At 39.8% G+C, this 126019-nt stretch overlaps 4 protein-coding genes across 16 annotated transcripts; 3 read left to right on the top strand and 1 right to left on the bottom strand.

Moving 5' to 3' along the window:
- Positions 1-7210: 7210 nt before the first annotated feature.
- On the bottom strand, positions 7211-18661 carry DHCR7 (7-dehydrocholesterol reductase). Of its 3 annotated transcripts, XR_004497868.1 has the most exons (10): positions 18543-18661; positions 17487-17590; positions 16408-16630; positions 15749-15839; positions 14860-15073; positions 14188-14392; positions 13521-13652; positions 11572-12944; positions 8949-9037; positions 7211-8319 (listed from the first exon to the last, which is right to left on the bottom strand). XR_004497868.1 is itself a non-coding variant. In XM_015631931.3 (8 exons), the coding sequence occupies exons 2-8, from the start codon at positions 17582-17584 to the stop codon at positions 12480-12482; spliced, it is 1428 nt and encodes a 475-aa protein (XP_015487417.1). In that variant the 5' UTR covers positions 17585-17590; positions 18543-18661; the 3' UTR covers positions 11495-12479. The 3 variants fall into 3 exon arrangements, 1 of the variants encoding a protein (XP_015487417.1); XR_001522344.3 differs by lacking the exon at positions 8949-9037; XM_015631931.3 differs by lacking the exons at positions 7211-8319; positions 8949-9037 and having other exon boundaries at positions 11495-12944.
- A 1652-nt stretch (positions 18662-20313) lies between these two features.
- Positions 20314-36123, top strand: NADSYN1 (NAD synthetase 1). Of its 6 annotated transcripts, none has more exons than XR_004497857.1 (22): positions 20314-20473; positions 20604-20664; positions 21145-21261; positions 22565-22618; positions 23007-23096; positions 23949-24000; positions 24704-24792; positions 25562-25679; positions 26177-26308; positions 26818-26892; positions 27058-27182; positions 27385-27433; positions 27964-28066; positions 29463-29631; positions 29990-30125; positions 30888-30994; positions 31756-31887; positions 32042-32111; positions 32727-32855; positions 33327-33503; positions 33861-33919; positions 35648-35681. XR_004497857.1 is itself a non-coding variant. In XM_033515041.1 (22 exons), the coding sequence occupies exons 1-21, from the start codon at positions 20389-20391 to the stop codon at positions 33871-33873; spliced, it is 2109 nt and encodes a 702-aa protein (XP_033370932.1). In that variant the 5' UTR covers positions 20314-20388; the 3' UTR covers positions 33874-33919; positions 35648-36123. The 6 variants fall into 6 exon arrangements, 5 of the variants coding, with proteins under 5 accessions (XP_033370932.1, XP_033370933.1, XP_015487463.1 ...); XM_033515041.1 differs by having other exon boundaries at positions 33835-33919; positions 35648-36123; XM_015631977.1 differs by lacking the exon at positions 33861-33919 and having other exon boundaries at positions 20315-20473; positions 35648-36123.
- A 3558-nt stretch (positions 36124-39681) lies between these two features.
- Positions 39682-75710, top strand: TPCN2 (two pore segment channel 2). Of its 5 annotated transcripts, none has more exons than XR_004497865.1 (27): positions 39682-39805; positions 41791-41855; positions 43058-43134; positions 43828-44005; positions 44750-44866; positions 46185-46291; positions 46678-46750; positions 48381-48480; positions 48788-48853; positions 49222-49286; positions 50835-50926; positions 51257-51338; positions 51704-51790; positions 52585-52704; positions 53006-53065; positions 53153-53281; positions 53938-53987; positions 56345-56444; positions 56742-56813; positions 58870-58943; positions 59318-59408; positions 59528-59610; positions 60143-60224; positions 61649-61734; positions 62442-62512; positions 72372-74320; positions 74781-75710. XR_004497865.1 is itself a non-coding variant. In XM_015631751.3 (27 exons), the coding sequence occupies exons 1-27, from the start codon at positions 39700-39702 to the stop codon at positions 74181-74183; spliced, it is 2346 nt and encodes a 781-aa protein (XP_015487237.1). In that variant the 5' UTR covers positions 39682-39699; the 3' UTR covers positions 74184-75710. The 5 variants fall into 5 exon arrangements, 4 of the variants coding, with proteins under 4 accessions (XP_015487237.1, XP_015487236.1, XP_015487239.1 ...); XM_015631751.3 differs by having other exon boundaries at positions 72372-72474; positions 74174-75710; XM_015631750.3 differs by having other exon boundaries at positions 72372-75710.
- Positions 75711-78662: 2952 nt separating this feature from the next.
- Positions 78663-106653, top strand: SMIM38 (small integral membrane protein 38). Of its 2 annotated transcripts, none has more exons than XR_001522391.2 (5): positions 78663-82282; positions 93449-93698; positions 93895-93996; positions 99954-100050; positions 103239-103490. XR_001522391.2 is itself a non-coding variant. In XM_033515337.1 (5 exons), the coding sequence occupies exon 5, from the start codon at positions 103796-103798 to the stop codon at positions 103925-103927; it is 132 nt and encodes a 43-aa protein (XP_033371228.1). In that variant the 5' UTR covers positions 82838-86755; positions 93449-93698; positions 93895-93996; positions 99954-100050; positions 103239-103795; the 3' UTR covers positions 103928-106653. The 2 variants fall into 2 exon arrangements, 1 of the variants encoding a protein (XP_033371228.1); XM_033515337.1 differs by lacking the exon at positions 78663-82282 and adding an exon at positions 82838-86755 and having other exon boundaries at positions 103239-106653.
- The last annotated feature ends 19366 nt before the right edge of the window (positions 106654-126019 follow it).

Genomic DNA, 126019 nt, shown 5'->3' with positions numbered 1-126019 from the left:
GGAGATGGAAAGTGCAGTAACTATTGTAGTCACAGGAAAGCAGCCAGTTGCCTGCCCTGGCCCTGTGGACAGCTGCCATCTACTAAACCTGTGCCATCTTCGGTCTACTGCACTCACCTACCAAAACAGGTGTCAGGAAAATTAATCCACAAACCACAGAGGTTTATGTCCAAAAAGGAGACAGAGGAGTCCTTTTTTCTTCATTACAATAAAGGGAGAGGCCATGGGGCATTCCCCTGGGGTCTCTCAAATTTTTGGTGGGCGCAGCCTCCTTTTTATCTTAATTCCCGGCCGCTTGTCCCTTCTCTCTTTCCCCATAGGCTGAGGTACTCGAGAGGTACAGACTTCCCAGAATGTCTGATACTTAACATTATCCTCAAATGTATAATATTTCCTTTTGATTTTTAATTCTTATGGAATTTGGGTTTTTTTCTCCATTGTTTCTTTCATCTTTCAATATCTAATTTTATTTACCAGCGAACTTATAGTTTGTTTGTAAAGGCAAACATGTTTTTTCAACTCATAAGTCAATGGAATTTTTCCCATTGTTTCTTTTATCTCTCAGTGCTAGTTTTATATACCAGCAGACCCACAGCTTGTTTGTAAAGACAAATCTGTCATTTCTCTCAATCCTTCTTTTATTTTTCTTATAATTGCCTTTACAAACTTTAGTTATTATTGACTTAATTTCTTGTTCTTGGCATTTTTTGCTTTTGCAATTATTTGCAGTAATATTAATTTCTGTCATTTTGTAGCCATCTTTGGATTAGTAGGTATGGCTACTACTTGCATCTCAGATCACACATTGAATAAGTTGTATAAATTAGTATTCTGGTGCTTGATATTAATTCAGTAGAATTCTAAGTGGCTGGTCTGTAGTGTTGTATGAGTTGTTTAGGTGGCCATTTATTTTTACCTTACTTCTGGATGCTCCCTCCAGCCAGGGATGCATCAATTAACTGTTTTTTTCTAATTCGATCATCATATACTTTGATTCTTAACTGATTTTCTTGAACTTGTGGTAGCTGAAGGAACCATGGTCCTTCACATAACATATCTCTGACTAGTTTGGGGGTAACTTGTGGTAAGCATATTGGCCACAAATCTAGTAATGCCCTTTTCAAGTCCATGTCCTGTTGGCAAATGGACTTTCCTAATTTTTATCTTCAATTGGTGGGTCAAAAACCAGCTTGCTTCCGGGACCAAGTGGTCCCTCAACAATAGTTGCCCCACCATAAGAATTACAGTATTTACATTTCCAAGCTTCCATATGAGGTTCCTACCTGCATTTACATCCCACAATTGTTTTGTTAGAGCTGGACTAGAATTTATTAAAGAGGGTTTGACTTCCATTTGCTGTTGTCACTTCTATTAATAGTCACAGACAGCATGTGTCCTGTTTGTGGAATTTTCTCAGGGGCAGCTTCATAAGGGGTCAAAAAACTTATCCTTCCCCACTGCTTTACAGCCTTTAAAAACTATTTGGTAATTATTGAAGGAACACTTTACTCAGCTACCATTAGTGAGCTCAATGTGTTTGATTTTATCTGCCTTGATATTTGGAACAATCATAAGATAAGGAGGGCAGTTGGGGATCCAACAATCTAAACCCAAAGGTAAAGTCTAGTCACAAACGCTTTTTCTCTTATATATGCTTCTTGTTCTATTAAGACAATTGTGAACCTGATTTTTCTAAGTTTGAGAGAGTTCCACCCTGTCAGTGGCTGATCTGCTCCCAAGGGAAAGTCTCATGAGAACATCTCTCACTCAAGGACTATTATTGTAAATAATCTCATTTTCTCAAAAGAGTTCTGTACAGCTGTGGTTAGTGTGTTTTTCTCTTGTCCCACCAATGGGACAGAGAGGTGGTGTTTCCTTTACCAATCATGTTAAACCGGTACCGTAATACCCTATAAAAAGCTGAAAAGTTTGGATAATAAAGCTTTCCTTAGCATCTCATTCTGGATGCTGTGATTGAATCCACCCTTCTACTTTGTGTCCAACAGCGACAGACAATAAATGCCTTTTTCAGAAGAATGAAGCCACCATGGACTTCTTTCTTCATCCCAGAAATCTTGTTCTATTATGGACCTCACTTAGGGTGCTAACCTACCATTTAGGTTTGACTAGGCTGGCCACCCATGTCTAGTTTTTAGATCTTCCTGGCTTTCTGTAGACTGAACAATTGCTAAGGTTAAAGGTTTCTGCTACTCCTTCTCTTAAGGTTAAAAAATTATTTTCTTACTTTTGCCCCCAACCTAACTGACAATATAAAGGTAAGATTATTAAGAGGAACATTCTAATGGTGTAATTTTATCTCCTAACCTAATTTTCACTTTCACATTGTTTTCTGCACTACCTGTGGCAAGTGATGGCACAGAAACAGCTTAGCATAAAGAAAGCAATGACAGCCAGGACTGATCCCAATGACTGCAGATCCAAGAGGAGGGATGCCCACATAAACTATTTCAGCAGGCATTCTGTGGGTAGGCATTCAGGGCTTCCCCCAATGTCGACGCACGGCTACTGCTCTGTTCAACTCCTGTGGAGTGTCAGTTGTGGCCTCTCATCTTTCTCCTCTAGTTGAGATGTCCAAATCTCTGGGACCTCAGAGACCTTGACTCGAGTGTGATGGGTCCACCTGTGTTCAGCTGTCTTGACGGCTGTTTCTGTGGTCAGCAACACCTGGAAAGGTCCATGCCACTTAGCCACCAGTGGTGCTTCTTTCCACTCTTTAACTAGGACCCAGTCTCCTGGTTGGATATTATGCACTGCAAAGTCCAAAGGCAGGGTCTATGCCAGCTGAGCTTCCTGTCAAAGAGATTTCACAACAGACAGTATCCAGGTTACATATTGTTTTAGATATACATCACTTATCTCTATCCCCCCACTAGGCTGAGAATTACAAGGGTAAGGAATTCCAAATAGCAATTCAAAGAGAGATAATTGAATACTTCTTCTGGGTCTGGCCCTTATTCTTGCTAAAGCCAGTGGCAAGAGCCATACCTATGGCATCTTAGTTTCTATTATCAGCTTCAGAAGGTGTTTCTTTAATTCTCTATTCATCCTTTCAACTCGGCTCAAACTCTGGGAGTGCCAGGGGGTATGGAGGTTCTATTGTATCCCTAAAGGAGACATACTTCTTGGAATAATTTTTCCTGTAAAATGAGTTTCCTTGTCTGAGTCTATTGCTTCTACAGTCTCATATTTTGGAATTATTTGTTCTAAAAATACTTTAATAACTGATCTTGTAGTTGCTGAAATGGCTGGAAATGTTTCTGGCTACCCTGTTAACTGATATACTATTACCAGAAGGTATTTAAATCTTGCCACTCGGGCCATTTCAATAAAATCCACCTGGCATCTCTGGAAGGGAAGCCCATGAACTCCCTCCCTGGCAAGTTTCTTTAATTCACTAATTAGTGAATAAAAAAAAAAATAGCCAAATTATATTAATTTTAAAGCCTTCCAAGGCAGAACTGGGAAGGTTGGTACATATTTGTATGATTTCCAATATGTATAAATTCTTATATTAACTCTCAGGATAAAATTGGTTGAGACAAGTTATACATTTATAAGACCTTTAGCTACACCATTTTTCAGTAAAAAGACAAAAGTTGGACAAAAACTAAACTCAAGAATATGTAGGACACATTAACTAATACTTGATTGCCTACCAAGTCACTTGAAATGAAAACACAAACAAATTACAAACATTAACAAACTTGCAAAATGTGGCCTTTAAATTGTATTGGTTTTCACACAGTTCTATCTCATGTGTGGGTAGGTTCCTATAAAAGAAAAGTGAAAATTTGACCTACTAGACCGATATTTTAAAAAGTAAAAACTTCTTGTGGCTAACACAAAGTGACAGAGTCCATGAGAATAAATGGTTATCACATTCAGGTGTGTTTTTGCTGCTTGCAGTTTCTCTGCTTTTAAAGTGTTTTTTGTTTTGTTTTGTTTTCAGTGCAGGGATGTTTGACATTCTTAAAAAAGAGAAAAGAAACAAACTTCTCTGGAAAAATATGCCTGAGTGAAATAAGCTGTTAATTGCATTAATTTATTCAGGTGGGGTTTTAGCTTTTATTCTGTGAAGTGCTTGTTGCACCACTTTAGTTGCTTCCCACAGGTTTTCAGTGGGGTTTCCTCCCATAGATTGTTTAGCAGAGGGAATGAGACTGCTTTTAAAAAGTTTTGCAAGAATTGCAGTTTGTGATGTAGATGTGTTATTTTTGCCTTGGAGCAGTTTGCTTTATCAGTTTCCTCTTTTTCATCTAGTCATTTTCTTTTTGGAGATGATTTAGTTCAGCACCAAGCAATGCCACTGCCTAAAGCTAATCACCTTTTTTTAGTAACCAATTGCTCCTTGTTCTAATTTTTTGCATCAAGACTATCCTAGGGGTAGAGAGGTGACTAACAAATTAACCAAGGAAGGATAATAAAATATTTTCCCCTAAAGTTTTCATATAGCCCCCACAGAGGAAGCTGTATGATATATACCTAGGCCTGCATGGGGACAGCACCATTCCCACAAGGCAGCAGCTGCAGAATTGGCTTCAGGATTAGAGCCTGCCAATTCTAGTTTTCTACAACGGCCCACAGACTGGTGGGGGTTCCCTACAAGATAGGAATTGCAGAATTAGCGTTAAGACTGAGACCTGCCAATTCTAGCTTTTTACAACAAAACACACAAAAAGCAGAGGGGCGTGGTCTCCTCCAAAACAGGAGTCTTTCAGCTCTGCACAAAACCCCATGTAGACAAAGGAATTAAATCCCTAAATTTATTTACCACAATTTCTACAATTCCCTCAAGAGAAAGATGCATTCAGACTTCTAATCCTGCAGAAGAAACTACAATTTTCACAACTTCTTGAACAATCAAAGATATTTTTGACAATTTTTCCCCCTTAGGCATAAAATTTAAGGTGGATAGAGAGGCCCCTGTGTTTACTAGGAAACACACTTCTTGATCTGAATCCACCTTAAAAGTTAGCAAGGGCTCCAGTGTAGTGGGTTGTTGGGGAGGATGAAACAGGGAAACCTTATGAATATGATTGTTTAGCAAAAGATTCTGAAAATATGAAACCTAGAATTGAAATAGAAATGAAAGCTAGCTTTGAGCCATAGGATACTGAGTGCTAGTTAGTATATAACCAAAGAACAAAAGCCTAGCCAGCTGAAGGAGAATCCCTGTTGAGAGAACAATACCCTTATGCTGGCAGTGAATACAAAGGTCAAAAGCAGCAAGAGAAGAATTTGAAAGGTAGCTTTTAGAGTTTAAAATGTAACACTGTATGGTAATGTAGTAGTTCTTATAGGCTATATGTAAATGATTTAGAATATGTGTCATGTAGTGGTTGGTTACTGGGAATTAGAATATTCACTGTAGAAAAGGATGTAATGTAATGTAACAAGAACTTCACTCTCTTACTCCTACCCTGTCTTAACTTCCACGCTTCTCTTGCTCTTCACTCTTAACTTATCCCCCACCCCCCTTACTTTTACCAGCTCTTACTTACTTCTCTTATTCTTTGCTCTTACCCCCTCCAGCCCCTCTTTCTCTACCCCCTTAATTACCTTCTTCTCCCATGCTCCCTGACTCCCCTCTCTACTCTCTCTCTCCCTCCCTGACCACGTGTACGCTGTGGCTGACGGTGGAAACAGGTCTCTTCCTCCCTCTACCCAAATAATAAACTGCTTATACCTGAACAGCTTCACCCTGGAGAAGTCTTTCACCACGAGTGCATGTCTTTGTACATCTATAGTGGGTCTCTGGTATAATGGGAGCCCCAGACACCCCTAACAATATATCTCTATTATCTTCTGGACTTCCTCTAATCCCTCCCTGCTACTGCCTCTGGGTACTCATTTTCCTACAGCTCAAAACCATTAGTTTTTTCCAGTGAACTAAACAAAATCCTTAAAAGAAAATCTGAATCTTTTTATGTACAATCTGTATTTCTTGGATATTCTTTCCTCTTTGTGCTCACTCTATTTATCACGCACCGTATACCAGAGCTAGTCCCCATCCTGCCACATTGTCCAAACAGCTCCTCCCCACTCCAGTGCTCCAGCGGGCATGGCTGGCAGCACCACAGGTGGCTGGGGAGTCCTGCAGCCTCATGGGGCCAGTGGACACTGCCGCCCCTGCCCGAGGCTGGTGTGGTCAGGCACTGCCCGGCGCTGAGTCCCAGCAGCTCCACAGGCCCCCAGCCCATGGTCCTGGTCCTGCACCTCCGTGCCTCGTCCTGCTGCTCTTTGCTTTAACCATATCTTTCTACACTCTCCTTCAACCAATTCTGTTCTAACACACCAACACGATCTGTCCATCCCCTGCTGTCAAGACTCCTTCTTGACTCCCCTTATTGCCCCCCACAGGTGTGGAGTGTCAAAACCTCTTCTTGACTTTCCCTTATTGCTCCCTTTGGGCATCTATATTCTTAATTACCTCTGGGAGAATGTGTAAACTAACTCAACATTCTTCCAAGGGATTCTTTGGAGATACTTTGGGTTCATCATTCCTTTTGCTGGGACCCCTTCCTGGCTTTACTCTTGCAACCCACCATGGATGCCCTTCCAGGTTTGCCTCCTGAAGATCCCATTTTACTCACTAATGAGATTTTTAGTGGTCTTTTCCTGTGGACTCTTCACAGACCCCCCTGGTCCACCACTCATCAGTCTCCTGGACTGTGGACATGATTTTCTGAACCTGAGAGAGTTTCAGCTATCAGTGGCTGATCTGTTTCCCAAGGGAAAGCCTTTTAGGAAACTTTTCTCTCTCAAGGACTGTTATGTAAATAAGATTTTAGTTCTCAAAACAATGAGACAGATGTTCTGAGAGTTTTTTTCTTTTGTCCCACCAATGAGAGAGATGTTGTTTCTTCTACCAATCAGAATAACCTGTATAAGGAACACCTTATAAAAAGGGTTGAAAACTCCGAAATAAAGGCTTTTCACCTCCTGAGAAATAAAACCTCAGCTGCTGTGATATTGAACCCGTCGTTTCCTACTTCATGTCCTCTAGTGACACTGGACAGTCTCGGGAACCCAACTGATTGCCTGGTGCCGGCCGCCACCAAGGGGAGCTGATCACCGAAACTGGGTGAGGCGCGCCTTCAGCTCCACTCGCTGCCCACTGGCCTGGACAGTGGAAATATCCCCAAGAGCCCCCAGTTTGTCAGGAAAATTAATCCACGAACACCAGAGGTTTATGTCTGAAAAGGAGACAGAAGAGTCCTTTTACTTTATTCGAATAAAGGGAGAGGCCATGGGGCATTCCCCTGGGTGTAGGAGTCTGGGCAGCATTAGAACAAATTGGAACATAAAGAGAAACAGTTAAGAACAAGGACAAGGTTATCAGACACCGAAAGAACAAGTCATGGTCAGTAAAAGAACATAAAGTAAGAACTAACAGGATGAGAAAAAGAGAAAATTAAATAAATTGTGGTCTGATATACACAAATGTAATTATCCAATAATATGCTTATAAAAGTGTGTGAACAATACATGCAGCCAATTGTAGAGGAGATACTTGTATGAATAGATCTGTATACAGTATAAATGTAACCCAACCTAGAAAATAAACAAATGATCTGATTGTCATATTGGTGCTGCATTGTTCCTATTCCCACATGAAGAAATGAAGACCCCAGCACCCTGGAGTCTCTCAAATTTTTGGAGGCCACAGCCTTCCTTTTATCCTAATTTCCCTGCTGCATTTCCCTCTCTCTTTACCCATAGGCTGAGGTACTTGAGAGGTACAGACTTCCCAGAATGTCTGATACTTAAGATTATCTTCTAATGTATAACCTTTCCTTTTGATTTTTAATTCTTATGGAATTTATGGTTTTTCTCCATTGTTTCTTTCATCTTTCAATATCCAATTTCATTTATCAGCAAGCCTACAGTTTGTTTGTAAAGGCAAGTATCTTTTTTCCATTCATCAATCAGTGGATCTTTCTCATTGTTTCTTTTATCTCCCAGTGCTAGTTTAATCTACCAGCAGACCCACAGCTTGTTTGTAAAGACAAATCAATTGTTCCTCTCAGTTTAAATCTCTTGCCAGGAACATCTGAAGTTTGGAATCCATCCTCATTATTCTTTTCCACTGCTGATGGCAGACAATTCCCTGGAGATAGGAAGATCTGCCTTTGCTGCTGCAGTATCTTGTCCAGCACCACACAAAGGGTCTTGTCCTGTGACACTGCCACATAATTCTGAGAGCCATGGACTAGGAACTGGTGGCTCCAGGACAATCGCTGCTGTGCTTCTGGCTTCCGGGGGTGCCTTACTGTTGGCCTTTATTTTTTCGGTATCCTGCTTAAACAAGAAAGGTTTCCTTACTTGACTCTCTGCCAGCTATGAAAACATCAACTCTGCTGTAACTCTTTTACAGTGGACAAAAGGTTTGTTTAAGCTCTTTCTCAAAATCTTTATTGTGACTGCTTCATAATTCTTGCAACTCTTATTAGTTCATAACCTTGATTTTACACCAACTTTGTGTAGATTAGAATTTCAAAATATACAACATAATTTATAATTTCCTCCAGCTACAAGATGTAATCACACATATTTGCCATTTTTTATTTTTGAAAAAAAAATAGGCATTTTTTTTCTCTGTTTTATATTTTTATGTTCTGAACTCATCTGTTTCCTGTCTTCACTTTCTCTACTCAGAAGACATTTCCTATGATTTATTCTGGTCATGATTCTCCAATCATTTTGTACTATTTTATAGAGATGTAGTTATTGCAACATATAGATTATTATGACATCTATTATTATTAGATATTTTTTGTTGTTTTGATTTATACTGTGGTAAGATGATACAACAAGTATTTTAGATTATCTTGGACTGCAAAAATTTTTTTACATTTTTAAGGGAAAATACATTACAAAAAGTTTGGATAGCATAATTTAAAAAAAAATAAATTATTGCACATTACCTGTGCAAGAGCCATAAAGTAAATCTGTACCCATCATCTAAAAATAAAGCAAGCTTCTGATTTGACTCATACATTTAGACATTTTTATCCTGTATGAAATAAAGTAGAAAAAATATGCTATTACTGTTTTGTCTTCAACTGCACATCACTTTTAACATTGAGTGAAGACTCTGCATTATTGAAGAAAACATATTTAGGCAGTGCAGCCCTAGGCTAACACATGATCAGAACCTTAGACTGAAAACAGTAGGGAAAAAAAAAAAAATAGCAGAAAATAGTTTGGCTGCTACCACAAGGCAACAGCACATTCTCCTGTTGTCATTCCCATTGTCAGAGTAAAACTGGAATTGAGCAATCCCATTCCATTACAACCACCCTTATGCTGCAAAGGTGGAGCCCTGATCTCAGAAATGCCAGAGGTGGCAGAGGTTTTCCATGTGTGAAGGCATCCTCCTTTCCCAGATGTATTGCAAGTTCCCCTCTCCCCACTCCATTCCATCCCTAAACTGAACGCTGACAATCCATAAAAGTTATGCACTATAACACTGGGATGTATCTTGCGCCCTCTTCAAGTGAGCATTTGTAACTTTTCTTCCTACAATAATCCAACCAAACTACTTTGTTAACTTCTCCAAGTAATTACCAGATTTTGCTGGTTTTTCCCATTATGTTTTATCTAACACAAGTTAAATAAGTACCATTTTGCAAATATTGACACTTTTATATTTCAAATTCCCAGCATGCTACAGAGATTTGATAGGTGATCTTCAAACTTGATAGGTGATAATGACCACAGATTATCAATTAATAGGAAATATGACAAAAGTTAATCCAATATACACCCCCAAAAAGCCTCCAATTTTTTTTTTTCCGTATCCTAGAAGAAACAAATTTAACAGCACTGCCCTGCATACAACAAAGTGACCCAGGCATGAAGATGAGCAAGCTGGTAGTCCTTCCCATTTCAGTTTTCAAGGGTGACATTAGTGGGACACTGCTTGGAGCACTACTTACACAGTATTTGTTAGCATGAAGCTTACAAAACAGACTAAAAAGGGTTTTTTTATTGGTCTTGAAGGGGCAATTTCTTCCACAAAACATCCAAGACTTCTCAGGGAACAGAAACGACCACACTGTGCTGTGCAAGGCTACCATGATTTAAGACTCCAGATTATCTTGCAATATTTAAATAACCTTGGCATTAACAGCAAAGGAGCAGTGTAATTTCCAAGACTACATAAGAAAAGGATGTGTGTAGATCCAGCTCTGAAACAAAGCCCAGCTACAAGACACATTTGTTTTCTAGGTTTGCAGGGAGCCTTTTTCTCCTGCCCAGACCAGCCCCTCCAGGAAACTGCAACAAAACCTAAACACCCACCAACACAACTCATCCAAACCTGCTATGAAGATCAGTGCATTCAGCTGCTTCTACAAAACACTTTTCAGTTCACACACTTTTATGCTATTATAAAAACTAGCAGTATTTTAGGTGCTATAATTAAAAATAAAAAAAAGTCTTTTAGCTTGAACATAACTACCAAGCTTGTTACAAACTGCATAGTTCATCCTATAATCCCTCTTTTTATTTGTTTCACCTTGGAAAATAGAATTCTAAGGAGCTCTTGAAATTAAGCTCTTTCAAGAGCTCCTTTTGTATCCTTTAGTCACTCTGAAAGATAACCATTTAACAAGAAAAGAAATAGCTGAAAGAAAATTAGCAGTATTTTATTTGCCCTGAAAGTAAAAATTTATAATCTTAAATTTTTACAAACATGATTTTACACAAGTGATAGGGAATGAAGTTTTCCATCCACACTAAAGAAGTGGATGTGGCCTTAGCCATGGCTGCAGTACCTCCAAGGCTGTAACTGCTCTGCCAGGGGTTTATCCATGGCCACGGCTCTGAGGTGCTCCAGCATGACCCCATGCACAGGCACTGATGTTTCAAGGAGTACCTGCTGAGCACGGCCTGATCCACAGCCACAGCGGCTTCAGGTTTATCCTGGGGCCACAATCCCTTCTTGGGCACAGACATAACCATGGCCACGGATACTCTGAGAGGTTCCTGCTCTGCTGTGGGTTTATTCCCAGCCACAGATGCCTGGGGATGTCCTGCTCCCCCCTGGAATCATCCACAGGTCACAGCTCCCTCGACTCAAGCTCACACTGGAGTTCCAGGAGCACAGAAACAGCAGCGCTGCCCTGGCCACCTGCCAGCCCAGGTGTGTCAACAGAGCTGTCATCCAAGTGTCCCCAGCACAGGAAGAAGAGAAGCACTACAGACAGCAGCAAAATCAAAATGAAACCCCTAACGAGCTCCATGGCAAGCACAGGAGCCTGAAAACTCAACAGCACCAACAGCTATAAATCCAATCCAGATTCCAGCCAAAGCTGCTGTTAGCTCAAACCCTTCAAGCTCCATGTCAGGCACCAAAAAGGACTGTCATGGTTTAACCCCAGCTGGCAACTCAGCCCCACACAACTGCTTGCTGACTCCCCCACAGTGGGATGCAGGAGGGAATCAGGAAAAGGATAAAACTCAGGGGTTGAGATAAACACACTTTATTAGGTAAAGGAAAAACTATGCAAGCAAACAAAGCAAAATAAAGAGTCTATGCCTCACCTGCCATCTCCAGGAAAGCAGGGCTCCACCACATGTTAATGGTGACTTGGAATGACAAATACCATCACTCCTGACATCCCTCCCTTCTTCCTCCAGCTTTATATGCTGAGCATGATGCCATATGGCCTGGGATATTCCTTGGGTCCCTTGGGGTAAGCAGTGTCTCCTCTCAACTTCTTGTGCTCACCCAGCCCCATCCCTGGTGGGTGGGGTGAGATGCAGAAAAGGCCTTGATGCTGTGAAAACAATGCTCGGCAATAGTGAAAACATCCCTGTGTTTGCAACACTGTCTCACCTTAAATCCAAAGCCCATACCAGCTAATATGAAAAAAATAACCATCTCAGATGCACTAGCTCAGCTCAGTAGCGTCACAAAGTCTGGTTTCAGTATCAAAATAAAACCCAGTTGGTCATGTTCCTTGTTATCAGGTGCTGAAAATGGCACTAATTTACAACAGTTTTCACTTTTGTTTTAGATCATTACAGTTATTTCAGACCAGCTTCTGCAGTCCAGTATTTCCACCATTCATTTCTTGACAAGCAACTAACAATCAAATCTCCTTTGCTGTTGTTCTCAATTGTAGGTTCTGATGGTCACAAGAAACTGCATCAGAAAACTTCTTTCCTAAACAGATGACAGAACTCTTTTTCTTCTCTCCTGAAGCACTGCAAACTGCTTCCAGATCAAGGGTAAGGCCACTTCCCAGTTTTGGGATTTCTCAGGAGTCTCAATTTATGCATCTTTTCTTAAGCTCTAAGTTAATTAGGAAATGGGGAGATTCAGAGGGATATTCCAATTAAGAGTCTTCTAAAAAAATGGGGCAGTTCAGTGCCTCACTTCAGTTACTTTAAACATGGCATGCCTGCATGTTTCTTCTTTTTTATTTCCCCTGCATACTGTGTTAGCCTTAAAATATTCCGGGCAGGAGCCGGTAGGGCACTGCAGCAGTGTAGTGCTTCCAGTCCTTCCCATACTTGCTGCTACAACGGTGCTCATCCCTAATGCAGCGGTGGGTGAGGAGAATGGTCATGTAAATAATATAGAAGTAAGGCAGAATGTGATCAAAGCCACAAGCAAGGCAATAGGCCAGCGAGCCCATCAGGTCTCCTGTGTAGTTGAAATGACGTGCCCAGCCCCAAAATCCGGAGGTCATCAGCTTGCTGTAGTACTTGGTCCCATCCACGGACATGTAGGAGCACTCGATGTACTCAGGCTTCTTCCCCCAGATCTTGCAGTTGCCATTGGTGCGACGGAAGAGGTCCTTCTGGTGATTGGTCATTCTGAAGATATAATAACCCAGCAAGCCCAACATCAAGACCCCTATGGCGTGAGCTGTGCACAGCTGGACAGGATAGTAAACCAAATACAGACCCTGGGGAGTACAAAAACAATCAGCCATTTACTTCCAACAGAGGCTCAGCATACCTTGTCAATTGCCTAGTCCATTCCTTGACTACAGTGACCCACAACAGAACAGGAGTAGAAAAATAGTAAAGCTGCATAAAACTTTCAGAAAACTGTGTGCTAGAGTTTCCTTCTCTCTTTCTCTCTCCAAAACTGCACTTTGTGAAACAATTAGAGAGAAGTTGCAAGGATGTAAACTGGACAGAAGGCAAAACCCAAGGAACAAAACCCAAATAGAACACCACTATCCAAAAGACCCTCAACAAGCAGGAGTAAAAAGAAACTGAAAGGATTTAGAAAAGTATGCAGACACAATTGACAGTGACAGAAAGAGGCACAAAAGAAGGGCAGGAGAAGAAAATTTGTCAAATCCATGCATTGACAGGAAGCATTCCTACAAGTGAATGGTTACAGAGAATGTTGCAATGATTTCTCAAAAGTCAAACTACGTAGAAACATTTAAAGTACAAATTAAACTGCTAGAAATAATGTTTCTGGAAAGTTTCATTCCTGTTAGCCCAAATACAGAAGTATGCATTTTTACCTGCAAAGTATAGAGGTAAGGCAACCAAACGCAGTCTCCCCAGCCCAAATACCATCCAAAATGATCATGACAGATATCAATGGTTTTCAAGTACCAGGCTTCATTCCAAAAGAAGTCCAGAACATAAATACCCTGCAACAGAATTAATTCACATTAATAACAGAGTCACCGGTTGCCCTGTTTAACAGCATCAGCTTAATGTCTGTGTTGCCTTGCGATGTGATCTCAAAATTCCTTGGTGTTTTCACGTTAGCACTTAAAAACCAGATGTTTCTGAACACGGTTAAGAAGAACCATCACATAAATACAACCTACCTGGATACACAATATCCATCCCTCTAGACCGATAAAGCAATAGTAGGATAAGTGTAATAAAGTGAGTGTACAGCTCAAGGACAAATGCTTGGGAAGTGAACTCACAACTCTCCTCCCTGATATCTTTTCAGCTTAGAGTTAGGGTTACAAAAGAGAAGGGATAGAACATCTATTGAGCAGGCTTCTATTTACACAGATCAGGAAATAAATCCAAGGAAGTCCCATCACTGAATGAGCTTGTTTCAGGCCAGGAAAAAATGCCTCCATTTCATTTTCATGGAAGGAGATTTTTTCCTACTTTCATACTGGCTTATTTCCGAACTGGTTTCTTAATTTCCTCCTTGGAATTTACCTGGAGGACATTGACAAGGATCATGGAGTTTGTCACTTCACCGTACAGCTCCTGTTGTTTGGCAGCAAAGGAAAGGTTGATTAGAGTCCAGGCCACAATACCAGGGCGCCCATTGAAGAACAACTTGAAATCAAACCACTTCCCTATTCGAGGGTTAAATTCAATCCCCATCATGTAGTCATAAAAGAAGTTTCCAGTGAATTTGCTGTAAAACATAAGAAAAATTAGAAATGTACAGTTATGTACAAATACAGGTAATTGCTACTCTGACTATACAATTCAGATTAATTTAATATAGAGATAATAAAAATCATAAAACGATGTAACGTTGTGCAAGGTAACACAAACTGACCTGACAAAAGTATTACATTAATAGACATAAATTGTAGAATTTCAGGGGTGCCTGAGTTTACCCTTGGTAACACTTCTGAACAGTCTACATATAACTATTTTTAGGATGGATGTATCTGTGACACTGAGGCTGCCAGTCCCATGGTGTACAGCATGAAACACAGGGGAGGGTGCTCAGGAAGCAAAGAACCACTGCCATACACTGGCCTAGATCCACGTGTCAGTGAAATATACTCTGTCATTCAATTCATATACTCAAATTTTATTTAACAATTTTAATCTCTGATACCTAGTATTCTCTCTTTACTAAAATCCACATACCAGTCTTTGGCATTGGTAGGGAAAAAGTAGCCTTTAATCATTGCAAATGTGGACACTGTATATCCCAAGATATTGGCACACCACAGGAGAGGAATCCAGTTGTCAAAAATTATGGTAGGTGAGAAGAAATGGAAGCAAGAAGCATTTGCAAACCAAAGTACATGGGTAATGATCCAGGCCTGAAGTCCATTGATTTCATATTTATTCACGACACCTAAAATATGAAGAAAAGATGGCGTGTTAGTGACCCTGCATTAATGCAGCTTTTAATTAATATGGGTATGCACAGAATACACAGAAGCTCCATCAAGTGCTCATGAAATGACTTCTCTCTCCTCACCCTCCCAATTAAATACCCTGAGGAACTTTTCTGAATGTTTCATCAGACCCCACTGTTCCCATCAGGCTTTGTTAGGCTGAGTTTTTCTCCTCACAAAACTGAATTTAGACTCTCTCCCAAAGCCCAGTAACTATAGTAACAAGTTAGTAACAACCACAGTATTCTTTCTAATAGTTCACATCACATATTTTGTTCGAGTCCCTTGGGTTAAAGGAGCTTGAGCAGGTAAAACTATCTTGTCAAATACCAGCAATAGTCCACTGACAATTTTAAGTGCTAAAATTATCAACCAGTACTTTTCTATTGATGGTGTGGTGCCTACCAGATCAACAATTTTACTAATTATAAGAGATAGAAATGCAGTAACTTATCCTAAAAGATGACTTAGATTGCTTTCTAGTTTTGTTTGAACTGAACATGTGAGGAAGGTGCAAGCATTTATGTCCACATTTCTTCTGGTTAAGCAATGGTTACTAAAGACTCTAAGAACAGAAATACTATAATTTCAGAATATTGCATGGTGTTCATGTATTCCAAGGAAGACTTTACCTGCAGGGGTGACAGCACCTTCTTGTACACCTCCCACATAGCCAGGGAGAAATTTATGGCAGTAATCAGGAATGGACACATACAAAACCACCTAGAAGAGAGAGAATGTATTCCCAGTAAATACATACAAGACAAAACCCTTCAAAACACTATCCCTTACATACATATACCAAGTATCACATTTCTATTAAGTTTCTATTAAATACTGGGTAAGCCAAAATTGCAAAATTTAGCTTTTGTGATTTTAGACTAGTAATACATCTAACCTATTATACACCTCTAAAGATGTATTTCATGTAAGGCTGTCATCCTTTTTGAGTGGGAGGCAGGAAAGTTGGTAACTACATCCAGTCCTCATCTTTTATTTTGATCTATTTCTTGTGTATTAATTTAAAACAAACGCCTATTGTTGTTATATAGTTGCTTTTTCTTAAAAACCTCGTTAAGGAATATGTCACACAAAGAATATTTGTGTATATTCCCTACATACTGATTCTCCAAGTACATAAGCTTCATTTGGATTCCAAAACAGCTTGGAAATGGTGAAACACCAAAGAGTAAATGCCACTGCAACATTCCACCATCCTTTGTGCAAAAGGAATCATCCAATATCTGTGAAAAAACAGACACTGCATGCAGATCATAACTCAATAATGTACCTGGAAAGCAACCCAAAGGGAATAAATGCCAGCAGCCCTATAGGTCAGCCTGGGAGTCCTGTTCCAGATGTCAGACAGATGCTTATCCCCCTTCAGCAAGTCCAGGAGTGGATCAGTCAGAGAGCACTGGTACTGGGCACAGGACATGATGAAGTAATACACTATCAGTGGTGCAAACATGAGCAGGAAAAGGATGCTTGCCAAGGAAAACCAGTCCACCTCCCTGTAATCCAAAACAGAGCATTTTGTTTCTCTGGGTTTCAGATAGATGAGTTACATCAGACAATTTTTTCAGCGGGCCTTCTAGACTTAACTGGATGAAAATGAAAATGTTTTCAGGGCACAGACATGTCTGGGGGGTCAAACAGCCATAAAAAGGTCAGCACAGAACATACTTTGACACAAACTGCTCTAAAACAATGCTGTCTAAACGACAAGTGATCAGAGCAAGAGATTAGATAAAATCTCCCCCCAAAAAGCTGATTATTATTACAAACTTCATGTTTTTTGACAGCAATCATGGCTCTAACTGGTGGAGTATTCTGTTGGAAGTGATAATGGAATCCCAAGAACATTATGCAAATCTTGGAAACTTGGAAAAGAAAGACCTTGGACAGCCATACATTGAACTTGCTGTGCCACTGTTGCTTGTTCCCAGCTGCAGTACAATGCCCTACTAATACTTGCCCAATTCTTTGAGAACTGGGACATGAGTCATAAATCTTGCTACAGCAGGACTTGTCACCTGGGAATGCCACAGATGCCAGGATGCTTGTTTTCCAACTCTTGGGAAATATTTCTTTCCTTTAAAGAACCAGAAATTTTACCAGTTTTTTATGATTTGCTTTTCTTTTTCAGAAGGAGTGTGTTTTAACCTAAACCATCTGGCAAACTCTGTGCCTTGAAAAACATGAACTCTTCTTCAACACCTGTTGCTACAGCAAATTACCTATGAGCTTTTCAGTGCAGGGCAACACAAAAATGTTATTAACAGAGGGAAGTTTAAAAGGAATACAGCATCTCTAAGAATGAAGCAATTGGAAATACAAGGACTACTTAGGGTCATTGGCTTCTCTCACCATGCTCTTCCCCACTGGCCTTGAGATGTTTTAGTATCATTTTGCATGTTTTGGTGTTTTCTTTCTTCAGCAAGTTTTTTCTCCTGATGGGCTGCCATGATGTCCTGTAGGAAAGAAAATATGAATCCTATTACTCCACCTGGTTCTCAATGAGTCTTATACCTCTACAAGAGAATCACAAATAAAAGTTAATAAAATCTATCATGTAGACTTCATGCCATGTGAAATTTGAGGGTGGAGGAAAGGAAGCAAAAAATTTTCACCAAGTAATTCTCTATGAAGTCACATTCAGCAAAACATAATCAAAACACTGATATTAAAGTAATCCATTAAACTTCTTGCTAACTGGAAATTTCTTTTAAGATGCATAGATAATATGTAGCTTATTACTTACATGTAGATGTAAAAGGAAAAACAAAAGTTTCACCATATTCTCATAAACCTCTGCAAATAAACTGCTTTTTTTAATTTGAGAAATTTCTACTGCTGTAACATCACTGGCACCGGACCTTGTCAATCGGATACTTTTGCCCAGAGCCCTTGCTCCATATATGTCATTTACACCACAGAAAACAAGATATAGTCCTACCTAAATCAAAAATCAGTGGGAATGGAGAATGATTTACTCAGCAACACCTAATTCTCTCAGTGGCACATGCTCTGTAGCTTTCATTCGGTCTGATCAAACACTTCTTACGGTAAAAACCATCATCCTATAATCTGAACGATGGACCGACTTCCCAGCTCGACATGCCTCATCAGCGCGAACTTGATCCATTACCTGGACATTGACTGAGCCTGCCCGTACCCTCTGCATCCACCACGTCCCTGGGCAACCTGTTCTAACGCCTGACCACCGCAACAGTGACAAAAAAATAAATTCTCGCATCTAATCCGGATCTCCACTACCTCGCCTTAAGGCCATTTCCTTTAGTCCTCAACCGTAGGCTTCTTTTCAGAAGCGATCTGAGGGAAAGGCGGCTCGTCGCTCCCCTTTGCCTACACGGCTGGATCCCTTCCAAGCCCGATCCCAGACTCGATAAGGTAGGAACGCACCCAACTACAGGGTCGGGTCCACTCCCTCGCCGGGGTCCACTGACAGAGGATCACTCCCGCACCGGAGCCCGCTCCCCGCGGCCGCCCCGGCCGCCGCCGCTCCGACTCTGCCGCACCGACGGCCCCACGGCCGCCACCGGCGTCCCCAGGCCCCGCCCCCACCCCACGGCCCCAGCCAATCCCCGCCGTGCCCCGCCCGTTCCGCCGCTCCCCATTGGCGGCGCGCGCTCATCCCATGGGCCGAGGAGCGCGAGGGGCGCCGCCAGGAGCGCGGGGGCAGGACACGCTTCGGCCGCCAGGCAGGAGGGGTCGCAAAATAACCCTGGACGTTCTGGAGGAGTGGGAACTGCTGTCCAAGGAAATAGTTTACACCTCACTTGGGTCACGACATCCCACCCTGGGGCCATAGAGCGCCTAAACCAGACTGGGCCGCTTTGAGTCGTAATTAATCTCTCCACGTTCCACTGACCTTTCTGTGCAATTTCCAATGGCCCCACAGAAAAAGACCTCGGGGTGCTGGCCGAGAGCTGCCGAACACGAGCCAAGGTGTGCCCAGGTGGCCAGGAAGGCCAATGGCATCCTGGCCTGTGTTACCAATAGTGTGGCCAGCACGACCAGGGCAGTGACCCTGTTGTGAGCGCCGCTGAGGCCCCACCTCGAAGCATGGGGTCCATTTTGGGCACCTTAATCCAAATCATTGAGTTGCTGGAGTGTGTTCAGAGAAGGGAATGGATCTGGGGCAGCATCTGAGGGGACGGGGGGGAGGTATCAACCTGGAGAAAAGGAGACTGAAGAAGGGCATCTTCTTACACTCTACAACTACTTGAAGGGAGGCTGTAGCCTGTCGGCTCTTTTTCCAGGTGACAAGCAACAGGAGAAGAGGAAATGGCCTCAAGTTGCGCCAAGGCTTGTTTATATCAGATATTAAAAAGTTTCTTCATGGAAAGGGTTGGCAGGCATTGGGACAGACTGCTCAGGGCGGTGGTGGAATCACCATTGCTGGAGGTAAAAGCCGTATTTTATGTGGCCCTTGGGGACATGCTTTAGTGGTGGGCTTGGCAGTGCTGGGTTAGTGGTTGGGCTCAGTGATCTTACAGGTCTTTTCCAACTTAATGATTCTGATTCTAGTACAGAAAGGAGTTAGACTCGTGTGTGTAAGGCAGGTCACGGCAGCCAAATATGTGATGAGGGACATAAGAGAGGAAATTGGACTTTGAAGAAGCCACCCTCTCTGGGTGGCTGAGAGCTGCCAGAATGATGCTGAAATGAGAACAACACACAGAACGTTGCACCCTGTTCCAGTTACCTTCAGCACTCACACCCTGAAGTCGGTTTGAGGGACGGACACTTCTTAACTTTCTTAGCTGCAGGGCTAAGAAACGAGCTAAGGCTATGTTCCCGTCATTCAGGGCTCTGGGGACAAAAAACTGCGGAAAACGCGTACGGGTGTGCAGCAGCACCCGGCGCCGGAGGAGCCGTAGCGTGATTGGACACCAGGTCTGGATGGAGCCGGTGCTTGAAGCGCTGACGGCACCGAGCTGCTGCCGGGGCCGGGAGGAGCGGCCGGAGGAGGGATCGGCAGATGGGGCCGGGAGGAGGGGCCGGGAGGAGCGGCCGGAGGAGGGATCGGGAGGAGGGGCCGGGAGGAGCGGCCAGAGGAGGGACCGGAGGAGGGGCCGGGAGGAGGGGCCGAAGGAGGGATCGGAGGAGGGGCCGGGAGGAGGGGCCGGGAGGAGGGGCCGGGAGGAGCGGCCAGAGGAGGGACCGGAGGAGGGGCCGGGAGGAGGGGCCGGCAGCTCCGGCCCTGTGCCGTCCCGGAAGCAGTGGGGAAGGCGGCAGGGTCGCCATGGGCCGGGCAGTGACCGTGGCCACCTGCGCCCTCAACCAGTGGGCTCTGGACTTTGAGGGCAACCTGGAAAGGATATTCAGAAGTGAGTGCCGAGATGGCTGGCTGCCCCCGGACATCAGGAACCCTCTGCCGCTCCTTCCTTCCCTCCTCCCGCGGGCGGGGCAGCGCAGCCCGCGCCTGTTTCACGCACTACGCTCCCAACACTTTTCCAGGTATCGACATCGCCAAGAGCAAAGGAGCCCGGTACCGGCTTGGGCCAGAGCTCGAAATCTGGTAAGGGCTCTTTGCTGGAGCTGGGTTTGGTGCGATTCCAGTTAACTGTGGAAGAACAGTCCGGAAGAGTATCAGCTCCGTGGTGCTGCAGTGCCCAAAGCCGTACTTAAGCATGCGGCTGTTGGTGCAAAGAAAAGCACTGTAGTTGTGGGCACAGGATTGGGTCTCTTGTCTTGGAAACCTAACTGGTAACGAAAATTTTTGACCTATTTCAGTGAGTTTTCCTTCAGGGGAAATGTAGTGCATTGATTTCTGCCTGGGTCCAGGCTGCTGTCCTTGGGAGGAATATCATGGGGTGATACAAAACACCACAGAGTTTTAAATTCTGTAAGTAAGGGATGGTGTTGACAGCACTGCTTCTTCATTTTCTGTATAAATTTTCTATGTGAGTGAAATGTTCCCTGTCTGAAGTAGTCTTGATTATTTGGCTCTGGTGCTGATCTGTCTGAATTTTTGATTTCTCCTTGTTTCTATACACAGTGGTTATGGCTGCTCAGATCATTATTATGAGTCAGACACACTCTTGCATTCATTTCAAGTTCTTGAGAAGCTCTTGGAGTCTCCAGCAACTCAAGATATTATCTGTGATGTGGGAATGTAAGTTTTTTTTTTTATTGTACCTGTAATAAATGGGTAAGTCCTAAGGGAATGCTGCTTGTGCCATGCTCTGGATAGTGAGGGCGCTGCACCAATCTTTCAAACATATCTTAGGAACTGCACTACTTTTACCCTTGTGATTACCATGACCAGGTCTGCAACTTGCAGAACACTTTCTGGAAGATAATTCTTCCAGAGATTGCTGGTGGCTGAGCCCTTCAAGAGAGAAATAGGATAATTACAGTTATATATTGGAAACCTTAATGTCTGGTCCTTATTGCCACAGCTCAGACTTTCTGTGAGGTGTAACTCAAAGGGGTTTATAAATTGACTGTCTTGTAGGAATGTGGGGGCTGCTTTCACTGACAGACATCTTAAAGCAATATAAATGTATGTGAAAATCGCTGAAGCCATTGTAAGCCTTGTGCTGACATGGAAAAGTGATAAATTATATCTGTAAAATTTACGTGTTAGTATTGTGTGGGGTGACCCCCTCCCACCCAGAGAAGCAAAGATTTAGTTTTACATAAGCATTGTTAAAGTGAGAGGCATGGCTCTAAAACCTGGGAAAAATAAATTCCACCCTCTGCCTCGGGGGATGTGCCCTGTGAGCCCAGGAAGAGTTCCCCACCCCGGACCCCTCGTGTGGTGGCAGCCCAGGGTGTTGTGATTGGTTCTGTGCCCCTGGGATTTCTCCCTTGCTCTGTTCCTATTAGACCCCAGCCTTAAATGCCACCCTGGCTCTGCCCCATAAAACCCCCACCCTGCCTCTGTTCTGGGCTCTCTGTCTCTGGATTTAAACTGAGTTTGTTCCTGTGTTGAATAAATGGTTTCCTGAGCTTAACCAGAGACCTGTCTCGTTGAGTCTCATGTCAGTCACTGGTGGCTGTAACATCCCTGGACAAGACCCTGCTGTTGCAGCTGTGGAATGCAGCAGTATTGATATAAATATATAAAGCTGGTTTGATTTTGAACTGGATTGGCAGTATTACAGGAGGTCACATTTGATTAAATAACCGTACCCAGCCATGGGGAATCTTCTGGTCTGCATATGTTCGGATATACTAAGGCTCAGGTAGCAGTTGATATATCTGAAATTGACAGCATGGTCATTAACTCTGATTTTTTCAAACAACTACTTTAACTAAAAAAATTAGAAGCTAAAACTTGATATATTGTTTTGTTTGATTCTCTCTAGTGAGGTCTTATGAATAGTTTTTATGCAGTAAAGTAGATTCTGTAGCTTTTTATTATTTCATTTAGTGAGTGTAGTCACTGCTAATTTTGCTTCTTATTTTCACAGGCCTGTTCTGCACAGAAATGTTCGCTACAATTGTCGAGTGATCTTTTTAAATAAGTAAGTAGTTCTTGATGTGTTTTGTGAGGTAACACATCTTTTCAGACACCAGTTTGGCCTTCAAGCAAGATTCTTCAGTGCTATGTAGAGTGAGGGATTTATCTTCTTATTTGGTAAATTTCGAGAGAGACAACTAAGGTTTTTCCTTATCTATTTTTTCTTTTTCTGATTTATGGAAACTAAATTCCCACTGCTTTCTGAAAGAGCTCAGTAAAACCCCTTGAGTCTGCAAACAGAAACTTTAAAAATGTTACATTATAAAAGAAGAAAAGGAATTGATCTTAATCAGTGTTCATGTATAGTGATCTTAATCAGTGTTCATATATAGCCTTGTTTGGCTGTACATCGTATGTTAACTCAGCTTTTCTGTTTTGTTTTATGATTTAAGGAGGATTCTTCTGATCAGACCAAAAATGTCACTGGCAAATACAGGAAACTACAGGGAACTTAGATGGTTCACTCCATGGAGCAAAGCAAGGTATGCTGGCAGCTGTTAGAATTGTGTTAAAAAACACAGCTTGCTGTTTGCAGCCACAGCAACAGGGTTGAAATATCTACAGCAGATCATCACTAGCTGCTACAGGGAGAACAGCAACACACAGTCAGCCAAGCTATGTGGTTGCAGCTTGGTTAGGAAGCTTATTGAGTAGTCAAACTCTGAGTTGCTGAACTGGAAGAAAATGTGGGGCTGCTTGATCCTACAGCCAGTGTAAAGTGTAATTTTCCTGGTATGTGCTTTCTAAGAACACCCAGCTCAGGACAGGAAGAGGCTGTGTGTCTCCTGAATTGCTGCATCCCACTACTGAACTGGCAAATGTTGAAATGGATGAGCTCTGTCAGAACTTCAGCTGCAGAGAATAAAAGCTGCCTACCTTATGATGCTGCAGAACATGCCTGGCACACATCTCTGATGCTGTGCACTGATCTTGTAGTCAGGGAATGTTTTAACTTGACTGTCCCAGCAAAGCACTTCTTGTCCCTCCTCTGAGCCCCAGCTGGTTCTGCCTTGCTCGTGTAGTAACCCTGCAAAAAGAGAAACTTCCATCTGGCATTTGACTTGCATGGTGTGTTCTTTGTTAGGTCTGTTTTCTAGCCAGGATGGGGCATTGGTTACCATGTCTTTCTGAAGCACAGATGATGCTATATTAAAATGTTAGCATTTATGATTAATTCCACTGAGAATATGAAGGTATTTTTTCATCTTTTTTAAACACACACAGCTCTGTACAACTTCAATATGGTTTCTTTAACCAATGTTAGAAAGTGAGATGAGAACCAGTTCTTATGCTGTGATTTATGTAATGAAGTATTAATAATCTACTTGATTTAGGCATGTAGAGGAATATTTTCTACCCAGGATAATTCAGGAAGTGACTGGACAGGTAAGTTGGGTTTTTTTTTTTTTTTTTTTTTTTTTTTAATTTAGCATGTTCCAGATTCAGCAATTAAAAACTGTAGCCCCCAAAATTTTTCTGCCAGTCATATTGTAGATTCATATGTTTCAGTGGTGGTTCTAAGTTACATGAAATGAAAGCATAATTTAACCTTATTTATGTTAGTATGCAGCAGCAAAGCAAGTAAATTTTAAATCTGCCTCAGTTATTTGTATATACAGAACATTGCCATATTTTGCATAATTTTGGTACTGAGTTTATCTGTGCTTGATACTAGAATTGAGTTTTTAGGTTAAAAAAATTAAATTAAAAAATCATTTAAACCTTGTTAATTCAGAAGGATCTAAAATTTATGTTATTTCCCACAAAGCAGGAGTGTGCTTTCTAGCAACAGACAGATTCTGTTTTGTGGATTAATTCCTGTCCTTAAGCAAAGCACTGGATCTGAATATTACTGAAATTAAAACACAAAATTTCAATCAGTCCAGAAATTTGCATTACAGAATTTTTATTTTTTTTTTTTACTCAGACTTGGTATAAAATGAAAAAAAGTATAATGTGATTTATATTATGTCACTAATTTCACATAAGTGATCCTTCAATTTTTTTATTGTCTTAAGATCAGTTAAGTTTTTGAATTGAATAGCTTGTTCTACTTCATATGTGTAAGAATGTTCTTGTTTTTTCTCAGGAAACTGTTCCTTTTGGGGATGCAGTGCTAGCAACCAAAGATACCTGCCTGGGGGCAGAAATATGTGAAGAACTCTGGGCACCAAACAGGTAAAGGAGAAGAGGAAATAAAAAGTAAACTACCCTGGAGCTGCCTGTTAGAAAAGATCTGCTTATTATCTTTCAGAAAGTGCCAGTAAGATAAAATATAATTAGGAGCAACAAATACATCATGGGAAAGACCTCACTAGGCTAGGTGCAGGATGGCAAAGAAATGTGTTTAAGCTAAATCAATTCAAAACAGAAGGTAGGGAATGGTAGGTAGTAGGTAGGATGACAGGTAACTCTAATGGTCACATTCCTCGTATTTTTCTAAATCTCCCAGTTATATTAATTTCCTTGTAACTGCAGAAGGTGTGGTGTTTCAAAGATGTGATATTTTTTTTCAGTATTTCTTTCTTATGACATTGAAAAAAGAAAAAAAAAACAGTAAAAATCTTCTCCTTGTGGTTCTGTTTTTTGATTTACTAAGAGACAAGAAAAATGGGACAACTGACTTTGCAGTGTATATCCATGCTGCCCTTTCAGACCAAGATTACGTTATTCTCTCTTTCTTTGAGGCTTGGCCTTCTATAGAGTAGAAGGCATTTCATTTAGTACAGAATGAGCAAAAGCCCTCATGACCTCTGCAACCACTCTTGACAGAAGAGTTGGGCAATGCAAGAAAACAGGTGTTTTTGGAAGCCCTATCCTTGTTTGAGCTAAGGCATGCATAAAACTGACAGTGACATAGATGCTTCTGTTTATCAGTGATTTTTAATGATATTTGCAGTTTTCACAGCACAGTAGGGATTTATTCTTGTGCCTTTTGCTTTGACAGCCCTCACATTGAGATGGGACTTGATGGCGTGGAAATTTTCACCAACTCTTCCGGGAGTCACCACGTGCTGCGGAAGGCTCGTGCTCGGGTGGATCTGGTGAATTCTGCCACAGCAAAGGTATGCACTTTTCTATCTGGAAAGTTCTGTTTGTTTTAAAAATGAGAAGATATTAAGTATTTGGTCTGTAGTCCTGTCTAACAGTGATGGGGACAAAAATGAAGCAATAAGTGTACATTACACTGTGAAAAAGCTACTTTGTCATTGTAATTTAACATGCTTTGATTATATTTATCAAAATCTACTCTCTCCTCTGGTATCCAAACACAGCTTCTGTCATCACCTTCCTGCTTTTCCCAACCTCAATTTGAGCTCAGAATTTCAATTTAGAAGTGCAGCTCTCTCTCTTTGCATTGAGGGAATAACTCTTGCTACTGATAGAGACTCCTGTCAAGAGAGAATCCCAGCCATAGATCATTCACAATATAAAGGGAGAGGAAGTTTGCAAGAAGGGCAGGATCAGAGAAATAACATTTTGATTTTTAACATCCTGTCAGGTGCTATATTTTGAACAGCTTTTGTTTTTTTTCTTCCCTGCATGTTTGTTTCCCTGGCAGAATGGTGGAATATATATTTTAGCAAACCAGAGAGGCTGTGATGGTGATCGTCTGTATTATGATGGCTGTGCCATGATTTCCATGAATGGAGAAACAGTTGCACAAGGATCCCAGTTTTCACTCGATGATGTGGTAATGTTTTCACCCCATAGCTGCTAGCTCATTTATGCTCAACATTTCCCAGACATTCCAGACTCTAGGTCCACGTCTCTAGACTAAAAAGGGTGTATTTTAATTATGCTACTCAACTAGATCCAAGTGTTTTCCTAGTCAGATTACCTACAGTAGCTCTCCTGTTTTTGTGAGGAAGAGCTGTCACATGGAATAACTTAATGAAAATATTTTATATGCAATCACCATAAGGAGGAGAGACTGTTGATTGAGATTCCCTTATCTAGAGGAAGAAAGGGCAAAGACTGCAATGTTCTGATTATGACCCAGTTTTGTAGGTTTCATAAGGTTTGACTTTGATTTCAGAAAAAAGTAGATTTGTCATCTAGGTTTCCTCACATTATGTGTCAGATCCATCTCTTTCCCCAGTAACATTTCTTACCTTTTCCTTTGCCACAGCTGATGCTGAATCTTTTTCCAAGCATTTTTTGTCTGTGTCGAGTGATCTAATGTTGAAAGTTTTTCCATAGGAGGTGCTGGTTGCTACTCTGGACTTGGAGGATGTTCGAAGTTACAGAGCAGAGATTTCATCTCGTAACTTGGCGGTAAGAGCTCTTTGTGTTTGTAAACTGTGACAAGTTTGAATAGTTATTAAATGTAAAAAGTATTTGCATGTATTGATTTTCACAGTATCTTACAGAACTAACGTTTTATAGATATATGCTACATTAAAATTGCTTTCTTCTGAATTCTTCTGTACTGTTGCTTAGGCAAGTAAAGTGAATCCTTATCCCAGGGTAAAAGTGAACTTTGCTCTGTCATGTCCTGATGATATAGCTGTTCCTACTTGTATGCCAATCCAGTGGAGACACCACAGTCCTGAGGAGGAGATCAGGTAATCAATCACTTAATCTGTTGCTTGAAAATTATTTTGATTAAAGAAAAACCAAACCAAAACTCAAAGAAAGAGATAAATGTAAGATGTTGTTTAGATTTAAGTAAAGGAAGTCTCTCATTGGAATGCCACAATAAATATGTTGACTTGTTTAGGTGTTATTCCCTAACCTTCTTAGAACTATGATGTTCTGTAATTTCAGCCTTGGACCTGCATGTTGGCTCTGGGATTATTTAAGGCGCAGCAAACAGGTAAGAACAACTTGGTTTGTTTTTCCCTTGGCACATCCAAATTGTTATCCTATACGCTGTCATCTCAAACTGATGTTAGTCCAAGGTACAAAGTTTGAGTGAGGTAGCTCATTCAGACTTAAAAATTGTGTTCCAAGTGTGACTTCAATATGCTCTGTGCACTTTTCCCTTAGGAACTGTACTTTCTTGAGTGCAGCAGAATGACATGAAGTAGTCATTCAGTGTAATAGTAAAGGATATATGAAAAATGTAATCTTTTTTACTAGTATTCCTGTCTTACTAGAGGGTGAAGACAACTGGAATTTTTTCTAGCCAAAGGGTTTTACACTGACTACTTGTTCGATTATCCAGTTCATGAGAGTTTCAGAGGACATGCTCTGGGTGGTTTGTTCTGTTTTTCCCCAGTAGAATATAAACAGCCTTGAACAATGCACCTGTCATTCTTGTACAGGAATGTGTTTCTGGGTGATACAATATGTATTTTTTTATAATTTTGCTGTGTGGAACCTCTTCCTTGCTCTGTTTTCAAGGCAGGATTTCTCCTACCTCTAAGTGGTGGAGTTGACAGCTCTGCTACAGCTTGCATAGTGTATTCCATGTGTCACCAGGTTTGCCTGGCAGTCAAGAATGGCAGTAAGTAGATCTGTATGTCTGGCCAGCTGTATTTACTAATGATTATGGACAAGTTATTATTAGCTGGGTGCAGTAGCTGAAAGAGCTTATTAATGGCAGACCCTTTTCCTGTTGTTCTAATGGAGTCCTTTGTGTCTCTTCAAAAATTCCAGGAAAAATGTGTGTCCATATTCAGATTCTCTGAATTGGCATAACAGTTTTCATTTTGGGTTTAAGAATTGGATGTGGAACTCAAACTAGTTTCTGTCTAGACTAATCTGTCTCAAATGTTGGTTAATGTAGTCTTCAGTTTATTCTGAAAATTTTCCCTTTCTGTTAACCAGCACTACAAAGCATGGCTAAGAATGGTTTAAGTTCTTAAACTGGCATTAAGCAGACTTCATGCTTTTCGCTAAGTCTTTGTACATACTGGATCATGTTTTCTATGAAAATTCTTTAGTATATCAAAAGGATTTAATATTTCTGTACTCAAAATCAGGAGCAAAATCAGTAATTCTCTTATTTGATAGATGAAAATTTTTGGGGGGAGTTAGATGTAGTCATCTTATTTGTTGCTTTCCTGGATTAGAAGACAGGTGTCTGCTGGAGAGGGCAGGAGCCTCCCTTGGAATGGAAAAATGTAGACCCTCCTTCCGAATTATTATAATTCTGAAATCAAGGGGCTCTCAGGCAGAGATCTGGGGATAGGAATAACAGTTCTTTACTAGTATGTATAACAAGGCAAACAAACAACAATTTCTACAGCGTTAACAACAAAACAGAACCATGGACCCCGTGACAGCTTTCTCGGCTGAGACAGGAAGGGAGGGAGGAGAGGCTTTGCTTCACAAACCCCCTCAGGCAGTCCAGGTGCTCCTGCAGGGCTCTGAGGAACACTCAGCTGGAACAGCAGGAATGAGCTGAGATCCCGGGCCGGTGGCTGAGGTGGATCAGCAGCTCCGTGGCGGTGTCTGGCACTGGCACATCCTGGGAGGACAGGGGGTGTGAGGCCCACCAATGAAGAAGGAAGAAGCAGCAGCTCCATCTGGGCGATGGAGAATTTTGGAGAATTCCCTTCTCCAAACTGCAACAACTCCCAGCGAGTGTTCTGCTCTCCAGCCCAAGAAACCAGCCAGCCCCCAGCTGTCCTTGCCACCCCCCTCCTCTTCCTCCCTGGGCCCAGCCAAACTCACTGTGTTTCTCAAGAACCCAACAAGTGCTAGCAATCAGGTTTCCCCACAACTAAGGGGCAAAAAATTCCATAGGTGAGAAGGAGCAAAATGATGGAAACCCAACCCCCAACAGTCATGTAAAGCTTAATTGGAATACAAGGGATGTACTAGATATTTGCATATCCTGCAAATGGAGGCGCACAATAATTTCTACTTTTGTTTTGTTTCTTTTGCTCTGTCCTCAGATGCAGATGTGCTGGCTGATGCACGCAGGATTGTGAATGATGAGACCTACATTCCTGAGGATCCTCCGGAATTCTGCAACCGCGTCTTCACCACGTGCTACATGGCTAGTGAGAACTCCTCTCAGGATACCCGCAACAGGGCTAAACTGCTGGCTGAGCAAATAGGCAGGTACAAGCCCACAAGTGCTGGGAAAAAGCATCATGGGCTGGCAAAGGCTTAGATCTAAAACACACAAGCTTGGAAATGGGAAAAAATAAGAGAGGAATGGGAGGTAGGTTAAGTAGGAATGCTACAGATATTATTACTTAAGTGTTAAGATGAGGCAAATTTAGAAGCATTTGGCAAAGGACATGGAATTTCGGAAACAGACTCTGAAAAGTGTTATTCTTTCCTAAGTTTCTTCATACCAGATCTGATATTTTAGCAGCTTTAAAACTGCATTTGATGGGTGGATGCTGGTTTTTTTTTTCTATTTTATATTGTCTGATTGTGCTGGTTGAGTCACTTGTGCTTGAATTCTTCTCAGCTACCACATCAACCTGAACATTGATGCGGCTGTGAAAGCTGTTGTGGGGATCTTCAGTGTGGTGACAGGTCGAATTCCCCAGTTTTCTGTCCATGGAGGGAGCAGCAGAGAGAGCCTGGCACTCCAAAATGTGCAGGTGTGTGTCCTGTAGGCTGAATCAGATCACACCTTTTTGAGTCTGTGTGTTTTGGTTTGATTTTTTTTTTTTTTTTTTTTTTTCTCGTTTTCCAACCTAACCACCAACTGTGCTTTAGTTCTGAGTGTTGGATATCCTGTTTGATAGTTTTTGTTAATTTGAGGACTTGATCTTTCTCTCTCTGTTACTGGAGAAATCCAGCTCTTTGTTCTGGAAGAAAACATTGAGTTCTTTATCAGCTTTTTGGCAACAGGAGAGGCTTAAGGCACAGAGGAGTGTGGGTATTTGCTTAACATCACCCACAGTTGCGGCTGGAGCTGGAGGCTGGATCCCAGGTTGGTTTGGCATTACTGCCATCCTTAGAAAAAGCTGAATTTCACGACGGGGACAAAAGCGAAGTGTACTTTTTATAAATGCTTTCTATTAGACTAGAGGGATTTATTTACTCTATAATAAAGGGTGTGGTTTATCCGCATACTTCATTGATCATGTATCCTTGTTAGTGTTGTTAGAGATAGCAAATGGCAACCACTCCCCAGTTGGCCAGGAGAAACTTCATCAGTCTTTGGCAGCAGCAGATACTGAACCTGGATTTCCTGAGCACGTGCAGCCATTTCTCCACAAGATCATCCTTGCAGTCGCACTTACCCTGCCTGCATTTTGTTCTTCATGAGTTTGTTTAGACAATTGATTGATAAAAGTGACTGGGGAGAAATCACTATGCTATGTAAATTTTGCTTTCCTTTTCATTTTGTTTTACAGGCTAGAATAAGAATGGTCCTTGCCTATCTGTTTGCTCAGCTGACACTGTGGGCTCGTGGGATGCCAGGGGGACTGCTGGTGCTGGGATCAGCCAATGTGGATGAAAGGTTGGTGAAAATTAGGAATCCAAACCCAGGTGGAACAGGTCACTGTCATTTCCTTGCAACTCTACCAAATCCCTCTGTAGATTATTACTCAGTAGGGGTAACAACCTAAGAATACCCAGGTAACAATGAAATTAATGAAAATAGTTAAATTGGCCTGAATGGGAAATTATGTATTTTTCAGAGGTTTAGACAAAGTATTGCTATAGCTTTCCCATAAAATGCTGTTTTTAGCAGACCTTACCTGTGCATTCACTAGGCTAATTTCCCAGTTTGTTGAATTTTCAGTTACTGTGTTAGGAATTAAGATGTGAATTCTGATCTGAAAAAACAGACTTTAAAATCTGGAGTACTGTTATTAGAGTTGCATATTCAAAGATTAAAGCCATGCCTGTAAGACTGTGGGAGTGGTAACCTCTAAAATGTGAGAATACTATGTGGTGGTTGTGTGGATGTTTTGAGATTTATTGTTTTAATTAGTTAGCACAGTATTTTAATTGTTTTGCACATATTGACTTAGCATAGACAGTTTTGCAGTGCTTTATGATTGAAGTATCATCTTCTGGAAATTTCAGGGTTTTAGGATAGCCCTGTTGCAGTTAAACGTGTTTGCTTTTAGGTATGAATATGCTACTAATCTGCAGTCTGTTTCTCTCTTTCTTCATGCTGCATATAAATTCTCTGTAGGGTTAAGGATTATATATATTATGCTGCAGTTACATTATTATTAACTGTTGCCATATAAAATTTCCTGTTTTGCTAAGTCTCCGTGGCTACTTGACCAAGTATGACTGCTCCAGTGCTGATATCAACCCTATTGGTGGCATCAGTAAGACTGATTTGAAGAACTTCATTCAATACTGCATTGAAAACTTCCAGCTCACAGCCCTCAGCAGGTGAGCAGTGATTCAGTGACTGTGTTTGTTAATTCCACTGGAAGAATTGTCTGAGCCAGGTGCTTCATTTTTGGGATGAAGCACTGTTTTAACAAACATAAGACTCATAAGACTGCACAGAATCTGTGTTTTTCCTTTTCCCTCTCCCTTACAGTATCATGTCAGCTCCACCCACTGCGGAGTTGGAGCCCCTGGTGGATGGACAAGTGGCTCAAACTGATGAGGTAATAATGGGCAGTGCCTTTAAAATGCTCTGGTAAGCCTTACCCCAAAATCTGGGATTTGTCCTATAACTGTTGTTCACTCTTGTATTCAACCATGCTTATTGACAAGCACGTTATAAACAGTCTTAAAGCTGCCAAAAAGGCATTGGTTTCCCACACCTGCCCTAGTGGTGTTGACAATAGTTTCCAAAACAGCAAATTAACATTTTTTAATTATTTTAGATTTTTGGACACTTAGAAGGATGGGTGTTGCAAAATTCAGTTTGTTTTAAGGTTTTTATAATATCAAAAGAAAGTCAGGGCTTTACAGCTATGAAAATGACTGTTGGCAAATCTCTCTTCTCTCCACACTCTTCTCTCCACACCCTTCTCTTTGCTATCTGTATGGAGAGGACTGATAAAACTACCTCTGTGGCTTCCAATCTCCCAATTCAGAGAGATTCCAGTGGGTTTTTTTATTTCTGCTCATAACATTACTATGTCTTTTTGACATTGACAATTTTATTTTGTTGTTCCTTTGATTTAACTGGGTTATTTTAATTACTCCATGAAAGTATGGATTAAAATTTGCATAGTCAAGATTTTCAGTGACTTTCTGTGTGTGTGTGTTTTCAGGCAGATATGGGGATGACATATGCAGAGCTCTCAATCTATGGGAAATTAAGGAAAATTGCAAAGGCTGGACCATACAGTATGTTCTGTAAGCTGATTAATATGTGGAAGGAAATTTGTACTCCAAGAGAGGTAATATACTAAAGAGAAAAAAATATCATAGTTTAATGTTTTGCCAAAACAGAGTATGTCTGGAGAAAGGTCAGGTTCCTTTTAGCTAAAAGGAATATTTCATTATTTTGTGTTTAGAGACTTTTCTACAGCTGCAGCAGAATATGCTGGATAAGTTGGTCTGCATCTCTTAAATGGAGCTTGTTGTCTTGTGCTGAAGATTGTTAAAACAGTTGTTCATTGGGTAATTTGAAAACTGTTACTTCAGATTTATACCTTGGGGAAAACGGTTTTCTGAAATACAGATGACCAGCTACTATTGAAGCATTTGATTATGTGTTCTGACACAAAAAAAAAGGCTCTTGCTTTGAAAGAATGTTTAGACTTTGTAAAGGCAGAAGACAGTCTTCAAAATACTGTGCCCCTCTAAATTTTTTCATTAAAGTACTAAGAAACTTCATCTGATTAAAAGCTACATTCTTTGTACACCAGGTGGCATCCAAGGTTAAGCATTTCTTCAGGATGTATTCAGTCAACAGGCACAAAATGACCACCCTCACTCCATCCTACCATGCTGAAAACTACAGTCCAGATGACAACCGGTTTGACCTGAGGCCTTTCCTCTACAACACCTCATGGTCCTGGCAGTTCAGGTGTATAGACAAACAGGTAAATGCCCTCTGCTTCTGGAATGATTTTGTATTTAAATTATTCAAAGGGGGCCAAACCTGGTTACAGTGAATCTCCAGCAAAAGACAACTAAAATTTAGGGTTATAGTTATTACAGAAATAACTGTGATTGTTCTTTTCGCATAACTGTGAGGCTAAATCCTCTGATTTCAGTATAGGCTGTTAAGGTTCTTTTTTGTCATACTACTATGAAAACAAGAAAAAGAAAAAATAAAAGAATACATGTACTGAGGACAGAAAGTAATAGTGTATCCAGACTCATGAAGTCCTGTGCTAATGGGAGAAACAAGTTTTTGTGTTTTGGTTTCAGTTCAGGACCTGTCTGCTTAATTGCAGAATTAAGATCTGACCTACATCAGCGTGGGGAAAGCCAGTGTAAGAGGCAGCAATTCACTGTGAGTGCTTCTCCCACCTGCTTCTGCAACAGCTCCTTTTTTGAATCTTAAGTTAGTTGACTGACAAATACATGTTTGCTTGAACACAGCACCAGTAATCATACCATGCTCAGTTTGAGCACTGAGATGAGGAGGGACTCAGGCAATAATTGGAACCATGCTTAACTTTTTATAGTTTTTAGCCACCCCTTCAAACTTATTTTAATGCCTCTTTTATGGAAGAAGTGCTGGGGTGAAGAATTTTAACATCTTGAATTCTTTTCTGCCAGAGATTTTACACCCTAACTTAAAAGTTACTTTTAAGAATATATGTTTATGTTTTATAATACATGTCTATACATGTAATAAAATATTAATTCCTTCATCTGTGAAATGCCAGACATGTTGTAATAGTATTTTACTACCTTGAAACCTGGAATAAAAGTTAGCACGTGCTTTTAGTGCTTTTCAGTATGTTATTGTAAAGTATGTATGGTGGGGGATTTTTACATCATATTGGACTTTTTCCCACTGAAATCCAGGACAAAAGTTCTTTTGGCCTCAGGGGGAGTCAGGCAAAATGTTTTTGTAGGGTCTGGACCAAAGTGTAATTACTTTATGCTTACACTTAATATGATCAAGATTTTTAATGATGGTATTGTTACACTCTCTAACTAGATTTGTATGTAATAGCAGTTGTGCTCTGCAAGGGTAGTGGCCATTGCAACTTATTCCTGGAAACTGGGAGACAAGTTTGGGTAAGATTTTATTGTGTGGATAAGAGTAGCCTGAACTAGTAACTCCTACAGATCTTTGCAAGACGGGAAAATATTAACTTGCAGTGGTTTGAGTCAAATCTGCCCTATTCAATAAAAGGAATACAGGAAGAGTTTCCTCATTGTAGGTGTTCAGCACGATTGTAATTCTGAAGAGAATCACTATCTAGGACAGTGTCCCACTGATGATTCTGCTCTATCTGCACTAAAGATTTTTATGGCAGAGTAACGGGACTGTGAAAATATGGCACAAACTTGACATAAACCCCACTTTTAGTTAGGAAATGCCAGGTTTCCCTGTAGGAGAGTCATGTTACAGGTCGAGCTCATTTGTGAATGGAAACAATTTGGAGTGCTAATGATAGAGAAATCTGTTGGATTTGTAGAAAGTGCTTTTCTGCCTTGGATGTCTGTAGTGTAGAAAAGCCAGTTTAGTTATCCACCCATTTTTAATGCAAAATTCCCTTTGTATTTGCTGCAGAAGGAACAGGGGTAAAAGGAATTTGAGATCATGGCATTTTCTGGGAATTGCCCGATTGCTCTTGGAGTCTTCATGTCATTCAGCCTCTACCTGGCTGAGGGGGTTTAGAACAGCCCTAGGAACTCTGGCAGTGCACTCCATAGCTTCTGCCTTGGAGATGTCTGAAGTAAAGGATTTGTGGTCAGAGCACAAATGATGCACTTCAGGTGCCAAAATGTTCACTGGGATTTTAATATCTGGTGTAATTTGAAGGAACTGTGATGCAGCTCAGAAGAAAGCTGGCACATCTACCCGCAAGGACGAGATATTTGCAGGCTGTCTTCTGCTTTTTCCAGTGTCACACCACAAGATTAGCTGCATTTGGTCAAGCCAAAAGATTTATCCACTTCATAAAAACCTGATCTTTCTGTGTCTCTTTTACAACCAGCAGCAGATGCTGATGGAAGAACAAGCTTATTTTTGCTACTGAATTGGTTTACTTTTTATTTGCAGGTATCCAAGCTAGAAAAAAAGGAAGGAATTTCTGTAGTTGAAGACATGGACTAACTTCCTGTCTTGTTTAACTGTGGTTACTAATTTGCCAAACAGAATGTTCAAGACTGGATTATACTGTGATAATGAGCAGGGATGACCTGCTTAACAGTTCTCGAGCTGACCATTGTAATCCGTATTTTTTATTGACTCCCTGTTTTACTCCTGATATACTTAAATTGTAGTTTGGCTAAGGGATCATTTATTAAGGATTTTCTTCAACTTCTTGAGTTAATTGCCTTTAATTTAAAATATTTGAATAATCATAAATAAGCCCAGGGTAGTCTTTTGTTTGGTTCTGATAATTTGGATATGACTTTTAAATAACATTCAGCTGAATGTAAAAAATTTTAACAGTTCTGGTATGTGCTGTTGAGGGGGAAAAACTCACCTTACTTTCCAATAAACTTGTAATTTTGTCATGCTAATTGACTCAATTCTTATTCTGCATGTTTTTTATTTACCTGGCACTGGCTTTGTGGACTGGCCCAGTGTTTTGAGTGGCCACAAGATCTAGCTCGGCAAGATATTGGAAGCATGTCTGTCTTGAAGCTGATGGGTAATCATCATGTTAGTGGGATCAAATTTAGAGTTCAGTTTTTTGTTTGAATATTGCAGAAAGAAGTATAAAACCAGTATTCTCTGAGCTCAATTAGTGTGTCATCCACATCCCACCTACAGTTTGCAAAAACTTAATTTTTAACATCATGGCTTCAACTGATCTTATAAATTTGTTCAGTGCTGTGGAGCAATAAAAAAGGATGGGCCTGTTCCTTTCCCTGATTCCATTTTCTGCCTTTTCATTTAATGTTTGACTGTTCCCATTGCTTTTTTAAACCTTAATTTGAAAAGTGCACTTCTAATAGGGAAAAGTAGATATGCATTTCTGCAGTTCTGGGCAAACAACATTCTTAACTGCAACAACAGGAGTGGCCCAGTGAGACTTCTGTTAAAACAGTCTTACATTGTGCTAGTGGAAAAAGTCTGCTAAAAAGGGCAGATTCTCCACATTTGTTTTCCACAACTCAGGAGTTGATTAACTTGAAGTTAAAGATGCTGCATTGTCCATTATGTGTTTGTTACATGGTCCTGATTTAAATACATAACTAACTTACTTTAATGGGTGCTGCTGGTAGGAAGAATGGAAAACCCCAGCTGTGCTTTGCCTTCCTTCACAGTTAGTTGGGCACTTCCACTTCCCATTCCAGCCCGAGGGAGAGGATGAATTTTGAACAGAAGTTCAAGAATTTGTTGTATATTTGGAGACTTCTTATTTGTTTCCTCTGGAAGTTACTGGTTTCATTTTCTAGATAATCATAGAAGAGGAAAGAGGAGACATTTGCTTTCATTCAAATAAAACATAATAGCACAAAAATACAATTTTTACACACATTTCCTGTGTTTTTGCAGTTAGTGTTAGTGTTTTTATCCTGACTATTTCATACACTTGTATTTCTTAGCAATGGCATTTACAGCACATGTACAAATTGCATTTTATTTCTTGCCTGCTAATGCTGACTACAGATTGTACCAGGTCAGTCCTATTTTCCTTTTACTATCCAAATATTTTCACTGTGTGTTCCACCTGATGGCTCTAGTTTGACTGTTACCAACACTTTACTCCAATGTTATTCAATACTTTGTTGCCTGCTGAGAATGGGATATAATTCTAACATGTAGCTGATGATGTTCACTTTTTACTGGAGACAACTTGTATTGGGTTTGTGTGGCCAGGTTTTAGTTGGGGAGGGCTACAGCTTGAGAAGCTCCTGGAAGCTTCCTCTGTGTCTGGCAAAGCCAATCCCAGCTGGCTCCAGGATGGACCCAGCACTGGCCAAGGCCAAGCCAACCAGTGATGGGATTAATGCCTCTGATAACAGATTTAGAAGGAGAAAAAGGTATTGTGCAGAAGTAATTGCAGCCAGAGAAGAGCAGTGTGAGAATATGTGAGGAGAACAGCCCTGCAGACACCCAGGTCAGGGCAGAAGGAGGGGCAGGAGGTGCCCCCGGTGCCGGAGCTGAGATTCCCCTGCAGCCCCTGGTGAGGCAGCTGTGTCCCTGCAGCACATGGAGGGCACAGGGATGCACAGATCTACCTGCAGCCCATGGAGGGGCCCACACCAGAGCAGGGAGAAGCCCATGCTAGATCAGGGTCCTGGCAGGGACCTGCAGACCCATGGAGAGGGGAGTCCATGCTGGAGCAGGTGTCCTGGTAGGACTTGTGGCACTGTGGGGGACCCACAATGGAACAGGCTGTTCCTGAAGAACTGCAGCCCGTGGGAAAGACTCATGTTGGAAAAGTTCACAGAGGACTGTTCTCTGTGGGAGGGAAACCCCCACGCTGAAGGAGGGGGGAAGGACTCATTGCCCTGAGGAAGAAGCAGAAACAATGAGAACTGACCATAATCCCGTGCCCCGTCTCCCTGTACTACTGATGGAGAGGGGTAGAGAATCAGGAATAAATTTAAGCTCAGGAAGGAGGGAGAACTGGGTTGTTTTTAGGATTTGCTTTATTTCTCATTGTCCTGTTTTGATATGATTGCTAATAAATTCAAATAATTTTGCTGTGTCAACTGTTCAGCCTGTGATGGTATTCAGTGAGTGACCTGTCCTGGACCTTAATTCATATTTTCTCTTCATGTCCAGCAGAGGAGGGGAGTGATGGAGCAGGTCAATCCACTGCACATCCATTATGGTAAAGATAACATCAAAGAGTTTTCTTTATTATCTTCAGCTGGATCTTACCCTGACTTAATTGGAAATCAGTGTTAAACTAATTTTTGACTGAACAGTGGTGCAGATGAAAGCAAAAGCTAACCCACTGCTATTTATCAAACATGTATAAAATTATACATGTTCCTTTTCAGAGTTAAATAAAGGTGGCCCATAGAGACCAATTTTTTGTCATTTGGCTGAATTTGTGACACATCATGACTATGAGCCTGTTAGCTCTACATACCACCAGCTCCCTGAAAGAGAGCTGGCCTATGCCGACACCATTGTCCACAGTGAACACTGCTCCCTGTTCCATGATTTTATCTGCAATTCAACTAGTTCTTACAATTAAGTCACCTTATAAGGTGACTATAACATAGTATTGACTAGTAAATGTGTAAAATAGTCACTGAAGTAAAGAGCACCCAGGTTGATAATCAATGTGTAACTTTGAATTTAAGAGCAAAGTATGGGTCTATTTTACTTCACAGCCTGGAATACTAAAATGAATGATTGATAAGCCCTCGTGTTTATCATTATGCTGCCACAGGTCCCAGTATGTGGCAGAAAAGTATTGTCAAATTTGTCCTGACACCTCTTCTGAAACTGAAGTTTTATGAAACTGACCAGTGGAAGGGCATGTGAAGGGGGCCGTCAGAAGAGCGGGCAAGGAGCACAAGTGAAGCATCTTTTAACAGTAAAAGTGACATGAATGAAGTTCACAGTTGCTTATGGAATGCCTAGGTGATTAAATAGAAATTAAGTGCTTTCTGCGACCGAGGATGTAAATGGTTATTTAGGACTGTGATACATGCGGGAAGCGGCCCCGCTGCTGCCCTGAGGGAGACAGCCAGGAGCCTGCAGCTGGCGTGAGGCAAAAAAGATGCAACTCCTCATCAGGGATATAATTTTTAATCCATAAATGACGTGTGGGATCCGCCCTCGGAAGTTTAGGTGAAAAGCCGACACTTTTCTACCCCACACCACCACGTCTCTCACCGCACTCCGCCTGCTTCAGTACCCCGGCTCGCCAGCAGCGGCCGGGAAATGGCGCCCGGGGGACGAATGTCGGGGCAGCGCCGGCCCTGGTGGCAGCGGTGGGAGGAGCCCGGAGGGGCCGTGGGTCCCGCCCTTCCCCGCAGCCGGTCACGTGCGGTGGGCCGAGCCTCCCGGGGCGGGCCGAGCCCCGCTCCCGTCCCGTCCCCGGTACCCGGTCCCCTCCCTTCCCCCCCGCCCCGCCCCGCCCCGCCCCATCGCAGCTCAGCGGCGGCGCGGCGGGAGCGCGGTCGGTGGTGCCGATGGAGGCCGGCGCTGAGGCGGAGCCGCTGCTGCCCCCGCGGCGCTGGCAGGCGGGCCGGGGGCTGTGGCGGGAGCGCGGCGGTGCCCGCTCGGCCGCCGAGGACGGTGAGTGCCCGGGGCGGGCGGAGCTCTCGCCTCTCCCGCAGAGCTGGGGCGCTCCCGGGAGCGGGAGGAACGGGAGGGGCAGGAAGCCTCCCGGGCTGCTGAGGGGCTTGGTGGGGCTCGGCCGCCCTGCCCGGGCTGCTCCCGACGGCTCCGGCCGGGACGGCTCTAAGGGAGCCGCTAGCGCTGGGCTTAGGTGCGAGCCTTGCAGTGCTGCTGCAGCTCCGGCTTCTTTAGTTCCTTATGTAATTTTAGGGTTTTCCTCTGAAGTGCTGACAAGTTTTTCTCGAACCCGGTGACTGTGGTAGGTCTGACATCTCAAATCCCCCAGGATGGAATCCTTTGGAGACCTCAGGTTCTCTCTTTTGAGGGTATCGCATCACCTAAGGGAGCCTTCACTTTTTGTTGCTCTTGTGCAGTGCCAGAAGTGCAGCGGGGTTTCGGATGGGTCCTGTGTGCCCAAACCGAGCACTGCTTTAATCATCGCTTGTGACTAAGTGTCACTTGCTGTGACTAAGAATTGCAGAATAAGTTGGATATCCATGGTACAATGGATGAAGAAATTGCTAAAATAAACATTTTTGGCTAATTTCCCTGTTTTATTTTTATATTATGAACAGTCACTTAGATTCTGCCCGTCCAAAATCGCTGGCATCAACACTGGTGGCTTGCTGTGTGCTTCAAGTACCTAAAGCTTTTGCTGTCCTTGCCATCCTTTTAGCTAATGGTTCCTTCAAGCAACTTTTATTTTTATCTCACTAGTGTGAGATGTCATGAAAGAAGTAATGTCTTTACTGTGTGAGCCTGGCTTTTCTACTGTTTGTGCTCACATCTTTCTTGTGCCATGGCTCCTATCAGGATCAGTACTAAACTGTTGTTGCTGATGCTTAGATAAAGGGTGTGATAGAAAAACCGTTTGCAGTCTTTGCAGAAAATTTATGCTACAGAATCACATGGAACATAAAATTATCTGTGACTCTGATCAATGGTGTTTCTGGCACTGCTTGCTGTCTGGAGGAAGGGCATTGTGCAACTGTTGGGATGGACTCTTCTGTTGTATCCCGGGTTGTGATTGCTGTCTTCTCAATGGAGATGGTATGAAGTGTTCCTTGGGACTCCTGCCCTCTGTAGCAAGGTTACATTAGCATGTTTTTCGTATCTTGAGTCCCCCTCAGTTTTTTATCTCTTTTGTATCTCTCCTTTTTTTTTTCTCCTTCCTTTTTTTTGACCTTATCTGCTTTTATTTCTCTTTTTGGCTTAATTGCCAGGTTAGTTCCTGAAAGGTCTTATTTCAAGTAAACACAAGTGTCTGCCTTTTATTTTTTAAGGGTCTGTCTTCACATAGACTTCATAATTCTGGATCTTGAAAAGTGTCATAGTAACTAATTTAGTGGTATTTTATTTCAATTTGTGTTCTTTCATCCCTTCCTGTGTCTTCAGCTCTGATCTTTTTGGTATGGTAATAGTAGCTCTCAGAACAAATTTAAAAAGCACTTAATTTAATTCTCATATGACTGGAGATTCCTGTTGGTTTTGGAGGAACAAGATCACTCTAAACTGCAGTATCTTTATTAAACAAAAATAAAAATTGCTATAATAGTAGTGCCTGATTTTTCTGGCTTGACTTGACTGTATACTCTGTCGAAGAGCAATTTGAATCTCCATTATTTTCCCTGTTAGAACTTGTTTCTGTGTAGTTTTGTGATACTTAACTACCAGTTTAATCTGGTACTTAATACTTAAACCTAAAAGAAAACCTTTTAACAAAACATAGAAAGTTGCATGGTGTGTTGGATATTATTATTAGTTATTTAGTGTAATGCACAGTGCTGATGACAGAGCAAATGTGGCAGGAACTCTCTTTTTTGTGTGTTTACAGCGCTCTTTGTCATGACAGCTGTGATTGTGCACCTTCTGTTAACTGATGTTTTAATCCAAAGTTTATCCAAAATACAGTGAGTGATTCTTATTTCTTTTTGACTTCATAGTTGCTGGTGCTGATAATAACCTTTATATAAACCAAGCCATAGTATTTATTGAAGATGCAATACAAGTAAGTAAAATTTCTTTTGGTAGCTGTTATGCTCCCCATGCTGGATGTTTGTCACACAATTTAAGTTTTTCTGTGTTCAGGCAACGTTCAAAAACCACCATCTCAATTCACAAGGCTAATCAGAATTCCAAATTCCTGTAGTATACAAGTCTCAGTGAACTTCTGCCTAGGAGAAATATATTTTTCCCCACAATGAAGTAATCTCTCTTAAGGGTTTTTAAAGATGTGTTGGTTTGTGGAATGATTTTCATGGTGGTTTTTTTTGTTTGTTTATTTGTTTGGGTTGTTTGTGGGTGTTTTGGTAGTGACTAACCTACTGCTAAGAGAAATTATTTGAGCTAACCCTGTAATTTGCCTTTCAATCTACTTGCACATCTTAAGAGCTGGTAAAAGCTTAAGAGTTTAAGGCTTGTTTCAAGTGTGAAGCTGGAAATCTTCAGCTTGAGCTGAACTTGGTGCCTTTGGAAGTCTTGAGTCCCTCTTTGTCTTTCCTTTACTGGCCATTGCTGCAGGTTCCTAGATCCTGTTTCCTCCCAGGCAGTGGGAATGCTGAAGGCCAGTTCTTGAGCTCTCTTGCTACATCTAGATGGCTTTTGATTGGGAGATTTCTGTGGGTCAGATGTATTTAAGGTGTGGCCACCACCTTTCTGGAAGCATCTACTCAGTGGGGGCAGACTAAGAACCGCCCAGGAGCTGTCACAGAGGAGGGATGGATTTTGGGGATTCCTGAAGAATCACAGGCACTTTCTGATCTGCAAGCATATTTTATTCAAAGACATAAGTTGAAGTATCTTCGATTCAGAATTAATTTGTTTACATCTTATGGCCTGTTGGAAGAGAAAGACGGAAGAAGATCCGCGAGTAGAATGAATGTTGGAGAGGGAAATCAAGTCAGTGGACCATTTTGGCGAGTACATAGAATAGTCACTGAATTATTACAAATGCTGTTACTTGAAATGATGACAGTGCTTCAGATGACTGGCACACAGTTTAATTATCTGAGCAGCTGTGTGGTCTTTAGATAACAGAACTTCCTTAAAATCTTTCCCTTTTCACACATGTAGAGTACCTCTGTGGTCATGGGTGACCTGATACTTTAATAATAACATGTACTCATTTAGTTTGCTTTGGTAACTTGATCTTTGTCTTTGAGACAGACTGAATGTGATGTTTGAATTAACCTTTTTGCTTCCTGCCTTCAGTATCGATCTATAAATCACCGTGTGGACTCCAAATCCCTGTGGCTTTATCGATGGTATTATTCCAGGACTTGCCAGTGGTAAGAACTTGTTTATTCTTTTTGCTTTTTTGTTTAGGAGTTAGTCTTTCTGAAAAATTACTCTTCATCTTTCTTGCTTGTTAGATAATGTTTTGTTTTTTCTTATCAAATTATAATTATTATAATAATACAATATTATAAATATATTTATATTATATATAAAATACTATAATATTATAATATGAATTACTGTGGGGAGCAAGGGGATTGATCATATGTGAACATGATAGACGTGGAAAGCAGCAAATTCTGTGGAAGTGTGATGACATAGATGGCTCTTTGAAACAGCCATGGGAGTGTTGCATGAATAGGCTAATTAGCATGATTTAAAGCACTGTGCCTTAAGAATTTTCAAAGTGTCTATTTCTAAACATGCTGGATACCAGCAAGATTGTTTGCTGCTGTTAGTTTCAAAAGGACACCACCTCAGGTTATTTGGTGGTCAGCAGTTACATCTCCAGTACAGGCAACAACATGCCAGTGAAGTGCTGCCTTGTGGTCTAACCCATTTGAGTGAAATACAATAGCATAAAGCTTGGTTTACTTCAAAGAAAATTGCTTTTGTAAGTATTTTGTTATTATTTTGACTCATTTTGTGGCTGTTTTTTTGGGAGTTGTTTTGAGGTATGTTTTTTTGTTCATTTTTTTATGGTTTTGTTTGCTTTATTTTTAATTTCATCTCTGTCCAAACAGGATTTTGAGCTTAACCATTACTGTAATCTTGGCTTTGGCTTTCATTGAAGAGCCTTCCTCGCTTACTGTCACGTCGGATGTGCGATACCGCCTTCCTGCCTGGAATCCTCCCTGTGGCCTCACAGAGAGCATTGAGCTGCTCTGCTTCCTTGTGTTTGTGGTTGATGTATCTGTGAAGGTGAGCATCTCCTTCATCTGGTATTGAATGAAACAGTTTGTGTGTGGTAGAATTGTTTTTCAAATCTTGTGTTTGCAGGATGAAATTGCCTTGCTTTATTAGAGTCTTACTTCAGGATAAATTAGCAAGTGAATATACTAAATTAAGATTTAAATTTGATTATTTAAATAATAATATAATAAAATATAAATTAAATCAAATAATATAATATAATTTATATATTAACTGAATATATTTAATAAATAAAAAATTAAAATTGATTCCCTTTTTTAACCTAATTTTCCTAATTGCGTGAAATAAAGTGAAATAAATTTTTCGAAGAATGCAAGTGTTTTCGCTTAGCTGCTTTTATTAGGATATAAAATCAGGGTATATAATAAATATGTCAGTTCATTTATTCAAAATAAAAGTTGTCAGAAACTGACCTTTTTTGGTCATACTTATTCTTCTTGGAAATACTTATTTCTGGGAAGTCCCTTTCAATATTTATTAAGTGGAGAATTTTCTTGCATTCAAAGGATTTCTCTCTCATGGCCTATGTACACCTTTCACTTTTACTGACCTTTGTTTAGTTCTTGTACAAAAAAATCTCTCAACAATGTATTTTTGTTTGGATTTTAGAGAGCTTTTTAAGAGCACTAATGTAAAATTGCAAATACTTGGAAAAAAATTGGTGTGACTTATTTGGGCATTAGATTTTATTACTGAAATAATTAAAGTTACTCTTTTTTTTCCCTTGTCTAGAGTTACTTAATTGGATGGAAAGAATTTTGGAAAAATAAGTGGCTAATGGCATATATACTGACGTTGATTGTTTCCCTTGCTGATTGGATTGTGTCACTGAGTTTTTTCTGCAAAGAGGTAAGAACAGCTTTACTTTGGTCTTTGATAGCTGGATAATGCACTGAAATACAGAAAAAGTTTGGTGTAATGTAGCTTAGCAAAGAATTCTGTTGATTGTTAATGTAAATAGTGTGTTTGTTGGTAATATTTAATAATTAATTGCTTTAGTCTGTCAGCAGTCAGTGTGCAGGGAAAACTCATTGCCTGGCATGAATTTTGTTGTGCGATTGAAGAATTATATGCTTAACTTGACTGAATGGCAAAGCCTCTGTAGTGAAGTATAAGAAAAAGGTAATTAAGTAGTTTAACAGCTGCTTTCTAACCTGAAGCTGTGCTGTGTTCAAAACGGTTGTGTCCTGAGAGGAACATCAGGTTTGGAAACGGTTCTGGAAGTGCCCTCCTTGATGCAATATTGCACTCTCCCAGTTGGTTTTGTCTGCCACAGATTTACATTAAATTAGTTGTTGCACACTTGCAATCCTTATTAAGAAAATACTAACGTGGTAAAAATGCTGGGAAGTGAATGAGAGAGATGTGATCTTAAAGTGTAAAATCTTGAGGTGTGATAGTGGACAGGTAGTTTGAACAGGAATCTCCCAACACAAAGCAGTGGCAGAAGGAGCAGTTGAACTGTTGGGATGGATGAACAAGAGAATATAAATTTAAAAAGTTGATTTTTATGTTTTTTTTGCTGCTAAGTGTGGCCCACGGAAAACCGATCCTAAAATGCAGGATGCTGAAACACTTGAAGTAACAAATAAGTCATAGCAATGACTTGAAGGCTTGCAAATGTCTTGACTGCAAGAATCAAAAAGATTATTTGCTGTAGTGTTGTGGGGAAAAGAAGCAATTACAGCTTGAGTCTTGTCAGAGACAAAAATTGCTAAGTAATAAGCAGGCCCTTTAGTTATAAAACAAACAGTCTGAAAATTAAAAGTAATCACTTATTTTTAGAATATGTATTTGTTTTTATTGCAAGGAGTTCTCTGTTAATCCCTTTCTTAAGATGGACCTTGTCAGTAAATACAAAAATGCTGTCTCTTGCCAGATTGTTATGTCTACTATGCATTAAAGATAGATTGTTTCTAATTAGTGGCCTGATGAAACTATTGAAACATCAATGTTGTGTTTTTAAAGCGATCTCTCCTCATTTTAATGAGGTATGGAATCTTTTTTGGTGTTTTGTGAGCTCAGAAGAGCAGAGGTCAGTTCTTTTTCTGTTCCACTGTTGGCTTTGTTGAAGTGTGTGTCAAGTGCTTTTTGACAAGCTTGAGTTCAAAGTATTTGTGCTGCCAGTCTTGCAGGAGTATAGTGTCTGATCCGTTGTTTTTTGCAGAGTGTGAGAATAAGAAGACTCCTTCGCCCCTTCTTTCTTCTCCAGAATTCTTCTATGATGAAGAAAACGTTAAAAAGTATCAACAGCACATTGCCTGAAATGGCGAGGTGGGTTATAGCATAGAAAATATCCTTTCACAGGTTGGTTGTTAGCAGGCAGGTTGTTATCCTTTGTGTTATGGTGTGGGGCATCTGAGCAGCTTCCTTCTGGATTGGGTAGCTCAGTGAGATCAGGTCACAGAGGGTGAAGGTTGTGGTAACTTTTTGATTCACTTTAGTCTGTACAGGATCTCTAGACTTTGACATGACTCTGTGTGTAACATACGTGTTTTAATTCTAGTTGAGTGGGAGGTTTTGATTTTGCTTTTCTAAGCTCTTCTGTAAGGGAAGAACTGAGAACCTGGTTTTCTTTATATGGTATCATTTTGCATTTTTAGCAGAGGCTATTAAGAAAAAGTTACTATTAATACTTTGATATATTTTCTTTCCAACAGTGTTGTTCTGCTACTGGCTGTTCATCTGTCTCTCTTCACCATGTTTGCCATGCTGCTCTTTGCTCGAACAAAGGTAATCAATTCTATTGCTGCTTCGATAGATCTGAGTGCCTTTTTTCTGTACTTGCACAGCAGCTTCTTGTCTAGTTTTATAGTCAGACTAGTGCAATTTGCTTTTCCTGAAAAGGGTCATGTTGTCAGATGTGATGAGGTGAGTTTGAAGTCCATTTGGAGAGCTCTAACATGTGCATAGTATTCATGTATATAGGAGACTTCCTTATACATTTACCCAGTTTGATCCCTTGAGTTACTTTCTCTGGTTTTGTTGAAACCCTCTGTGCTGTTCTGTCTCCAAAACTCTTGTCGCATTTTCATTCATATTATCACTCATTTCTTTTTCTCTCTTTCTTCTCTAGTTTTTTGCTAATTTGGGTTTCTTGTGTGTTTTCTCACCTTTCATGCCCTGGTAGGTTTTTGCCTGTGCTAGTTTCGGTTTCTGATCCCTTTGGGTTTTCCTCCCATTTTTCTCTTCCTGCTTCTAAAAAGCAAAATTGAAATTTTGTGGTCAAAATAATTTTTGTGTTCCAGTAATCTGGGTATGTTCCTTCTCTTCTAGACTTCCTGTATCTTAATTTATCACATTCAGATTTTTGTGGGTTTTTTCATTCTTACTTTTAAGGCCTTCCATAAATATGTTACTGTGAACACAGAAATTTCTTGCATGCTTCTCCCAGTAATTTTGGTCCTATCCTTAATCTCAGTTTTGCGCATTGATGTAGTTTGCACTTGAGCCAGCTTCTAGTCTCCCTTACGATCAGCAAAGTCCCTGAATTCTCTAATGTTACATAATCCTTGGAATTAGAATCAGAGGTCTGTTTTCCCACTTTTAGTTGCCTTCTGGACCTTTGTATTATCTCTGTTTGTCACATCTAATTTCAGCTATAAGCTTCCCCAACAGATGTGTATTTTATATAACTTATATACCTAATTCACTTAGGTCATATATATATACCTAGTCACTTTTGTGTACATTGAGGTAAAAAATAGCAAATTAGAGAGTGGACTTTGGTGTGCTGCTCTGACATCCATCAAACTAATTTTATCTAACTTGGCAAAATACTGCAGGCAAGTTCTAAAGTAGGTTCATTAATGAAATTCATGACTGTGTTTTTGTATTGTCTTGTGTATGTCCTCTATGATTCCAGTCTTTGCAGCAGATTCAAGAGCTGTTTGTCCTGTGCTGCCTGACTCATGTTTATGTTGTTTGCACTCTGCTTCTTTTTTTATCTGTCTCTTCTTGACCTCAGAAAAAAAAATAAATGTGGAGGATCCAAGATCAGCTTCCCAGTGTATTTCTGATGAAGGTTCTGAGTCCTGTACTGTCAGCTTGTGACATGATTGTTCTTTGTGGGTCTGAGGTGCTAACTAGACATAACTTCCACGTGGAGCTTCCTGTTCTTATTTGTGTTTTTTAATTGCTATTAATAAGTGATGTGATTGCTCTGTATTCATACATTATCTTAATTTTTATGTTTGGCTTTTGCTTTTTCCACAGGGTAGGTTTGATTGTAAGAAATTACAATTTGTGTAAGAAATTGATTGTTGACTGATGTTAATATTTTTTTTTTAAATGTAAATTTTTTCCCCCCTTCTTTGGTAAGACAGTGATTACTTGGTATTTCTCTTAATGCATCTTTGCCTAGGATAACCAGCAGGATAAGGAATGGGCGGTGTATTTCCGGAATTTGCCAGATTCCCTGACATCACTGCTGGTCCTGCTGACTACTGCAAATAATCCTGATGGTGAGCAGTCTTGCAGAAATAACCCTTGTCTCTCCTTTTGAAGAACAACAAAGTAAGACTGCTCTGTTCAGCCTACTGTAACCATTCTTTCAGCTGATGGTTTTTAGTACAGCCAGCGGAAGGTTGTGTAAAGGTTTTTTATGCCTTTAGTAACTTGATTCTTGCCTTTTTGTGGTGTAATTATATATGCCACTCTCAAGTCCAGCTGTATGAGAGCTTTTACGAATTGCCAAAAGTTCATAGAAGTCTCTACTGTGCATCTCAAGCATTAAAATATTATTTCCTATCTTTGTTAAATTCGATACAGTAATGATACCTGCATATTCTAAGAATCGAGCATATTCAATCTTCTTCATCCTCTTCACTGTATTGGGTAAGTTACCTCTTGTCTTCAGCAATGTAAACTTCAATGCACTTCAACTTTGATACTTGTGCATACCATCTACAGTGTTTTATTTTTCTAGGGAAGTTTAATCATGAATTTCTCTGTTTTTGTGATTCTTCCAGTAGTGTCTGTGAGATCATTTTCAGGGAGGGTACTTAAGATTTGGAGTTTTTTGGTAACATGTCACAGGGGAACGGATACCTAACAGTATATTCAAACACTAAAAACGTTTTGGAAATCAGACACAAGAAAACTAACCCTCTTAAAGATTTATGTCTGATTTACTACATACTTTTGAACTTTTTTGAGAAACAGATATTTTTCCATAAATTTTACTACCTCTTTTTCTCCAATAGGCAACTTGTTTTTGATGAATTTGCTTACGGCAATAATATACAACCAGTTTCGAGGGTACCTTCTGGTGAGTAAAGCTTTCCTAATTTCTGTGTTCTGCCATAACCTTGAACCTTTGAAGAATTAAGTTGCAGGAACTGACAATGGTCAAGTAAGATTTTTAGGCTTCAGGCATTAGCTTGAGCCTGTATGAAACCAAGAAACCAAGTCACACAACTTTCTCAGACTGGCCTGAGAAAGTGTGGCCTGAGAAATCATAGGAATCAAAACAGTCCTTGGAGAGGGAAAACAACCTCTGCAGGTGTTGTTTGGATCCTTGTTGTTTACTTGCAAGAAACAGTCAAGGGGTGTAGTTTCCAATTGACCAATGATGATGATGTGTTGGTTTAATGACCAATGAGAGTTTTACCTCTCAGACCTTCTCAGAGCTGTCTACAAAAGAAGATCAGGAATAATAAAACTGGCTCTCTTGTGCAACCCAGCTAAAAGAGTCTGTGTCGTACTTTGCTGTTCCTAACATAGTGCGACAATCGAGTTTCATCTGTGTATTAAAGGAGCCCTCCCACTCTGGTTGCAGATACAGTTTTAAGGTATTAAATGTTCTTTGATGCGATACCTTTCCCTTTATTTGCTGTTACAGCTTGATTCCCCTCCCATGAGAAAATTACCTGCTTGCATATTTCCAAATATGCTGTGGATCTACAATTTTGACTATTATAGGGGAAAAGAAAAATAAACCATTGTAGGACTGAACAAGGACAAGTGGCTGAGTAAATTAAACTTGGTCTGTGTGAAGGAAATCTGCTGTGCTATTTAAATAGCTGTTGTTGCAGATCACAGAATATTAAGGGGTTGGAAGGGACCTTATAGATTATTCAGTCCCAACCCCCCTGCGATGGGGATACCTCCCACTAGACCAGGCCGTACCCAGACTGGCCCAGTAACTTTTCTAGTAGAATTCCATAGAGAAGGTGAGGTTTGTTGGATAATATAACCAAGGCAATATTACTCAGGAGGAATGGCCCCTACCCTCTTGTGGCAGAGGAGTGTGTGAACAGAATAGGTGCAAAGAGGATTTTTGGTAATCATTTCTTCCTCCTCTGTTTCATCCTTTCTTTCTCAATTTTCTTCTTTCTTACATGACAGCATGGCATGATCTGACTACCAATAAAGCAAATGAGTTTGAAAGTGATTACTGTAATAAAAAAAATCCCCATGAAAAACCGTAGCTCTGGATTTGTGCTTTTAGGCAAGAAGCTGGAGTAGGACAAGCTCTCTAACTCTTGGCACACTAGTGTGAACTTCGGTGAATGCTTGAGCTTTGCTGTTGCCAGTGTCTCTGGAAAAGAGATATATGCCTATGCACTGCAGAATTGAAAATAAACCACAACCTGGATGATTACTTGATTTCCAGGGACTTGTTTGCTTACTTGCTTCCTTCCTCCTTGTACATGGAGTTCTTGGAGGGAGTGAGGCTTAGGGCACTCTCCTGTTCTGATCTCTAATCACAAATCTGGGATGTGTGCCCAAGGATTGGTATATTATCTGGCCATAGGACACTGTGGTGCCTGAAGTGTGAGTAAATTGTTTCCTCTGTGATGTTTTTACTGCTCAGAAATCAGTTCAGTCCTCCCTCTTCAGGAGGCGGCTGGGAATCCGGGCTGCGTTTGAGGTGCTGTCTTCCCTGAAAGAGACTCCTGCACAACAGTAAGTGAAGGATCTTGAAACAGTAGATTATATAGGAAAAAAAAGAAAAAAAAAAAGTGCATTTGGTCATCTTGTTCTGTTTTAATGTATTTACAGAGGATCCATTCTTGAAAATGGCAATTTGTTGCTCATCTCATTTATTTATTTTCCTGTAACTGCATGTTCATAACACACTGTTTGTGACTCTTATGGTGTCTGTTTCCTTTTTTCCTACTTCTAGTTTTATTTGCTTTTCAAAACAAGAAAGAGGCAGGAACGCATTTGGAACAGCTCATTTTGCCATCTATAAACTTATCTGTAGCAGGGCCTGTTCTGTTTTCTTTTAAATAGGTCCTGTGTCAGTGTTGGGGCCTTACTACAGGTGCTACAGAAAGCTGAGATGGATTCTCGCTGCAAGCAAGCCATCATGAGAGTAAGAACTAGATTTTTTTAGCCTTTATGTTGATGATTATCAATCCTGACTAGCAAATCCAGAGATCTGCCCTCTGTTGCTTCATTCCTTGGATCATAACAGAATAGGGGCACTACTACATGGGAGTAAAAATTTAAGTTAGTCAAAGGAGCGTGTGATCTCATAGAGGGAAAATAGAAAAGGCCAGACGTGTCCTCCAGTCACCTGGCAGTGTTGTGTTAAAGCAGAGCTATACTGAACCTTACTCAAACAGCTTGAATTACATCTTTATTCCTAGATTTCCAAGGTAGTCTGAGGGGTTTTGGCAAACTTGGCAGATGTTCCTGTTGCAGATGTTGATCTGAATGTTTCTCTTTCATGTGTAGTCACTCAAAATGTGCTCCTGTGACCAGCTGTCAGCTGCCCAGTTCCAGAAGCTCTTTGAAGAACTAGACAAAGATGCCATTAAGCAAGTACGTATGTGGTCATCATTTCTAAAGCATCAGAAGTTGTCTGGTGTGCAAAAATAAGTGAGAGTAGTATAAAGTGTATAAACAAACTTTGCAACATGTGAACACAAGGTGTGATCACATGGCATTGATTTTTAAGCTTTTTTTGAGCTGCTTTTATAGTCACAAACAAAATTGGTCTGGGGGCTTTTACAGCATTAGTTTGGGATTGCTAGGTGGTGTTAAATGTACAAAATGCATCTTTGTTTATTCTGCCAGCATTTTAAAGTGAGAGGCAAAATAGCTCAAAGTAGTTTTTCTCCAGTCCCTGAATGAAGTAAAAAATATGGATTCTCTTAGTGTTCAGGTGAAGATGGGCAGAAAACAGTTTTCTCTGCTTAGAGAGAAAGGAAAAACAGAACAGTAAACTATTTGAGGGTTAGGAAGTGTTCTTTTCTATGTTTGCATGTAACTAAGACGTCTGAACTAAATATTGGGAAATGAGGAAGAGATGTATACAAATAGTAGCTTGATGTTTAGTTTATCTGCTTGGGGCATTGGAGAGAGGTTGGATTATCTCCCTTCTTTGCCATTACCTTGTGTTGTGTCATAATGAGGAATGCTTTCTTGCTGCTAATAGCCACAGCTGGAAAACATTTTCCAAAGGTAATGTCAAAATTAGCCTGTGGCCCTGAAGTTTTGCTTTGAAACTGTCTGGAGTTTTTTAAATCTGAGATGGGGTGTGTTTATAAAATTAATTTAGTATTTTTAAGATGCTTATGCTTTATGACTCAGCAAATCCTTTGTGTTCTTTTCAGCACCCTCCCAGCCCAGAGTATCAATCCCATTTTATGCAGAAAATGCAGTTTGCCTTTGGCCATGCCTACTTTGGCTACCTGGGGAATGTAGTAGCCCTGGCAAACATTATTTCTATTTGTGTAAGTAAAGTTTTTTTTTGTTGTGGGGCAGTGATTTTTTTTATTTTGTTTTTTTTTCTCTGTTAAAAATTTAATTTCTACTTTTTTTCTTTAATTTTTTTAAAGTAACTGCTTTTTCTGGGAGTTGGGCTTTTGGTGTGCTTTAGTTGTGCAAAGCGTTAAGAGGGAATACTTGCAGTTAAAAATGTATTTTGAGCTGCTTGAAAAGGCCTGTGCAAAGCATGAAAGACTGTTCTTGTGCTTAAAAATCTGTTTAATGTAGCAGTAAAGCAGTAGATTCATAAAATATTTTTTGTTTAAGGTGGTTTTGGTGATGGATGCAGATAAGCAGCCATCAGAAAGAGATGACTTCTTCCTGGGGGTAAGATGCAATGGTATTCCATGCAGTTATTGCTGCTCCCTGAGATGTCAGTAATTCTAATGGTTGTTTTTTTTTTGGGGTGTGAAGGCTATCAACTGCTTCTTCATCCTATACTATCTGCTGGAAATGTTGCTGAAAATCTTAGCAATGGGCTTGAAAAGATACTTGTCTTATCCAAGCAATAGATTTGATGGACTTCTGACTGTAATTTTGCTGGTAAGTGCTTTGTTAGTTTACACATTCTTGGATTTGTTGGCTAGGGAGGTTGGGCAGCTATAAGAACTGGTGGGATTGCTTTTTTTTCAACACCAATCTGCTGAGCTGAACAGCATGAGCCAGTGCTGTGGGTTTCTGTGGCTGGAAAGTTTACATGGTAGTACATGGTTCCCTTAGGGTCTGTGTTCTGAAGACAGGCTTATTTAAATCCATGGAAAAAGTGCTTTGCCTGGTAAGAAGCCTTTTCAATTTTATTTGGAAAAATTCAGCTCTTGGAATAATTGCATGAGGCATTCTGTTTCATGGGTTTAAACCACTTTTCTCTTTAAATTAAAAAAAAAATTGTCAGACTGTTGTAGTAAGTATTTGGTCAAAGCCTGATGCCCCTGTGGCAGATGAGGTCAAAGTTATGGTTAATTGTATTCACTGTGTATCCTTCTACGAGTCACTATTGGATGCTCCATGTACATTTGGTTGGTTTGGGGAATAACTAGGCAAATATGACAATTCAGAGTTTTAAAGTGAGTTGAATTAGTGGCTGAAGGCTGTTGGAAATGTTTGCTGTCGAGAAGGTTACATAATTTCTGGGACTCAGAATTACAAATTAAAGTTTTGTCTTGTGTTTCTTTGTTTTTGTTTTTCTTTCCTAACTGAAGATTCTGGAGATTGCAACTTTTGCCGTGTATGGATTTCCTCACCCGGGCTGGTGAGTAATCTCTGTGACCTGCTGCCCTTTGCTCCGTGGCTGGGGTGGGTCAGGGGAACACAGACACAGTCATACATACACATGTGATGAAGCTGTGATTGTCAGCCCAGTCTTTAATTTGCCAAATCTGATAGAATTTTGCACCCTTGTAGTCATTAAAGGCCATGCAATATGGATAAGTGAAATAATTTTTTATTTTTCATAGTGTTTAGAGGTCTGTGTAGCTCTTCTGAGAAGGATGCATTTGTTTTAATTGCAATCAGATTTAAAAGAATATCTTGGCAGGTCTGTGCTTATCAAGGGTGCAGGAATAGGAATTTTGTACAGCATACGCAACCTAATATGTTTCAGTATCAGATTGTCCATAAATCCAATTATATGAACTCTCAAACAGCTATGCAACCTCTTCAACCCTGCATGTAGATTGAAGAGTGAGGGATTTTTTCCGTGCTATAAAATATTTTAAAGAAAATTCCCATGGACTTACACTACTTATCTATATTGTAATAGCAAAGAGTTGTATTTTTATTTTCTTGAGTTCAAACAGCACTTGGATAACTATCTTGTTGGTTTCTTTGTTGTAAAAAATGTAAAAATCATTGCTTCATTTTAAAATTTGAAAACTGTCTCCACAAGAGAGGAAAGCAAAAGAATTCTGGAAGATTTCCTGAATCTTCAGGGGTGATTCATAACACATTCTGTTGCTTTGTGTCTTCATGCAAGCTCACACTTAAGACACTGGCACTCCCTGATTTTTCAGGATATTTGTTATGTTGCTAGAGTTTTCTTAATTTACCCTAGAAGCTCTGAAGAGAGTTGGACAAGTCAAACCTTATGGTTTTAGAAACGTTTATATTTGAATACTGCTTGTATTCCTGTCACCCTGAAGTGATGGCTGCCAGAAGAGTAATTGCTACAGACTAATGATGTTTATTATTGATGTTGTCATTATGTTTGATTCTGACCTCTGATTCTTAAATATAGGCAATTGTGTGATCTATCGTCTTGGAGCACCAGTAATTCATGTTAGGTCCTTGTGTCAGTCACTGCAAACAAATTACAACCGAGATGAGTCACTCTAAGTGCTAAGGTGTGCTACTGTCACATCCACAGACCAAGCAACCACCACCTGCACGGCAGGACAGTGATGTTGCTGTTATCTAGAATATGCCTTCTATGCAGTGCTATCTTAAGTAATTTCTTTCATTATTGTAGATTAATATGTTGGAGATACAAATCGTGATTTAGCATCAGTGTTACCAAGGACTTTTATCATTAGCAGCTTTAGATCCCTACCACCTTTCTTCCTTTCCAAGCATTCAGCATGCTCATATAAGAGCTAAAATTCAGAGTTTCAAAGTGTATTCCTATCTCCCGTGGAATGTTAACATGTAAGGAAGAAGGCTGACATGACAGTCCTTCAACCTAATTCTGTTTCCAAAGCCCTTCTTCAGCCAGGCATATCCTGGAGGATTAATGCCCATCTTTGTGCAAATTCTTGAAGTATCTCTCTAGCAGTCCTTTTGATTCACTTTCTTTTCTGAAAGTGAAATTGAAATTCTCTTCAGTGCCTCCTCCCCAGCAGAAGGCATGAGCATGTATCGCATCGGGCTGGAGCTTATCTGGCTCTGCCACTTCAGCTTGTGCCAGGAGTGGGTCACACCCAGGAGCAGGATGACCCAAGGTGTGACTAGAGCACTTGCTCTATGGCTTTTTGGCTGTCAGTCTGTGCTCTTAGGAGGCAAGGACAAGAGGGAGGTCTTTTGCATGTGATAATAGAAGATTTATTGCTCTGGGGAATCTTGGGACAAAAGACAGAAAATAAGAGCATACAGCAGCTGAAATAGGGAGGTGGTTCAAAGGGAGGGTACAAAGCATCAGCTAATTAGAGATATTCTGGGGAGGGTAAAAGGCAGGGTTCACAAAATCATCATCCAATGAGGGAGGTAAGGAGGGAAAATTGGGTCACATGGACTAATCAAGCGTCCAAGTTTAGGGGATTTCCAAAGGAATTCCAAGCATGTAGTAGGCCTAAGACAGGATTGAGGGGAGGCTCAAGATAGATTGATAACATGGGGTGGTAAGGTTTCATTTGGACCAAACCATCAACTTGGACGATAACATACCATTAACAAGTAACACACTGCAATAAGCATGTGCTTCAAAGAGCTCTCTGTACATATTTAAGAGCCCAGGCTAAAGTGATTTCTTCCTTCATCAGTTATTAATTTACTATAGCTGAGATTCCTGCTAAGTAAAGCAATGTATTTACCATTACCTGTAACCCAGTAGATTTAATTGTGTCTTTCTGTCATGGGCTGTTCCACCAATTTGTTACTTTCTTCTGCCTTTCTTAGGAGACCTGAATTCATGGGCTTGTTATCCCTGTGGGATATGGTGAGGCTGGTGAACATGTTAATTGTGTTCAGGTTCCTGCGGATTATCCCAAACATGAAGGTGATTGCTTTTCCCTCCACAACTCAGATTTCTTTGTTGGTCAAGCTATAAATTATGTTAGATCTTTTCAGAATACTGTGTAGGTTGCAATTCTCTTGCACGTGAGTGGAATAGCTCAGCTCTAACTGTCTTGACTGTTGTACAGCCCCTCACAAAATCATTGTCTCTAGAGCTGGTTTTCTCTGGTGAGGGGGCAGGCAAGGTCTTTTTATGTGATTCCTTGTCCTTTTAGTAAAAATTTGATATGGGTTGGAAGTATGATGAATGTCATACATACAAAAATCTGCTCTGTTTTAGTTCATGGCTTTGGTTGTTACTACACTGCTGGATCTGGTGAAAAACTTAAGAGCCTTTGCAGGAATCCTTGTGGTAAGTCATGATGCAAGATTGTTATTTCCTTTGTTATAGTATGATAAGGGTATATCATCAACAAAGTTAGCAAGGTTCTTGTACAATCACCACAAGCAATAACATTTCACCTTAACCAGCCAGTTCTTCTCCAAGGCATGTCTTGGAAAGCCACAATAAACTGCTTGTTTGTGATGGCCAGCACACAGTGGCAGTGCCTCCTTTAGCAGGAGTATCTTAAAAAAATTGATTGAACCTTTCTTTGAGTATTTGCCTTAGCTTGGGTGGTGTGGGTTCAAATAAAAATTCATCAATGCTTCAAGTTGACCAGTTTTCCTTAGCCTGGTTTGCTTATGTTAAATTAATAGCAATAAATTGCTATTAGCAATAGCAAATAAATTATTAAATAAATAGCAATAAATAGCAAAACAACTTTTAAAATTGTTTTTGGCTGAGAAGATCTTGAGATGGCATGCTTGGACATGATTTTTTTTAAGAGCCTCTGCCATCCTGTTTCAGGTGTGTCTGTGTAGAACACAGACTCAACAAATGTGATTAAAGAGTGGATCACAATGTGTGATGTCCATTACATAAATTGTCCCAACTCTTGAGTTTCTGGCTTTGCAACCATGTCTTCCTGGTAGGGCAAAAAAGTACCTGGGTAGGTTTGGTTTTGCTATTGGTCATGGGTTTTTATAGGGTACCTTAATTTGAATGGTTAAAGATCAATGATGTGTTGTTCAGGTCTATATACCTAGTATGCAATTTAACCAGAATATCTGTTTTTGTAATTAAAAAAGCTCTACTTTTATCTGTAGAGCTTAAATTGGCTTGTGTTGCACTTTGCAATAAAGATATTGGTTGTGGCAAATCTAAGGTGGTAAAAACCTCATTGTAATGTACAACTCACACTTCTGAGAGAAGTCTGCCACAGTGTTTGCCCCTTCCATTAATTTAATTTGCTTTTACTTGCGGCTACATGGAGGCTCTCACTGAGCTTCTGCTGTAATGAAATCTGACTCCATTGCCAGCTGATGCAAAATATCTTTCCTAATGTTAGCCTGGAACACACATGCTGATTAAATAATGTAAACGATTAGCTAATTTCTCAGGCAATGAGTGTTTTAAATATTTATTTTTTCAAAGAATTAAATTAATTATATTTATTATTAAAATTAATTTATTATTAAAATGCCATTTATTACCAGGCCAGGTACCCCATCTTGTGGCAGGCTGTGAAATGTCAGCTTCAGTTTACTCCAGTGGTGTTCAAAGTTTCTTGGCCAGAGCAGTTCTCTTCTATTCCTTTCAGACTTCCCATTCTTGGGTCTGTTTTATAGGAAAATAATTAAAAAGTAATAATAATAAACAAAACCAAAATCCCCACCCTAAAACAAAAACAAACAAAAAAACCCCCCAAACAAAAACTTTTTGTTTGAAGACTCAGCTTGCTTCAAGCTTTCTTGGGATAAATGGCTCCTTCTCAGAGGAGCAAAGCTGTAGGTTATTTCTAGAACAATCTTTTTAGGATAAAAATTGCAGTATCACCTAGGCAAGTTTGCATTTCTAACAATTAAAAGACAGACGTTCCCAAATCCTTAGTGTTATTGAAAACCTTATTTTTAGACTAATTACCATTTTTTTAAGGAAGTTGCTGATGGAATATAAAATACTGACATTGTTGTGTCTTTCAGGTCAGCTTACTAAAAGCTTATTTTCACTGACTCTAGCAGAAAACTCCTCAGATATTTAGGCTGTTCTTTGTAAATACTTGTACTGAGCTTTGGTTTTAAGTTGCTATTCTGCAATGTTTATAGTTAAATACCAGCATTCTGAGACACAGAGAAGTAAAATAAATGATAAAATGATTTAATGCATTTTAACAACTGAAAATTAGGTAGAATATTAAAAAGTAAGAGCAAGCAGTTGAGAAGTACTTTCACTTTAAAAGCTTCAGGCACAGTTCTTGATGCTATTACCTCAATTGTGGTAATATAAATTCTGTGTTAATTGTAGTTTGCTTTCTTATTTTGTGACAGAAATATTCAAAGCTAATAGTAGGTTGTGTTCCTTCTAGGTGGTTTTCTATGCATTTGCTATAACTGGCATAATGCTCTTTAAAGGTGCTGTTGTTCCCTTGGGAAATACTAGGTAAGGTTCTAAACAAAACCGCTCAGAAACAATCTGTTTTTCAAAAGCATCTGCATCTTTTTACCTCTGAGCTGTTTGTGGTTTGTTTTGTTGGGATTTTTTTCCCTCTTATTCTTGGAGCCACCCTACTTTTAATGTTAAATCACAAGGCTTAATTATCTGTTACTTCTGTTTCTTCTTGCTGCATTGAAATTGTAGGAATGCTTATCTGTAGCTTGGAATTTTACCCTGCTTTATCTGAAATACTTTTTTTAAATTGTTTCCCTTGTTCTCTGTCCGTATGAGATATTCTAACTTTTTGCAAGGGGCTCAGAAGAATTCTAAAGCAGAGTTCATGAGGAGCTGTGTTCACACCAGCCTGTAATCTCTTGCAGTGCTGCCAACACAACACATGACAATGGCACTCTGCAGTGTGGGACCTATGAACAGCTGGAATATTGGCCCAACAACTTTGATGACTTTGCTGTGAGTCTGATCATGGATGAAATCCCTCCTTCTTCCCCTTTGCTTGTCTTTCCTCCTCTTTTCTGAGGCTTAAATCTGTGGTTCAGCCAATTAAACACTGGTCTACTCCCATTATTTAGGCAGCAGTGGTGACCCTCTGGAATGTGATGGTGGTGAACAACTGGCAAGTTTTTTTGGATGCATTTTCAAGATATTCAAGTCCGTAAGTATCTGTAATAATACAGAAGGAGTACAATATAAATTCAGCTTATAATGTACCTGAACAAGAAGTATACACATAGCACAGTTCCTAACATCTGCTCAGAGGGATGCTGCTTACCTTTATTTTGGACCAGTTCAGATATATAGGAAATAAACCTAATGCTTCTGTGTTTTCTCTGCGGGCAACAATTTTTTGTAGACTTAAAACTCTGGACATACCTTTCATTTGTATTTACTGACTTAATGGGGAATGTTTGAATTAACTGGATAGTGCCTGGATTGAGCTGTTCCAGTGACCTTTGGCTGGTTAACCCAGGAGAGTGAGTCTGTTTGGCTAAATTAATGAAAAGCAAACATTTTTTATTTTTATGTTTTTGATCCAGGCCATCTTTTCCATTAAGAAAATAGTAGTATTATATTTCAAGGAAAAAAAAATATGATTTCATGGTGCTCTGCTCACTTTCAGGCCGAGGTTATTTACTGCCTCCATTGTCTATTCATCTGATTGTATTGTCTGTTCATCTGATCTGCAGGTGGGCAAAGATCTATTTTGTAGCTTGGTGGTTGATTTCCTCTGTCATCTGGGTTAATCTCTTCATAGCTTTACTCCTGGAGGTAAGGAAGTGTGTTTATTTGGTGTGAGATCCTGAAAACGGGTTCTAATTTGTGCAGGAAATGAAAAGAACCCAGACAACTTTATATTGGGTTTGTGTGTGTTTTCATTACCTTTCTCCTTGCTGCCCTATGCCTGAGGAGCTGAGGAATTGTTTTATTTTTCCTAGAGAAAAATAAATGTTTTATTTGCAGTTTTGTCACAAAACTGGTTGTATCTCATTGGGTATGTACAATTTCATTGTATCAATCTCTTTATTATAAAGATGAGAAATATTTAAAGTATTATAAAATTGCTTGTCTCTTGTACATTACCATTTAAATTCCACATTAGTTGTTCAAGCTGCAGGCTTTTTTGCATTTTAATTTGTCAGCAAATTAACTGAGCAATTTAAATTAAAAAATCTTATTTTATTTGATTCTGCTGTGTTTCTTCCCACCCCAGTTTAAATTAGCACCATTTTTCAGTGCCACACTAGAGGAGTGGAACTGATTACTTATTTTCAAGAGATCGTATTCTAGAGTTTTTCAGAGAAACTGTGGGAGAGCAGTTGCCTGAGCAATGCCACAAGGAACATTTGGTTCTGCTAGCTACTCATTGCATACTTTCCTGCAAATTCAAATTTCTGATGGAGAGGGGAATGCTAATCATAACCATCTCCTCCAGGTTCACCATTGTAGACTTCTCTTATAGGTAGTGGAGGGAACTGAGAGCCTGTAGAGGGCACTTCACCCCATCTCAAACCCTATGAAAGTTTCATTTGGAAAAGTTCTTGACATTGCTGACTGTACTGAAAATTAAAATTTACTACAGGTTACTACAGTAGGAAGAATGGCAGACTTTCAGTCCAGAACATCTTCTACCTGCTTGTTTCTGCAGGGCTGTGGCCAAAGGTTGCTGTCAGAGCCAAGGTGCAGCATTCTGTAGCAGGAGAGAAGGATGTTACTCTTTTTCTCCCCTTTATTTTTTTTTCCTGAGCTGTGTGTCCACTCCCTAGGTATTCATTTGTCAGAGTTATTCATAACAGATAAGGGAGCATGACAAAGCCTGGACTAGTAGTATGTTTATATATTGTTGGGTATATAAAGAGGAAGAAATCAAAATCAGGTGAAGTCTTGTGGGTAGTTCACAGAGTTGTCTTGGGGAGGCAGTCCTTGCTAGGAGCTGAAGGCAGTAGGGCTGTCTTCTGCTCTGCTGTTCTTTCAGTTTGTGATGAGAAAGCTGTGTCATTGCTGAACAAAGGCCTGAATAGTGACCTGCAGCAAGTAAATAAGCTGACGCCTAAATAAATCAGTGTTCACCATTTAATAACAAGCCCCACCCGCCTCCCAGACCTTATCTGCAAACATAGTGACCAGATATAACATCTTTTCTGGTGCCATCAGAAGAAGCCTTTGTATCTTTTGCTGTTCCTTTTGCATTTCAGAACTTTATTCACAAGTGGGACCGTCGCTGCCAGCGAGAGTCTCTTTTAGATATTGAATACCAGAGGACAGTTGAACTCATGTTCAGGTGAGTTGGGCTGGACTTGATAATCAATGTGGTTTTATTTTTCTTTGCTTTTAAGAAGGTGTGATGGCTACAAGATGTCTTCTGTTTCCTCACTTTGAAGCAAACTGTTTAATCTGTTAGTCTGGAGAAATCCAGCAAGCTAGTTTGGCCTGCTTTAAGCTGACTTGTTAGCCTAACCTTTATATTCTTTGTGCTTATAGTAGGATGGGAGAAGAGGTGCTGGGGGTGAGGGGAACAACAGCTGAGGGAGGAAAAAACAAGGGAAAAAAGAAAAGGGAAGATGAGGGAAGTGATGCATGTTCTTGGCTTATTATGAAACTGTGGGTGGTGAGTTAATGCTTGATGATCATTTATTAGTGGAACTTGTGGTGCATGTTGGATACTCAATAGTAGCATTGGGAGCATGTTCTCATTTGGGAGTTTTTTCAGGAAAACAAATCTACTGACCTTCAATTGTATTGTACTGTGTGCAGGAAGTTGCTTCCCTGCTTCTTATGGGAAAACAGCTGCTGGTTTCCATGACACATCTGTAGAGGATGGATCACTTGCAGCTAGATGCATCTTTAGGGAGCACCAGCTTATTGTAATTTTAATTCCTTGTTTCATTCCTGAAACAAGCACAGTTACATCTCAGCTTGCACATTGCGAAAACAAATGCTTGGAAGCTCCCTTTGCTGCCCCTAACAACTCATGCTTTTTCTTTGTAGAGATGTTTTGGAAGAACCTACAGAGGAGGAGTTGATGGAAAAACTGCACCAACACCCACACCTGCATTTGTGTAGGTGACTGGTGGGAAGGACTGATTTATTTAGACCTCTGTTTTCTTGAGGTTGTTAGCTGCAAGAAACTGAATGGATTTTCTGTGAGATGCTGTTAGGAGAGGGGCTTATAGGACATGACGTGAGGTTTTGCTTGGGAATTCTCTGCAGAAAAGTTTTTTATTTTGGGTTCATATCTTTTTTTGAAAAGGATTTGAATCTTGCTAACTTGATTTTAAGTTGCAATTTTAGAAGGAGTATTGCAGCTGTTATTTTTATAGGTTGTTGATATCAGATGGTTTTATTTACTTTTTTTTTTAATAGGGAAAGTCTGTTTAAAATGACAGTGCACTTTAAAACATGAACTTTATAACCACTAAGCCTGCTACTTTTTTCAGCACAAGAAAATGGAGCTGCCTTTTCTGGCAGGCGAGTGTGGCAAGGGCTATGCCGTGCAATTCATGAATGGATTAGGCAGGACCAGAGCAAAATCCTTAATATTCTCATAGTGAGAGCAGAAACACTAATTTTATTGTAATGTGACACCAGCATATCCTACCAAATTTTTGGGAGTTAATCACGTCGGAACACAATCAATTCCAGCTTAGTAACAGGGACTGCCTGCTTTGCACATCCTGTTTTTCTTTGCTTTCCATGGGGGAGGGTTCATGCTGGTTATGCCATTCTGGTCACTGAGAGCAGTTAGAACCTGGACTGGAGCAATTGCACTTGTGGTTTTCAATGTGGTAAAACTGAGTTCTCTTTCAGTAGAGTCAATATTCTGATGTTGCTCTTTACTGAACCTCTTCCTTTTACTTTCCTCCAAGTCCTCTTCCTGGTGTTGTATTCCATGAAAAAGCTAAGGCGAGTGAACTTTGGCTGGAATGTTGTCCCATGATCACTGGAGTTACCTGCTTAAAGGGGGAAGGGGGAAAAAAAAAGTTGAATGGGACAATCAAAGTGCTTAACACTTGAAATTTTAATTTGAGCCTGTGGGAATCGAAGGTGCTCAACTAGTATTGCAGGATCACATTCTTTTATGGCTTAATGACCACATGTTGTGCTCCACTAACTTTCACCTGGGTAAAACTTTTTGGGTAAATAAGTTTCTCAACAAGTCCAAAGTGGAGGATTCACAGTAAGCTGTGTCCACATGCTTTTTGTTATCTTTTAGAGTTCCTCTAAAAAGGTGTTTTTGCTTAAATCTTTGTCACGTAACTGGTAAACTGCTATGACAAATAGGATCTACCACAACTACTGTTTTCATATGTAAAAATGAAACTGCCCTTTGGGGCGCTGCCTTCTCATTGAGACACTTGTCACCAAAATAGACATTACTGTGGTCATCTCTGTATTGACAAAAGCTTGGGGGAGATAATTACCTAATATTTATAAGTCACTTGATTCTTTTTTTAGTTAAAAAATGTTTTTCAAAAGTGCCAAGCAGTCATCATCTGTACCTTTCCTTGTCTTTTTTCATCATTTGCCATTTCTCTCTGTCCTACATGAAGGACAACAAAATATCCAGGATGATGGTGCATTTCAGGTCAAAACCATATTTTTGCCTTGTCTCACTGTTCAGAAGTTACTTAATTATTCTTATCTGTTTCTTTACCTTTTTGCTTGTATTTTCTTTGTGCTGTGGAGAAGAATGTGTTGTGGCTTTCATATGTGTAGAACAAATGTGAGCTGAGTTCTGAGCTACTCCTGCAGTCTTTCTTTACTGCTGTAATCCTGCCTCTTATGCCATGCCCTTGTCTCTGTGCAGTCTCTTGTCTCTTAAGCCACCCAGTAACTCACTTGCACTGGTTTCAGTGGCATCATCATGCTTATTTTCAGTCATGCACTTAAAACACTCATCATGGCAAGCTGATAAAGGCATCAGCACATGGTTTTTCTAGTTTTGAGTTTGTTCTGTTCATATGGCTCCATGTCAGGATGGTTTCTGTTCCTTCTAGCATGATGTATAGTCACTGCCCCCAATATACTGGGACTTATTACACAGTGGTTAAACACTCTTGTTTTACCTTTTTACTAAAAAAAAAATATATATATATTTTTGTTTTCCATTTTAATGAATACTTGAAGTAGCTTTGCCTTGCCAAAAAGGAAGTGTCTGGTTCTTATCAGCATATAATTAATTTTTTTTAAAATTCATTTTTTTTTGGCTTCTTAATGTTCTTCTGGGTTTGGTGGTTGATTTTTTTTTTTTTGCCATTACATTACACTACAATCTATGAAAGCAACACAAATTGGTGTGGGATTACCATAAACATCACAACTGTCTCCATTATGCCTTGTTTACATCTGGACTAATGTGGAGAAGGCATTCTGAAGGGAATAGTCTGTCTTGTTCTTGTTTCATACTTGTGTAATTGACTGAAAGTGTAACTAGAATTTAATACAAAATTGTGCTACCTAATGTCACTTGAACTGGAAAATGTAAATAACCACAAATCTTATGCAAAAATTGTATAAATCATGGAAATGAATGTTCATCATTAGGTAAAATTTGAGGTTTGCATTGTTATAAAAAGTCTTTTCTTCTTGATCCATGAAAATAATTGGGGTGTTGAAATGATTTTTGTGGTATGTTTTTGCCTTTCCCTTCCTACTGATTTCTGCAGTGCTGGACATCTCTGTTTCCATTGTTTTTGCCACCTAAAAGCTGGGCCCATGGAGGAGTTTACATGCAAGTGGGATATAAGTGCTTGGTTTCAAAATGCAGACCTAAAGGATGCTGCTCTGTTAATTTTCCAGTTCTAGAGGCACATAGCATCCTCTTTAGGTACTTGGCATATTCAGTTTTTAAGGTGAAACCTCATTGGAACTGAGCATTGATGGTTTTGACCAGGTTGATTTTCATTTGCATTTCCATCTCTACAAACAACAATACAAAGGTATTCCTTCATCTCTCTTTTCCCCAAGACATCAGTGGAAAAGCATTCTCATAGCATTTCAGCTGGGGCAGATTTTGCATGTAATTTAGCTGAGGCCATTCTTTGGTAGCATGTTCTGGTTTAGAAGATGGAGGGGTTTTATTAAGGACAGAACAAAATCAGTTCTGGAACAAGGTGATGTCTCTGACAATGGTTGTTGCAGGTGCTTAGGTGGAGCATGTGAAAGCCGAAGCAAAGAGAAGATCACTTTGTGTAATTAAATCAGGATCAGATTTTTCTAGCTTCTGAAGGAAGACCTTAATCACCTAATTAAGGCTAACTTGACATTCTGCATGTTTGTTTTTTTTTTCCTTCCTGATTTGCTATGAATTTTTGTTGCTTTAAGATTTAGGAGTGGAGGGAGAAGAAGGATTCAACTAAAGTTGAATCTTGATTGATTCTTTTAGTAAAAATACAGAAATACAGTGATGAACCTGACTGGCAAACTCAGCTATGAACTTAACACATTTTGGGGAATATTGCTTTGCATCCCTCCAACACTTATTAAAGTGCAGAAGAAAAAAGGACATAAAACTAGAAAAAAAAAGATGGTCTATAGGAAAACAATACAGGGTATAGATTAGTTATCTTCACATTTCAGAACTACCTCTTACCTTGCTAGATGGTTCATTTTTTCACCTGCCTGTATAATAGGAGTAGAGCAGAGTGTTACCACAGCATTTGCAGTTTAACGTTGTGCTTTTGTCAGATCCAGCGATTCCAGTGCTCTGTCTTGGGGTTTTATTGAAAACAAAAGAAAAATAGGAGTTTGCCTATATTGTTCATGTAGGTGTTAATGATTTTTTCCTTTCACTAGATTTTTGTCTAATTTAAAGGGTATGTAACTCTTGAGAGTTTTCCAGAAATCACCTATTTTTGACTTAATCTGAAGTCTTTATAAACATGCAGAACCATTTGTTTTCTGAGTTCCAGGTAGGAATAATTTGGGGTTCAGGGGCAGAGGGGTAAAATTTGCTTTGTAGTCCATCTCTAAGCAGTACTCTCTATATGACAGTGTTTCAAAATGACCTTGATAAACTGGGGGAAATTGCCAAAACTAGTGAAATAAAATTTAAGAGATAAATATGCACTGTTGCAATTTACCAGTGCATGGCAGGGAAAAAGTAGTAGTAGAAGACAAATATTCGGGGGCTGATAGTGTTCTGCAAATTGAATGAGCTAACAGCATCTGAAAGAGATCAAAAGAAAATTGCTTTGCTGTAATTTGTAATAGTACTTCCTTTTGTATCTCTCTATGACTGTTTTGGTCCCTGCATTTTAAAATAAATAGTTGGGGTAAGATGTTCATTACAGGACAATAACAGAGGTCTTAAGACATATGAAAGGTGTGAGTTTAGAAGAACTTTAGGGTAAATAATTTGTTCAGATCAACAAGAGACGGGCAAATACTTTTAAAAACGATAGGCAAGTATGTAAATATTTGAGAGGAGAGAGCTGTTGATGCTGTGTAATTGCTTGTGCTGGTTGTGGGATTTGTAGTTTGGATTTGAGGATGCTCCCGAGCTCTGAGCACTGTATCTGGGAGGTAGCAGACTCCCCTTTGCTCAAGAGCTGTTTTAGGAGGAATTTGACTGTCACCTGCTACAGCTTTGTCTAGATGTTTGTGAGGCCCTGTGTGGTGGTGGCTCAGCTGCTCCCTGAGATCCTGTCCCGCCTACCTCTCTGTGGTTTCACTGGAAAGAATTCCTGTGGCTTTAACAAACCTAGCTTTTGTTGTTACAGTGTTCTGCTGGGTCTCGCTAATGGCTTACAAATGTTTACAGTGTGCAACTGTTGTACAAGTAGGGATAGCAAAACCAGAATTATGCTCCTTCAGCTTCCCATTATACACAGGAAGATGAGCTTGAGTTGTATGTGCTTTGTTGCTGATATTTGACCTTGCACTAGCTCCATTGTTCTCCATGCAGTTCACTCTGCTGGGTTCCCTTTAATCTCATTTCTAAATCCCTTAGCTTTTTGGGCAAGAGGAGGGCATGTGTTGCCTGTCTCAAAGTTTGTCTTGGCTCTCTGACATGCAAAGGAGGTCAGATAACTTGATTTTTCCCGTGATGAAGACACTTAGTTTGGGCACTCTGCTCTGCCTGCTATCAGATGTCGCAAAATGCATGACCCTTATACCTCTCACACTTCAGCTCTTCTTTTAAACTTGGTTTGGTGAATGAATTAAAAAGTTATTACCAGGGGACTGATGCTGCATAAATCCTAGGAACAACTAGAAAACCTTACGAAAAGCAAAGATATAGTAATTAACCTTAATATTACAATACCTTACTTTACCAAAGGTAAGTATGAACAAAAGGTAAGTAGTTAACAAAATTAATTTTAATTTAAATAGGTCTGATGTTTCCCTGGATCCAAGGCAGAGTAGAATCTGAATCCTTTCTTGATTTCTTGTCTGCACTCTTCAGACATACAATCTCTCATTTAAAAGATAAAATAGATCATGAAGTATCTAAAGGATGAAGCTAAGGTCATGGGAAATCGGTTGCTAATTCAGGAATAAACACTAGATCATCAGACTTCCTTAATCTTGAAGTTCATGTTTCATTATGAACTCAAAACGTCTTCTGTCTTTGTAGAGCTACAATTTTCCCAGCATAATGTGAAAAAAGATGGTCAGAAAAAAATCCCCTTGTGAGGTGCCCCCTGCCCAAGAAGCAAAGATTTAGTTTCAGATAAGCATTGTTAAAGTGAGAGGTGTGGCTTTAAAGCCCAGCAGGAGTGCATTCCATTCCTCTCCCTCGGGAATGGGCCCTGTGAGCCCAGGAAGAGTTGCCCCACCCCGGACCCCTGGTGGGGTGGCAGCCCAGGGTGTTGTGGTTGGGTTTGAGCCCTTGGGGTTTCTCTCTTGCTCTGTCATTATTAGTCCCCGACCTTAAACTCCACCCTGGTTCTGTCCCACAAAACCTATCACCCTGTCTCTGTTCTGGGCTTTCTGTCTCGTGATCTAAACTGAGTTTGTTCCTGTGCTGAATAAATGGTTTCCTGAGCAGAAGCCCGCCTCATTGAAGTCCCGTGTCGGTCACTGGTAACTGTAGCTTCCCTGGACATGATCCTGCAGCCCTGGAACGTAACATCCCCTCAAGGCTGAGCTGGCATTTTTCAAATACTAAGTACATGGGGATATGTCCCGCAAGTCACTGGAAGAGCCACCTATCATTATCTCCCACTGAGAATATGAGAAGAACTTCAACACTGTATAAAATGGAGTTACAAGTGATAATAAATGTTTTTCAAAAGTGTCTAAGTTAACTGAAATTATTGCAATCCTGGAGGAAAAACTGCAGTGTGCATTTACTTCCATCATCTATGCACTTGTTTGCCAAAGGAAGCAAAAGGATATTTTGTCATGAGCTATGTTACACACTATAAGGAAAACCTAAATGTTGCCTTTGATGTGGAATTCCAAACATTGATGTAGTTTACTTGCACTATGTTCTTATCTAGTCCTATACTTAAATTTTTTTCCACTGTAATTGTATAAAAGAATGGTTCACTGATGTTGAATTTCTTAACTGTAAGCCAGAGGCAATTGCAGCTTGTCCTTTAATGCTAGAAAGTCCTTGTAACAGTCTCAGTCATCTTTTTCCCATTAACCAGTGGAGCAGGTGTTGTCTTTGTTCTGTGCACAGACTTTCATGGACCACATCATTGCAGTGAGTGCCTCCTAAGCACTCTTCTGAAAACATCCTGCTGGGATAGGAACATATTGCTATCCTTGTTTTGTAGATGATCAGCTGAGATATTTGGTGATCTGCCTGCAGCCAAGCTTGAAATCCGTGGGAGAATTAAGAAAAAAACCTGTAGTCCTTGCTCACAGCCTTTGCTAACACACAATGCTGCTTTTTTTTTTTTTTTTTCACCAGCTGTGTGCTTCACTTGCAGGTTTAGAAGATGATGTTGGCTTTTCCACTTCAATTGGTTTATAATTTTGTTGCTGCCTATTCTTTTACATAACTTTTTAACTTTTTTAAAAAGTTTTTAAAAAATCTTGGAACCTCTAAATATCTAAATCTACTTATTTTCTATCTTATCAAAAGAGGAGGGAGGACTATTGCTGATTTGCCATCTTATTTATAAATATTTAGTAGGGATGAGGTGAGGATGGCACATGTGCTGGAAGTTTGGTAAGTGTAAGTAAACTGATAGATTCTAGTTAAGTCACTACTTCAACTGTACAAACTAGTGGAAAAATACAGGATGACTGTCCTAAACAACAGCTCCAGCCTTCTGTTGTACCTGAAACACACTTCAAAAATGCTTTTAGCCTCATGTTCCTTTGTACTTCTTGTATTTTGTTCTTGGAGGTGAGTGAACAGTGAGTATTCAGAGCTGGTGAGTGCTTGCAACGTCATATTGAATTTGGAAAACTGCCCAGGCCAATTGCCCTGCACAGTCTCACTGGCAAAGGATCATCAGCATTTGAGAGAGTGGAGATTCATGTCAAAATAGAAAATTGAGTGCATTTTTAAGATCAAGTTCTACTGTGTAGCAGGTGTGTGTCTGTGTAACATGAAATATGACCTCTAATACAACCAGAGGTTGCTGGGGTGGATGCAGAAATTAGAATTTAATTGTAAGGATTGTGTTACACAGTCTGTCACATTAGGGAAGACCAGAAGGGATTTTTATTTTTATGCTTAAAATTAGGGCTATTGTGTAGGATTCTGGCTAAAAGCAGACTGGATTTATTTGCTCCCCAGAAAGAACTGTTTTGTGTCTGCTGCAAAACTAACACTATAGCATTGAACTGGTGGTGGTGGTGGTGGTGTAACAATGGCCTTGTAGAAAGAGCATTCTTCTGAGGTGAGCTGGGAAGCCAGTCTGGCCTGTACTGTGTTATTATTTTAGGTCTCCTTGCCTTTAGGAATGAATTGGTTCCTCACACAATGTGCTGACAGTGCTCTTTTTTTGTCTAATAAGTACTGATCTTAGAAAGTAAAACTTGATTCTATAATGTGTCTTCCCATATGTGTTTAATACCAGTGAGAGTAATTCACCAAAACTACAAGTGTTTAGTCAAAAATGTCCTGGATAGTTGGTAGTTTCTGTGAAAAGACTTGGACACTTGCTATAGGAAAAGCCTCCAAGTAAGTTCCCTGTGAAATCAAAGGTGAAGGTGTTAAACCCAGACAATAAAACTTAGATCAAAGTAGCCAGCAGAAGGGGTTGTCCTTTAAGGTTCACTTAAAGGTGTGAGGTGTCACCCCTCTCTTTCTGTAATCAGATTTCATGAAGGAAGCAAAGCCAATTCAATCAGAGCCCTCAGCTAGGGCTATCAGCAGGATGATTGCTAGATCAGCTAGATGATCAGCAGGAGAAACATCTGCCTTCCTTGCTTTAGATTTTGTGATAGACCCCAGTTTTTGATAGGAGTTGGTTAATCCATAATCCAAGCATGTGCCCACAGCAACACCTGCCACACAGGTGAGCTTTCAATCTTGTAATACACAAATACAGATTTTTGTATTAACCTCACACACCTACACACCCAATAGTAAATGTCACAAGTAGGAAAATTTAATAAAATGAGATTATAAATGTCTAAGGTACTCTTTGTTGGGCAATAAAGTTGCCCATGTGTTGTAATTGAGATCTGAAGTTAACTTGCTTGCTGAGGCCTGTCTAGGGTAGATTACACAAAGCAAGCATGTGAATTATTGTTTTTCATGCTCTGCTTTTCTTCCTGTTTTGTTCACTAGCCTTTCCTCCTCAGCTCTGTCTTGGGTTGGTGCCCACTGTAATATCTACTGCCATCAAACTCAGCACTTAAAAATCAGATGTTTGAAACATCTGTGTATTTGAGACCCTACACAGTGACTTTTAACTTTGTCTCTGACGTTTTCCAAAGCCCTTGGTTCTGTTCTCATCTCCTGAGTGACCCTGGTGCAGTCCTCGGGAGATCTGTATAGCAGGATCCTCCACTTCCTGATTGTGTAGACATTGCAAAGTGAGGTATGAGGAAAGTTTGGGTTTGGGCTTAAATATTCTAAGGCTCACATGCATTGCATAGGTGGATCTTGTGAAATGTAAGTCTGAGGCACCTCATATGCAGGTCTGCACTGAATTTTCATGTTTGTCATTTCTGATCTGCACAGAGAGGTGTTAACTGGCTTTTTACCAGACACTCATGAACAGGTATTTAGTGGGGACCGTGTCTAGCTCATTAAATGAGGAAGAACAGAATTAAATCCTAATCCCACATAGGTAAAATGGTGGTTTGGATTACAAGGTTTGTGACCCATCAATGTATGTCTGAATCACACTTGTGGTGGTGTTTAGGCTTAAGTAGAATACGTGTAAAATATTGCCATTTGATTTGGGTCACTGCAGAGCTGGACTTACCAGGGGGGTTAATGGGAAATCGCCCTCTCACTGGGCGCTCCCAAAGGCTGCTTTGCCATTTATGCTTCAGGTCATTTTATAGGGTTGCTGTCACAGTTCTTCTGACTGTACAATATCTTCTTGACTGCTTAATTGTGGTGTAGGAATGAATGCTCCTGTGCAAGGTAGGGGTAGGTGAGACACGATGTTTTCAACATAATTTTGGGATAAATTAAGAATTATCTGACCTATCACAGAATCTGCTCTGTAGGCTCATTAGGGCAGAAATCCTCTCTCTGGAATTTGACATAGATGAAGAGAAGGATCACGTTGCATGGAAGAAACTGAACCAAAATGACTTGGAGCACAAAAAATTATTTTAGGATTTGGGACTGAACCCCATTTGCCACCATTGCCTCTAGTAGATCTTTCTCCACAGTAAATTTGACCTAAAGTTGTAATTTTGGTCCATGTCAACTACATCTTAATTTGCTACTCTGATGGTGTATTTTTTTCCAGCAGTTCTCCCATCTTTTTTGTACAGACTGGTTAGTGTTTCATCACAGTTACTGTTCTCTTTGTGATCTGTTGGCAGTGCTTAAGAAGGAAATTGTGCAGGACTCATCTGCAGAGCTTCCCAGTCACAGACGTGTGTTTCATGGGAGTAACAAATGGGAGGCCAGGAGTTTTCCTTTCAGGTACTGCAAAATCACTTTGAGGTGCCAACACCTGGAAAGATGAAAACCTCTAAAGAAGAGATAAAGATTATTTTATTTTTTTAAAAGTTTTTATGTACTATTTTTTCATATTTTTTTTGACATGAGAGGTCTTTAACTCTTTATCTGTATTTTTAACCAGCAGAGGGAGTTTAAGCCCTCATTTTATAATGACCATGCGGGGTGGGCTGTGTGATCAGCGCTTCTGGATGTACTTAAGGGAACATTCTCAGCATAGCTAAGTTCTGGGGCCTGAATCAAGGAGGTTGGAATACAATCAGGTTTTGTTTTTTAATGGCAAAACATAAAAAGGTATGTTTTGAGGCAGTGAATTATCAGTAATACCCATCTGTTTGTACCAAGGTATATGGATCTCTAACACTTCTGCATTGTGCTTGAGGTATGAAAATATAAGGGTATGAAAGTGGTGCTTCTTATAAAGTGCCAAATCTAGGGGTTTTTTGCCTCTTAGTTAAATATTAACTATTAATGAGTCTCAGAACAATCTCTGATCTTTGAGAACCCCAGAGGACAGCAGTGGACAGAATGTTTTGGAAATAACTTTTATCTTTTAATGCAGTGATCAAATTTTCTTGTAGATGGTTATTGGGAAAGAAGTTACTTCTTCCATCCTTTAACTTTTTAGTGTATTATTCTACAGCCTGTATGTTCTGGTAAGAGGAACATCCTGCTACATCTTGTGTTCCAAAACAAGAGTGGTAATGAAATAGGTGAAAATAAATCAAGCACTGCTGGGCTTCCTTTAAACCTGTAATTGTGGTTCCTCTGTGACAATAAACTCTCAACTGAGCATTCACCCCTGAGCAGTCAGGGTCTTTTATACCAGCTCAAGCTGATAACTGAAAATGTAAACCGCATTTTAAAGTAATTCATTGTATACTCGGGGATGACAAATGTTAAATAACATTAAATGTTAATTTGAGCAGATGCACATGTTGTTGCCCTAGAATTCTGGACAAATTCTTCAGAACTGAGCAGTTTGTTCTTGTGTGCAAATACATATTGACAATAATTACTTGGCTAGTTTCTTGGATTTCCTTAAACTAGCACTATACAAATGTCTATTTTTACTGCAAGAAAAGCTGAAATGTTCTAACTTTTGAGAACTTACTTAGGTGGGGTGAACCTCAAGACCCACATTACAGCATTTCCCCTTTTTCACTTAAACCTGAGGAGCTACCACTTGTGTTTATACAGCATTGCAAACTAAATTTACATGTAGTAGTAAGGACTAAAACAAATTGTGCTTTGTCAGGAAAGCGAAGAAAGGAACTGAGCAGTGAAAACAGTGTGGGAAGTCAGCATGTCTGGCATTGACACAGTGCTATGAAATCAACACTTTGATGGCCTATAAAGCATAATAACAGCTGTGTGAAAGGTTTGCTGTGCTTAGCTGGCATTATCTCTTGTGCAAAGGAAAGTACATTGTAAACTAGTAAAAATTAACTGCCACAGCACAATGATGGTTTTGTGACTGGGAATTCAGATAAAGTTTTGCCGCTGTTGGCGGAATGATGAAAAGGACTGGGGCCATTTGCATACAGGTGAGGAGAGGTGGTGATGTCCTGTGTTCCCCAGAGGCCAAGGCACCACAGGTAGGCAAAGTACTCCAACTCTAAGTGCTGCCTTTAATTTGACCTGATTTTTTTTTTTTTTTAAGCTGGTTGTAGAGTAGGAGAAAAGGGTCTTGGGAAATGGACAATCCCAAGAAACGTCATTGGGTGGCAGCAGAGCATTTACCACTTGACATGGCATCCCAGCAAAATAAAGCCAGAAAGAACTGCAGTTCTGCATGCTTGTGATACAGGTAACTGCAGATGAGATCTCAGAATGGCATTTATGGTGTGACAGCCTTTTGTGTTTGGGACACAAGATTTCTCTCCAAAAGTGTGCTTGCATGTGTATATATGTAAATATATATGTATATATACACATAAAAACATGTATGCCTGTAAACATAAAAGCTGTGTCTCTGCAGGTGCGTTTGCTCTGTGATACTGAGGAGCTTTAATGTGATGACTGCAACTAACAGCTCCCAAATTAAATCCCATATCCCTGGCAGACCATGCTTGTTCCCAAGATCTTGGTGCAAATAAAAGCACGTAAAAGTTCTACTGGAAAGAATCAAGTGGGTCTGTGAATGTGGCCAGAAAAAGTGATAGTTTTTATTAGAAATTTCTGGTTTTCTGTAGTAAAAATATGAGAAGCAGAACAGTATTTGTTATCCTTTTAGGAAGAAATTAACCTTTCAATATTTTTTTCTACAGGGTGAGTATTTGGCCTTTTTGGATAACGTAGATAGTGCTTGAAAGACTTCGAGAATCTGTCCCTCTTTGGAACTAGAAGATAAGTCTGTTTGGGGTGTGTTCATTTCAGTGAAGAGATAGAGCATTTGGTTTTCTTTGTTTTCTGTTTTCCTTTAACATCTCATGGTGTAGCTCACACAAAGGGATGTGTCATATCCTTAAGGAGAATACAAACTACAGCAGGCATACATACAAATGTGCCTTTTTCCTTTACAGAATCACATACTTGTTTGCTGTCTTTTTAAAAATTGTGAGTTGCTGCTATTGTAAATCTCTTAACTTTAAACTGCCCATTCTACTATCACCTCCATGGAAATGACATCAGTCTCCTACTTTATGGACAATGTTGTTGGTAGTGTGTAAACTCAGTGACTGGAAGGAATTTAACATCTTTCTTTTGCTAATTTGCCTGGGAATAAGAAAGAACTGTCTCCATGGACTTCCTTCAGGCATCAGGGATGGGCTGAATTTAGGAATTGTTTGTCCCTGAGGTAGGGAGGGACCTCAGTGGTTCACTGCTCCTACTGAGCACCGAATGTCAAATACCAATCCTTACAGTCTGACCTGAAGGTCTTGCCTTAGTAATGCTGAGGTTTTTCTGAACTCACTGAACTCATTTCTGTTTGGTTCAAACCCAAGACCCACAACCCACAGAAACAAGAGCAAGCTCTGTACGAAAGCTGCTCTGTTTTGAAGCTCTCATTGAGCTCAGGATTCAGTGCTTGATTCTGCATCTCCAAAAGGTATGATCTTGCATGAATAAGAGGCAGCATTTTCTGGATCCCAGCTCCCTGGAAGTCCTAAACCATTGTTCACTCATGGTATATGGTCTCTTCAAAGAATAAAGGCTTTTGGCTCCTGCAGAGCTTAATAAAACCTATTTTTATACCACATTGTGAGTACTGTTGGGAACTCTCTGAAGACAGGTATCTCTAAAAATATATTGGTCTTTTGTTTGTACAGATTACTGCAAGAGATTCTCAATTGTCTCAATTTCTAGTAACTAAGACATCAGAAGTCCCTTGTCTTGAAAAGTTTGGAAAATAAAGCAAGAATCAATGTGAGAAAAGAAACCTGTTCAGTCATAGGAGGCTTCCTTTTATTTGGACTGGATGTCTGGAGGTTATTCCATTAGATCATCTTTCTCCTATCTGCAGTGATTTAACTACAGTGACTTGATTTCATTCCTGAATATTTCTCTTACTAGTTTAAATAATTCACTTGTTAATTGTTGCATCCACACAGCTCTGGGATTGTCTTTATTTGCCTATACACAGGTGATATGTCCCCTTATGCAGTGTTTCATTATTTGATTCCATGCTTTGTGTACCTTTTGAAGAACATTAAGGTGGTAGACTGGAGATGACAGGAACTGTGGTACTGAAGGTCAAGTGTACAAACTCCTAGGATACCCCACTCTGGCACTAATGTCTAACCTAGGAACACAGTCATCAGTGAGAATGTGACAGTAGAAACAACATCTGAGAGTTTTATCTGTAGGGAATTGATTAGAAGGCACTTTGGGATTATGGCGGAGGAAAATGTTGGTGACTAATGGGAATGTTCTCATTTTTTCATTTGCAGTACACGTAGCAGAATTTTCCTATTTTCTTTTGGACAAAGATGCTGCTTGAGGCAAGAAGCTGATACTGGAAAAACTTCTTATATTTGAGAAATCTATTACACCTGTTCTAATACTGAAGTTTCATGTTCTTTTCAATACTTTTTGCTGGTTCTGTCTCTTTGAAGAGTCAGTTCTCTAAATCTCAGCTATATAACCCTTAGTTAATTAATAGTTCTTTGGAACACACTGCCTCTGGCTTTCATTTTCTTCACATTCAAGGATTTACCAACCTGACTACAGAAAAATCTTGCTGCCTATTGTCCTGTGCTATTCTGCATGCTGACAATGGGAAAACTTTTCCCCACAAGTTTGCAATGACATCCTCATCTTCTCTAAGTGTTACTTTAAGAGAATGACCACTATTTCCTTCCACTTCAGCTTCCCAGTGTAAAAGATATTTGATCATTTCCAGTGGGTGGAGAAGAACAGTTTGCAGGCTGGTAATTCCATGTGTACCTGTTTCAAAGGATGTATCTTTGGGCAAATCTCCAAGAGGCATAAAACCATCATGTTAACAAAATAACATGAGCATCTGTAAGGTCAGTGGTGACTGGAGAGCCCTTGCAGCCTCAGTGACTGCAACCAAAGGTTCCTGCTAGTAACGCTAGCAGGAGTTTCTGAAGGTTCCTTTAGATCTGCTGTGGATTCGACAAAAGCGCACACAGCTTAAAAGGTTGAATTTTGGGCTCAATGACTTGCCCATTTTAATGAAAAGTTCCTTTTAGCTAGAAAGCTTCAGAATGTTCAATTAGGAAAGACCCTACAAAATTCTTGAGCAAACAAAGAAAGAAGGTACTGCTGTTGTGAAGGAGGGCACCTGAAATAATCAAAACATTCCTGCATTTTTGGGACACTTTGTTACACCTATTTTCTAGTGTATCATAAACCTCTGGAATATCATGTGCTTCTATATAAAAGGAAATGATTATGTATTATTAATGAAATAGTGTTTCAATCCTGTTTTTGTTTCCCTCAATTCACCAGCAGAGGGCTGAAGGATTGATCACCTGCTTAATTTATCTTGAATTCACAGCTAAAGTACTCAAACTATGCTGTTCCTGCCAGAAACCAGGGTTTGTCACTCTGTGCTATCTGAATCTGTCTTACAGGCTGCAAACTTGCTGAGTCTGGAGGTCCATCCTCCCTGGAGCTGAGTAATGTTCACAGCAAAATTGTCAGATGTCCTTTCTCAAGGAAGTGTGGCATTTTGAAGCATTACTGTTTTACTGCAGAGCTGCCAAGTGGTTGCCTTTCAGGAATGTGCAGCTTTAAGCTTTTCAGATCTGCCTGATGGTCTCTGGTCTGTGTGAGGGATGATGAATAGATAAGGTGGCTGTAATGGCCCATCTTGATCTGAAACCGATGACTCTTTTCACAAAAGCCTTGACTGACTGCTCGGTGCACATTCAGGAAAGGTCTCCTACTCTTCTTGTTGCATGCCCTGCTGAGTTGGGTTAAAACCAGAACTTTGTATTCTGAGAACATAGCCAAAGGTAGAAACCTGAGCTCATGGGAAAGAAAATGTCTCTTTTTAGCATGTCAGAATGGGTTAGTTCTTGCAACAATCCCCTTGCTTTTCTCAGAATGGGAAGATTGAGATTCTGAGTTCCCACTTCCTTAGGGGTGGTAGAAATTCAGTTCCTACCATGCAGAATTTGTGGTTAAGTTGCCTTTGAGCTGCTCTTCAGAAGAGTGAATTATATCTTTATTCTAACTCCACTTAAAGGTCTGAAAGATTTCTTCTGATTTCAATGGCCTTTGTTCAGGCCTGGGATGTGTTCTGAAAACAACACGGACTGTCACTGTGGCTTTTTTGACCCTAAAGCAAATTTTCAAGTGACACCTAGTGCAGGGTGGTGACACACCTGAGGGATGGGGTGCTATCCAGAGGGAGCTGGACAGGCTCAAGAAGTGGGCCTATGGGAATCTCATGAGGTTTAACAAGACCAAGTGCAGGTGCTGTACCTGGGTCAGGTTACCCCTTGGTATCAATCCAGGCTGGGGATGAACATATCCATAACAGCCCTGTGAGAAGGATTTGGGGGTGCTGGTGGGTGAAAGGCTGGACATGAGCCAGGAATGTGTAACTCCAGCCTGGAAAGTCACCTGTGTTCTGGGCTGCATCCAAAGCACCATGGGCAGCAGGAGAGGGAGGGGGTTCTGACCCTCTGCTCTGGTGAGACCCCACCTGCAGTGCTGTATCCAGTTTTTGGGTCCCAGCACAGGAAGGACATGGAGCTGTTGGAGTGAGTCCAGAGGAGGCCACCAAGGTAATGAAAATCTTGGATTTTCCAGGAGCTTTTCCACTAAGAAAATGAGGTACATGGTTTCTGTAAAATAATCAGTAAAAAAATATTTAGATGCTAAATGTGTTCAGAAACAATTTTTAAGTATTTTTGTGGGTATCTTCCTGAGTGTTTAGAAGTTTTTCTGTATCCAATTATGGTATTTCATAGGAAAATTTTTTCAATTTCAATGTTCTCATTCTCATGAGGCAGCTCAATGAAGAGAAAGGAGTAGTTGTGAACAGGTAAAATTTACTCCAAAGTACCCTAAAAATATACATGAATAACACTCAAGAAATAAAATTTCCACCATGGTTTAATATTTCAGAGATGCATAGAATAAATGTGATTCCATTTCATGCTACAGAAATTGTTTAAAATACATAGTTTTCAAAAGAATTGATTTAGATTTAGATACTATAATGTTTAGCTTGTTTGTTATGTGCTTTCTGGGGTTCCTTTTGCACAGATGGATAAATAGGATTGATATAACTCTAGACAGCGTTTACCTAGGGCAAAGGCAGTCTCTTTTCTCAATTTCTTATGGCAGTGCCTTGAGGCTGGTTAAGATCCAGCCTGTGTTGTATGATTACACTGAACAGTAAATAATCTCTCTCATAAAGAAACTTTAACCTAAAAAGGCAGCGTGAGGAGAGGGGCATATAGAAAAGTAAAGATATAATAAAATAACATTAATTCCAGTGTTTTGTTTTGTTGAGATAAGGTGTGTTCTGGGGGAAACTAAGAGTATTGGTGGAGGAAAGGAGGTGGTTTGGTTGAACCTTTACAGGAGGAAAAGAATGCTGGAAGGAGGCTGTGATAAAAGACTGAGAAAGGATGGGAGAAAGGCGTCTCTAAACTCAGCCTCTGGATGAGCCCTGACTTGGGAACAATTTACTTCCTGTTGAAAAGCATAGGGTGTTTTGCACATATATTATGTGTACTCAAGAGCAGACATCTGCATGAGCTTCACTTGTGGTTTCTCAGGAAGAATACCTGTTTGAATATTTAGCAACATTCTTATGACTAGGTTTTGATACAAAGGTTATAAAGCCCCTTAAGATTTTCTCTCTTCCATGAGGCATAGCAGCAGCTCTGGATTCTGAGATCCTCAAATCCTTTTTAAAGCTATATGCATTTTGTGTCTCTTTTCAGACATGAGCTATTTCCTGCACAAGGTTCACCATTCAGAAATTAATTTGAGGTGTGTGAGGGTTCTTGTTTTTAGTATATCAAGTGTTATCATCTAAGCCCAAAATTTTGATTAATCTCCTCCTCATTCATTGATGGGAAAAAAGAGCAGGAAAGTTGGGAGCTGCTTTGATTTTTAAAACCCAAAGCACACAAAGGCCTATTCTCTTTGCAGTAGCATCTGTGCTGAAGTGCTCAGAAAAAAAAAAGTGAGGAACGAAACACTAGATTTCTTTTTTTTCTCTCCTGCAGCTTGGAGATGGGTTTGTCAAAAGTTTTTTTGGTTTTTTTTTGTTTTGTGGTTGTTTTTTTTTTCAGTTAGTCAGGAAAGTTGATTATTGTTAATAATGCTACCTCAAATGTTTCATTGTAATCTTATTTTAAGGAAATGTTCATGCATTAAGCATTTTTCCCACAGCAATGAAACAATGTAGCTTTCCCTGCCAAAGATCACATTCACATATATCCTCTTCATTCCTGTAGCTGGAAGGTGAAGCTTGGAATTTTTCCAGTAGCCCAGCTGCCAAATTGCCATCATTGATCATTATCAGGAGCCATTTGGCTGAGGTATCTCAGGTATAGCAAAGCATGTTCTTGCTGTGTCTGATGTATTTATTACCTGTATCAGGTTTTGGGGTCCTGCTTGTAATGGTTTTTGGAAGGTTTTTTCACTCCACACCTGGGTGTAGTTTGCTAGGAGATGGCTTCTATGAAGTAATTAAGTCATAGTGCAGTGATTGGTTGGGGTGTGTGTGTGTGTGGGTGTGTGTGATGAAGCATAAAGAGTTTACTACCACCCACATTATAAGCAGACCTAATTCAATCCCTTGGCACTCCGTGGAAGTTCAGCTATTGAATTCAATGAGAGGAGGTGCCTGCTCAGTGCTCTTCTAACTTAGTATTCAGTTCTGCACCCCCAAAATGTTCCAATGTCTGTTAAGAAAGTTATGAGATTGTGTCATTCACTTAGACTTGATATAATCCTCAGTTAAGCAGAAAGATAAAAAAAACAAGGGAGGGAGGTGAGGGTGGAAGAAAGAAAAGCCTATCAGCAACTCTTACTTCAGTTGCAAAGAAATCAGATTTTTGTCATGTGAAGGTACCTCACAGTATTTATTGCTTTAGGGTTTACCAGTAAGTGACACTGCAAGAACTCATCACATCCTGATAATACACAAAATGCTGTAAATGCTTTGCATGCTGATTTACTTCTAAACTCAAAATTTCATACCAAGTGAGATTTAATTATTTTTTTCTGTGACAGCTAAGCACTTAAACTCAGCATCATACCTTGCATCAGTGCTTTGTTTTAGCAGTGTAGCTTTTAAGCTGATATACAAAGACATAAGGAATTTTAAAAATGCAATTGATCTTAGTACTTCATGATCCATCCAGTGATGCTTGTTGCATTTTGAGTTTTTCAATTCTGTGTTATTAGCATTACATATGCCATATAAGACATTGTATAAAGATCATTTTTATTGAAAATAAAACAAAAACTGGATATTTTTCTGTTAGTCTAAGGCTTTGTAACAGCTTGTTTATTCAAAGTCTAAATTCAGAGACAGATTTGACTTGTAATTTAAGAATAATAGCCTCAGAATACTACTAATAAATGCTGGAGAACTTGTCAGTGCTCAAACAAGCTTGAAGGTATTTGAATTATTTGCCAGACTTGGCCTTCACAGTGATGGAGTTTAGGCTAGAATGTATGTTCTAGATGGCTGATCAGTTAGTATTGGGTGCCAAACAGCTATTCTTAGTATTTGCGTTATCCATGCTTCTTAAACATTTTCATAATCTATTAATCATTATTAACCCTTTATAAACCATTTATAAATGTACCCTGAATAAAGAAGTGTGTGACCATTCAGGACTTTTTCTCAAGTTTAATATTAAAGGCAAGTCCAAGGTCAAGATTGGCACAGGGAGGCTTTAGGGAGGTGCTGTAGTTTATATTTTGGCCAGTCAGCTGAGGAACCACGTGGAACTAAAATTAGTAAAGTGCAGGCAGTGAAGAAAGTTCACACAGTGTAATATGCTGTGGGCAGTATTAATGTTGATTTACCCAATCTGTTAATGGCATGGTCTGTCTAGACCTTTGGAACATTCCTCAGCTCCTTATTTAATGTAGGAGGAATCATTTCTGAAATTAGCATATAAATTGTCTAGAGTCAGCAGCCCTTTAAAGCAGTATTGTACCCTTTTGTCATGGCACAGTAATTGTTCTAAAAAATTTAATATCCCAGTCAGGCACATTCTCATGAAGAAGCTCTTGACTTTACGTTGCATGCTGAAAAAGTGCATAAACCCGAGGAAGTTCATTAAGTTTGATATGGACAAATGGTCAGGATTTGATTTGGGTAAGTTGTATTTATTTAGTCACATTAACAGGGCAAGTGGATTGTGATAAGGAAGCACCTGGCAAGATCTGTCCGTGTAGGTTTACGTGCATGTAGTTGAAACTGGAGTCTTTTCTGACTTTGTCTTGGTTTGAAAGACATGTGTCTGCTAGGGAAGGCAAGAGCCTCTCTTGGAATGAAAAATGTAAAACCCCCTCCCTCTGAACTATTATAATTTTGAAATCAAGGGGCTCTCAGGCAGAGATCTGGGGATAGGAATAACAGTTCTTTACTAGTATGTATAACCAGGCAAACAAACAACAAAAACTACAGCATTAACAACAAAACAGAACCATGGACCCCGTGACAGCTTTCTCGGCCGAGACGGGAAGGGATGGAGGAGAGGCTTTGCTTCACAAGCCCCCTCAGGCAGTCCTGGTGCTCCTGCAGGGCTCTGAGGAACACTCAGCTGGAACAGCAGGGATGAGCTGAGATCCTGGGCTGGTGGCTGAGGTGGATCAGCAGCTCCGCGGCGGTGGCTGGCACTGCCACACGTCCCAGCACGACAGGGGGTGCGGAGCCCCTGAAGAAGAAGCAGATCCATCTGGGTTATGGCGAATTCCTTCCCTCAAGCAATGACAGCTCAGAGTGTGTGAAGCTCTGACGCTGAAGAAGCGATCCGACTAGCAGCTGCCCTCGCCCTCTCTTACCTGCTCCCTTTCCCCCCTGGGTCCAGCCAAACTCTGTCTTCTCAAGCACCCAATAATCACCAGCAGTCAGGTTTCCCCACAACTAATGGACAAAATTCTATAGGTGAGAAGGAACAAAAGCAAGGACATCTAAACCCCAACAGACTTTGACATACATTTTTTTTTCCCCTTTCCTTGGTTTTCCACATGACATATACAAGGCATGCTGTAAAGTGTACTCATTCCAGGGCTCACTTTGACCTGGAGCTGTGTGAGAATAAGTCTGCTCCTGGTACCTGGCATTGGGATGCTGCCAAAATAAGGTGCCAGGAACCTTATGGAGGCAAATCCTCCTCCCTGGCTCCTGCTCTTTTGTTGCATCTTCTGAAATCCTGTACTTAGTCCTTTCCACTTTAGTTGACAAGAGTAACATGCAGCACTGTCTTCTAGGTTATTTTCAAGGGAAAATACATGCCTTCAGCCTGGGAATTCCTGCAGGAGTCGGGAGCTAGCTTTTTAGAACGAGTAGGTGTAGCCAGAGATGAAAAATAAAATGTCAGTATGATCTGGAAGGTTTATTTGGCATGAATCTGAGATGACCACACTGAGCAGTGAAGCCAATAAAATCTTTGTACTAGGAAATCATGTGTTCTGAGCATGCCACGCACTTTACAGAACTATTCCAGGAATGTTGCTTCAGAGTTTTATATGTTCATTTGGTACTTATTTTTCGTCTCACTTGCTCCAAAAGCCAGGTGCTTTAATCGCAATGAAATCCACTGCCCAGGTCACAGAGAAAAAAAATGGAAAATAATGCAATTACAGCAAGTCCTAAAAATGATCTAAAATAACATTTTTATATGCAACTGAATAATAATTTTAAGTTGGAGTATTTCCTTACCTCCCCAGTGTTAAATAGTGACTTTCTTACTGAAAATGCCTTATTAAAAGCTTTTTTTACATTCCAGAAAGATTTGGCTTGTGGTCAGGAAAGCCTTCAAGATGGTAGATCTTAAATTTGTCATGGTCCCTGTGTCCATCCTATATGTTTCCCTAGTATTCTGAAGAAAACATGTGTATCAGAGGATGGGGAGAGAAGTTTTTTTCCTGATTGAATAGTTCAAGAAGGTAAAAAAGCCCAACAAAACAACAAAAATCAGCTCCCTCTAAACAATGCTTTAAAAAATGTATTTTGAAAAAGCAAAGCTCATGGGTAAACACAGGAGTACTGATAGATACATATTATGTGCTGCAAGCAGGGTTTGTGTTCTGTGCTAGAACAGAGAGGCCTTGGCTGGTGTCTGTGGGCCCTGAGCTTGATTCTAACCAAGAATTACAGTAGCAGGTGACAGGCAGAGGGTACAGCTTGAGGAGGAACACAGGAGTCATGGCTTGTGTTTGGATGTTCCAGCTGGGGTCAGATGGGCATGCGGAGCCTTCCCTCCAGAGTGAGGATAGCAGCTATTTTGTGATGTGATCTTAACAACCCAAGGCTTGCATGTATTTCACATGCTTCAGGGTGTCTGACCCAAAGATAACCATGCTCAGAGGTGTCAGAATGTACCAGAAGAACCAGTCCAGGCTTGTGGGGGTAGTGCTTTGGCATAGGCAGGGATTTGGGAGGTGCTCTGTGACATCTCAATGCACTTCTGTGCCATAGGTCCCAGGGAGCTACCTCTGCCAATCTTGGGGTGGTAGCTGTGCTTTTGACAGGTACCTCTGCAGGACCAGATGTGGGGAATATTTCAGTAAATTTGTGTCCAAGTCAGCCCCAATTCTGTGACATGAGGTTTGTGGGCGACAGAGTCGCATTCTTATGGTCTGCATTTGTTTGAATGGTCCCCAGAGGAAAAAGGGCTTTGAACTTTCTTATCTAAGCTCCTCTGATATTTTGTAGCTTGTGGTAAATGATGTATGCTTGTTTTTGTTTTTGTTTTGTTCTACCCTAAAACTATTTTTGCTTCAGTTGCACTTTAAATGTTTGAAGGGTTTCCCCCTCCCTTATTATTTGATTTAATTGGAATTATGGTGCTTATCAAAAAGTATTACTGCAAGGTGACCTGGTAATAATAATTTCCTTTCATCTATACCAAACATTTGTAGATCATTAAAATGTCGCAAATAAAAAGTCGTAGTCACAAAGAAATGGTTTTATATGAGCACAGTAAAATATGAAATTTCATTATATACAAAAAGGCTATATTTTTTATTCCTTGTTCACAGAGGAAACCTCCAACACATGTGGAATGCATGGCAGGATGTAGGACCCTCTAAGGGCTGTATACAGATACAGACGAGAGGGGGGAAAAAAAAAAGAAAAAGAAGGCACAGTGGTTCTGAGGAAACGACCCCTTTCAGTAATAAATGGAGCATGTACTCTGGGTCTCCAGAAGGATTTGTGCAGGGATCTCACTCTGCATATGCGTGCATTCCTCTGAATCAGACAGGTGTTAAAGTGAAATGGTGCCCAGAGGACGCATTACCCTCCTGTGCTATCAGCAGCCTGACCACATGATGGATCCAAAGGAAGCCAAGCACAACTGCTGAGGGCTTTGCCAAAGGGTTTAGATGCCAAGTGCTGAGAGTCTCCTTGCCAGCTTGGCACCTTTAGGCCATGTGGCTGCTGCTGGTATGGAATTGTCATTGTAATGTACTGAGAAGAATGGAACCAGAAGCTGTCTTAGTAGTTCTGTGTGAATGAAGTTCTTATTGTTGTGAATATAAAATATTAATTACCTTACAAATGCATTTGAGTAGCTGTACATGACTTTGGCATCTGTCCAGACTAGCAGTGGTGAAATCAGAGGATTGCCTCCTGGCAGCCAAAATTATTTATCCCCCTGCCCTTCCCCAGCATCACACTGGAAGTAAGAGGGGAACTATTTGAAAACAGTTGACATCTGGGGAAAGATGTTAATTGGCTCCTGGGATTTGGATCAGTCCTTGAGCTGGTGCCTTAAGAGTGGGTTTAACCAATGCTGTAATCTTCTGGCACCTGTTGCAGTTTTTGGCAGTGGCACAGGACAGCTTTGATTGCACTGGGACTGGAGTAGCGAACATATGCCTAATGCCCATCCCAGAAAGAATGACTTAGTGCCCTTAATGCCTTTCCTATTGTTTTATTTTCCACTTTCTTTTCTCTTATACATCAAGCTGCTGTTAATAATTATCATTACATGCAGGCAAGCACCCACCAGCATCTTAAAAAAAAATCAAAGAAAAAGCAAGAGGCAAACAGGAGCTGGGAAAGTTCTGTCTTATCAGAATCCAGCTACTTTCTGTGTTTGATTTTCAGTTGTTTGCCTGGCCCTGAATCTTTAAGAACTGTGGTAAATTAAGGACTCCAGGAGAAATGATACATATCCAGTGTCTGAGATGTAATCAGAAGAAGAGTATTTTGTTTTCTAAACATGTTAATTAAAATAACCAAGTAAGTGTCTTCACAGGAAGATAATTCAGAGGACCTGTTAAAGGAAGTCTCTGCCTCCATGTCTCTGTACTGATTGTGCATCTGTAAATGGCTGCCATCCAACAAAGCTCTTAAGTGCATGCTCAGCTCCAGCACAGCTTGGCTACAGCAATGTTTCTAGCTTTGGCATGTTTGGGGCATTTACATGCTTGGTGAGAGGCACATGCTCGTGTGCCCTTCTGAATAACTAACTCTTCCTTGTGTCCTACAGGCCTGTGGCCAGGAGTGGGGGTCCTGTGTCCAGCTCCTGTAGAAAGAAAAGATAGCAATAGGGTTTCAATTCAGCTACAGCTCCAGGGTTTTTATCCTTCTCTTGGACATCACTGGAATGCAGAGGTATGGACTCCTGAAAAATGGTGTGAAGCCTACCAGCAATGTGTGTAACTTTACCTTGCCTGGTGCTTGTGCAGAATTTAATGGTGTTTGTTTAAAGTGACTCCAAGTAAGCCATGCAAAGTTGTGGCAAAGACTGAGAGCACAGAGGAAAAACGTCATGCTCAGATATCAAACAGTTCATTAAAATCCATGCTGCTGCATCACAGCTGTGGGTGTTTGTCTAGAGGGATAGCTCAAAGAGTGTGTTTGGTGTCTTGTGAAAAGTCAGTCTTGCAAGCTGGGGTGATTGATTAGGTTTGAAGAGAAAGTCCTTGTATACTTACGGTGGTTCTTGGAATTACAACATGGCTTGTTTATCTAGGAAGCCAACAGAAGACCTTGGACTTCTTATCTACTCACAGATGAACACTGGTAAAGGTTCTTGAATTATAAATGCAGACAATTTAATTAAATATAATCCAACTGCTCAATGAGTACTTCTGAGTACATCTCATGAAGTACCTGATTTAGGGGAAAAAATATATAGGGAAAGGGAAAATTTCATCACTAACGAATAACTGTACCCATAAAATGATAAAGTCATACAGTGATAAAGTCATACAGTAAAGTCCAATCAAGCAAACTCAGTGAAATATTCTTGTGTGTGCAGTTCAGAGTCCACTCAGATATTTTCCAGACTACCATCTGCATCAGAAATTTGCTGGACAAATAACTCTGATTCTCTCCAGTAGCTTCTTGGTATGCCTGAGGTGGAATTCCAAAAGAGGACTAGCTGGCAAGTTGTGTTTTGTTTTTACCCTCACCAAAGCCTATTTGAATTACAGGGATCATAGTGCAATTCTGGTCATTTGAACCTGCACTCATTTATTTCAAGAAAGTTAATTTCTTGGGGATCATAAAAAAGCCAGATGGGGAGAAGCTATCCTGTTGTGGGAAGGTCCTTATCTGCTTCATTGCAATAATTGAAAATGGGTTTTTAAATAGTCTAAAGAAGTTCACTTATGACTAAGACCCAAATTTCCTGGGGGGAAGGAAAAAAAAAAAAAAGCAAATGTGAGAAATACTTTAAAATATCTTTATCCAGCATTTTGCCCCTGGAGGAGGAAGTGAGATATATAGAAAGCAGCACATGTGACAGATGCTGCTCAAGATGCTCAGCACATTACTTAAAGATGCTCTGTGACCATCATGTTGTGAATAATAAAAGAATGTGACTGGGATGGAAGTGGAACAGTCCACATTTACTGTAATGACATTTGTAGGCTCACCACTCTCACATGATGGCCAACAAGTTCCTGCCAGTTCCCGGAGTATTCCTAAATGTATCTGGGCAGTGCAAAGCAGCACTGGGTTGGGGAACCCTCTGGTTACCTCCAAGTGAGCTGGCATGTCTGTAGCAGTTTAACACACAGGGACTTACTTCAGTGTCGGTGCCAGAAACAGTAAAGCTCTGTTACTGCCATACACAGTTAATTAGCTCGGGTGTCACAGCGAGCAAACACGGCTATATTGCTCCTGGTTCTGCAGCAAAGTTAATTGAGACTGGCTTGGGGATCTTTGCCCCAATTTGCGGTGCAGACGTACCCAGGAATGCACTCCTATTGTTGACTGAATACTGTATTTTCACATAAATGTGGCAGGAATATAATTGCAGAGTGGCAAGAGAAAGCCAATATACATTCACTTCACTTTAGAAACTAAATTAAACCTTTGACTTAACTCACTTCTATACCAGCGCCCTGCAGGCATTTCTACAGGCTTCATTAGAGCCAACCTAGAGGCCATGGAAAGGGTCTTACAAAAGACTAGCCAGGAAGCCAGTCACAGACCCAGATCCTGCTGCTACAGAACACAATCTGCCTCTTGGCACCTCAGGCTTGCAGCTGCCAGGCACTCTCCTTATGTGGTCACTGGTGTTGGCTCGGAGGCTGGGGCAGATAGACGAAGAGGGCTGAGGGGGAACACATTCATCACTGCCAGCAGTGAGTGGGGGCAGTGCCAAGTCACTATGTAACCAGGCACATGTGCCAATTTGCTCAGTAATTGGATTGCTATTTGAAAAATTAAAGTGGTGTCTAGAAAATTCTAACCTCTGCATTTATGAAGTACGAAGTTCGTGACTGGGAGGCTGAGCAGGAAGAGTGGAGGGGATCAAGCAGAGGTGTTTAAGGAGAGCAAATGTAGGAAGTAATTTGATTATTTTCCAAAGTGTTACAGCAACCTTAGAAGCAGCCTCTCTGTACCAGAGAGACAAAGAGCAAGACACAGTGCAGTGGAAAGCTGTGACATTATGGACAATCCGTAACCCATTGCTGACTATGGAAAATCAGTGAGGATTTGTCAGCTGAAAGCAATTTGTATAAAGAAAACATCATTGGAAGGCAAGGATTGATATACTTCTGCAACTAATTTTTTCCCTAAAAAGAAAAAAGTTCTTAAAGGGGATTATTTTATATTTTCAGGGTTTTCTCTGTGCCTGTGAATTGTTGCTTCTGTCTACTCTATACATTGCTCTCAAATACTTTTGGTGAACAAATTCCATTAATAATAAATGATATTGAATTATCCAGCTACAGAGAGAATTTGTGATTCAGAAATATATGCTTCTGCCACAAATTATTTCTGCTGCCATTGCAGTCAAATTCAGACTTTGCTTTGACTCCAGTAGAAGCACAATTACATACAAAAAATATAGTTACACAAGTAGTCCTTCAGGCATTTCATTATTCTTTTTAGTTGAGCTCACTGGCCACCCTAATTCAGCTGAAAACTTAGAGCATGTGGGATGATGGATTATAAATTGTTCATAAGATAATTGTTGTTTAAAGTATGGTCCAGTTGCTAGTAGACATATAAAAATGGTGCCTATGTTCTTCATCACTGTTAAGTGGAAACTCAAACTAGAGGCTCTGTATTTAAAATAATAAAAAAAGTAAAAATCTATGGACTCATACTGAGGAAGAGCTATTTGGAACTGTTTTGAAATGTCTGATAATTTATGATCCACTCAGACCTGGTAGAATGAGGTTAACACATGTCAAAGCAAAGGCTAAGGAAATTTGGAGTCACATTTCTGCCCCTAGATGGAGTATTCTGCACACTGGGTTGGTTTTTTAATATATATTTTGAGAGAATGGAGCTGTGTTAGAAGACTTGAAATGCCTCTTGTTTTGAATTCCCTTTACAGTGTATCAAGTGCTGCCCATTGGGACTAGACTAACTGGGTCCCAGAGACCATTTAGAAGAGAAAAATCAAAATAAAGTTTGTTTATATAATTGATTGAACATTATAAAGGCCACTGTGCTTTCTTGGTTTCTCCTATTTGTTGGTGATAGATACACGTGTTAAAATGCAAAAAGCCTATGCTCTACAAAGTGTCACTAATTACTCTGAAACATCTGATACTAGCAGCTTGCACTGCTGGATGTTTCTGTGATTTTCATGGTATTCCCTTCTATGAGTTTGCTGTGAATGCCATGGTAACCTTAACTGCTTGTAAAACATTTTAATAGTGACCACTGTAATATAGTGGTTGTGTGCAAACAGCATGCACCACTGCTTCAGAGGTGTTTGGAACACTTTGTTTTGGTCACAATTGGAGTAAAATGTTGCCAGACTTCAAGAACTGAATCCTAAACTCGCCAAACAGGGAGCTGAAAGTAAGGTCTCCTGTTCTGCAGCTCTTCTTTGATCATCTCTGGAGTTTCATTGATACATTCCTGCCCAGCACTCACATGCTTAGTGAACCATGGCTCCAGAAAGCTCAGAGCTGCTTGGGAAAAGCACTTGGCTGCAGGCGCTGGATTTGAAGGGGGTGGGTGTCAGATTAGAAACCAGCTTTTGAAAAACCTCTCTTGTTTTGTGTGTGTGAATGAGAATTCAGCTGCGGGCTCTTAGCTCAGGTATGTTCTCATGTAGGCTTCTGGTTTAGCCTTCTCTTAATAGGAGAGATCAGCTGTAAAGTTTGTCCCTGGACTGGGAGCTGAATTCCTGCAAAATCTGTGATTTTCGTTTGGATCTTTTTAGATATGATGTAAATGCCAGCAGCTTCCTAACAACTGTTCTTGAAGCTCAAAGCAGAATTTAGAGCAGACCCTTGTGAGTTAGGGAATTGCACAAGATATCCCTTCTCAGAATAGAAAGAAAAGGCCCAACAAAACTTAAGCCATCTGACTGGAGTCCTGAGAAATGCTTTCCAGCTTTCAAAGAAAGAAAGGGTCTTAATTCAGATTTGCCAGAATTGTCTAATTAGTCCCTTTAATGCCATGCACCTTATAGTCTGTGCCACCGGATTCGTCCTATAAATGAGACGATGGGCTAATTCATCTTGGCAGCGGTAAACAGACCTTGTGATTGTCCTCCTTACAAACACCGGCCTGATTTTAGGAAAACGCTTTGACCAAGCCTGTGTCCCTGCTCCCTCCCCCGCGACGCCCCCTCTTTTTCTGAGTGCTGCCTGTGCTTCTTGCCCTCCTTCTTCCCCACCACCCCAGCCCAGCCCGTCTCACACACAGTAACATACCTCACACATTTGCCTCTGCTAACAACAACCTGTCAACTCTTTCTTTGCACCGTGCTAGGCGCCTTTTGTTTCTGCAGCCCAGCAAGCCTTGCAGCTGTTGTCCGAGGCCTGCTCTGACAGCCTGTGATCAGTCAGCTGCAAAATCCTCCCTGAACAACTCGGTATTCACAGCTCTAATCGGGCCAGCGGACTGTTTCCTCCTCTCTCGCAGTAAATCTTTATCACTTGCGCTCTGCTCGTCAGTTCGTGGCGCCAGCTCTTTGGGCTGCTCTATCCCTTTCCCATACTCTGCTGGGCTGTGTGCTCTGAATGCTAACTCCAGCCTTGTTTAGACTCAGGGCTGTCTCAGTGCTGCAATCCACATTTGGGAAGGTCCAAATTCCAGCTCCCCCCACCTCCCGGCTTTTAAACTGGATGTACCTTAAGTTTGTATTGCTCCAAAGGTGAAGATATCAAAGGCTCCCTCCCTTCTTCCTCTCCCTCAGCCTGTTTCATACTTTGTCCATATAAGTTAGTTGTGTGATTACCTTTCCGTGTCCTCCCAGCAGACTGTTGTGCTTCTGTTTAAGAGCTGCCTTTGGTGAGGAGATGAGGGTGAGCTGCCCAGCCTGGGGAAGCTGGTGATGGCAAGGGAAAGCCTGGGGGAGCTGGCACAAACCTTAATTTGATCTCATGCCCAGGCCTATTAACCCTTCTCCTAATGGTCTCCCCACTGAGGAGTCGGAAACACATTTCCTTCCATCCTGTCCCTGACTTGATGCCATCACAGTCTTTTGAAAGATTTACATCAAAGATGTTGAATTGTGAAACAGATTTCTAGAAAAAAGAGGATCAAAGTTTGCTTCCATAGTGCCCTCAGTTGAGCTGAGGAGAGTCCTTGGAGAGTTTAAGGGGGAGGTGTCTGTCAACGTGGAGTTTCTGAGGATTTATAGTGATGGAGCTAAAAGAACAACTTTATCTGTGCCTATTGCCTCTTAGAATGCAGTGTGAAAACTCCTTCTGCCTCCATTGGGAAAACATTGTGGGTGTTATTTCCCTGTATTTGGGCCTGGGATTGTAGATGACAGATTTTGCAAGGAGACTCAACTAGCTCTTAGGTAAAGCTTGCTGGAGACCACTTTTATAAAATAAATTACTCAGGAGGGTTATTTCAGTTTATAAGGAACCTGGGAAACTTTTGTCTGAGCACTGGCATGAGGGCCAAAATTGATGTGTTTTAATTTTGTCTCTGAAACTGAGTCCATCTCTGGCACTGGAAAACCTGTTTCTCTTTCTTCATCAGCTTTCCCCACCTTCAAGTCTTCGTTTCAACAGTTCCAGGTGTGTGCGTGTGCATGTGTGAGCAGGGGTGAAAATTAACCCAACACAGAAATTCCTTCAAGAGTACAACATGAACTGGCTTTTAAAATGTTGTTTCTCTTAGCTTTATGAGGCAGCTGTAAAATAGATTCCCCTTGGAAAATCTGGGTTCAGTTCTATTCAGACTTTCTATGCCTCAGTTTCTCATCAGTACAGTATTTGCTTAGTCAAAGATAAGCACATGGATATGGCATTCTTACAATTTTTGGCGTTGGTGGTCCATTTGAGTCAGTAGAGAGATGCCATCCTGGTGGGGCTCTGTTGGCTCCCATTGATGCTTCCAGGTGGGATGTGTTTTGTCTCTATGTAAACAAACAGACTTGTAAACACCCTTTAGAATTCATTTGGGAAAATGGCTCAGATTTTGCTGGTATTTGCCGTCAAAGTGCCTTTCTCAGTGTTCTCTGGTGAAACTAAATGTGTGTGAACAGGATTCAAAATTGGTTCTTTTTCTGTAGGCTGTCCCCAGGCGTAGCAATAGAAATACCATCTTCAATAGTATGGAGTGTCCTACAAATAAGCTGATTGTACCAGTTCATAGAATGGAATCATAAAGTAGATTGGAAGGGACCTTTAAAAGCCATTTTTTTCCTGTCAAAAATGAAGCTACTGGACATAGTTATTTTGTGATATGATCGACTTATATTTTATGAAATACCGGTGCTTCACCATGCTTGGGGAGAGTGGGATGGGCAAACCACTTGCTGTCCCCTGCACAAAAAGCAGTTGATTTTAATTTGTTCTTGAAGAACTTAATATCCCTAAAACTTCCTTGCATATCCTAATTTTTTTTTATATGTTTACTTTTCAGAAAACTCATTGGTAGCTACAATTTACATGTTATCTGATAAGGTAGAAAGAAGTATTTTTGCTTTAAACTACTAAAGAAGATTCCGGGAGTCTGAATTGAAAGTAAATGGAACAAGAAGTGAAGACTTTCTCAAAATTATTATTTTTTTAAAAGTGAAAACAACTCAAAAAGACAAAATGCAAACAGAATTTTGAGTCTCTTCATACAGAAGTAAGCAAAGATGTGCACAGCTTGTCTCCTACTTTCCACAGTAAGTTGCCACTGGTCCTGGTTCTCCTCATCTACTGATATTTCTGCCCTGAAGTGAGGGGTTTTTTTGAAGGATGCAGCTGGTGCTCATCTTGGTCTGGTTGTAATTTTGTGGTGGTTGGTGTTGTGGGCTTAGAATGTTTAATTGGGAAAATGTCTGGAAGTTGTTGGAAGTTTTTATCTGTTCTTTTCCTCAGAGCTTTGTACCGTAGGGGAAGACTCACAGGAGGCAGATATTCCTAATAAGGGAATGTATTGCTGTTTTTCAAATCCTGTATGAGTTCTTTTGCTTTGGAGAGGTAAGTTCAATCCTCATCTTTACCCAGACCACAATGAAGGCTCTGTACCTTGTTCTGTTGACTGGATGCGAGAAGAGGACTGGTTCATGGCTCTGGGATGAACAGGATGAGCAGAGTTTGAGAACAGCTTGTCTGTTCCCTGTTCCAGATTGAAAGTGCTGTGACTCACTTTTCCTAATGCATCTGGATGCATATATTGGAGCAGGATCTTTTATTGCTCTGCTTCTTTATTTTTAAGGAGCAACGTCAGCTGTTTTTTCCTAGCTCCTCCCATATTTGTGTTCTAAGAAAATCTCAGATGCCAACAATTTTCTATTGATTTTTTTTTTAGAGTTGTTGCACAGTAATTCCATTTGAAAATAGTCTTTAGACTAGAAATTTTCTTGTCTGATTTGCCTCAGACTTTCCAGAAAAAAATCTACCTTGACATAAAGTTTGCACCTGTGAAAGTTCAGGGAAATCTGTTTAGCTTTTTCTGTGTGAGGGAGGGAGTCTGCCAAAATTGAGTTTCATATGAAAGACTAGTATAAGCATGGATAGACTGCTTCCTTCATTGCTAGGTAATATTAATGTATAGTCAGCCTCATTAAGAAAAAAATATTCCTTATAAAAATGATTTTTTATGTTTCTTCTTTAGCTACTCAGGATAAAATATTTACAATTAATCTATCATGTTTAATTTTCTGAGTCGCTTTTAGTGCTCACATTTCCTGTACATCTTGAAAAAAAAAACATGCAAAAGATGAGCAAGGAATAAGGGGAAAAATTATAAATTGATCCATCTGCCTCTTCTACAGACATTTTCTTCTCCCCTTACTTCACAAGTTAAAAGAGGGAATGCAGGGCCATGCAGTGTTTGTTAAAGCTGATGGAATATCTTTCTCCCTCTGGGTATTTCTTTAATCAATGTTTCTTTATACCATTAGGTCATCTCCTCTTTTTTCATGGCTTTTTTTTTTTATTCTGAAGAAGCCTTGTTTTGTACATTTCCGTACATCTTGATGTTTATTCTAAGAATTATGGCCTGATCACTTCCTCTCTTTTCCTCAAAATTTCTGTCGTTTTATCTATTTTAAGTGCCAGAGCACAAAGATAACCCCATCATAGTTCTCTCATTTTCCCCAGCAGTTCCACCCCCCTCCCTCCCTGCAATGAAAAAATGAAAGGTCTCATGGTCTTACAGATTTTCTTTATGCTTATTTTGGCCTACTTGCAACCCAAATACATCATCACGCTATAAGACGGCTCTCTAAGGCTCTTGGATCAATTAAAGGTAGCCCTATTCATTGCCAGTACAAACCTTTGCCTATTAACTCTTTCAAAGGGCATTTGTCATCACAAAAAGCTGTGAATGCTGTCTGGGTACATTGATTAAAAAAAGGTATTGTTTTAAGGCTGCTGAATATCTTAATTAATTGTAATCAGAGGATAGCTTGTGCCTGTAAGAGGATAGTTACCTTTCACCTACTTGCTTTATTTTCTGTGTTTTTAAAAAAAAAAATCTCAGATGTACCTCAAGCATGCTGTTTTCAGGGTACAAGAGGACTGCACTTACTGATCAAACTGTAATTTAGGACATTATTTTGTAAAGCAAAATAATTAGTGTGGTAACCCAGCATGTATCTGCTTGGCCTGTGATCAGCCAAGAGCGAGTCAGTGGTGCAGCATTGCTCCTTGCCAGCAGCCATCCTCCTTTTCTTCCCTCAGAAATTCAGGGTCTGTATCTTGGAAATGCAGAAATCCACCCCAACTCTTCATGCACTGAATGCATGTGATCAGCTCGAGCCCATGAATTGAACATTCATGCAGACTATACACAGCACTGTTTGGCAGGTTAAGATAAAACAGGGTAACATTTTTTACACCAATAGTTCATTTGCCACAATTGTTGTCTAAATGACTTCAAACAGTTTATTGATGTGTTCTAAATCTCTGGGGAAAATGTCCTTTTCTGTTGTTCCCTGAATTAAAACTTTTCTTTCAGTAGTTAATCGTAAAAATTTGGTTTACATTCAAGGAGACCCTTTTGAAAATGAAAATCAGCACTTTTCCTTGGTCTTCATGCAAAGTTTTTTTTGTGCTTCTTGCTTTCTTGGTTTCTTTTTCTGAGGAAATCACATCGTTTATATTTAATTTAAAATATTTTGTTCAAATCACACATTTTTTATGTGCATTTATTGGAGGCATTGAGGTATAGACAGAACCCTTCCAGTCACATGTCTTGATGGTACAGCAATGGCTTTCATCATCTGACCCTCACTCTCCAGAGGTGCAATTCCAGAGAAGATGCTTTTCTTTCCATATTTTTGCAAATATCTTCTTACAGAGAGGAGAAAACACACTGACAAAAGAAAATAAATGTAAGTCACACTTGATAAAACATGCTTTTGTGCTTGAATAAAATAGTAGCTACAGTGCAGGAACTTTTCAGGTACAAAAAATATTTATATTTATATATATTTACATTTATAAATTAATTATTTATAAATTACCTAACATACCAACCATGGATATGAAATGGCTCATGCAGTTTGGTCATTTGGAAAGAAGGGCAGTGCCATGTCTGGGAACCACCAGGCAAATGAATCCCCAACACTCACACTCAGCTGGTGGTTTGCTTGATGAATTTTGTTATAGGAAATCCTTGCATGCACAAATTCTCAGGGAAATATGGCAGACTCATGTAAATGGAAGTGGTATTGTCCTCCATCTCTTATTTTCCAGTGAATAATTGCACTGGACAATGTATGGCTTGAAGTGAGAATATCTGTATGGTTTACCTAACTTTTTCAGAAGCCAAGATGATACATGCACTAATATTATTGGAAGATTTCTCTCTATGTGTCTAGATTTACATGAAGTATTTCTTGTGAGTATTTTATTTCCTTTTAAAAATTTTATTGTTACAAAAATGCTTCAAAAATTTAGTTCTGTCTCCAAATTACTGTACAGTAAGTGCATTATTATAATTGCTATTTCTCAGATGAGGAAAGCCAGACTGATAAAGATTAAAGTTCCAATTCAAGGAGAGGCAGAAACTTAAGCACATCTTTTAGTGTTCCTGTGATTTTGGCATGAGCAATTGTGAAGAGTTTCTCTGGGATGCTGTCAGAGGTGAAAACAGAATATGCTCTGAGTTGCAGACAGTACCTCAGCCACAGTACTGCACATTTTTCTTGTCATACTTGATAAAAAATGTGATGCAATGGGATTGTCATAGATGAGAGAGATTTATTTTTGTAGCTAGTTACTCAATATATATACTATGGTATTGAACCTCATTTTAGCATGGAGGTCAATGAAGTTCTAACATTTTCCTTTAGCTTTGTAGGTTTTTGCAGAAGTGTGAAGCATCTTTTCTTTGGTCAGGTGCCTTGGAAATAAAGTTGGAGAGATAAATCTGCATATTTCTCCAGTGGCTGTAATAAGCATATGTATTTGTATATAATGGCATTGTGTGTCTTGCTCTATGTAACATTTTCAAGTGTCTGTACAAGTAGGAGATTTATGAAATGTGACTCATTTTTCCTTTTCCACACTGTTCCAGCGGAAGAGCTCAGAATGCGATGAGAAAAAGTAGTACACATTATTAAGAATTCTGATAAAGTAGGGTGCATAAATTTGTTTTCTTTGTGAGCCTTAATCCTGTGTTGTATTGGCTTCTTGGACATGGCTAATTTATTTGGAATTCCATTCTGTTCCTGACAGCATTCCTGATTAGCAGTTTGATCACCCGGAGCAAAGTTACATACCAGCTTTCAACTCTTGTAATCTAGCAGTGTAATTTTTTCAAATAGACTCTTTTCTTCCCTTCTTTGCCCCAGCTCCTCTTCTTTTTGTGTGCAAAGAGACTTTAAAAGTAAGCAGGATAACCCATTAGTAGAATGAAAAACTTCTTCAAAACACAGTGTAATTTGCTGAAAGACTGACTTTCATTTTTGAATAGAAAAAAATGAGGTTTGGAGTGGTGTCAGTGCAGCATGTGAAATATTTGCCTTCCATCACTTATAAAGGATAACAGTTCTTTTCAATAACTGCATTTTATTAGTGGGGTGATATAATCTTCAAGTAATTTACAAGGTCTGTAGTTCACCAAAGCACATTTTGCTTATGGTTAGTTTTAGAAAGTTTGAATTTTTCTTTAGTTGTAAAGTTTGTCACATGGTGGGCCTTGTAGGAAAATGGCAGCTGTGTCATTGTTTGCTTCTATCTGTACTGGCTTGTGCTTTCAAAACAAAGATGACCAGGACACCCAAATTTAATTGTAAACCAGAGGCAGGTATGGGTCTGAGCTCATTTTGGTACAGCACAGGCAGAACATCATCCAAGTGATCTGGTCTGCCAAAGACACAGAGTTGCATATGAGAAGAAAGTGAGATTTCCATCCTGTGACGTATCTGAAAGTCCCAGTCTGGTTTGTGCACAGTGAAAAGGAAACAAGGATTTTAAGTCAAGGGAGGCTTGGGAATAGCCCAGAGATAGGTGGCCACAGAACTAATCAAAAAGCTCAAACTGTGGTTTTATGCATGAGTGCCTTGACTGCATAATGTTTGAAGATTGTGATCTGTCTGGTTTGTACTGATCTTGAATTTTAGAGATCTGAAAAGCAGCTCTTGGCAAATACTTTGTCAAAACTGAAGCATGTTTTTCCAGTTTTCTGTGGTTGAAAAACTGGCATTTCGTTGAAACATTGTTTTGTCATAAATAGTACTCATTAAATTCTCTGCTGTATTGATGTGAATTCCATTAATTCAGTGGGGGAAAAAAAGTTTACTGATGGAAGGCACCAGGAAAGTTTGGTTTAGGGCTAGATCATTGTGCCTGGTCAGTTTTGGTGATAATTCCTTAATTTCCCCAGCAAAAAAGGTTCTTTCTGCCCCAAAAATTGGGCATCTAGCTCAGTGTGAAAACTTAGCAAATTGTGTATGGTCTCTCTGATCACTAAGGAGGTAATAATTACTTGATAATAAGCTGTTCTGAACTTTACAACATCAATCTTAAATACATATCCTTGGTTTTTTCTGTTGAGTTATGAAGTATTTTTGTGTTTTTATATTTGTTCACAATTAGGTGGGCATTTTGGGCATTACTAATCTTTTAATTGATTGGTGCTATTAAGTATCATGGTATGTATATGATCTAGTCTGCTCCTGCTGGGTAGTGTTCTGATCACGTTTCTAGTAAGAAATTCCCATAAATGAAAGGGAACCAAGATGTCTCCTGCTAACCATTGCCCCATCCAGCTGCACATGGAGGTAGAATGAAACAGACAACATGTGGAATGACAGCAGAGGTCCCATCAAGTCTTTTTGGAAATACAGCTGTCTTCATGCAATCACTTTTAAGACTGATTTATAAGGTTTTGTTTCATTTCCTTCTAGTCCTTTCCCTTCACTTTTATTGCTGTTTCCTATGATCTGTGCTCTTTTGTTGTGTTTAAATCTCAGTTTTGATGCCTTTGAGGCTGTGCTGGAGTTTTGCTAACACTTCTGGTTTTATGGAGGCTGAAGTTAGTCTTAAGGGATGAAATATATAATAAATTAAGTATCTTCTTTCTGTCCTTGTTTTTGATAATGGAAATGGGCATAGCTCTCTGACAGTAGTGGGAGAAGTGTGTTTGCTGGGGATTTTCCAGGAGAAAACCAGTGGAGCAGGTGTTGACTTTGCTTTGAATCAATGCAACATTGAGTGATCTTGATATGTACATGTTATCACAACTTACGTGGATCAATAGTTGACTCTGAATGTCAGATTTTGTCCTCTAAAGCAGTGACTACTCGATCTGGCTCTTTTAAAGTGGTATTTTGTTTTCAGTGTGATGTAGAATGCTTGCTCAGGAGGTTTCACATAATGTAACCTGGAGCAAGGTGCCTTTTTTACTCTGATAACTTTAGAAGGAATTGTGATTCTGACAGATAAGTGCTGGTCTTTAATTTTTCCCTTTTTTTTTTTTTAAGAAATAACTTGGAACTTCTTATTAGCCTTGCCACTACCTGGAGCATTTTGCTGTTTCCTTTGGTAGATATCCTGACTTTTGACTATGTGGAAAATGCAGTAAGTGAAATATCCTATTTTTTAAATTCTAATATACTTATGTTGTGGGATGTATTTTGAACTGATATTAACAGGAGGTGTTTTATTGTACAATATTGTTGTATTGTCTGCTTTATTGCTTGTAAGTTTACCTGATATTTTAAAATTTTGGGAATATAGTGATATTTTAGGAGATTTCATGATAAGGGAATTGGAAAACGAGATGTGAAATCTGTTGCTTTACATTTTAAAAGTCAACAAGACTGTGTAATATGTACCTTTTTTTTTTCCTTTAAACTATCATTCAATGGGCGTTTACCAGGACAATTAATTATGTGATAATTTAAAAGCAAAATATGAAATTTGTGTTGGAACTAGTTTAAAATTAGAGATTTTTAATAAATATTTATAGCAGAATAGAGTAGTAATATTGGTTATGTGATGAAAACATATGTTAGTACTAAATATCACCCATCAGAAAAACTGTTCTATCATGTCATTGTTCCCTGGAGAGATGACTAGCTGAAAAATGATTTTAACAAAATAAACTCTGTACAGAGAAGATGCTTTTAGGGTGATACAGAACACATTCTTCAAAAAAAGCACATCATTTAAAATGGTGCCAGACATTTGGAGCATCTGTTGTGTGAAAAAGTAAATCTGGGAAAATTCAAATAATAATGCTCAATATATTGGCTTTACATAGTGCTGTTCCTCACTCATTCTCAAAATACTTTGCAAAGAGAAGGACAGCTACCCATGTTAAACTGCATTTTCTAAAATCCAGCCACACCAGTTTTCATCTGGCATTTAAATTCGCCTTGCTCATGCCATGCCATTAATTTTCTGTGGGAGGAAATCTCTCCCAAGAAGTGAAATACAAGCAGGAAAGCACTGTCCTTCCATCTTGGACAGCATTCCTGCATGTGAATAAATGCAGGGTGCCAAGCTGACAGCCGTGGCATGTGGAGCCAGGGAGCTGCCAGCGTGGAAGCTCTCCCAGCTTTGTGTCAGCCTGTCCCAGGCACATCCCGGTGCCAGGCGCCAGGGCTGTGCTGCCTCTGTTCCGGCTTTGACACCTCACAGGGAACGCTGGAGCTGGCGGAGCTGAGAATTGCTTGTGAGCCCAGGGAGGAAGAGGCACCTGTTGTTCCCTTGGCACTGGAATGAGCCCCCAATTCATCCCTGGCGTGCCCTTAAATAGCCACTGGGCTCCTTGGCACTAACAGAGTGGGCTGGAGCTGGTGGCCAAGGCGTGGGATGTGCTGGATTACAGCTAATGCTGAAATGGGTGGTTTTCAGCAATACTGCTGGAGCGTAGACAGCAGATTGCACTGCACTGGAGGAAGAGGGTTGTCAAAAAAATGAACTTTCCTTGCATCCATCCACATGGGCTGGTACACAGATACTGCCTCTCAAAAGCAAAAAATCAGATATTGTCACCTCAACCAATAATAATTAATTCTAGAGCTACAAAATGAGCCAGTTACCCAACTGAGTGTATACTGTAGAGCCCCTGTCTTGCAGGCGTTGCGTTGCAGTAGATAGAGCCACTGAACAGTTTGTAAAACTGTTTTTCCTGCTGAAATCCCTTTCAGATGAGATGATGATTTCCTTTTGTCTCATCTGTGTGGGTGTAGGTCTCTTAAAAGAAAAGAGCAGGTTAGAGAAACAGCTGTCAGGAATGATGTAGTTGATTTTGCTTTAGGACAAGACAGTAGACCTTTTGGGCCCCTTTTATCCTTTTTTTTTATAGCTGTAGGTGACCCTAGTAACATATATGCATGTATTTATATGTTCTCTCCAGCCTGCTGCATTTTTTTAGCAAAATCTTCGCTAGTTGAAAGGAGCAGTCCCTTTAAACTCAGCAGCTTTTGGAATCTGTAGGTATAAAGTCATTGTTTGGTGCACCTCCTCAAAGATTCCTCCTTAATCCGGATTTTGTGTACTCATCCCTTGGTTGAGCCTTCCTGTCCAGAAGAATTTGAGTTGATTCCCATTCCTTCATAAATGCACACAGGGCTATATGTCAGACTTTCTTGCCTTTTAAGCAATCTGATCAGTTCTGACACTTTCCACCTCCATTAAAGAATCCATGTGGTAGTTGAGAACACCCATTAGTGTAAACAAAACTCCTGAAACCCCTGAAAGTATTTGCTTTGCTCTGCCATTTAACTGTTTACAAAGCCCAGGGCTTTGCTTCAGATACACAGTCAATAAAAGGGAACAGACTATTTTACTTTTTTTTAAATTGCAGTGTAAATATGTTTCTGTTGGCTGTGTAGTAGGCAACATTTTGACTTTCATGAGGTTACCCCAATCAAGGACAAATTTGACCAGAAAGTGGCACTTTGAGAGGATACTGTCAGTATTTTGGTATGATATTTGGCTTAATGCAGGATTTTTAAAAATCAAGGAAGCAGCTCTGACACTGGGCTATTGCTTGAACCATATCCAAGTCATTTCACTTACTGCTGATCCTTCCCAGTTTTGCCTTCACAAGTCTAGGTGTCCAGGCCCAGGTAAGGAATTGCTTAAACATCAATAAAAGTTCCTTTTTTTTCTTCTGAACTGGGTCCTGGAGTTTATACTGGTTCTAATGAGGACTTGGCACCTCTAAGGACAGCAAGGTATTACTGTACCCTGAATTTAAGAGGAAAAGAATGTAGAATTCCCAAAGCTTTATGTCTCCGAATCAGGCTTTAATTTCTTTTTAGTCAGAAAATGTGGTTTCTGGGGAAGGGAGCTTGCTAGTTAGTAAGTCTGAAAAGATCTTAGCAGTTCCAGTAATTACTCATTTCATCAATCCATCTAAAAGACCTAAACTGAGTTCTTTCCTATAGTGTCTACTTCAAATAATGCTGCTTTACATTTGGAAAGCCAAATAAGGAAACGGCATAATCTTACAGGAGTTTCATTCCCTTTTAGTTTGCGTGGCTCAGACTTGCTGTAACAAGAGCACTTCTTTCTGTGAAACCTTTTTAACATATTCGATTAAACAAACTATCTCCTAAAGAAAGTAGGAACATTTTTGTGTGTGTATGTGTGTGTGCTTTGCTCTAGCCTTGGCTGTCGAGGACATTTCTTCATTTGTTGATGTACTAAATGAGCGATGCATTTTGGACAGCCTCTGTGTTCTGATTTGTTTTCTTGTGCTTTTTTGTCTCCCCCTCTTCCCCCTCCCCTTCTTCCCCTTTTCATTTGTCTAGGGAAAAAAAATCTCCTCCAGTGTTGTTTCCTGCAAAGACCATTCTTAAGAGCTCGTTGGACAGCGCAGGACTCTTGAAGTGATAGCTAATTGGTGAAAGAAAGGCCCTGATTGTCTTGAGGGAGCTGGAAAGTGCTGCATGTGCTGCTGAAAGGGACTAGGGAGAAGGTGCCTGGTTTCGCTGAGCAGCTGCTGCTGGAGATGTTTGGAGATTACATCAGCATTGGAAAAGAGGGGCCAAAAAAAAAAAAAATCCAACTTCACAGAGACAGTTTATGGAGGTTTTTTTCTCCCTTCCAAAGGTCTTCTGACAATACTGTCATTGTCAATATAAGAGTTGTTAATTCTTTATGAATAGCACATGGGGCCTCTTGACTAAATAGTACGTTACATGTCCCAAATCTGTCAGCTGGACTCTTCTCTCACATGCTAGTGAGATCACTTTGATTGGAATGTTAGAGGAATTGCTGGGCAGGCCATACAGAACTGAATACTACATTATATAATTAGATCTCCAAGAGTATTTTTTTCACATTACCTCATTATTCTAGCTTAAATATGGAATCAGTCCTTTTGATGGTTTTACTGGTTGCAATTATATTAATACGATTCATTTTGTGGTCCTGTCTTAGTACTTATATAGATTATAAACTGTCCCAAAGGTTTCCTGACAGAAGAAAAGAGGACTAAAAGACTTCAAAAGCCTCATTCAGATTTGAATTGACAATGGGGAGAGCTGGATAAGGTAAATGGAGCTAGAGCAGCTTTTACCTTGGGATCTGATGAGAGAGAAATGACCTGTTAAGACTTCAGCTGCATGAAGATCCTTCAGAAAGTCTCACTGATAAAGGGGAAGGAAAGACAACTGATTGAGTCAAATGACTTCCTTTCCAACTTGGGCATGAATTTGTTGTTTGGAACAGACTTGTGGACTTCTACCAATTAAATGATGTGGGCAAGCTGGAAGGAACCCTCTTGCTGGGCAGTCCAAGAGTGCTCAGTGTCCACGTGCCACGCTCTGGGCTGGCAGGAGCAGATTTTCACCTGGCTGGTTGATTTGTTACCACATTCCTCATGGCTCTTCTCAGCTAGAAACTTTGTGTGTTTCATCTGAAACTGCCAAATATTCACATTTCTTAGCAAGCAATGTATCTGAGTACTAGTAAAAGGTGGATACCACTGGGATAATCTGTTCCATGGAAGACAGATTTGTGTCTCAGAGGTTTTCTGATGGACTCTGGCTGCGCTTCAGTACCCACAACAGGTGAGGGGACAATACAAGTGAGTTTTAACACCAAAGCCCTTCAAGGGTCCTTCATGTCTAGCCTGAAATAAGCACCCTACTAGGACACTGGAAGATTTGACTGCTTGCCCAAGGACAAAGTGACTTGGGATTTCTTGGTTAACTTACCTGGCAAAAAGAAATACATTTTTCCAAGTGAACTGTCTACTTTGAAATAGGTGTTGTATTAAGTCAAACAACCTAAATCTGACTGCAACTCAGTGTAATACTGTCTTTTAAAAACTGAATTTTTCTACAGTAAAGATAGGAAAATTGTATTACCTTGCCTGAGAAATGCACTATCCTTACCTCAGTCACTATTTAAATTTTTTTTTAGAAGTCCTTTTTTTTTGTTTGATCATTTTCTATCTCATGTGAAACTGAAGGTTACCACTTCATATACTTATTTCTTTATCTCTTGGTAGCTCACATGATGATATCAGAGTTCATCTAGGTAAAAGCCTACAGTATTCCCATACAGTTTCTGGCCCATTCATGACTCACATACTCTTACAGGCTTTTCATTAGTAACTGCTCATCAGCCCTTATAATTTTGTCTTTTAAAGCCTCCTAAAAATCAGACATGAGAGCTGGTATGTGCCTAGGCAGTGGAACAGGGTAAATGTCAGGTCAATTGGTTTCAGCCTGTGATTTTATTTATGGTGGATGACCACTCTACAAAACAACCTGTAATGCCTGAAGGTACATGTCGGGTTTGAAATCCTGCCAGATGACAATAAACTGTATGTAAATGTAACTAACTTCATGTCTGTTTCTCTGATTCTTAATTTTAATGATAATTCTGTCCTTTTTGTGTTTCCCCAACACCAGCCACAAAGGGAAAGCAAAGTGTTGTCTACTTGGTGTGCAGACATACTTTTTATAACGAGTAACTGGAAAAATAGCAACAGTGATCTGTTTTACTTCTTTCAGTTAATCATCGCTATTCTGAGCTGCTGTGTATAAAACAAAGCTTGTGGAGAAAATGATAGTGCCTTTAAGAAATAAATCTTCTAATTCTTTATTTCAATCATACTGGAATTTTATATGACAGTGTCATGTTTGTATTAATTGTTTAAAAGTGTGGATGTAATGAGAAGTGGTACAGGTGAGGTTGTGGTTTACTGCATTTAACATTTTGGGATATTGGAACTGACAGAGATACGGAATTCTCAACTATGATTTTTTTGTCCCTGCAGGGCAGCATTTCAAGTTTCTCTGTAAATCAGAGTTTGTGGTCCTTTTATGGACCATACCCTATGGACTGGATCCATTGGTATTTGTGGATCTAAAACATTTGATTTGGACCTTAAGTGAGTCACGTGAGTTGCACTCTGATTATAAGAGTGGTCTGGCCAAGTATTAATTGGCATAATATTTCTCTGTGTCCTACATTGGTAAAACTGGCTGCAGCTCCAAGCAGTTTATTAGAACATCCACGTTTTGAGGCACATTTAATTAATTTAATAATTATAAAATTTTTTACTGACGAGTTCATTTAGGTCTTGTTGCCTACTACACTCCTTATGTGTTCAAAGCAGTTTGAACAGCAACTTGGTTAATTTCTGTGCATTCATATTAGTTGTCATCCCATCCTGCAGGATGTGGGAAGCCATCCTGTTTATCCTGCATTACAAAATCAGGGCTATCACACTTTCAAGAGTGCATAATATAAAGGAGATTGAGATCTTCCTTTTTATTCCCATAGGTCTTTGCCCTCTCTCTTTTCATGGAGATAATAAAAACCTAAGCACTTTAAGTATGGTATGGTGTGAAAGTATCCACTGGTATCTCCTGGTGTGATCCTATGGAGCACTGTGCTGACATTTAGATATTTAAAAGATATTTCTACCCTATTGATTTTTTTGCATTTAAGGATGTATTTAAAAATAAGCAAGTGCTTAATGTTAGTTTTGAGCTGTGGACAGTGTGAATGAAGATTACAGGGTAGATCCCCCTTTCCAGACATGAAACAATGGTATGTGTAACAAAAGGGAAAAATAAAAATGAAATACTGTGGTATTAAAATCCTTGCTAATGTAAAATTATTTGTATTTTTATATATTGATTAAAATCTACTGTATATAAATGTGTTTGTTATGTTTTTATTAATTTATATCATTAACATGCTAAGCAGTGGCCAAAATTACCATGTTATCTACTGAGAAGAAATCCCACTCTTTGTCTGAAGACATTTGTGAAGAACCTCTTAAGATGGGGATATATATGTATATATAGATTAAAATAGATCCTATTTATACATCAAAACCAAAAATAAAACTATATGATGTATGGATGCAGAACTGGTCTGTTAGGACTGTGCTAATTTATGATAACCTTTTTTGTGGTACCAATGGTACCAATAATACCATATTTGCTCCCAAAACAAACAGTCATTTTCAAGTTCTACAACTAATACTTCTTTTTTTCTTTCTTTTTTCTTTTTTTTAATCAGATGTCACTGTTGGACATGAAATGAGTCACACAGATGCAGTTTGAGGTGTGGTGAAAGACCGAGCAAACTTTATTTTTCCTTTCAGTATTTATAAGTTTCTGACCACGACCAGGCATTGGATAGTCAGGTTACCACCTTCCCAACTGCACTGGCCATGAGAGATGTCCATCAAAAGGCATATCTTTAATGAAATGTATAAACACCTATGTTTGTAGTCACTTTCCTGGGAAAGTGGCTAGAACATGTAGAAAAACAATATCAAGGGTCTGATTCTCAGGGCGACAATCAGGGATAAAAAATATTTAAAATCTGTAAAACCTTTAAAAGCTGTAAAACCTCAATTGATTGAAATATCCTGTTCCTCTGCAAATCCAGTTCCCATCCCACATTGTGTAATGTGCAAAACGTTGGTATTTTACAGACTGCATTATGGTATGGAAAAGTAACTACAGACAAGCTCATGGTCATCTGAGCATGTCATTATATTTATTAATTAAAATAATGCTACAATTTCATTTTGTAGTGCTATTACACTGGTACCCACTTAAACACTTCCCGTCAAAGTATGTAAACTGGAGTGCCAAAGACTCTCTTAAACAGATCTGGCGGTGCAACAGGTGGCCTAATTACTTTAGGTAGGTCCATTACAGCCGAATTTGGGGAGGAGAAGCTAAAGACACGAGCAGGGCTACAACAGACTCTTGCAGAGGAAATTTGGACGGCTGGGGGCCCAGTCACCAATGGTTTGCCATGAACTGCCACCTCATAAACTGGAGCTCGGGGAAAATCTCGTAACCTGCATTCACTTCTGTGTGATGGCCCTAGGGAATGGGGAAGTATGTGAGGGTCTCCCTATCAGGATTCATGTAAATTCCAAATAGTTGGATAATTAAATGGCAGAAGTCCTGTCTTGGTTGGTTAGCAAGGACACGGAGTTACTCCAGAAATGTGGTTGGGTTATGCTTGATTATCACCAAAGTGGGTGACCTGATAGAGTGGCCCTTTCACTGCAGGCAGGGCTTGTAACAGCACCTCCTGCTATGGCTGCCAGGCACTTCCAGCCCTAAATGCCTATTTTCAGCTGTTCACAACTTCGTCAAAGTAGCTTTTCAAACTAAATTTTTCCATGTCTCATTTGGTGTCTGTCTCCCTCTGAATTCTCTTCAGAAGGTTTCAGCCAGAACAGTTTAATGCCTTCCAAGAACAAGACTAGAGAAAAATACATTGTTTCTCTCATGCTACAAAAATATTGGAAATAATTTTTTTCTGAAAAGATATAGTTGTCCCTCTCTGGGAGATAGTTTTTACTCAGCATGTCAGGGATACATAGCTCTTGGTCACATCAAGAAAATTATGTAGCTATCTACCACAGATTCAAGGGGTACAAGATCAGATATGACATGGGGAAATGAGGATAATGAAACTGGCAGGGAAAAAAAGAAATTACAGTGAGGTTTTAGCTAAAGAGGAAAAGTGAGCCATGCATATTTAATGAAAGGCAAGCTGGACTGCACCATTTAGGAGAATTGGCTCCAGGAGTGAGGGAGAGTGCAGACACACTAGATGAAATAAGGATAGTTTGGGCTATCAGCAGACAGGACAAAAGTGGAATTATGATATATGAAGTTATATGACCTGCAACATTCTGTGATTCTATGACTTGGGAGGCTAAGACTTATTTAGCAAAGTGCTTTGAGCTTGGAATAAGGAAGTCCAGGGATCTGTCAAAGGGATAAGAACTGGATAAAACATTTGCTGGATCACTATCCATTTAGAATATTGATATAAATTCTGGAACTGAAGTATCATATTTTTTTTTGCTGTCAGCAAATTTCTGGTTTTGTTGGTGAAGCGCTGTATGCTGAGAATCTACAGGGCTGTATTAACAGGATGCAACAAAGTTGAGCACTGACATTAAGAAAGTAATAGAATTAAAGATTTATATGCAATTTTTGCTGTGTCCCCTGAATAGCATGACAGCTTCTTTTGCTCATTTGTTGCAAAAGGATGAAATGCTCTGGGACTGAAACTTGTAGGATCAATGCTTTGAATATCCCAGAAATAGAGTGATAGACTATGAAATACAGAGCTCTAGGAAGACTTAAGTTTTGAGTGCACTGACAAGGAAATTAATTCTGTCTTTGTCCGTCATTGAGTTCTAATTGAAAACACTTAGAGATATTTATCCTTTGCTTCATGGCTGTTTACCTGAGGATCCTGGGTCTAATATGCTTATTTGCTGATTTGCTATTTGCCTTTGCCAATCACCATAAACTGCAGATTGTCAGTTCAACAAATAAAGCAGTACCGGTTTAACGAACTAACCAATACACTGAGAAATCAAATTCTGAGAATCTGAAGTAAAATGTGTAAATAAGCAGATTCAAAATGAGGAATTCTTCTAGATTTTTTTTAATTGCAAAATGAGATAATGTGGATATGGCAAAAGTGTTAATCAACATCTGCAAAACACACATTATGGAGGAAAACCAGGAGGAAATTAATTATTCCTTCAAAGGGAACAAAGTGCTAATAATGAAGAAAACAGGCAAACTTATGAAGCAACCACTGTCTATCCTGTCCAGGGAATGTGGCAGGAATATCTTGGAAAAATAATCTCCTGGGCAAATGAGTGTAACAAAATGGAGGGAAAGTACCTTTACCTCCCTGTATGTATGAGAAGAAATCAATAGTTCCTTCTCTCTGAGGTAAGCATGAGTGCCCAGATATGTGTAATCCCAATTAGTTTCCAGACCCTTTTCACAGCTGGCTATCCCACAAATGTGGAGCTTCCAGCTCTGAGATGTGATTGCTCCGGGTACATGAAGAAATAAAATAAAAAAAAAAAAAAAATTAAAAAAAATTAGAGTGGAAACATCCACACCATTTAGATATGTGTGGGTGACTTTCAATTTTACTTGTTGACCTTAGATCCCCAGACTGCATATAGTGGTACATATCTAATTTTTTTTTTTTTTAAGGCCCAAGTGGGTTTGAAACCAGGGTCCTGTATTTAAAGGAGCACTTGAACCTAGGTCTATAGTGCATGAGTTTAGACCCATTCCCTGACTGCCTCCCTTTGAGAATTGGTAGCCTTAAAACTCTTTATCCAAGTTTCTAACTGATTCTTATGAGGTGGAGAGTCTCTGTTTTGTTCTTTCAATAATATCTTTTTCTTTGCCACTAGGTTTTTAAAAATCTCCATGTAATTAGTGCTCTTTTTTGGGAATTATAACCAGTCATAAAATCTAGAAATAGTTGTTTCTCCTCCCTAGTCATTGTATAAGGACAAATTCATGGAAGAAGGACTCATCAAGGGCCAATAAGGACAGGAAATCCTTGTGCTCTAGAATGCTGAGAGATGAAAAGGGTATTAAAGAAGCATCACTAAATGCTTGTCCTATTCTTAGTCTCTTTGAAGACATCCCCTGTCATTATGAAGGGAAAGGGTGCAGAGTTAGCTGATTCTGCAGGGTTCTTCTCTGCTGGTCCAGGACACAGTATTCCTCTTTGCATTTGAAAAACAAGAATCTGTCCATTATGGTACTTAGAATAGGTCACTGGGACAAATGTTTTCAGAGGGTTGGAAGAACTGACTTCAACTGGCTGTTTCCTGGACAAATCAGTGTTGTGCTGAAAGGATGGAGAGGAGGATGGCAGGAAGAACGGGGAGCAGCCTGCAGATACATTAAGATTTCCTGGGCTGATTCCAGAGCAGGTACTTCCAGGAGCATCCCTGGTGGTAAGATATCTGGTTTTGTGTCTCACTTCCTTGTCTCTTTCCTTAGACGTGCTTTCCTTGGCAGGCACCTCAGACCTAACACAGTGACATCCAGATTTTCAGTCCCTGCAAAATGTCTCCCACCACGCCTATGTTTAAAAGGGCACAGAATCCAGCCAGCTAATTTGTTCCTAGGCAGTTAAACTACTTTACATGAGCTCCAGACCCTGGAGTAAGTTTAACATGCTATTTAAAGAATATGTGAGCAGTGCTGTGTATGAGGATTGTTAGAAATGAAATCAGCCAAATTTTATCAAATAAGGATTTTATTGAAAAACTTGCAAAATCGAATTTTGGAACAGCCACAATCAAAGTTAGTGTCGAGTCCGGGGTTGGTGCTGGGTGAACTCTGAACCAGCTTCTGTCGCACTGGCTCCCCCAAGTTCACCAACTGTCTTTCAGAGACCCAAGTTTTATTCAGTTTTTTTTTGGCCTGAGGCTATGCAGGTTAAGTTTTTTGTTCTTCTTGTGTTGTTACATGCTCATATTTCTGCTGCTGGTCTGTTGATGAGTTTTCCAAGAAGGGAAGAGAGTTTGAGTAGATTTTTGGGAATTGGACATTGGGAAGTATGGTCCTGAGGATTTTGACCAGATCGGTATCAGGCATTTATCACTGGGTTGTCAGTGGGCTTGTTTTGCTTGGGTGGGCCCATCTTTTCTCAGTGCTACCATTGTTTTTTCGCAAATTACTCCTCTTCCTGGGTTCCCAGCAGCCACTTTTGCAATCTCAAGTTGTTTGTGTTTTATACATGAAAAAATGCTTTATACCTGATTTTATTCCAACATACATTACAATCCCTCCCCTTCTATATCACCATTATAATTTGTGATTTTGTTGTACCATTTTGTTAAGTTTTTTAAGGTGCATTAAGTTAGAATCTTTACTGATTATTTCTTTATTTCTTAATTTTACTCTCTTCAGAACAGTATCATATTTTATTATAGTAACAAAAGACTATTATTTTACATCTATCTATTTTTCATTCTCATTTTTTTCTTTCTGGCTTCTGACTCCTGTCTTTTTAGTTCTATTGCTACTTGTTGCACCTTTTTCTGGGTTTACTCCTTCATTATTTCTTGAAAAACAAAAAGTTTCTTCAAACTTTAAGTATACCCTTTTGTTATCATCATTTAGAAGGTTTAGTATTTATGGTTTCATTAGTAAAAGACAATTCGTTAAATTTTAAATTCTTCTTAATAGGTTTTTTCATTCATTATGCACATTTCTAATTGATTTTTATCACAACATAACTTGTTAACTTGAAAGTATGATACAAAGGTGGATTATTTTTTATCTTTAATCTATACAGCATGGTTACACTGGTTACAAACAGGGGTCTTTGGTGTCTATTTAGCATCTTGTTTTTATACCACATGGATTGAAGTCTCTTTTTTCTTTGATGGAAAGCTTGACTGTTTGCTCTTTGGCTTCACAGTGGGGTTGTAGTATATTGTTTCCCTTTCTAATTTACATATCTAAAATCTAGTGCCATTGTAGGTGCAGTACCCACTCTTTTCTGTTATCTGGGCAATTATATTGGCCTTGGTGTGCTATCTTTTCAATCTCACTTTGTCCCTTCAGGACAGTCTTGAGGCACAGCTCACACCCATACACTGGGCTCTGCTTTTCAGAGCTGGGCAGCTGCTCTGAATGCAGACCACTTGTCTGGCACACATGTAGGCTCAGGATCATCAGGATTCCCCACAGGTGTAGTCCTCTGCCTCTGCCTGTGCCCACCAGGCTGCAACTGGCGACGAGGTAAATCCTCTTCTTGGCAGTGAGGGTATTCTTCAGGGGTTCCATGATTAGGCTGAGCTGCATACCGCCTTTTAAAGGTGCTCTACTTGGATAACTTTTCAATGTTTGTATTTCAGGGTATGTTACTCGCCCTTTGGCACTTGATTGCTAGGACTTGTGCTCGTGAGTTTAATTTTCCCCCTTATCCTTTTTAATTTAAAAGGTAGACTTTGGAGAATCTAGCTCCAGAAAGCTTAGGTTTGTAGTGAGTACTACGATACAGCTAGTCAGGCTTTTTTCTTCTTCTAGGCACTTTGTACACAAGCTTTTGTATCTATACCCTCTCTTACACTGCACTTTTTGCGACAGTAACCACACTCAAAATGTATACATGGATAACAAGGGCATTCAGGTTTTAAACAACTTACCGTGATTCCCTCCGACATTGGTGTCGCTGAAGCTTTATCTTTAGGTCTCCTAGGGAGGAAGTTATTTTCCACTTAGTCTCCTCCTGCTGTTCAACTTTCTTCACTCGTGTCGCATGAGTCCAAACTTTTTCTGCTGTTTGAATGGCAGTGCTGGTAGGCAGATGAAAGAGAAACAGGCCTTACCAGTGAGGAGCTAGTGGGACCTCCTTCCAGGTCTTGACTAGCACACTGTCTCCGGGCTGAATCTGGTGTATAGAAAATCCCAGGGGGGTGCTTTGGGTTATCAGTCCGTGTTTTCACAGTTCCTGTAGATTTTTGTTAATAGTTATTAAATAGGTTTGCAATTGTCTATTCTCTATTTTAGGATGATCTACTGGCATCCTGTGCTTGTAAAGCATCCCATATAACATTTCGAATGGACACAATCCCACCTCTGAGTGTGGCTGTGTCCTAATATTTAGGAGAGCCGTGGGAAGACACTTGACCCAGGACATTTTTGTTTCTAGTATTAACTTTGATAATTGATTTTTTAAAGTTTGATTCATTCTTTCTACCCTTCCTGAACTCTGGGGGTGCCAAGGGGTATGATATTCCCACTGAATCCCTAAAGCTTCTACCAATTGTTTTATAAACCTGGAGGTGAAACATGTCCCTTGGTTGGAATCAATGTAGTTTATTATTCCGTACCTGGGCACAATTTCTTCCAGGATTATCTTTGATACTACCTGTGCTGTAGCCCACGGGCTGGGAAAAGTCTCCACCCACCAGGTCAGTTGATCTACTATTACTAATAAGTATTTATATCTCCCTACCTTTGGTATTTCTGTAAAGTCAACCTGTGTCCTTTCAAATGGGCGGTAAGCCACCGGTCGACCTCCCAGGGACATTTGTCATGCCTGAGTCTGGTTTATTTTTTCTACATATCATACACCCGAGTACTTCTTGTTTGGCTATCTCATATATTCCTTTACACCCAAAGATCTTCAAAAATTGCTCCGATAGTGCTTCTGCCCCCCAGTGAGTCTGTTGATGTAACCTTCTTAAAATTTTTCTTGTATATTCTTTAGATACCAACTCCCTGCCATCCGGCCGTTTCCATTTCCCATCTTCTAATTTTCCTCCTATTCTCTCAAAATCTTCAAGATGTCCCCTGGCCTTCCAGAGTTCATGGAGAGCTCCTGAGCTAGCTCTTTGCCTCTTTGGATTGTGGCTATTTATCTAAATTTAGTTCTTCTTTGATTGGCTCTCCAGATCTCCCAATTTCGACAGGCCGCTAAATTCAGTGGGGCACCCCCTGATCAGAGGAATGGAAGACCAGGAATCCCAATTCAAATCATGTCAGGGGCACCAGATTGTTAGAAATGAAATCAGCCAAATTTTATCAAATAAGGATTTTATTGAAAAACTTGCAAAATCGAATTTTGGAACAGCCACAATCAAAGTTAGTGTCGAGTCCGGGGTTGGCGCTGGGTGAACTCTGAACCAGCTTCTGTCGCACTGGCTCCCCCAAGTTCACCAACTGTCTTTCGGAGACCCAAGTTTTATTCAGTTTTTTTTTGGCCTGAGGCTATGCAGGTTAAGTTTTTTGTTCTTCTTGTGTTGTTACATGCTCATATTTCTGCTGCTGGTCTGTTGATGAGTTTTCCAAGAAGGGAAGAGAGTTTGAGTAGATTTTCGGGAATTGGACATTGGGAAATATGGTCCTGAGGATTTTGACCAGATCGGTATCAGGCATTTATCACTGGGTTGTCAGTGGGCTTGTTTTGCTTGGGTGGGCCCATCTTTTCTCGGTGCTACCATTGTTTTTTCACAAATTACTCCTCTTCCTGGGTTCCCAGCAGCCACTTTTGCAATCTCAAGTTATTTGTGTTTTATACATGAAAAAAATGCTTTATACCTGATTTTATACATTTACAATAAAACGCAAATTATACCAACATATATTACAGGATGGATCTGTATCTGCCTTAGAGAGATAATCTAATTGGAGGTCATCCTTTGTGTAACCCTGTTAACATTTTGGACTATTCTGGGAAACCCTGTGGCCCAAGCATTATGGAATGTAGTTAGGAAAAACAGTGTTTTCTCAAATATTTCTGATGTGGAATATTTATTTTGTAGCCAGAGAAACTTGTTACCAAGCAACTGACCATAAGTAGGATCCACTGCCAACTTGAAAAAAAGTAAAAAACCTACTTACCTCTCCTCAGGCTGCATGTGAGAATTTACAATGCAAGGAGGAGAAATTTATTATGAAATATCCATTAGACAGGATTCATCATTAGTGGTCTCAGATCAGTCAGGTCTTTTCCCTGCCCCTATAATAGATAGAATTGCCCTCATATATTTGATAGGAGAAGCCGCTAGTGAAGGTATCGGTGCAGGAAAACTGGTCACTTTGAAATCCATCCCATTTTGAAGACTGTTTTTTATAAAGCCCTGGTTAATGGGGTCTGATTTTTCATTCTTTGTTAGTCCAAAACCAGGCAGGGACACAACCTGGAATTCTGCTCAGATTATTTTATTTATATATATTTGCTTGAGCAGGCTTCCAGAGGCTTGGGTATTATTTATTTTTAGAGTTCAGGCACACAAGATTCTTTTTAGAGGAGCTAAAGATGCTCAGCTTGCATACAGTGGATGAAGCACAAAATGGGACATAAATTGCTTTGAAGGAAATGGAGCAATGTGGTGGAAAGTGTTCCACTCAAGGAAATCATTCCCTACTGCACAAGTCTGTTGAATGGGGAATGTCTGATGGGGGAGTTGGTAAGCAAAGCTGCCCATTTCAGTGGATGCATCTGGAGAAAAAAGTAATTCTGAATTAATTCTGATGTCATGGAGATTCATTCTCTGCAGTAGAAATGGTTGTGATCAATGCTTCCACCTCTGCTTCTGGACTGAGGTCTTTAGCAGCCATGCTAATGGGGGGAAACGTTTGTTAACTGCTCTTTTGAAATATAAATGGCCTGTTTGTCCACAAGTGGGCAGAACAGAAAATGCCACCTATCTGATAAAGAGGAAAAGGGGAATATTAATGTTGCTTGATACAAGAATCAGCCTTATGGAGAAGCAAGTCACAAAACTCTAAAAAGAGGTGTGAATTTGGAGGGTTTTGGAGCAGTCTCGGTGATGTTTCAGAACTTTTCACAGGATATCTGAACATTGTTTCTCAAAGTATGGATCTTTGTGGGTTTCCCAGAGACATCCAAGAAGCCCCTGTTTATCTGTTTATACAGTGTGTCTTGGTTTATCTGTTCTTTGTTGTGTGGACAGTGCACTTCCATGCTTCACTGCCTACTCTGGAAATGCTGCTTGGGTTTCTCCTAGGAGAGGTCAGATGTCAAATTCTTTCTCTTTCTGAGCACAATAGAAGCTTGCTCGTGAGGCTGCTGCTTAGCCTCCCAAAGCTTCCTCTCCAACCTTGGCTCTTCTTTCCATTTTGTCCACTTCCTTCAGAATAATGCCTGTCAGTTGACCTCATTTGGCAGTCAAGGCCCCACATGGTGGCATCACCTGTTCTGCAGCTTGATCTTCAACTGCTGGTGGAGACTGTGTGCACACATGGTGGCTTAGTCAGCTTCAGTGACCACAGATGATTTTAAATTTTTGTTGCATCAGGCATTTTTATGGCTCCTGGGCATTAATTGGAAAGTCCAAGTGTTAGATTACTTAAAAAAACCCCGACAAACAAACCCAAAACCAAAACGATTTCAAATCCATTTCAATCATGCAAGAATGATTATTCTTCAGTAAGACTGGAAAAGATTTACTGGAAATGAAGATAAAGATGTGTACCACATTTCTGGTGTGCGTGGGGGAACTAGTCTCCCTCAAATGCTACTCATGATGTTTTTCTCTAGCTAAGACTATGTGTAACTTCTGTGCTGATTAGTTTGAGATTTTTATGAACATAGTTATATTTTGGAAAAAATTTTGAGATTTCAGGCTAGATTCCAAAAATGTAGTTATTCAAGGTATTGTTCTCTACCTTAAAACCAGATAAATTTACTTTTGGTGCAAAATAGTGCATGATTAGAAGTGATGAGTTCAGTTTTTGTCATCTACATCTACATGTTATAGTAATATTATTAACAAGAAAATAAGCTCTACAGAAGGTATACAGAAGTTATACAGTGAAGTGTATAACCTTTCTGATATATGTAGAAATGGATGTGTTCTGAGCAATCTGTGTCTTTATCAATGTCTCTAGATCAAGACTGTAAAAGGCATGTTTGGGTAGAAAAATAATTTTTTTTTTCTCTTAAATATTAACATTTTTTCAGCAGAACTGGGGTGGTGGTTCTTTCCAAGTTCTCCCTCAGCCCATTACCTAGGAATTTTACCTCCTGAAATTCCTCACTGGCTAGGATCAATGCTGCTGCTGTTGTGTGTGGAAAGGAAGAAACCATTTCTAGATGTATTTATTTCCTTATCTTCAGATCACCCTGATTTCATTTATAGGAGAGCTGGAAATCCTGAGAGTTCTTACACCACTCATAGCTCACTGCATACAACAGGTGAGCAAAATTACTAAAAAATGTCGTCTCCTCAGTTGTCAGTTATTTCCCAATATTTACTTCGACCAGTGGAAATCATAGGTTTTTTTGTTTGTTGTTTGTTGGTTTTGTTTTGTTTTGTAGTACAGGGGATATAATTTCCTAGGTTAAATCAAGTGTTGATATGTCTATGGTTTGTACAAGTATCAGAATTTCAGCGTAGCCATTTAGCACCTTGTCCTCAATAGAGTGGATGTCACATTGCATTTGGTATCTATTAATTAACAAACCTGTTTTCTCCTTTTGCATAGAATTTAAAGTTATGTGAATGCTAAAGAACACAAAATCAATTTTTTTTTCATGGCACAGCATTTCCTGCTGTTCAGCATTTCCAGTTTATTTCCTGCAAACATTTTTTTTTTTTAAATCACCAAGAGTGGCAGAAATCTTCAAAATAATCTGCTGATTTTGCCTGTCTAAAGATCCAGCCTGGAAATACTGTTTTGTCATCTTGTTGTCATCACAGAGTAGTGTGAGGAGGGAGCAGAGGCAATAGGATCTGGTTTTGCTATCCAGTCATAAACAAGGATAACAGCTGATGAAAGTATGACCCTGTCCAGTGCTTTGCCAGAATCCATGGTCAGAAACATGGTTGCACGTTTGTTTTATTTTAACAGATAGGACAGGTTTTTTTAAGATTGGGAGCTACACATTCCCTCTTTTGATCCCAGCATCTACTTCAAACAGTGCCAGCTGAAGCTTTCTCAGTTCTAACATGGGCACAGTGGCTGAGATCCATTATGCATTATTTTGTTTGAAGACCCCGTGTACTTTGTACTCTCACTACATGCAGTGGCTGCACAGAAAGTCCTTATTACTCATCCTGTCCAGGACTCCTGGATGCGCCGTCAGAGGTATTGCTCTGGATTTGTACCACGGAAGTCACTCTGTGAGTGAAGCAATCCTCTGCTGCCCCTCTGTTCCTGTGCTCCATAGGCTGCAAAGCCATAAGCGTGGTCAAAATATCCCAACAATGCCTGAAACCTGTGCCAGCTCTGAGCCCCTGACAGCTGATGGGAAGTAGAGCAGCTCTGAAGATGCTCTGCTTTCCCCTGGGGTTTGACCTGGAGGAGCCTGGTAGTGTGTACCTGCCCTGGCTCCACTCTGGGATGTTTTTGTGTGGTTTGACTGCTGCTGAGAGCCTGGCTCAGTGAGTGTGTGCTGCCTGTGGCAAGGCTCATTTTTTCTGAGTGCTTTCTGAGTGCTGAATGCACACTGCCTGTGACTGGGGCTGCAGTGGATATATGTATAAGCTATAGCAGGTAAACAGAAAAAAAGAAAGTGAGTAAATTAGCAGAAATGTCTTTTCATGCTTCTCATGATTTGCAGTTAAATTTTATTTATTTACAATAAAATGGATTGATGTACCTAATGCAAAACTAATATGAAATCATGTTTCTGCTGAAATGCTGCTTCTGCTTTTTCCAGGATTGGGAAGTACTGAATTATTTTTTATTTTTCACAAAATAGTGTTTGAGGATGGTGCTAGGTCATTGCCAGATACTTTTAGTTACTTTTTTTGTCCCTTTTTTAACCTTTTCTGCCTGCCTTGAAAAAATGGCCTGCACAGCCTTTGGTCACCTGTGGAATATTCAGAGCACAGTGTAATATTCTGAGGCTCTACTTTCCCAAGGTTTCCTGAAGGAGTCTCTGTTTATCATTCAGCCTGCAGTGCCTGTATTGGGTTACATTCCAGGAATGTGGAAAGCCATATGGGAAAAGCTGTCAGGCTGTGAAAAAGTCTCAGGCTTTGAAATTTTATGGAGCATGCTTGCTAATGCACATTCCATATTTCAGGGTGTCTGGCTCCCCTTGCTCGGTGTAGGGATGTGATATGGAATATATGGGCATGTTTTGTTACAAGCACTTCTGCACTGATAAACAAGGCCGTGGAGGTGGGGAAGTACTAGAGAGGAAATCCCATGAAGGAATAAGATACAGTGACACCTACTAGTGTCACTAGTCAGTCCCCATTTACAAAACACGATCTCTAATATGGCAAGGAACACTGGTGTAACTCTTTTTCCACTACAGCATTCCAGTAAAATCCCAATTCAGGAGTGGGGTCCACATTTTTCTTATAAACAAATATTTGAAAGACTTATCTACAGCTTAGAACTTTAGCTGCTGTAAATCAAATCCATGCTCATAAGAGGGTTTGCTTTCAGATATTTCAGCAGGACCTAAATTTGCAAATTACCAAGTGCAGTAAATGGGAGTTGGATCAAATGCCCTGAGTTGTGCATGTGTCAAGTACAATGTATATTTTGTGTGCTTTGTAAAATAAAATAAAAAGAGAATTCTTTACCCTTTGCACACACAGTTTCAAGAGTCTGAAACTGTGGATTGTACTGAGGAGACTTTTCCCCTTGATTTTTAACTTCAAAATGCCTTGTAAGGTTACCTGTGAACCCTGGAATGATAACTTAAAAATAAGATAAACAAACCAAAATATTGGGAAATTGAAGGAGCTTCCAAATTAAAAAGCTGCAATGAAAAACATTAAAACTCTTTATTATTTTTCCCTCTCTGCTGAATGTATTCACCAAGTGAATCAACTTTCCTGACTACCTCTTAAGAAGTTAGGATTGCTTCAGAGCAAATTTGTTGGTGTGTGGTTGACAGATAGAATTTTCTCTGTGCATGGGCTTAGAGAAAGTGAGGCACAAATTCCAAAACTGCAGGAGTTTGGCTACATGGCCACGTCTGATACTAGTTCTATTAAAGAAGAGTCCAGGTTTGGAGGTGCAACATGGAGTCAAAGCCAGTCCCCCAAGTGGTGTATCCAAGATCATTTGAGTATTTTATATGCCAAAACAAAGATGGTAAATCTGGCTTAAAAGGCAGAAGACACCCCATTCACATCCAGTCAGTCCTGTAGGTTCAGGGAGAGACTCTATGTAATAAATACTTCTCTATACATGCACAAAAAAAAAAAAAAAGAAAAATCAGTTTGTCTGATGGATGGAATTCTGTGGCCTGGTTTATGCAAATCAGACCACAGTGTTGTAATTTGACTATAAAATGACTCGATACATTTTTTGAATAACTGTCTTCTTTGTCTAGTAGCTCCCTATTTCAAATGACAGTAGTTGTTTAGAAACTATGGCGGTTTTACTCACCAATAAAAAAAAAAGAGAAATGCTGGTCTGGAGCAGCCACTGTTTGTTTGGGAAGATCATCCTTAAGGAGACATGGCCTGGGTTAAACTTGAGAGTTATGAATCTGTGATGCACCTGGATAATAGTTGGCCAGACTGAATCCCTACCCACACCTAAGCTTGTACATATGGATTCATGGATTCAGTAAGGGAGATGGATTATGGACATCTTCCCCAAACATTTGCGTTGTTTTTTCAGGCTTTTGTCCAGACCTTAGCAATATTCAGACCTCATGCTTTTTTGTTTCAAATATGAAGAAAATGCATTGTGAAACGGATCTATTTCCAAATAATTTTGTCACCAGGCAATTAAAATATCACGTGCTATAAACATCTCTTAGACGTTATGTATGGGAAAGTTGCCAGTTTCACGAGTCACATTGCTTTCAAAAGTACAATGAACGTACAGTTCTCTGAACAGTCTGGAAAGAAAAGTCATTTTCCAGCTCTTAAAATCTTTTTTTAGCTTTTTGCAGTGCTCTGAAGTCAAATTATGATGATTTTAAAGACAGAACAGTTAAGTGCCAATGATTTGTCAGTGCTGGCACACTTAAATTCATAACATGGTTGGACCCATGTTTAATATCTTAATTGTGCATATGAAATTCCTTTAAAGTGAAGCTGGCTAGAAAATGCATGCTTCTTATATTAAAAAGAAAACTAATTCACTTTTTTATATTAGAAAAAAACCCTTCAAATAACTTACACCTTTTTCTTTCAGTGTTGCTGTTTCTGGCTAAGAAATATGACTGTTTAGACTAGGAATTTAAAGAGGAGTCTGTAATGGTTGACTCTTCTGCCATGATTAGGCACTACACTATTTTCCTGGACTTTGAAAATTACATTTCTTGTGGCTTGATCAAATTGACTTCAATTTATAAAAAGTGAAAAAAGCATGTCTTGAAATTATTGGTTAGCTTTAATACAAAATGCTGTAAACCTGAAGGCTTAAAAATATAATTGGAGTTCTGAATGTGATGTTGCTGGAATCGAGTTCACTAAGTGAAAGGTCATAAGTTAATTAATTGTAATATTCATGTGGTCAGGAAGATCTTCAGTGCAATGTACTAAAAGAAAAAAAAATAGTAATAAAACTCCACAGCCTGTAATTCCTATCTGAAAATAATGAAAAACAATGTAACAGCCTTAATGACCAGTCCCAAAGTAATAAAATTTGCTTTAGTCTATTGTTAGCCTTTAGGAGCAAGAATTCCAATGGGAATACCCCACATGAGTGGAAATTGGAAAAACTGGAAATGGAAAAAAACCTGGAAAAAGTGGAATTGGAAAAATTTACCTACAACAATTAAGAAGACTGTCCTGAGTAATAGAATTACTTAGGAAGTCCAGCAGGCTGTGGATGCTGTAGGTTGGTGCTCTAAAGACACACACTGGATTATGTGCTTATGCTCAGCGGGCTACAAGGAGTCTGTCTCAGCCCAGAAAGGGAAATAGTTTCTTTCTTCTTCTGTACTGATGTATGGAGTGGAGCAGAGCAGACATTGAGGCTGAGTTTGCAATCTTGACTCAACTTCAGCCAGAAACTGGTCTGATGGGACTGTTTTGGGGCAGTAGATAAAACAGGAAGTTGCCTTGGGAGAGGCAGGGGGACAATGAAAAGATTCAGCAATGAGCATCCCTTTTCCCAGCCCTTGTTCCACACAGACATGCAGCAAAACTGACTTTCAAGGTGAATTTTGAATGTTTTCTCCGTAAAATGTTGGTATGTAAAATGAGAGTATTTTCAGACACAGGAAAGACAGCTTCAAAGTTTTTGAAGAGGAGATGCTTTCTGAAGAGATGCCTTTTTGTATACAAAGCCTTTGTCTCCTTTATCTTACCTATCTTCTCATTTTACTCCGTTTTGGCAGTGAGAAAGGACCCTCACAGTGAGAGTGTGCTATTTAATTAAATTAAATTTAATCTAATTTAATTAAATTAAATAATTTAATTTAATTTAATCTAATTTAATTTAATTTAATTTAATTTAATGCTGTTGCTCCTGGTACTACTTTGCACTTCAGGAATGATGTCAGGAGAAATGGATAAAACTGAGAATCATGTAGGTATGGATGCATGCTGGAGCATCCCGGAAATATTTTTGGAAAATTCTCTCTCAAATCGTTGTTGGAAATTTTATGTGGAAAAAACCCAAAGCAGTTATTTCTTCTTTTCTGATGCTTAGTAATGTGTTATATAAATATGACTAAAGCAACGAGCACACAATTTCACTGCAAGTGCTGAGGGAGTAATAGATGGGTATTAGCAAAAGAACAGGAGGAATGAATAGGGATATGCACTGAGAGTTTATTCTCTTTGAAAGATGATCTCTTCCTGAGTTACTGAATAGCTAATGGCTGATACAAATGGTTGCAGATAGGATAGATTGCCTCAAGATTGATGGCTGACTGTTGTTGATCTAGGTTTTTAATCCAGGCTTCTGCTGGAATGCAAAGTTCCTAGTTCAAGATCAATTATACAAGGACATCAAGAAGAAAAAGACAGTCACGGTATTTATCTGCTTCTCAAACTACCCAAGATGTGAAACTGGTTTTGCTTGCAGTGACATGCCTGATAATGTAATGTAATACTTCCTTATTACAACCCTTTGCTTGCAGTTAAAAGTTAAAATAAAAAAAATGTTTCTGAAACACAGCACATTCCTTGCACTTTTTGATGCCTCGTGATGGTGTTGTCTACAAGGATAAATCCTGGGGACCTGGGAGGTCACAGTAACAAAGCTCAACGCGCCTGAGTCGCTTGGGGTGGGAAGCATGTCAGTAACTGTGCTCTTCATCTGAATTAATTTCATCAAATTGCAGAAATGCCAGCCTACAACAAGGGACAAAGGAATTATACAAGCAGAGATGGGCCTGAGTAGCTACGAAGGAGGCACTTTCACTGAGTTTGTCTAAAACATATGCCTGGTCTTCACTGGCATTAATAAAACAGGGTGAGGCGGGGAATGGAGCTAGGTGAGAAATCAAAACCTTCCAGTGTGACTCCAAACCACCAGCAAGATAATGACCATGAAGCTGTTGTCTCAAGTGTAAGGGGTTCCTTACACCAACACCTGTTAAATTTCCTTTGATTTTACATTAAGTAAATACCAACATAGAGGTACACGCATAAGGAAGGCTGGGAAAAAGGTAAAACTGTATCATTTTATGGGGGATTTAAAAAAATGGCGACTCCAAAAGAATGTGTGCTATTATATTTATATGCTTTTATGTTCTGATAATTCCTCTAATATACAGAATATGAAAATTAGATAAATGCTTCATGCAAAATTGCTTGCATTAAATTTTGAAAATGTTTGCTCTTTGAAGAAGAAAAAATTCTACTTGGGACAAGTGAGACAGAACACAGTGGATGATTATAATATTGTTTAAGATGATGAAATCAGCAATAGATACATATCAGATTAAATTTCCACACAAAAAAAAGGATATTAATTTAATAACTTCCTGCCAATGGTGAAAGCAAAAAAATAATTGAATCAGAAAAGGGAACTAGATTAATTGAGCACATAAATTCTTAACTACTGGGGCAGTTTTAGTTGAAATACATGACAATGGTGGTTATTAATTTTAAATGAAAGCTTACATCCAAATATCAAGAGTTGTGACTTCCTGTACTTCCTTAGGCAACCAGCTATGGTCAGAATTCCATACAAGTGAGGAACTGGGCTTTTAAAGATGAAAGCAGAAGAATTAAAAAAACTTATTGTAGTGGTTTAGATTTGCTAATTTCGTTTTCCCAGCCAATGCACCAAATAAATGTTGTGGTTTTAAAGCAGTAACTAAAAAAATTACTAGAAAACTTACTTATTTCTTGCTGTGAGATATGGATTAGAACAAGAGCAAAACAGGCTTAAAACTTAAAAGGAATAAAGAAAGATTATTAACAAAAACTACAAGAATAAGAACACCAGAATAAACCTCCAGAAAACCCCTTTATCCCCCACTACCCAACCATTCCCTTGTTCGCATGACAACATAGAGAAAAAAAAAACTTTGGAACTTTGGTGTTTAAAATAGTCCCAATTCCTGCTAGAGTCTTTTCATCAGCCTTTGTAGAGAAACAGAAGTCTTCTTCTGCTAATTTATGGAGAAAACTATTTCTGTTATAGTTTCCTATTTCTCTGATGCCAGCTTCCTGGAAATCCTGCCATCAATTCACTCCTCCCATTTCACATCGCTGTTGCTGTATTTTATATATTAGTAAAGGCCTGTATGCACAAACCAGCCTTTGAAATAAGTCGTGATATTAAGGGCTAAAATCCTTGAAACTTGCCTGCAGAAGAGAGAGTAAAGCAAAACAATATCCTTGTGTGTAGGGGAAAATATGTAAACTGTGTGTCTTAGCCAATAGTAGCTTGCTCTGCCCGCAGACCCTGTAGAACCCTATAAAAGGTGTGCTAAAAATAAAGATAGTCGACGTTCACAATTACTTCTGTGAAGACTGGTGAATTGCTCGGGGGTCTCTCAACACATCGCTCTGAGGTGTGTATGGGTCAATGAGTCTAGAGATGTCATTTTTAAGGATGAGTTATTCAAAGGCAAAAGTTCTCTTTATCTGTCTCTGTGAGCTTCTCTGGAAACAGTTTTCTCATTGCCCCTCAAGGCCTCCAATCTTTGCTTCACTCTGTTCCAGCACCTCACTGTATCACAATTACTCCACCTTTTGCTCAAAATCCACACCTTGAACACTCTATTCCTCCCAGTATACTCTGTCATGAATTAAAGGAGTTTTTTCAGAACACTATTGTCCATCTCCATAGCTTTAACAGAAAAATATTTCAGCTTATAAAGCATCTCCTTATTCTCTCTTCCCCATCTAAAACTTAACTCTTTTCTTCACTGTCTTTGATGATTTTATGATGTCTTCTTCATGTTGATTGTGTTTATCTCTCTCTGTCTCTCTGGGAAAAAGGACTAATCTGTACGTTTTAGCTAGGTAGTAAAAGAATTCAAGTCTTGGAAAAGCTGCAGATGTTCATGGTGTCAGGTTTCAGTCCAGCAGCAGAAACTACAAATTAAGCCAGGCCGGCCGGCTCCGTTTCTCTTCCACCCCCCCACCCTCCACCCCCCCATCCCTTTCTGAGGCCTTGTCCGGCCTGGAGTGGGGGGAGGAGGCCGAGACAGAGCCTTGTTACCTTTTCAGAAGCTGGTAAGCAAAAAGAGAGCAAGAGAACTCTGACTTTACATCTTAAATTGGTGTTCACAAGTTGATCTCACTTCTGAATGGTTAAAACTGCCGCCAATTCTCAGAAATGACTGATAATTGGTCAGGAGAAAAGACTCCCATCAGCCACCAGCAGCTTCAACTTCCCTAGCTCCCAAAGCTATCTTAAAGGTAAAGTCACCCTATGACACG

The sequence above is a fragment of the Parus major genome, chromosome 5 (genome assembly GCF_001522545.3).
Source record: "Parus major isolate Abel chromosome 5, Parus_major1.1, whole genome shotgun sequence".
Classification (NCBI taxonomy): domain Eukaryota; kingdom Metazoa; phylum Chordata; class Aves; order Passeriformes; family Paridae; genus Parus; species Parus major.
Note: the sequence above shows the minus strand (reverse complement) of the source record. Positions and strands in the feature narration are given on the sequence as shown.

Coding starts and splice junctions, on each gene's coding strand:
- NADSYN1 (XM_015631977.1), top strand. CDS start 20,389: ATGGGCCGGGCAGTGACCGTGGCCACCTGCGCCCTCAACCAGTGGGCT. Junction 26,893..27,057: donor TTTCATCTCGTAACTTGGCG/GTAAGAGCTCTT, acceptor ACTGTTGCTTAG/GCAAGTAAAGTGAATCCTTA. Junction 27,434..27,963: donor ATTTAAGGCGCAGCAAACAG/GTAAGAACAACT, acceptor TCTGTTTTCAAG/GCAGGATTTCTCCTACCTCT.
- TPCN2 (XM_015631750.3), top strand. CDS start 39,700: ATGGAGGCCGGCGCTGAGGCGGAGCCGCTGCTGCCCCCGCGGCGCTGG. Junction 41,856..43,057: donor TTATTGAAGATGCAATACAA/GTAAGTAAAATT, acceptor TCCTGCCTTCAG/TATCGATCTATAAATCACCG. Junction 46,292..46,677: donor ACATTGCCTGAAATGGCGAG/GTGGGTTATAGC, acceptor TCTTTCCAACAG/TGTTGTTCTGCTACTGGCTG.
- DHCR7 (XM_015631931.3), bottom strand. CDS start 17,584: ATGGCAGCCCATCAGGAGAAAAAACTTGCTGAAGAAAGAAAACACCAA. Junction 14,393..14,859: donor CCTACCAATGCCAAAGACTG/GTATGTGGATTT, acceptor TATGTTTTACAG/CAAATTCACTGGAAACTTCT. Junction 12,945..13,520: donor CTTACCTCTATACTTTGCAG/GTAAAAATGCAT, acceptor TGTACTCCCCAG/GGTCTGTATTTGGTTTACTA.
- SMIM38 (XM_033515337.1), top strand. CDS start 103,796: ATGGAATCAGTCCTTTTGATGGTTTTACTGGTTGCAATTATATTAATA.